A 143,496-nucleotide genomic window follows, 5' to 3' on the forward strand; every position below is an offset into this window, starting at 1 on the left:
ACTATGGTCCTCTCTGAGTTTCCTCCCCTTCAGCCTCAGTTTCCTTGCCCTGTAAAAATGGGGAGTCAGATGAGAGGAGCTCCAGACTCTCTTCCACCTCCAATTGTCTATGCGGAGGGGCTGAAATTTACAGGGAGCATTTTCTAGGGGTACAGATGTGTTCCAGTGCTTGAAGAAAGTGGAGGAAATGGCTTGGCACTGGTTTGGAGTGGGTATTGAGCCTGGGACGCTGCTTAGTGGCTTGTGCTTTTGGGGGCCAGGCCTTACAGCTCTGAGAAAGTCTTCTTATCCTTGAATCAACAACAAAATTCTCCCAGTGAAGAGGCTCTACCTTAGTTCTGGCCCCCTTCATTCTAGGCTATGCACCACATCACCACTTAGCTGTGAGGGCCCAGGCTCCGGATTCTTAGAGTCAGAGAGAGAAGCTATGGGAAGAATGTCTCCCTGGGCCATCTCTGCTTCTTACCCCCAGCCTCCAGCTCCAAATCCTAGAGCCTCTTCTTTCTGAATGGACCTGGTGTGGGGCAACTGGCAGTGAAGGGCCTTGCTTGGAACCTCCACGGGAATGGCTATGTTCGCTCACAGGGCACTTCCAGTCCCCAGAGGCATGAAGGACATGCAGGGAGGCCTGCATCCACCAGGCCCACAGCTGAGCAGTTGACTGGGGGCACAAGGGCCTGGGGAGCTCATAGACGTGACTTGGAGACTGTGGGGAGCCATGAGGAGAGAGGCGTGGCTTTTCCGCCTGAGGGACAAGAAGGCTGGGACAATGTGTGGGGTGAGTGTGTGGGGTGGCAGGGAGCCTGCAAAGGGAAGGCTCAGTGCTGCTCTGTTCTGGTGGCCCCAAGGTCAGCACGGAGCAGACGATCTGAGCTCCACAGTTTCAGGGTCAGACTCGAGCAAGGGCTCCCTGGCAAGATTGTTCCTAATGCTGAGCTGGATGGAGCTGTTTCTAGAAGGTCTTTAACACTGGCTAAGCCCTGAACACCTGTGGCTGTGAAAGCACAGCTCAGCTGGGGGCAGAGGGCTGGAATTAGTGACCCTTAGTCCTTTCTGACCTCAGGTCCCAGGATTTTGTCTCAAAATACCATTGCCCACTTATCAGGAAGGACCAGTCTTGGGCAGCTACTCCCATGGTGATGGGGTTTGATGACCTCTGACTCCTTCCTGTGCACAGAGAGTCAGAGGGTCATTTCACCCATTCCTCTGCCTCTGCTCCACTGCCCTCCAAGGCAGCCTAGAACTTGCCCTGCTAGAACACAGCTCCTCTCCTACCGGCTCTTCCATTGGGCAGTTCTTCCTCGGGTCTGCCCTGCAGCCACACCGACCAGTTGGGAGTTCCCTGGTGAACCCAGTCCTCCCCGCCCTTGGGGGCCTCGGGAATGTATTGCTTGTAGCAACATGTCAGTGGGTTTGGAGTGGCGCAGCCGGGCGGGCCTGACAGCAGAAATTGGAAGCTGGCTGATGTTTGACAGGTATATTATTCCCGCCGCCCTCGATTTATTTACCAAACAGCATGCAGAGCCCCAGAAAGCTCCCGGAAAGAAGGAGGGAGTGGAAGTGGAGGGGCTCTACAAGGGAGGTCAGGTGGCCTCCATGCTCCAACACTGGCACTGTATAGGGAAGAGGATCAGGGAGCCGGGTGGGTGTGGGAGGCTGCGGTCTCCAGGGGAACTCACTCCAAGTTCCTCTGTCTGGCTTAGAGCTGCCTGTGGGACTTTCCCTGCAGGTCCCAAAAAGTGGGGCTTCCCAAGCATCTTGAGTCCAGGGTCAGGGGTTCTCGGTCAAAGTCAAGTGAGCGTCTGTGCCTCAGAGGCAGGTTAGGACAGGACCCTGTCATGCCTAGTGTACAGGGAAAGAGAGGGAGGTGCTAAGGAGGGTGCGGACCCCTCAGCAGGTGCCTGGGAAGAGCAGAGCTGCTGTGCGCACTATACAGGTGCAGGTGCCTGTGGGCACAGCCAAGGGGTGAGCGACATCTGAGCTTGAGCCCATGCTCTTATTGCCAGGTAGGGCACACAGCACAGAGCTGTGTCGATCTCAAGAGAACACCTCTTTCCAGTTGGCACAAAGGTGCTGTGTGGGCTGGTGACCAGCCATGAGGATAAGCAGAATATTCGAAGCCACACAGAGAGGCATCCTGGTCCATCTTGGTTCCTACAACCCATGGGACCCCAGAAAGGGCCCCTGGCTGCTCTGAGCTTTTCTTTCCTTGAAGTAAATGAAAATAATCGAAATGCCACTTCTCGGGACTATTGAGAGGAATAAATAAGATAATCTGTATAAGAGTGCTTTGTAAGCAGTAAAACATATAGATTTCTAAAGGGCATGTAAATGAGTATTGAGAAAAGGCAGAGCGAGCATTCCCGAGCACATTCAGTGCTGGATGGTGTGAGTCACTGGCTGTGGGGCTGGGAATGTCTGAGTGTGCTTGGCAGGTCAGGTGGGGTGTATATCGGAATGTGGGTGTGGGACTCTGTCTGCCCAGATGTGGATTTGCTCATCAGAAGAGTCCTGGGCTGCTGTGGGTGGATCTGAGAGTGTGCGACTGGTATCTGAGTGTGACCACACGCTGGTGTGCACGTGTGTGCCAGTGAGGGTGTGAGGATGGGCTCCTGACTTTGCAATGGACATGGTGACATTGTGATGGGGCATTAGGCAGGCACAGGCCTGTGGATGCAAGTGAGTTAGGGTGTTGGGGTCAGTGTGCAAGAGCATCTGCAGGGTCAGGCATGTGTTAGTGTGCACATATGTGGCATGCGCACACGTGCACACATGCACGCACATATACCCCAGCACAATGAAAGCAGGCTTAGCAGTGTCAGCAGTAAAGCTCCTACCTCTGAACCTGATGCAAAATTCATGGAGCATCGGATTCTAGAAATGCAGAGTTGGAGGGGGAGGGAGGCCCCCCATCCCAGAACAGTGAGTCACAGGACAGAGTAGGGCTGAATATAAAATCCTTTCCTCCCCTGCTGAGCTCTGAGGCTCAGAGAGGCTACCTGCCCATCTATTTCTTCCCATCTTCTGGTCTGGGGCCTTCTTGGGATGTCATAATGATCCATATTGTGCAACACACCAATGGAGGAAGTCCAGCTGGCCTTGGCCAGCCCAGAGGCTGGGGAGTGGAGGCAGGGGAGAGAGGGAAGAACTGGGGGACCCCAATGGTCCCAATTCACATGGGCCTCTGGGCCCCATCAGATGAGCAGATGAGGGTACCAGGGCAGTGAGGCACCAAGGCATCTCTAGAACAGTGAACCCCCCCATGGTCTGGGGATCACAGTGGTAGATGGGGAGCAGCCACTTGAGTTGGGCAGTTTCCAGGGACCCCAGACAAACCTCTGTAGGCTCAGCGCCTTCCTCTCTGGGTTGGTCAGGCTGGAATGGAGACTTGGTGGAAGGTTCACCCATAACTGCCATTGGCCACTTTCTCACGATGGGGGCGGGACTCCTGGCCTGGCAGGGCAGGAAGGACTTATGGCCCCACACTCGATCCTGGCTCTAATGCTGGCATCCAGTCTCTGGCTGTGGATCTGGCTGGGTTGTGGGGTGGGGCTGCAAGGGCCCCAAGATGAGCCATACATGCTGACCCCCTGGGAAGAGGGCGCTGCAGAGGCCGGCAGGGGCATGCAGCACACCAGCTGGGAAGGAGACAGGAGCCCAGAGGGGCCAGGGCCCTGTCACATCCATTTATACTCCATGTGCTGGAACTCGACCCTCTGGGGAAGAGGAATGCGATGCCAGAGAGGCTAGGGGACATCTGTCTCCCCAGTTCAGGCCAAGACACATTGCTCAAAGCCCCATGGCTCTGTTCCTCCTGGGTCTCCAGACCCAGCCGTTCCCTGTGTCCTCTCCCTCTGCCTGGCTGCTTGGCCATAGAGGCCACCCTCAAGGTTGGGTTTGGACCGGGACAGTGCTGCGTTTGCATCTCTCCCGTCTGTCTCTGAACCCACCTGTCTTCCCCCACCTCTGTCACTGCCTTTCTCTTTCTCAGCCTTCATCCCTGCCTCTCTGTCCCTGCCCTCTTCCTCCCCTCTCCTCCCTCTTCCCCTCCCCTTTCCCTTCTCCCTCCTTTTCTAATCTTGTCTCTCTCTGAACCTGAAGTGCTTCAGCATTAAATCCCATTCCCCATCCTCTCTTTAGATCCTCCCTGTGCCTCGGAAGGGTGGTAAATAAAGAGAGAGAGAGGCCGGGGAGCCAAGAGCGCTAAAGGCTCCTCTCCGCAGTGCCTGCAGCCTTTGTCTCCTGATGGGGACATCACAGCCCCGGAGAAGAGGGGGCTCCTGGGGCTCATGCCATCATGTGCACGTAGACATGGGTACATGCACACACACACACATGCACACACACCATGCCTTCCTGAGGAGGGGGAGGAGGCCTTCAAATGGGAAAGGAATCAAAGTGCTGCCGGTGCTTCATATACATCAGGCTCTAAGTTGGTGGAGGGGAAGCAGAGGAGGGAGGAGCTGGGGCAATGGATCACAGATGTGGCAGGAGGACCCAGTAGGGTGGGCGCTTGGAGAGATCAGCCCCAACCCCCTGATCCTGAGGCTGCCAGCTTGAGATGGAGGGGCTGGGACCAGCCAGGCTGACCTGAGTACTGCCCGCCCCAGCCCCCACACTCCTTGGCTGAGAGCTCAGAACCCTTCAGAGTGCGACCTGCCTTCTTGATCACTCCCACCGTCCCCACCCTGTATGCATGCCCCGTCTATACTCCTGTCTTTTTACCGCACCTCACTGACATAGGACATAGAGTTTCTAAAAACCCAAAATACACAAACAAACCTCCCCCCGCCAAACACACGCAGCCTGGGAATCAGACAGCCAGGTTGGTCCTGGGACGGGCTGCTCACAAGCATACGTGGGGAGCCCAGTGCACGGCTTCCATCCCCTCTCTGTTTCTGGCCACCCAGCCATCTTCTCTTTGGGAAGTCAGATCTCTGGCTGTCCCTTTTCCCATCCTGTCCTAGCCTTTTCTCAGTCGTCTTGGCCTACTTTCCTGCCCCAGGGAGCAGGGGAGGCACTTGGCCCAACCTGGCCAATGAGAGTTTTCATCACCTGGCCATGTGGATTGGTCCAGAGTCAGGGAGGTCAGCCTTAGAACATTAGTTGGGAATTTGGGGAAGGGTCTCTCTTTCCCCCGGCATTGCTAAGCTGGTAGAAATATTCCTGAAGCTGCTTTGTCACCACTCAGGAAGGCTCTTCCTGAGAATAAAGCCAGCATGGGAGGGCAGGGCGAAGGGCGAAGCAACAGAGAAAGCAGGTACTCAGTAACGTTAATTAAATAAAATCATTTTTTTTCCTGGACTGTTCTTTTATGGGAGCTAATTACTTTTTCCTTCTTGCTATAGCCAGTTTGACTTGGGTTTCTCTCTCTTGCAAAGTAAGGAGTTAACTAATATAGACAGACGACTAAATTTCTCTGAACTTGAGTTTCCTCATCTGTAAAATTATCTCCCTTATGAATTCTAAAAGGACCAACACTGAAGGATGCCTCGTAGGCCTGCTGTAAGGAGCACAGATATTTTTATGCAAAGCCTTTGGCCATTTCTATGTCACGTGGTCCTTTCATGAACCCTGGGAAGGTCTTAGGACTGTGATCATGCTGTCCCACTTTCAGAGGAAGAACCTCAGAATCAGGAATGTTACAGGTGCCTGTTATGTTATAGGGAGCTTCCACTGGCCCCAGGATCACTGGGCATCCCCTGTCCCTGGTCTCTGCCCCAGGGGGTGATCTGCTAGGACTGAGTCCACCAGACCCTGTGGACTCCCACTGGGTTCTAAGGATCCCTCTGGATTCTCACTGGGTTCTGCCAGTGGGAATCCGCAGCAGGGGATCCAAAGGTCGGAGGAGGAGTTAGGGCATTTCTTCCCCCGTCTCCCTCTCCTGAGGTCACCTCAGGCTGGCCAGGTCCCTTGACTGGAGGTCAGTGCTACTCATGCGGTGGCCTCTCTTTCTAGGTTCTGGTAACCACTCCATTCCTTCAGACCTTGAGGCATTAACAGCTCTGCTTCCATGTACAGCCTGACAACACGTTTATAAAATGTCCCTTATTAAAATCTTCCTGATTTATATGATGTGTGTGAGCCATTGATAACCTTTGGAGAGTGACTGACATTGGCTCGCCTGATGTCATCAGCTATTTGAATTCACACATGTGGGTTTTGCATCCTGTGTTTTTTGAGCTCCCTGGCATTACCCGCTGCTCCTGAGACCTCTCACAGTCCCACCTTCCTCTAAGGCCCAGGTGAGCCACACTCTCTCCCCAAAGCTTTCCCAAGTCTCCCTCCTTCTGCCTCGTCCTTGTACAAACCATCCTCTCCCGTCCCTCCTTCCCTTTGTACTCTGTATCTCTATCTATGGGTGTGGGTGCCTGCTGGATGCCTGTTTAATCTTCCCCAGGTACAGGGGCCATGAATTACTCCATCTGTCTCTCCAGTGCCCCCAGCCTCTCAGTGCCCAGTCTAGGAACTGGTACATAGCAGATGCTTAATCTACCATGAGCATCTATTCATAGTAGATGGGTTGGCCGAATTCAATGATTGAACCTAGAGTGGGTCTCTGTGATGGGGCCACAGGAGTCTCTGCATTAGCAGTGGTCTCTGCTCAGAACACCCTTCTCTTCTGTGACTGCCCAGGGAAACCCTTCTTATCCTTTAAGACTGAGCTCAAGCAATCCCTCCTCTAGGAAGTCTTTCCTTACCCAGAGTTCTGGCACTGGTGGTGCATTGGATGGTTCTCCAGCCACTCTTACCTGGCTCTCTCCTGCATGTCCAGGCACCCCGAGAGCAGGCTAACTCACATCAGTACCTGCTCAATTCATGTCACCGCTCCTTTGCTAAGGGAGCGGTGTGGCTTGAGGGAAAGTGGCACGTGGATCTGGCCACAACTCTGACTGGCAGCCTGACCTTGCCTGGCCTTTCTGAGCCTCAGTTTGCAGGTATTGCCGAACACTGTGCCTGCTGCATGAGGGGGATCAGTAGATGGTCACACAATAAACAGCTGTGGCCATTTCTTTTACTTAAAAAGATCTCCTTGTCAAGGTATGTGGTGACCCCTAATGTATCCATCTGTGGTAGCTCCTGCTTGAATGCTGGGCTCACTGGGAAGTGGTCTGCCATGACAATGTGGCCTGGGAGGGAGCCAGCATTTTCCTTAAGAGCAGAAGACACTGGTCTTTTATCCAAAGAGGAAGGTCTGGGACAGGTAATCGGAACAAGGAAGTCCCCCTTGATGAGTGGGACTGACAGCTTGGCCTGGCTCTACATGTTCTTAGGTATCTGGAAGGTGTTTCTTGATGGCAGGGTGGAGCTGGTGTCTGCCTTGCAAATGGCCCTAAGAGCCACCACTAATTGAGCATGTCATGTGAGAGCCCTGTGCCTAGGGTTTAGTGCTCATGGCACCATTGTGAGTAAGTATTTTTGTGTCCGCTTTTTAGAGGAGGAACTGCATATTAGAGCAATGAAGCAGCTTACGGAGAGTCAGGGTCTAAATTTCAGCTTGGTTCTAATGCTTATGGCCACAGCTGAAGTGGAAGCAGAGGAGACCAGAGAGAAAGACTCTGTAGGCACCCCCATCCCCGACAATGAGCCACTGTGCCTTGTAAGTCCAGTTCCCTGGCTGCTTGTGGTTCAGTTGTGAGTATGCCTCTGGGTGCCTGTATGGCTGAGCTGTAGGGACCCAGTGGGAGGTTCACATGGCTGGGGGTGGGCCAGAGTTACAGTGAAGCAGGCCCAGCCTGAAACCTGAGTGTGGGTCAGCTAAAGACCCTGAGGGGAACATGAGACTGGGGCACAGAACTGGGGTCTCTGCTCCCCCACCAGGGCCAGGTGGCACAGTGCTAGTGGCCCCAGCTCCCATGTGGCCCTCCTGTCCTCTCACTGCACTGCCTCGTGCAGGGCTGGGCTGGAAAGGGAAGACTCTCAGAGCAGTGGGCTCAGTGTAGAGTGGTAGACTCGACCATAAATGTTCTAATCATAGAAAAACCACACCCTGGGCCCCACCAGCCCTCCTGTCCCCCTGCCCTGTTAGCACTAAAGAAATGCCAACACTTGCCCGCATGAAGTCCAATGAAGGCAAATGGCCTGTTCTTTTCTCCCAGATCCATGTCAAACTATACAATTAATAAACCAAACGAAAGTTAATTTCCAAATTATGTGCTATTTTAGTTCTTCTGTTCCACACTGAGCTCCAAGTTGGTTCTGGAAGAGGAAGGAGGAACAAAGAAGTCCAAAGCTGGGGAGTCAGAGGCTGGGGCTGTACCTTGGGTTTCCACCCACACTCTTCCCTAAGACCCTGCAAGGCACCCAGGGCAGCACAGAAACATCTTCCTCTCCCCTGGGTAGCCCAAGGGAGAGGCTCTGCATCCCAGTGGGTAATGCAGCATCGACAACTTGCTTCTCTCTTCTTAGCAACCAGCTCAGTGTATAACCAATCAATCTGCAATCATAGCTGCTTTCCAGCCTTAACACCACCACCGGCACTCACTCAAGGGCTGATGTGGAGATGATGGCTGCCTGTTTTCCCACCTGCCTTCCATGATGAGAGCTAAAAGTGGGAGAAGGTGGAGCTGGGAGCAGTTGAAGTATCTAGGAGTGCTCTAGATCCACTGGGTCAGAATCTCAGTAGGGGGACCCAGGCATTTGATTGGTTCACAAAGCTTCTGAGTTATTCTAATGAGGTACAGGAGGGCTTCCTGGAGGAGGAAGAAGGTAGGTTTCAGGGGCTTGATGAATGGCAGCAAGGTGCAGAGCAGCAGGCAGAGGGGAGGTGGCAGTTTAGTCTAAGGAGAGGCCACTGGGGGATGGGTTTGATATAAAAACATCAGGAGTCAGCAGATATTCCCAGGACTTCCGGTTCTGCCATTGTCAGCTACTTAATCATGCCATGCCTCAGTTTCCCCATTTGTAAAATGGGGATAAAAATACTAGTTCTCTGCCGGGTGTGGTGACTCATGCCTGTAATTCCAGCATTTTGGGAGGCTGAGGTGGGCAGATCACCTGAGGCCAGAAGTTTGAGACAGCCTGGCAAACATGGTGAAACCCCATCTCTACTAAAAATACAAAAAACCATCATTCTCAGCAAACTGACAGAAGAGCAGAAGATCAAACACCTCATGTTCTCACTCCTCGGTGGGTGTTGAACAATGAGAACACATGGACACAGGGAGGGGAGCACTACACACTGGGGTCAGTTGGGGGGAAATAGGGGAGGGACGGTGGGGGGTGGGGAGCTGGGGAGAGATAGCAAGGGGAGAGATGCCAGATGTAGGTGTTGGGGAGGAAGGCAGCAAATCACGCTGCCACGTGTGTACCTATGCAACAATCTTGCATGTTCTTCACATGTACCCCAAAACCTAAAATGCAATAAAATAAATAAATGGGAAAAAAAATAGCCAGGCATGGTGGATGGTGTCTGTAGTCCCAGCTACTCGGGAGGCTGAGGCAGAAGAATTGCTTGAACCCAGGAGGCAGAGGTTGCAGGAGCCAAGATGGCATCATTGCACTCCAGCCTGGGCGACAGAGTGAGACTCTATCTCAAAAAACAAAAACAAAAACAAAAACAAAAATCAGTTCTCTGTCAAGGTGAGTGTGAAGAGAAAATGAGACAGTGTAGGTGAAACTGCTCTTGAACTGGCAATTGTCATGTAAACATAAGGGGTTCGGGTCCGGAGTCCCACAGATGAGAGTTTGAATCCTGGTCCTGCCTCTTCCTAGCTGTGCAACCTGTAGATCAAGTTCCTGAAGTGTTGTCAACTGTATCATGAGGATAATGAGCCTCTGCACCGCAAGATAAATATGTGTGTTCATGAGAGAAAGTGTCCCTGGCACATAGCAGCTGAATTCACGTCATTGCTCCTTTGCTGGGGGAGCGGTGTGGCTGGCAGGAGAGTGGCAGGTGGATCTGGACACAACCCTGACTGGCAGCCTGACCTTGCTTGACTTCTCTGAGCCTCAGTTTCTGCATGTGGAAAATTGGAGTGCTAATGAGAACCTCCATGGATTGCTGTGAGAATTCAAAACCCTGAGATGTCCTAGCCTGCTGGAGGTGTTTAATAAATGAAAGGGCGGCTATCAGCCCATATGGCCAGATACAGGCAGCGATGGATCAATGGGCCATGGAGCGAAGGAGCAAGAGACATAGGATTAGAAGTGGGTACACCTCTGACCACCAGGGGCTCACCCTGACCCGCCCCTACTCCCACCACAGAGAGCAGGCCAGGGTACACTCCGGTCTGGAACAAGGCCCTGGGGCCAGCCCTGAGGCCTGTTTCTGGCCTCCCCACCTGGCATTGATGGATGCCCAGGTGGGTGATGGCAAGGGCTGGAGCCAGGATCAATACTCTAATCAACACCACATGGACCCTGCCAGCAATTTCCCCTCCACCCCAAACTAGGGGGTGGGGACAGGCACAGGGAGCTGCTAAGAAGAGAGTTAACTCCAACACTAAGCTCTTTACTCAGTGAATAATGGAATCAGTGGGGGAGCAGGAGAAATGGGCTGGGAAGGACACAGGAAGGGGTGCTGGGGAGCCTCTCCAGCCGCAGATGGAGGCCTGAGGTGGGCCCCCAACCAAGGCTGCCCTGGCCTGGGGAGGAGGCATCAGATAAGAGTGCAGGTTCGGATGGGAGACGATGCCTGCTTACCAGGCCTTCTGCCAACACCGAGTCCCCACTGCATGCCCTGCCCCTTGGCTCTAACAGCTCAGTGTCCTCACCGCATAATGCTCCTCCTTCAAAGCCTTGCCCTAGACCCTATACTCAGGGCTCCCATGCAGACGTCAGAAACACCTTTCCTTCCCTGTAGCCCTGCAGCATGGAGGGTAGGTGGGTTGGCCCTGGCCCACGGCCAGGGGCTTCTGCCTGAGTTTGCTTCTCTATGGTGTTCCAGTTCTTCCTCCACCCAAGGTCTAGAGTCTTCTGCCTTGGAGCTGACAGCTCTGTTCCTGGCCTTGCCAAGCGGGGTGGCTGGATCCTGCTGGCTCACCTGCAGCCATGGCTCCATCTTACTGAGGGCTTGCTTAACGGGTGCCAAATATTACTCTTCCAAGTGGCCACCACAGGGCTGCATGCCCAAGGAAGAGCCAAGACCCCTTCCACTTTTCCTTAGCAGGTGCAAGAAGGGGTGGAGGGGTCTTGGCTGCCCTCCTGCCCTGCCCCGCAACCTCTTTGGAGGCAGCCTCTATTGCTAACTGGGCTCTGTACACACTCTACCACGTCCCCAGAAGGAGGTCTGGGCATCTCCCTCCCCGAGCTGTCCCTGGTGCTGAGAGGTTCACAGCCTGGGTGTCTGGCCCTGCAGGAGTCACACCACGGGAAAGGCCTGGTCCTAGTTATGGCTCTACCAGGGTTAAGCTGCGTGACCTCAACTAAGTCACTTTATCTCACTGAGCCTCACATCCCAGCTATACATGGGAAGGAACCCTCTCTGCCCTTATGGCCCCACAGGGTTTCTAAGGGCAGAAAATGTGATAATGTTTCCTAAAGTCCTGCGAAGGCACAGCCAGGCAGTGGGGACTGGGCTCTAGCTCTGGCTGTGGACTCCAGCCTCTTGATAGTGACCCACCAAACGCCACCGCCTCTTTGTGTGGAAATGTAAGAGTAAGACACTGGATGGATGTGGGGAGACTCTGGGAGAGGACAGGAGATCAGGACAGAGACTCTGGGAGAGGACAGAGTCCCTTGGATCAGGACTCTGGGAACCAGACTTCATCTTTTTTTGCCATCTGTCATCCGGGTCTTGCACACCAATGCCAGGTGTCCATTAAGGCCGACGTGGTACTAAGGTCAGGCGGAAGCGGGAAGGGAAGTGTGGCCACAGAGCCAGGCTGCACAGGGCAGTGTGTTCGTGGCCCTCACGGGCTGCATGGCTTCAACACAGCCCCTCCCTCAGCAGTAAAGGCCACTCCTGGCCAACCTCCTTTATTTCTCTCCCCACTTACCTACAGTGTCATAGCCAGGAGAGACCCCTTAGAGAACTTACAGGTCAGATTGTGTAAGCCCAGAGAGGGGAAGGGACCAGCTCGATGTCACACAACAGGTGGCTCCCAGGACCCCGACTCCAGGGCTGCTACTCTTTACAGTAGACTTGTGGTTTGCAAACTGGGTTTCTGGGGGGCCTCAAGGCCCTAGGGCTGCCGTAGGTGGGAAGGTAGTCGGGGCTTGAGTGATTGGGGTTTTGTTCCCTCCACTACATCTCCATCTTAGCCAGAGCTGCTCTCTCCTCTTCAATTAGTATTGCACTTCCAGGGGAAATGTATGAAAAACAGAATTGTGTTGCAGAACAGTGTGAAAACGGCTGTGTTGCCCTCCACCCCATCCCTCGAACTGACACCCAGCACTGACACTGAAGCTCCCAGCCTTGCCCCACTAGGCCCTTCCCCCATCAACTGTCCCTGGAAGTCTGTCCTCCTCTGCTTCCTGAATGGTTCTGAGCTCTCTTCCAGGCCACATTTCTGTCTATGCCTCTGTCTAAAATCAAAATCAACCTTTTAACTAACCAATCCTAATGACTAATCTCCGCTGAAGAGATCGCAGGCGAAGGCCTTCTTAGGTATCGATTGTCTTTTAACAGCGACCTTCTGGAGATAGTGCTTCCACTTGTTTTAATGGTCTGGAGGAAGCCAGCTGGGCAGATGCTTCTGGAAAAGAGGCCTTTGGGGTTTCTCCCCCAATGCCTGCTGCCATCACTGAGACTCGGTGCCATGAGGAGAGGGGAAGGGTGGTGGGTGGGATGGTGAGAGGGTCCCAGGCCTTGGGGCTCACTGCCCAGCTTCTCAGCCTGGTTCACTTTGACCTTGAGCAAGTGCTGTGCCTTAATTCCCTGCTTGGAAATGGGCCTGAAAATAATAGCACCCACCTCCTAGGATGGGCTTGAGATCATTGATGTCATTCATGTGAAGTGCAGAGAACAATGCTCCGTGGAATTTGTGCTCAGCCTGTATTGGCTGTGATTGGTGGGGTGGGAGCAGAGGCAGGTGTAACTATCCTACAATTGACTCACACCCACCGCAGTCCTTCCTCACCTACACTCCATCCATGTCATCTCCACGATCATTTCATGAGGCATCGATTCTCAGCATCCCCCCATTTCACAGTTGGAGGAAAGGAGGCTCAGAGCAGGTCTGTAAACCTTCCCTGGGGCCAACTCTCCACCCCCACCCCAACCACCTCCCTGAGCCATCCCTAAAGCTGCCACAGGGCTGCTTGAGTCCAGTCTGTTACAATGTTGGACTCACGCCCAGGGGTCCCTGCAGAGAGCATCTGCTGTCTCCCCAGGTCTGCCTCCTTTTCCTAGGCAGATGACACCCTCCCAGTCCTCTCTCCCGTCTCTCCTCTAAGCCCTCTTCTTCTGGAACTTTGTTGCTGAGACACTGCATCCCTCCATCTGTTCCGTTCCTCCTCACTCTGGCTAGAGGGCCTGACCTAGTTTAGGGGTGGCTGGTTAGGGAAGTGTGCACATTCATGCTATATGAGGGTGGCAGTGCACAGACAGGAGCAGGAGTGTGTGTAGATGTGTGTGCGTGTGTGCACATGGATGCCTTTCTGAGATTGTGTATAACAGGGAACACATAGTGGGCTGTAAACAGTACCAGACCTAGAGGCAGAGCTGGGGCCCCTCTGCCAGGCTCTGCGGATCACTGGCCATGTGCCTTTAAACCAGTATAGAATCTGGCAGAACTAAGCACTCGGTAAGTGTCTCCTGCAGAGCTGAATGTGCTCCCAGTGTGGACTCAGGAGCGCAGTGTCCTGGGCAGGCCAGGGTGGGGCTCTTTTCTCTTCCCAGGGCAAAGTTCTCGTCTGCCTGGCTGTGTGCTGTGGCTGCTGTCTGTGACTGTGGGGGGTGGGCACCTCAAGCTTTCCTGGCCAGCGCCCAGTGTGTGGACTTGTCCTGGACATGGAAGTGCTCCTCCGCCTGCCTCTGGTACCCTCTGCGGGAGCCACGGTGGAAATGGCTCAGGTCTTGGAATCACATGGGCCTGGAGACAAGCCCTGCACTGACCTGCTGGGCGACCCTGAAGTTGCCTAACTTCTCTGAGCCTTACCCTCCTCTCCAGCAAAAGGAGGCTTATCCTGTCTGTCATGATGGTCTCTTGAGGTTTTTAAGAGGTTGCAATATGAAGAAAATATCCTTAATAAGTGGGGCCTGTTCTTTCATGTGATCTGTCATAGACCTGATGTGCTGCTTCCACCAGATGACGCATGCCAGGTCCTTGTACAGCGCATGGCATGTAGCAGGAGTGCCAAAAAAGCAGCAGCTTCTAGTAACCACACAGCCAGCTCTCCTCTAGGGGAGGGGGGCGCCACCCACCGTGCCGCTGAACTTGGAAGATTGCTGTGTAGCCCATTAACCAAGCCCAGGAGCTATCTGGGTGTTTTGTCTTCCAGGGTCCCTTTGTCCCCGGCAAATCAGCCCCTGATTAACTTCCCATCACGAGTGAGGTCAGCCTGTCTTTGGGACAAACTGGTCCCCAGGACTGTCTGGGGCATTGATGTGGCTGGTCTCTGGGCTGGGGGAGGAACCGTGTGGCATTTGGCTTTGGGGATTAAAGTCAGCTCTTGGCCTTCACCTGCCATCTGGTGGGATGGAGGAGACTGGGTTTTGGGGAACGAGGGGCTTGGTGGGAAGCAGGTGCTGCCATTGGCTGCTGGCTGGGAGTGCTGGTCTGGAAGGGAAGAACAGCTTGGCCCCGGAAAGCCTCGTCTTATTCCCAGCCTAGAGTGGTGAGTGGTGAGATGGAGCCCGAGGTGGGGGGAGCCCGTGAGTCAGAAGACCTGAGCTCCCTCACTGACACACTGGTGCCCACAGGCAAGGGTGAGGTTAACTGGGCAACAGTTTCCCCACCTGTGGAAGGGGGTGAGCCCCAGCATTCTTGTCAGGACCCTCAAGGGCTAAGAAGACGTCAGGCACAGCAGACTCCTCTCCACAAGGCAGGACTCTCCAAACGGCCCCGGACATCCTCAGGGCGGTGTTCTAGCCTCTTACTTGACATCCACATCCCCTGTGGGGTCTTCCATCCTTCCTCCTTGTCCCGTCCTGATGAGGGTCCTGGGCCACCAGCCTGTGGCAGGGAGTGGCCAATAGGTGGAGACCCTCCCTGCACTTCCTGTGGTCACTGCCAGCCCTCACCAGAGAACGCATTTCTGCTCCATTAGGCCGGCCTGTGAAATGTGTGCGAGGGTTCCTGGTGGGAGCAGGAGCCCCTGCCACATAAAACACGCGGTAAATGAAACACTCGGTTTCCACCTAGCCCGGGTAATGGCCGTTACGTTTCTTATTATCAGCCATCAGAGCACGGGGCTGGGAAAGAGCAAGAGCCCGTTCCTCTCATGGCCTGTGGATAAACAACCCGGCTTGTGGCAAATAAAATGGGAAAGTTGAAATACAGTTGCCATTTCGTTCAAGTTGGATATTAATAGCTTCAGGGACAGGCTCAAAAAGAAGGAGGGGAGGGGGAGGAGAAGGAAGAACGGGAACTGTGAACACCATTAACATCCAATTTCCTCAGAGGCTCGGAACCCTTTGAGGCTCTGGTCTCAGGAGCCTGCGGGAGGGAGTGAGGTGCCACGGTCAGAAGGTGCTGACGCTGCAGCTTCCCTTTCCAGGAGGCAGCTCCTACTCATGGGGTGAATGGGGTGAGGATGCCACTGGGACAGGAAGGCCTGGGCATCATGAGGGCACCACATCCCTCCCTGGCACCTCACAGTGCCTGGACACATGTCCCTGGCGCCAGCCATTGCTCCATGACACATTGATGGCACCTTTCTCCCTGGCCTTCCCATGGATACTTCTGGCCACAGTGTCCCTCTCGCTCCTCCGTAGGAGAGGGGGATGACCACCCTTGTGTAGCGCCATGTGACCCGCCCGTGTCCTCTTTACGGGGCTGGTGTGCTCATCCTCAGCTTCCCCTTGTGCAGAGACCTGTGCTAGCCTGGGAGGTTACCTCCCACCCCTCCTCACAGCAGCCATCGCCCAAACACTGGCCAACTCGAAGGCACAAAGGGCTGAGCTCCTTGCGGAGTGGGGATAAGTTTCTCAGCTGATTATGCCCCAGAGTGACATGTGCACCAGGCCAAGGGTTGACTGCCCTGACACCCCATACACTGCTTCCCTCACTCTTTCATAGATTTTGCAGAAGAGAGTTCCTTTAAGAAGCCACATGCCCCTAAATCTCTGCCTCAAGTTCTGCTTCTAAAGACCCCAGCCCTGAGAGCTGGGTAGCCTGGGGCAAGCCAGACTCAATGCCTTCGTCTGTGAAATGGGAAATAACATCGGCTCCTCGTGGGATTGCTGAGACCATCCAAGAAGACATTGTTGGCAAACTTCTTTGCCCTCTGCTAGGGACCTGGATTAGTGTCCCCTCACTGCTGCGACAAACTACTGCCAACTCAGTGGCTTAAACAACACACATTTATGATCTTATAGTTCTGGGGGTCAGAAGTCCAAATGGGCCTCGCTGGGCTCCAACCAAGGTGTTGGCAGGGCTGTGTTCCTTCTGGAGGCTCTGAAGGGGAATCTGTTTCTTGCCTTCACCAGCTTCCAGAGTCGGTGCATTCCTTGGCCCTGTGGCCCCTTCCTCCCTCTGCAAAGCCTGTGAAGTCTGCCCCTGCTGCATCACTTTGATTCTGATCCCTTTCCCTCTCTTTTACTTATTAGGGCCTTGTGACTGCCTGGGCACACCCAGCTAATCCAGCATGGTCTCCTCGTCTCAAGGCCCTTAACTGAATCCTATCTGCAAAGCTGCTTTTGCTGTGGAAGGTCACATATTCCCAGGCTCTGGGGACCAAGAGGTGGATGCCTTGGGAGGGACTTTCTTCCACCTACCACAGAATGCAGTAAGCCAGGGTCTCTGTATATTTATTTCTTCTCCTCAGGCGTGTTCTTGTGTCCCTTTGAGACCCTTTCTACCTCTTTAAAGACCATTGTGAGGATTACTGTGTATAATGGGTATAAGGGGATTTGCAAATGGGGCTATGGAAGGAGAGAGTCTTCCAGCTTCCCAATCTCCCTTCGGGCATCCGCTACTGATTCTGTGCCTGGCCGTGCCCTCCTCTCTCCTGAAGCCCTTCTCCCTGCCCTCGTATGGCCAACGTTTTCTGGAAATGCTTTTGGAGGAGAAGAAGCTTGATCTGCTCTTGGCAATGGGATCAAGAGGTCAGGGCTTCCGGGCCTGGTTGTGGAGAGGAGTGAGGGGTCCAAGCCCATTTCTCAGCCACCGTTTGCCCAGAGCGTGTCTGCCTGGTGTTACGTTTTAGGAAGAGATGGGCATCAGAATGGAGAGGAAGAAATTGCCACAGAAGAACTGAGTTCTGTGGAATAAGGAGGCACTCGGGACTGAGTTGCTGGTCTTGGCAGGATCAGAAATTTGTCCTGTATGTTCTGTCTTTATTCTCTAAAGTTCCTTATAAAAGGGCAGCCTGTGTTCATTGTGTTGAGGGGAAGAAAAGCAAGGGGTCTGGGTTTGGGAACACGTGGAGCCAGAGAGACAGGTGGCAAAGGAAGGGTCCAGGAGAGTGGGTCAGCAGAAGAACAAGTGGGGCTCTAAGTGGGGCGAGCTGGGCAGGGTGTCCCCTCTTCCAGACAGTTGTGCCCAGTCTGAGTGAGCCTCCCCTGCTTGCGTTAGCCCATCCTGGTGATCCAGGCCAGCCTCTGCACGCCCTGCTGGATGGGGAGTTCTGGGAGAACAGGGGTGCTGTCCTATTCCTTCTGAGTGTCAGCACCCAGCATGGGCCAGGCATGGTGGGGTACTCAGTAACCACTCACAGAGACGCTGAACCGACGAGGGGGCGAGGGGCTGGCCATGCCTTCACTGCACCTGCTGCCCTGGTGGGTCCGTCATGGCCAAGTCTCTGTAACTCCCTGGGGACAGAGCCCAGCCTACTCTAGGGCCAGTCACATACCTTTTTAAAAAAACTTCTTGGAACTTTCCATTTGTCTTGAAAAGCACAGTGTGAATACTGGCTGTGGAGATGGGATGTTTGAGGTCAAGACTGTGCTCCTAGAATCCTCTGACAGACCTTGGGTGAGTCACTCCCTATTTCTGGGCTTTATTTTCATCACTAGTTAAATGACACTTTGGTCAGTGGTTCTCAAATTGTAGCTAGCTTCAGAATCACCTGGAGGGCTTCTTAACCTAAAGACTACCAGGGCCCACCCAGAGTGTCTGACTCAATAGGTCGAGAATGTACATTTCTATTAAGGCCCCCAGTGATGCTGATGCTGCTGGCCCAGGACCACACTGAGGACCACAGGTTTTTAAGTGCTAGACTGGTTGCATCTGGAGTACCTGGGGAGTTTGCTGAGAAAACCTTGACTCCTGGGCTCCATCCCCAGTGACTTGGACTCCATTCTTCTGGGGATAAATCTGCATCTTCTTAAGGAACTCCCTGGGTAAGTCTGATGTGAAACCCCATTTGAGAACCCCACGCTGCATGGTCTCCAAAGTTACTCCTGATTTTTTGGTTATTTTTTTGTAAAACAGTTTTATTGAGGCATAATTGACACAGTGCACATGGCACATATTTAATGTGTTCAATTGGATAGGTTTTGATTTATGGATACTGTTGTGAAGTGTCACCACAATTAATATACTGAACACATCCATTACTCCCCAAAGTTTCCCCATGCCCCTTGGCCATATTGCCTGCCTGCTCCTCCCTTCTCTAAAGTTTTTATCCACCTATGGTTCTAAACTGGGCTGATGATTTCCATTCTGAAGGTAGGAGTGAGGGTATGAATAGGGAGGCTTCCCTTCTCAGGCCCTGTGGGAGGTATGCACAGCTTGGAAGCATCTCCATAGGGAGAAGGTGGTGGTAGGTTTGGGGAAGGAGGCCTGGAGAAGATGCTTGATTGGCAAGGTTGGGAGTTTGGTCCAGGGATCAAGCTGTGGAGGATCATGAGGGCAAGAATGATCTTATATTGGGAAAGTAGCCCTTGCCCCCAGGTGAAGGGGAGGAAAGGGAGAGAGTGGTGCTGAGCTTCAATGGGAGCAGAGGAAAGGGTCCCAAGAAGAGGAGGAGGCACAGCGAAGAGAGGGAGGTGGTGACAGGGTCTAGGCAAGAACAGGCCCGCAGACTAGGAAGTAAAATGTTCCTGGCAAGGGTGGGGCTCTCTGCTTTGCTTCCTTTTATTCAGGCAGCTTAACAAACATATATGAAGTACTTCCGTGGTGCCAGGCACTGGGCTAAGCCCTGGGGAATGCAGTCTCCTATAGGAGACAATATAGATGCAGAAACTATCAAACAATGCCATAATTGCTATGGTAGGGATAGGCACAGAAGAGCTGGGTCACTGCTGGGCTGTGTACTCACAGCCTGGACGTCTTGCAAAGATGTCCTTGTCGTGAGTTTTGTGCAGGTATGAATATCTTACCTGAAGATGTTGAGAGACAGCTCCTCCATCACAATAACCACCACCCCACTGTCTGATGGTGATGGGAAGGCAGTTTGAACTCTCAGGAATTGAGACCAAAATCATATTATCTGGCAGAGGCGGTTAGTAGCACAAGTATTCAGGAGACGTTGCGATACTTGGACATCATGATAAAACCAGGAGACTGGGGACCTCCCTGGAAGAAATGGAGAGAGACTCCTAGAGGGGATGACGCCTCCTGTCTGAAGATCCTTCCTTCAGGTCCTTCCTGCATGGGATTTGACAATCCTCTGCATCATGCTTAGTGTGTGTGTGTACATGCATGTGCATGTGTGTGCATGTGTGTGTGTGTGTGTATGTGAGATAAATCATATTTCAATCTTTCAGTCATTCATGTTCATTCAATGAGTGAACTAATTCATTTACCTGTTGTAAGGGAGGCACTCTGCTGGGTGGGGTACAGTAGTGGACAAGACAGGCAAGTTCCTTACCCATGGTGTTTATATCCTAGTAGGAACCTGACTCTTAAATACTCTCTTTAAAGGGCCAAAGAAAGGTGCCTCTGGTGGACAGACTTTGGGCCCCACATTATATACCCTTGGGTGGGGCTAAGGGAGAATTTGAAGCCATGGTTGTACTACAATATTCCCATTCTCCCGTGCTGTCAGCACATACACATGAATTGCATTGCTGTTAAGATGGAAATGGGTTAATAGTGCTTCTTCAAGTGTGACCCAGAACAATGAGACTCACTTGGTAGCTTGTTCTAAAGGTAGATTTTGGGGCAAGCTCACCTCCACTCACCCCTACCTTCACCCATTGATTTGGGATTTTGAAAGGGGCCATAAGTGATTCTAGAATGTGAACTTAACAACAAGTCTCCAGATTATTCTTGTTAATGGAGATTTTTAAGTGAAGGGTATGTACGTGAAGGTGCACATTTATAAATGTGCAACTGGGTGGAGTTTTGCAAGGTGGACCCCCCTGAAAATCAGCATCTGATCTAGAAACATCTCTGGACCCCAGAAGTTCCCTTTTGCCTTCTTCCAGCCTCTCCCCCTCCCTCCACCAAGGGCAACCACCACGATGACTTCTAACTGTGTTTTATCCCCCTTTAAAAAACTTTATATATATAAAACTATACATTATGTATTCATTTGTGTCTGGCAAAATTTCCCTCAGCACTGTTTTTGAGATTTATTTATATGCATGTACTTGTAGTTTGTGTGTTCTCATTGATGTATAGTATTCCTTTGTATGACTATGCACAATTTATTTTTCCATTCTTCTGTTGATGGGTATTTGGACTGTTTCCAGTTGGGCTATTATGAATAGTGCTGCTATGAACATTCTTGCATAATATTTTGGTGCTCATATGCACTCAGTTCTGCTGGAGTGGAATTGCTAGGTCAGAGTACATGCTTGTGTTCAGCTTTAAAGATGTCGTGTGTGGTAGCAGCCTCTGCGATGCCCCCCAGTGCTCGCCTCCTACCGGTCTTCACATCTTTGTGTAATCCCTTCCCCTCGAGTGTAGGCTGGCCTTACTGACTCTACCTCCGACAATAGAATATGGCAGAAGTAATGGGACGTCACTTCTGAAATTAGGTTAGCAAAACGCTGTGGCTTCTGCCTTGTGTGCTGCCTCTTGGTTGCCCACTCTGAAGAAAGCCAGCTCCTATGTTGTGAGCTTCCCCATGCAGAGAGAGGCCCACATAGTAAGGAACTGAGGGACACTTCCAGCTAACAGCTTAAGAGGAACTGAATCCTGCCACCAACTATATGAGTCAACTTAGAAGCTGACCTTTTCCAGTCATGCCTTCAAATGAGACCACAGCTCTGGCTCACAGTTTTGACTGCAACCTCATGAGAAAGCTTGAGCCAGACGTACTGCTCTTGGCCTGCTGCATTCCTCACTTACAGCAACTGTGAGATAATAGATGTTTGTTGTTTTGAGCCACTCAGTTTTGGGGTCATTTGGTACATGGCAATAGATAACTAATATACAGCCAACTTATCTTTTTTTTTTTTTTTTTTTTTTAGATGGGGTCTCACTGTTGCCCAGGCTGGAGTGCAGTGGTGCAATCACAGCTCACTGCAGCCTTGAACTCCTGGGCTCAAGTGATCTTCCCACCTCAGCCTCCTAAGTAGCTGAGACCACAGGTGTGTGCACCAGCATGCCTGGCTATTTTTGTTTTATGTTTAGTAGAGACAGGGTTTTACTATGCTGTGTAAGCTGATCTCCAACTCTAGGCTCAAGCAATCCTCCTGCCTTGGCCTCCCAAAGTGCTGGGATTACAGGTGTGAGCTACTGTGCCCAGCCCACAGACCCTTTTCTGAAGAGTTGTTCTAATTTATAGCCCTGCCAGAAATGACAATTCCATTTTCTCTATTTACTTGCCCATACATGGAATTGTCTGCCTCTTTAATTTTGGCCATGATGATGGGAGCATGGCAATATTACATCATGGTTTTCACCTGCCTTTCTTTGATGGCTAATGAAGTTGAGCACCTTGTGTCAATTGGCCATTCAAATGTCCCCTTTGTGAAGTGCTCCTTCAAGTCTTTTGCCCATTTTTCTAGTGGGTAATTTATCTTTTTCTTGTTTGTAGGAATGCTTTTTATATTCTGATTATAAATTCCGTGTCGGACATCTGTATTGCAAATATTTTCTTCCATTTCGTGGCATGCTGTTTCACTCTCTATTTTTAAAGTTATTTTGAAATATTTAAATTCACTAAAAAGTTATGAGAATGTAATACACGAGTTCTACTAGAGCCTTTACACAGATTCACCTTTTGCTACCATTTTACACCATTTGCTTTATTATTTGCACCCTCTTGCCACACCTCTCTCTCTACGTACATAACACACACACACATGCACGCACACACACACACACACACACACACGTTTTTCTAAACCATTGGAAAATAAGTTGCATACATGACAACTCTCTACTCCCAAATAAGTCAGCATATAAATATAAATATACATCTCTTAGGAATATTCTCTTATGTGACCATACTACAGTTATCAGCTTCGGTCAATTTCACATTGATCTGATCTCCTGTGTTCCATTTTTTTCAGTTGATCTAATAATGTACTTTATCATTTTCCCTTCCAATACAGAATCCCATCTAGGATCAGGTATTGTACTTAGCTGTCATGTCTCCTTTAATCAAGAGCACGTCATAGCCTTCCTTTGTCTTTTACGACATTGACATTTTGAAGAATGCAGTCTCTTCCCCTCTTCCCTTTTAAATGGAACATTCCTCATTTTGTTTGTCTGATATTTTATTATGATTAGAGGCAGTGCTGCATTGCTAAATGGAGTAATATATAAATGATATGTCCTTCTTAGGGTCTGACACCTGAAGCCACACAATGTCCCTCATGACTGATGTTAATTTTAATCAATCTGTCAAGGTGGTGTCCAGTTTATCCATTGTATAGTTACAATTTTTTCCCCTTGAAACTAAGAAGCAAGCATTGGGGATGTGCAGGTTGAGACCATGCAAATATTCTGCTTCTCATCAAAATGTCCTCTGGATTTAGCATCCACTGATGATTCTTGCCTGAACAAATCTTTACTGCGATTGCTCCAGAACGATGATTTTCCAACTCTGTCTCTGCTCCCATGGTTGCCAGTCGGCCATCGGCTTTATACTGGGAGCAGGAACCTTCCCTTTGAAGATTTCTTAATTTTAACATAATCTAACTTACTGGCTTTTTCTTTCTAGTCAATGCCTTTTATGTCCTGTTCAAAATTTTTTTTCCCTACCACCACCTCTTGAAAATATTCTGTTTCCTTAAAGCTTCGTTATTAGGCCTTTGACACTTAGGACTGTGATACATCTGGGATTTTTTGTTGTTGATGATGTGGGATAGGGGATGAAGATGGACTTCTTTCCACATGGAAATTCAATTGACCTAAGTGTCTTTATTAATGATTTTTATTTATACAAGAAATGGATGAATGCTTTCCTCCTTTGAAAAATTCAGAGGATTACAGAGAATGCTAAAAATCCCTTTGACCTTCTCTGCCTATCTTGATCATTTCCCCCTCCCTGCAGGGGGTGCCTCAGAAGTGACCCCTGTTATCAGCTCTTTACATCCTTTCAGACTTTCTTTAAACATTTGCAGACAGGCACGCACTGTGTTCTGTTCCTCCGCACCCCTCACAGTGTATGACTCATTTTGCAACTTGCTTTTTCACCCAGCAATATGACTTGGCGGACTTCTTGGGTCGGTACATATAGATCTCCAAGTAAATGGTTGCACTGGATTACACGTTATGCATGTCACATGTGATAAACTCGGTCAGAGCACATATTTGCAGCTTGCTTAGTCATTTGTGGACTTTAAAGTTGGTTCTAATTTTCTGTTTTGCTACCTCAATGATTTTTATGCACACTGTGTGAACCACTTGCTGGGTTGCACTGTTGTGAAAATTGGGGTGGATGAGGGATGAGAACTTGAGTGTGGAAGGCACTGGGCTCTTCCTAGATTAAGGACAAACAAAACGGCTCAAAGAGTTTGTGTGACTTACTCAGGCTTACACAGTTAGTGGCAGAGCCAATCAGGACACCTGCCTTGGGATGCCAAGTCCAGGCCTCTGCTCTCTACACAGCCCTGCCCAGGGCCCAACTGACCTCCCCAGCCATCCAAATGCTCAAGCTTCCCTGTCCTCTTCTGGCTCCTCTTCCCCGTGGAGATGGGCCTCCGATATGGGATACCAGGGGCGTCTGTTCACTGCTCCTTCCTTACTGTCAGGGACAGGGCACTTGCTCACCTCCCAAGGCCCTGTGGTCTCCTCTCAAGGAGGTAAGATGGCACTTCAGTTCCAGAGCCTGCCCCTAAGCCTCCCCTCCTCTCAATCTTCATTTATCTAAAACTCCTCCAGCTTCCAAGATCTCCCTGCAGGACAGACAAGAACAAATCTGGAAGCCAGAGAAGCTGCAGCCCTTAAATCACATGTTGGGCCAAATAATCAAAGAATCTTCCCCAAATTTGTCAACGGTGGTGCTGGGCCTAGCTCTCAGTAATGACTCTCACTTGATGACAGATCTTGAGAAAATGCGTTTTGGAAGCAATCAGTATATGCTGAATAGAACCCTATTTTACAAGCATTTTATCTACTCTTAAGGACATGGGAGATGAGGAAAACAGATAAGCCTCTCTATTAATATTGATTAGACCATTATATATCTGAGAAAGAGATTTTAGGCAGAGATGATTGCATCTCACCAGAGCAGCATGTCTCCTCAAATCGAATCGTTTCATTTGCCTCGCAGAGCTTGGGGGTGTGGGGAGGGGGACACATGCAAGCTTTGCTCCCCCACCCTGGGCAGAAGAGGCAGGAGAGGGATGCTGAGTGACAGGGACCAGGAAGACACTCACGTGCTTTCTCGCCAGCCCCACAAGGAGCTCAGTAAGAGGAAGTTAAAAAAGGAAACAGCAGCAGGAAGGATTGAGGTTAGACTTCAGGAAGAAATGCTTGCTTCTAGCAGAGTTCAGAAGCTGAGGCCCTTTTCTGGAACAGCTTTAAGAATGAGATCATGAACAGGCCTTTTGATTATTGATCACAAAAGAGGACTGGTAAACATCAAAAATGTTCAACCTCACTAGTAACCAAAATAATGCAAATCTAAATAATAAACTATTGTTTTTGCTAGCAGATTAGCAAAGATTGTTTTTAAAGCATCATGCCTGATGCTGGCAAGAATTTAGCGAAACTGCATTCTCATGCATTCCTGGCAGAAGGGTAGGTGAGTGCAACCCTTTTGGAAGACAATTGGATGATATTTTCCGAGGACCTACTTTTTTGCCAAGCACTAAGTTGGAACCTGGAAGGATAGCATTGACTAAAACTAAGTCCTTGCCCCCAAAGACAATAAAATTTATCAGGGGAAATTTGAAAATAACACATCAAAAATGCAACTAAATATTTACAAAATGTGAAGAGCCTTAAAAAGGGCCAGGTGTGGCGGCTCACACCTGTAATCCCAGCACTTTGGGAGGCCAAGGCAGGCAGATCATCTGAGGTCAGGAGTTCGAGACCAGCCTAGACAACATGGCAAAACTCTGTCCCTACTAAAAATACAAAAATTAGCTGGGCATGGGGGCGCACACCTGTGGTCCCAGCGACTCAGGAGGTTGAGGCAGGAAAATTGCTTGAACCCAGGAGGTAAAATTTGCAGTGAGCTGGTATTGTGCCACTGCACTCCAACCTGGGTAACAGAGGAAGACTCCGTTTCCAAAAAAACAAAACAAAACAACCCTTAAACACACACACACACACACACACACACACACGCAAATAGGGAGCTGAGGGGAGACAGTGAGTGAGGGAGGTTAGTGAAGGCTTTTCCAATGAGGCGACTTTGGGCTGAGTCACAAAAGCTAGAGAAGACACAAACCACAGGAAGAAAACAAGATGACACTGGCAGATGGAACAGCAGGTGCAAAGGTCCTGTGGTGGCAGAGACTTTTGGTGAACTGAGAAGAGGCCAGAAAGGCACAGTAGGCAAGGGAAGCATGGTGGGAAGGTAGGAGAAATTGGCGGGTGGGCGATGCACTGTAAATGCTGACTCTCCTGGGGTGCTAGGGGTCCTCCTGGGTTTTCAGCAGGGACAGCACACAGTCTGCCCTTACCATTTTTTTTAACTGCTGCTGTTTTTTAAAATTATTATTTATTGTTATTTTAAAAACCTATAACATGAGATCTACTTTCTTTAAAAAGTTTTAAGCATAGAGTATAGTATTGTTAACATGCACAATGTTTCTCAGTAGATCGCTACAACTTTTTTTATCCTTTTAAAGATTATTTTATTTTTTTAAGTTCCAGAGTACATGCGCAAGATGTGCAGGTTTGTTACATAGGTAAATGTGTGCCATGGTGGTTTGCTGCACCTATCAACCCATCACCTATGTATTAAGCCCAGCATGCATTGGCTCTTTTCCCTAATGCTCTCCCCTGACCCCACTTTTTTTTTGAGACAGGGTCTCACTCTGTCGTCCAGGTGTGCAGTGGTGCAATTTCAACTCACTGCAACATTCACCTGTGCTCAAGCAATCTTCCTATCTCAGCCTCCCAAGTACCTGGGACTATAAGTGTGTGCCACCATGCTTGGCTGGGTTTTGTATTTTTTGTAGAGGCAGGATTTTGCCATGTTGCTCAAGCTAGCCTTGAACTCCCGAGCTCTAGCAATCCTCCTACCATGGCTTACCAGGGGTGGGTAATAGAGGCAGCAGGAAGGACAAGTGGGTGCCTATGGCAGCAAGGAAGGTGAGAGGTGACAGGGGCTGGGATGAGGGTTTTGGCAAGGGACATGCATCAAACACCTTACAAAGGCATAAGCTCAGGATGAGCAAGGCCACTCCAGGAGCTAATCAGATGCACGCAGCAATTTACATACACACCCATTCATTACGGGCTTAGTTACAAGGACAGAACCCTGGAAACAACAGAAACGTTCACCACGAGAGGGCTGGTTAAATGATGGTGCCCACAGACAAGGGCTGCCGTGTAGTTATGAGAATTATTGTTTTAGAAGAATACTGAACAACACAGGAAGATGTTTACATTGTATCTTGAGTGAAAAAAATCAGGACACAAAACTGAATGTGTATTATGATGCAGGTTGAAAAAAATGGTGTTTTTCTATTTAAAATAAACACCGATATTTCAGTGGCAACTCTCTGGGTGGCCTATGGGTTATTTGAATTTTTTCCTACATTTCAGTGTTTCTCAATTGTCTAACAATAAGTGTCTACTTTTATAATTAAGAAAATAGTTATTTTTTACACCTATCATCTCAGCTCCTCGGGAGGTTGAGGTAGGAGAATCACTTGAACCTCGGAGGCGGAGGTTACAGTGAGCTGAGATCGTGCCACTGCACTCCAGCCTGGGCGACAGAGTGAGACTCCGTCAAAAAAAAAAAATAAAGAAAACATAGTTATTTTTAAATTAATAAGGTAAATCTCTCTCAAGCAGGCAAGGGGCAGGTGTGTGAGTGAGAAAGGAAGAGTGTGGAGGAGGAAAGGGTTAGACAAAGTGAGTGTTAAATCCGAATCTCCATGTAGACAGAGGTCAGATGTTCTCCCTCTCAGCCTGAGACCCTCCTGTCCTTGAAGAAGCTTCCTAAAACCAGCCCAGATCTCCTCCTCTGTTCCCCTGCCTCTTTGCATGTTTCTGGAAGGCCTCAATAGTGTATTATGCACAGCCTGCCTGTGGTCTGGCCACTGGGAGGCTGAAGAATGCAGATGCCTGGGCCCCGATGTTTCCACCCTGGGACCACCCCTTCCTACCCCTAGTCTTCTCCATCTTACTAATTGCTTAACCCTCTCAACAGAGGCCATGAGTATGGCTACGGGGAGTGTGGACTCTGGAGCCAGACCGCCTGGGCTGGAATTCTGGCTCTGGCATGCACTTGCTGGGCTCAGTACCCTCAACCATGATATATTTATAGTATATATATTTTATATATATATATATATATATATATATATATGAGTATAGTGTATATATATGCATATTATATAGCATACAATAAATAAATATAACATGTAATATATATATTGTTTTTAGTTTTGTTAAAAAGCATTCTGACATGTCAGAAATGGGGGTTCAGGAGTGGTAGTGATGCAGAAGAAGGAAGCCATGGGGTGTGGGCTGTCAGGGGTGGAGGCACTGTTGTCTCCTTCACCCCCTCCCTAGTGTCCTCTTATGAAGGATAGATGGTCACCTTCCACAATGGGGGAGTCGTCTACCATGTCTGTTCGAAGTAGGAGGAGATGTCGAGCTCATCAGGCAGCTCACTAAGGTTGACCTCAAAGCAATCCTGCACATCATTGAGGATCTTGGCATCAATCTCAGTGGACACAAATGTGATAGCCAAGCCCTTGGTGCCAAACCGACCTGCTCTGGCCACTCAATGCAGGCAGGTGTCAGAGTCCTCAGGCGTGTCATAATTAAAAGCCATGTTCACCCACTTAATGCTTATGCTTCAGCCAAGTAGGTTAGTAGCCACAAGAATTTGCCACTGAAAACCTTTGAACTGCTGATACTGAGAAAGCCTCTGCTCCTGGGGCATCCCCCTGGTAGGTGGCAATGGCTGGGAAGTTCTGCTCCACCAGTAGCTGGGCTGAGGCAATGTGCCGATGCACAGACTTCACAAAGATCACCACCTGGTTGAACTCAAGGACATCCGGAAGATCAAACAGCTTCTGATTCTTCTCGTTGTCCTTTAGTTTCATGTAGTACTGCTGCAACCCATGCAGTGTCAACTTCTTCACATCATCCATGAAGATCTCCACCGGATCTTGCATGAACTTGTGGCGGACTGGACAGATCTCTTTGCTCAAGGTAGCCCTGAACATCATGACCTGCTTCTCATGGCGGTGTCATGCAGAAAAATATCCTGGGCATCATGACCCACGTTGAGCTGTTCAAACATCTTATCACATTCATTCAAAATAAAGTGTTCAATGTGTTTGAGATTGAGGCTCTTATTCTCAAGCCAGGGCTAGGATAGGCCAGCAGTACCTATTCCCCAGAGCGGAAGAGCAGCAGTGTGAAAACATGCATAGCCTGTACAACAGCATCTGATGCACGGCCATTCCCTGTAAGTGGTAGCTGTTCCTACCCTTCCAGTTACTCAGGCTGAAAACCCAAGGGTCATCCCTGATTCCCCCTTTCCCTCATTCCAGCACCGGTGCCGCCAGCACCTGCAGGTCCCTTCGTTTCTCAGCCTTCCACTGCCTCCCCAGCCCATGCGACTGTCCTCTCTTGCCGGCACTGCCGTCCTTGTTTCCTTTCAGTCCAGCCTCCTCTCACCAGCCAGAGGGACTTGTGAAGATGAAAACTGTATGATGCTACTCCTCTGGTGGAGTTCTGAAGACAACTCAAACTTTTTGCCATGGCCTACAAGGCCCTAGTGAGTCCTCTTACAGGAAAGAAATAGAAATTTAAACAACAGAACAGTATTTTGCCTTCAGATTAGCAAAGATTTTTAAAAATAAAAATAAGACACAGTGTCGGTGACAATGTGGTGAAACCGCAGTTTTAGCCTGAGAACTTCCTGTTCCAGCATTTTGAGGTCAGGAAAGATGTCTGACAAGCGGACTGAGAAGGAGTTAGATAGGGGAGAACCAGGTCAGTGGAGGTTAGGGAAGCCAAGAGGAGGGAGTATTTTCAGAAGGAAGGGGGTCTCTTGGGCCACTGAGAGGTCAGAGAAGACGTGAACAGGGAACTGACCATGGCTGGGGCCACAGTGGTTCCAGTGGAAGGGAAGAGGAAAGCCATATTCCCACAAAGGCAGAGAGAGGAGCCTACGAATGGCGATGGCAGAGTGTGTGTGTGTGTGTGTGTGTGTGTGTGTGTGTGTGTGTGTGTGTTGTGGTTGGTGGCAGCTGCAGCAGTCGAGGAGATCGTGAGGAGACAGCAGCCCAAGGAGAAGTCTGAAAGGTAAGGAGAGCCCTCTGCAGGGTGCAGGGAGGGTTGACTGAGAGGGTCCTGAGAGCCTGGCGGAGGAGCAGCAGGAAGTGGGAAGGAAGGAAGGAACTTCAGGAAGTGGCAGGCTTTGCTCAACGTCCCAAGGGGGGCCCAGCTTAAAGCTCATTAGAAAAAACAAAGGAAAGCACCTGAGTTTCATGAGTTTGGTTCTAGATGGCAATTTCTCCTGGAGCCTTCTTATTTTCGTTGGTAAGGAAGATTGCTTTGATCACTGCCTTAGAGAAAACTTAATTCTGATAAGGAATGTCTGAGTTTGTATCAATTTGAGGATTCTCCACAGGAGAAATGAGCTGGTGATGTAAGGGCCCCACAAGAGGAGAAGACAAACACCTGCCCCCCAACCGTGTGTGTGTGTGTGTGTTTGTGTGTGTGTGTGTCTGTCTGTCTGTCTGTCTGTCTGCCGTCTCCTAGTTCTAGTTAGAACTCGGAGAGCAAATAAAAGTATTTTGAGTCATTTGTTGGGACAGGGCAGTTGGGTGAGGATGGGGTTAGGGACTATTGTTTGGAGCTCAAAGACAGTAAAATGCTTTCAGTTTTGGTGTCTCAAAAGTGTGGGTTGGGGGAGCAGCATATAAGAAAACTTTCCTTGCCCATCTGGGTTCCACATTTCCTTCCAAATTCTGCTTAGAGTTCGCAACCTCCAGGAAGCCTTCTCTCCCACCTCACCTCAGTCCTAGCTATCATTTGAGTCTGAGTTGGCCTGGACAGATTTGTGTCACAGGACCAAGCATAGATGCTCACACTGCAGCACCTAGGGGAATCTCCCTCTCTCTGGGCCTTGGTTTCATTATCTATACATCAAAGAGGATGACAGTGACTCTGACCCTTGCAGTCTCCGGTCCTAAGGGCACCCAGGGAGTGTGAGAGTAGGCAGGGTAAGGAGAAGCAGCAGACACCCCTGTTATCTACGGGATGGTATGCTAGACCTTTTTCATCCATTATCTCATTTAATTTCACAACAATCCTATGTGCTGGGAACTATGACTGTTCTCATTTTACAGATGAGGAAACAGGGCCTTAGAGATGTTAAATGATTTGCCCAAGGCTGATCTGACAGGAAATGGCCAGGCTGCACTGGACACAGTCACCTGGCCTTGTAAGAATCCGGGGAGGGGCCGGGCGGCCCTTGTGGCACTTTCCCCCAGAGTGAGCAGGGGCCTCTGAGAGGTCCTGTGCCTCTCTGATCTCTTGCTCAACTGACTGTGTGTTGTCTGTCTCAGTCTTGGAAACTCCTAGGGAACATAATTACACACTGTCTTTTCTCTAAGTCAAGGACTGAAAAATTAAATTCTTACAGGGCCAGGCAGTAATTAAGTGAAGTGGGCAGAGCAAGTGCAAATGCGTTTGTTGCCTGAGTGGTGGTAAATGCAGCTCCTGAGGAGCACTCGTTTCTCAGGGACGACTGCTTCTCAGCTTCAGCCAATTGTTACCTCCTGGTATCAGGGCTCAGCATTATCAGAACCTTTGGTCTTTCCAGGGAAGCTGCATTTCCTGATTTTTAAAAGTTGGTCTAAATCTGCTGGCTCTGAGCAGTATTTTAAAACAACAAATGAATAAATGAATAAAATACATTAACAGACTGAATATTGCTCTGCCAGGTGACAGTTTTGCAACCTCTGAAGCCTGATTTCATCCCTGCCTTGTCCAGGCAAGCTTCATTGAAAGTCTCCTTTTCTATGGTTGCTCACAAAGTGGTGCTGATGCCCTTGGGTGGGACCATGGTTTGGTGTTTGTGAAGAAGTGGGAAGAAGTCTCCCAGAAGTCTCTTCCTTTACCACTCCCCACTCCCAACTGTCACTGCAGCCCTCAAGCATACTTCAGTGCTTTCCAAGGGTGGGGCAGGTATTGACGAGAATGGGTCCCAGTTTCAGACCTCTTTGAGTAGCTTTCCAGCTAGACTTTCAACAACAATGTTAGATGGCATCCTCACAGGAATAGCAGCCCCTTGAATTTATAACCTCAATCCTCAAAGTTCTCTGAGAAGACTAGAGAAATAGTAGCTGGGGTGAGGTGAATGTCATACACATATTCTAAGATAATCAACACACAAGGGAACAAGATGCTATAAGCAAGTGCTAGTAGAAACAACAGACAATAGAAACAGACTCATGCAGACTTCAGATATTGGAATTATTAGACATAGACTATAGAATAACCATGCTTACTGTGTTCAAAGAAATAAAAAACACCAGCTCAAAAACTTCATCAGGGAACTGAAAAGTGTTGAATACACAATAATTTTTTTTAGAAAGGAATTATAGAACTAAAATGCAATAGCTAAAACTAAGAACTTGATGGATGAGTTTAAAAACAGATTAGACACAGCTAAAGAGAAAATTACTGAATTGGAATTAAGGTCAGAAGGAACTGTTCAGAGTGTAGCACTGAGAGACAAAAAGATGGGAAATACATCACTATTGAAGAATTTGCTAAAAAAAAAAAAAGGAAAAAAGATGGAAAATACAGAAAGGAGTGTAAAAGACAAGGAGGACAAAATGAGAAAATCTAGAATATATTTAATTGAAGTTTCAGATGAAAGGAGAAAGAAGAGAGAAAGAACCAGGTGAAAGAAATATTTAAATTTTCTATTACAGAGGAAAGACATCAGTCTACTGTTTAAGAAGGTTACAGTGGTGGTTTGATCTATACCAGACATAGGAGGGCTCAGCCATTTTCTGGCTCAGAAGGGTCAGAAATGACTTGCAAATCACCGGGCCTATATGGGAATTGAGCCAGAGGTCTCCAGCCCAGGAGAAATGGGAGTTGGGAGAGTAATAGAAGTGAAGTTTTCATTCATTTGCTTCACTAATTTACTAATTGATTCATTTGTGCACTTACTTTTCAATTCAATGTCTATTTCTTGAGCGCCCAAGAGGCTTGAGTCACTATAATTGGCATTTGATCAGAAAATAAAGAGTCTTTGTATTTTGTGATTTTTTTAAAAAATTTGAGAGACAGGTTCTTGCTATGTTGCTCAGATTAGTCTTGACCTTCTGGGCTCAAGCTATCTTTCCACCCCATAGCCTCAAGTAGCTGGGATTATAGGCATGCACCACTGTACCCAGGTGAAGTCTTAGTTTTAAAGATGTTTGTCCTTGAATGAGGCAAAATGTTTAGAGAGTTTAGTGTCTGGGTGCCCAGAAGCAAGATGGCACCTGGAGCCTAAGATAATGGGGATTAGAGGCCGGTTTGGGGACAAAGGCAGTTTGGTGGGAAATGACCAAAACTAGTGCCTATGAAGATGTTGGCCCATCTGTGAAGACAGCAGTCACTCTAGGAAGAGGTAATTTTGGTGTCAAATAAGCAGCTTTGCTACTTTGAGTGGAATTGATAAGATTTTTGAGAACCTGACCAACTTAATGTTATTTTCATTTTATTCATTTTCAATAAGATTTATTGTAATAAAAGGAGCCTGCCTAAACTATACTAAAAGGAGTATGCTGGCATCAGCTATAGAGAAAAATGACACAGCAGTCCTGTAAAGGCCACACATGGGCATTAAGGAAGGGACTCCAAGGTACATCTTCAGGGAACAAACCCAGGACTCTGAGCAGCTATCATACCTGAAGGTTTAGGAAGGCTTAGAATGCTTTGGGTAGGTGTGGAAGCCATTGGGATCTTCAGCAGCAGAGAGAAGTGAGGGCCAGGAGGGGTGAGAGGAGGTGCGGTCAGAGCCAGGTGCAGCTGGGAAAGAGGGAGGCTGGAGTGCGTCAAGTCCACGGCTCGCCCAGGCCAATGTGCACTATGGGATGGGCAGTGAAGTGGCCTCAGGCTCTTGCTGCTGAATGGTGAGCCGTTCCCAGCACACTTAGCTGAAGGTAGCCTTCTCCCTCTTCCTGGTGAAAGTTTGATGTGGAGTTTATTGATTCCATTTGCCACAGTATTTTTCTTAAATATTTTTTGAGTCTAATGCACACCATATGCACCCATAATGGCTCTGACTAGCCTTGCTTTTTTGCAGAACCAATAAAGCAATTCGGAGGAGATGAAATTAAACTCAGAGGCTTTGGGAAAGGGTAACTGGAGATGTGCACAGGGCGGGAGGGAGGAGCTAGAGATAAAAGACCCAGGCGGTGGGGAGAGCCAGGATTGAAGGGAGATAGAGTACTGTGATGACAGAGAAATAGGAAGGAATGGAAAAAAGAAAAGAAGTTAGGCAAGCCAAGGGATAAGGAAACACTGAAGGAGGAAAAGGGAAGGAAAAGAGAGATTGAAGAGAAAAGGAAAGAGAAGGAAAGGTGTAAGAATATATTACAGCCAGCCCACAATTTTGTGTGACCTTGGGGATATGGGCAATTTAAATCAATAGGTGACCCTCAAATTACTCTGGAAGTTCTAATTGTAATCTCTTCTGTCACTCACCTAACCTTTCATGAGAAAAGCAAAATAGACATCTGCGCTGGGCTGCGGTATCTGCTTCCCCAGTATCCATTGACCCCTTTCTCACTGCATAGCAGCCATGTTACCTGAGCAGGACTCAACTTCTGGGTTGGTCCCTAATGGGCTAAGCCAATCACAATATTCCTACCTTCCCTGGCCCGTGATTGGGTGAGGAAAAGGCATATAACCAGCACCAAGCCAATCAATGCATAGGATTCTCTTAGCCATGGTGATTGGCTTGAGAGCTACCTTTTGATGTAAGTTGGCCCAATCAGAAAGAAAGTTGGGATTTGTGTTAAAAGTTGGGGTAAAGAAAAAAGCCTTTTAAATCTCCCTGGCTATGAAAAAGGAAGCATGTGGCCCCAGAGCTGTTAGCACCCGCTTTGCTGCTGTGAGGGAATTCAATCTGAGAATGAGACTGATAAATTAGAAGAGGATAGTAGAGAGATTCACAAAGAAATGCAGCCAAGTCTCGTGAGACATTACCAACCTCTGGGTGAAACCCATCCTGAAGCTGACAGTTCCCCTGGGCATTCCAATTTCATGAGTCAATAGATTTCTATTGTTTAAGTAATTTTGAGTTCAATTTTCTCTTATATATAGTGGACAGTATAATATCTTTACATTTGATTCCTTCTGTTCTTTCAGCTACAGGCCTTATGAAAGCTTTTGTGGAGTGTATCTGCATGTCTGCATTGAGCACGGTTCCAGGGGAAGACCAGGCTTCAGATGAATCCTCTCCAGGAAGCTTAACTCAGTCCTCAGGGTCAAGGTTGTGACTGGTAGGGGGAGGAGAGGAGGGAGGAGTAAAAGGCCAGAGAATCCACACCTTGGAAGGTCAGGCCCTTTCCACTCAGCTGGGCAAACTCTCCCCTGCTCAGCCCTGAGTCAGTCTTCAGAGCACCTTTCAGGTACAGATTCCCCAGCCTGGCATCCAAGGCCGACCCTCCTGGCCTCGTCTTCCACTGCTCCCTTCTGTGTACCCCACTGCCAGCCAGACCTCGAGCATACTACCCCTCTCCTCCCATGCACATCTGCTACTGGGGTTCCCTTTGCCTGGAAACTGTCACTCCTATCTGTTTGGATATCACTCATCTCTCAAGCCCTGCCTCCATGCCACCCCTAAAGCCTCCCTTGACTTTAATGACCCGCCCAACACCCTCTTCCTCCTGCTGGGGCTTCATCTGAATCTGTGTGGAGTGTGGGTAGGTGGGTAGCAAGTGAGTATGTGTAGTTTGAAAAGTTATAATCATGTCTGTTGTTTTATCCATAAAATTGCCAAAAGTGAGGTTAACAAACTGTTCTGGATTAATGGAATTATACTTCAGACAGTGAGAGAAAGCATTACTGGGGTCATAGGCTAAAAAAATGTTGAGAACTCACACTCTAATTGATAAATCCTCTTCCCTGTTTGACCTTCTAAGGGCCCTTGCACCTTTCTGTAGCACTCTCTGGTCCCTGCCTTACGCTGCAGTTATTTGTATATTGATCTTGCTCCTTTGCTGGGGCATAACCACCGCTGACTGGCAGAGCTGAGAGGGCCTTGGGAGATCACCGGATTCTGGGATCCACCGCCTGTTCTTCACGAGTTGCATGTGAGCAATGGGTTTACCTTTGCGGTGAGCTCCTAAGGTTATTTGAAAAACTGAGTTTGAAAGCTGTCACCTCTCCCCTTTCTTTTACATTCAAGAAAAAAGAAACTGAATGATTCTGGAACAAAGAGGTCATTGCTTGGCTTTTAAAAGGCCTTGTGAGACCATGGTCTTGACAGCTTAATTTGTAGAGACAAAATGGTTTTTTTACATTTATGAAGCAACCCTTTGCATCAGCAGAGCAAAGGTGGGGGGCCTGGGCATAGCTTTAAGCTAGCGCTTTGTGTTTGTCTGTTTGCATTGCTATAAAGTAATACCTGAGGCTGAGTAATTTATTTAAAAAGGAGGTTTATTTGGGCTCAGGGTTCTGCAGGCTGTACAGGAAGCATTTGGGGGAACCCAAAGGGAACTCCAATAGCAGGAAGGAAGAGGCTGTTCCTGGTAGCTTGGGAGGTAGGGGAGGCTGTGAGCTGTCTTCTTCTTCCATGTCACCCTCACTGGGTCAAACTTCAGAGCGGGAGTAGGTGAGAAATGTTCCCAGGTAGGTGTGGGGGACCTGAGAATATTGGGGCTGTGGACTGCATTCTTTGTGCAGCCTGAGGTGAAGACATACCTCCCAGAGAAGGTCCGGGTTTGGCGTGGCCCTGCGTCAGACGTGGTGCAGCCCTGGTTGAGGGAGCTGTGCAGGGCGGTTTTTAATCAGTGTTCCTGGCTGCCAATGCCCTGGATCCAACACAGGAGAGGATCTGGGAGTTCCCATGTGTCCCTGAGGGGAGACTGCAGAAGTGTGAAAGAATTGTTGACATAGAGGCCTGCAGTTAGGATGAGGAGGTCATGTGACTGCAGGTGGTGGGAGCAGCTAGGACTTCATCCGGGAGTGCTATATCCGAAGTCAGGAAAGATCATGCATAGTCTGAGGGTAACAGGTTGGACACCCAGGGACAGGTGGCCTGGGGGCATATGTCATGGAGGCCAACAATAACCCAGAGGGCAGCAGTTGGGCTAGGGGCCCTGCCCTGGCTACCACAGGAGACACAAAACTCCTCCACCCCAAGGCCATCCAAGGAAGGCGGATGGAAGAAATGGTGCTAAAAGGGACTTTTAAATGGCATTACTGTTTAATGGTAAGTTGATTCCCTCCCTCCATCCCTTATGACCCCCCACACCCACCAAACTGTCACCAGGGATGGAGAACCTAGATCAAGAAGTGGTCAGCGATGGAAAATAAAGCAATTTTGTCTTACCCACCCTGGTTATTATATGTAACTTCCATCTTTTATTGCAGTAATTGTAACTTCGATGAGTGATGGGAGAAGCTTGAGGTGCTGTGAGAATATATATTGGGACATCTGACCTAGTTTGGGATAACAGAGAGGGCTACCAGGAGGAGGTGGTGTTTAAGAGAAATTCTGGAAGATGCTTATGTATAGGGGTTCATGGGAGTGCAGAGGGAGGGCAGTGTTCCAGGACTGGGTAACCCTTTCTTCTTTATCCTATATGAGAACCCCTCCAGAGTCCCTGGGCTGGGCTGCGCTAGCCAATCCTCCCATCTCCTGTCCAGGGCCAGGAGCAAGGGGACTCTTCCCAGAGGCCCCGGGGGTCTGCTGGAAGGGGTGGATGTGAAGGCAGCCTGGGCTGAGCCTCTGGCAGGAAGTCTGACAGTTGGTTGTCCCTGGCTTCTCAGCCAGCCCCAGCCCCTGATGCCTTTGCTAACTGAGCAGGGTTGGGGAAGGAGAATTCCCAGCCTGCATGTCCCCTGCCGGTCCATATGCCCTGCTGCTCAGCCAGGAGCCATGCGTGGTGTTGGCTGCTCCGCTTAATGGTCAGGAAAGGAAGCAATCATGTCCCTTCCATCTGCTGGTTGAGAGCCTGTGCAGAGGAAGCCCATTAGCGGCCCCTACTCGTGTGCCAGCCTCAATTAGCCTAAGCCAGAGCAAAGGGCAGCATGGGTAATAAACCTGCAACCAGGCAGCATGGAGCTGGGGATCCCTGGAAAGGCTGGGGGCCCAGGAAAGACCAAGGGGCGGGGTTGGGGACAGGGCTCAGAGTCCACTCCTCACAGGGATCTGTGAGGGGAGACAAAGAGAAGGCAGGTATCGGCTGTTTCCTTGCTCCTGCTTTGAGAGAAAATGTTCCAGATTGGAATCAAAACCGCAGGACCAGAAGTTCTCATTCACTGAAAGCATCTGAACCCAGGCTGAGTGAAAGCAAATGGACTCCAGTTCATGAGGGCAGAGAAAAGCATACCAGAAAGTGGATTCTCAGACTGGAGGGGCAGGGATGGAGGTGGAGACAGGGCTGACGCCTGGTTTGGCCGCAACCCTCCAGGAGCAGCACTGCTAGTGAGCTGACCTCGGGCAGTGGGCTAGGGGAGCTCCGCAGTGCCTGGTGGTACTTAATGTGGGGTGGGTGGGACTGGAGGCCATAGCCTGGGCTTCCTGGGGAGCACAGGGACCCCCTAAATAGACCTTGCAGAGCTCCCTGTGGATGTGAAGAGCTGCCGGCTGGGTGTTGGCTGTTGGGAAATTAATTTCCCCATGATTCCCCATGTCCTTTTTCAGGATTCCAATTCTTCATAGAACAGCCAGGGGGAAGGTCGCCGGATACAAAGTAGGATGCCTTGTTAAAGTTGAATTTCAGGTAAGCAAAAAATCAATGGATTAATATAGGTATGTCCCATACAATACGGGAGACATACACTAAATAACAATCCATTACTTACCTGAAATTCAAATGTAACTGGGCAATTTGGGTTTTTTCCAGAGGGTGATGGGAGGCCTCCTCCCAGCGTGGGGTCTGCGTCTCTCCTGGGGGAAGGAGGGTGTCCTGTGCTGACCCCTGGCTCTCTGCTCAGGCCCATTCTGAGGGTGTGCAGGTCCCTGTGGGAGGTCACTGGATTCCCTGGCTGACTCTGGTGGGGCCCTCCTTACATGGGCAATGGAGGGGAGACTGCTTCCTGAGGGCCACCCAGAGCTCTGGTGGGCAAGACAGATCAGAGGAGGTCTGGGGAGAGAGGATTCTGTAGGCCAGAGTGCAGGGCCCAGGTCCACGGGAAGCCGGTCCTCACCAGCTGGGTCACAGTGTCTCTGGGTTCCTGCAGCTCCTTGCTCCGCCGTGCTCCCCTTGGTTAGCCAACTGGACCTCCCTCAGCCTGGGAAACAGGCATGACTCCCAGTCACACGTCTTTCACACAGGTGGGGCACAGCGCACTCGGGCAATCATCATGGTCTTTAAGTGCTGGCGGTCGGCTTCCTGGCACAGGGTCTGTGCATGCCCGCCTCGAAATCTTCCTTCCCAGAGGCCGGGAGCTGTGTGGCTGGGTAGGGAGGCAACATGGAAGGGAACATCAGAGCTCTGATCACAGCCGGACAGGGTTACGTTTCTGTGTGTCCCATCTGGGGACACAGTACTTAGTTTCATTTTTTCATTTGAAGCACAGAGTATTCCTCAGCCTCCCACCCCACTGGGGCCCACAGTGAGTAGGACAAGAGGTGAAAGTTCATGGACACAGGCCAGTGGGACGGGAGACAGTGCCTGAGCAGGCGGCTCCTTGTTAGGCCTATGAGGAGCTTGTCACCAGGAAGCCAGGCACTGAGCAGTGACAAACCTGCAGAGTTCACCCATCACGCCCAAGCCCCACAGCCTTTCCAAGCATTTAAATACCCGTCTCTGCCGGTTGAGGTGGCTCACACCTGTAATCCAGCACTTTGGGAGGCCGAGGCAGGTGGATCACCTGAGGTCAGGAGTTTGAGACCATCCTGTCCAACATGGTGAAACCCCGTCTCTACTAAAAAATATAAAAATTAGCTTGGCGTGGTGGCAGGCGCCTGTAGTCCCAGCTACTCCAAAGGCTGAGGCAGAAGAATCGCTTGAACCCAGGATGCTGAGGTTGCAGTGAGCCAAGATCCCGCCATTGCACTCCAGCCTGGGAGACAGAGCAATACTCCACCTCAAAAATAAAAAATAAAAATAAAAATAAATAATAAATAAATAAAAACCCATCTCTCCCAATGCCACCCCCTACCACTTGGGCTCTGGGGGCCCTGGCCCATATGGTTTCAAATGAACAAAGCAACAAGGCTTCCGGATCTTCCCTTGAGAGAAGATTCCGGAGGCAAAACGGCCTCCGCAGGGCATGTGGGCTCCTGGCGGCCAGAAGCCACTCTTGGTGATGTGTTTTGGCTACTTCATATCCTTCCCTGTCCCCAACCCAGATAAACCTCTGCTGCCTCTGGTCCAATTCATAATCCTCAATTCCCTCAAAACCTGCTAAAAATGGACCTCTGACTGGGACTGTTTGGGATGAGCTGGTTTGGCGTGGGGCTGCCTGCACCTTGCACACCCCGCCCTCAGCCCTCTGTCCCCTCACCGAGGAGTTTCTTTGCCAGTGATTTGAATTTCCTGGGTGTGTCTTCTCACTGCTTTGGGACTGCAGATTCTTCCCAGAAGAATCTGGGAAAAAGAAAGTTCCTTCTTTTTCCTCATGCTCAAAACATGATTGCTTTCTCAGAGGGTATTCGATTCTCACGGGTGACTTTTTTTTTTTTTTTTTTTTTTTTTTTTTTTTTTTTTTTTTTTTTTTTTTTTCTTTTTTTTTTTTTTTCCCATTTATTTATTTTATTGTATTTTAGGTTTGGGGGTACATGTGAAGAACATGCAAAATTGTTGCATAGGAACACACATGGCAGTGTGATTTGCTGCCTTCCTCCCCATCACCTACATGTGGCTTTCTCCCCCTGCTATCCCCCCCCCAGCTCCCCACCCCCCACCGTCCCTCCCCTATGTCCCCCCAACTGACCCCAGTGTGTAGTGCTCCCCTCCCTTTGTCCATGTGCTCTCATCGTTCAACACCCGCCTATGAGTGAGAACATGCGGTGTTTGATCTTCTGCTCTTCTTGTCTTTTAATTGGAGACTCCAACTTGCCCATGAGGCTGTCCTGAGCTCGCTGTCTCTGCCCATCTCCGTATCCAATTCAAATGACCAGACTGCTCCAGGCACCCTTGGGGGAGCCTCGTTTCTTCTGAACACACATTCTCAAGGGGTGATTGTTGAACTTGAGGGGTACGGATTTATCAGACTCAGGTATCTGGGGTGTCTCAGAGAACACTGGAAGTGGGGGGAACTGAGCAGTCAGATTCAGGTCTCTCTCTGCTCCCTTTATTTCATTGATCCAGAGAGAGTAAGTGACCCATCTAAAATCTCCGAGCTGGTTAGGAGCACAACCAAGATGGAAACCTGCATCCCTTGAATCTAAATCCATCGCATTTGTTCTACCATTTTAAATTCCAAGAAAGCAAGTGTGTCAAGGGGCGGGGTTGGGGACAGGACTCAGAGTCCACTCCTCACTACTCTTTCAGGCCTGCTAGGCCCGTGTCTTTTCTCTTCACTCCCACATCAGCTCTGTACCCACCATGACAAGAGTCAAGTCCCCCTCTACACCTGGAGGGCACAGAGAGCCCCTGGCAGAGAACCAGACCCTGGTCAGAGCTGCGTTAAGACTGGGTAGCTTCCTGGCATGTCACGCTTAGTCGGGTGCTGAAATATTTCCAGAAACTCACCAACTGGAGAGAGCCGGTGCTCTTCCCAGGGATGGTACACTTATTATCCACTTGGGGTCTGGAGTGAGACTGAAAGGGCCATGCTCAATCATCTTTTGGGGTGGGTGGCCCCATTAGCCACCTGGCTCTGGCTTAGCTCTGTGGGTGTGTGGTGCACCTTTGGGGCTGGAGCTAACCTGCTAGGACCTGGTGAGAGGCCATGCCATGCCTCCTAAAGCCGCTTTCTTAGCTCTTCTCTCATGTAGCACTTGGCCTCACCTTTAAGTGCATGTGGAATGTTAGTCTGAATGAAGGCCAAACTGTGGCACTGCCTGGGCACCTGCATATTTCTGTATATCTCTGTGGGTGCAGCTCCAGTCCCTTGCTGTGTAATCTCATGTATTCCCCTTTCTCCTCTGCTCTCTTAGCTCAATTCAGGAGCCACCTGCTCCCCCAAGAGAGTGCCCCTCACTTCCACCCCTCTATCCCAGCCAAGCTTCTCCCATACTGCCCATGTCCCCACCACGCCAGCCATCTGCAGCACCTGACACCCTCCTCTGCTCACACTGAGGTCTGTAGCAACTACTCTCCTGGTAAATCCAGAGATGTCTCTGGATCTTGCAAGGTCTCTCTCGTGGAATTTGATGCTGTGATGAGTCTCTCCATTTTGAAACTCCCTTCCCTTGATTTGTTCAATGAAATTGTCTCTTGATTTTCTTCCTTCTTCTCCAGCCAGACTCTATCTTCTTGATTGTAGTTTTTCTCACTTGGGGGCGGGGGGATATTCCCCCCTGACACCAAGCATCATGTTTATGCTACTTTGTTCACTGACTTTTTTATTCATTCATTCAGCAGATATTTGTGGGGTACCTACTACCATCAGGTGCTGCTGTCACCCCTGTAGGGTGAGAAGGTCCCTGACCTCACAGGGCTTACCTCTAGCATGTGTGTGTATGTGGGAGCATGTGGCAGACTGCAATCTAACATTTATAAACAAGAAAAGCATCTAATAGAAAACAGTGCAATCACAATGTGGAAATGCAGCAGGCCATGCCATGTAATAGAGTGTGGGGCTTCTTTTGAGGCAGTCAGGGGAGCCGCTCTGAGGAGGTGACCCACGTGATGAGGTAGGTGAGCCTTGCAGAGGTTGGGAGTGGATCCTGAGCCTGGAGAACACCAAATTCCAGGGTTTTAAGCCTGAGGTACAGGGGCACCTCCAGAGAGGAGCTGAGGCAGGAAGGACTCAGGCCATGGGTGCAGGAGGCGCTCTTTTAGGGCTTTACACTTTACTATCCAGCCCAGGAGTTGGCATTTTGATTTTTTCTTGAGACTGAGTCTCGCTCTGTCACCCAGGCTGGAGCCAGTGGCACGATCTCGGCTCACTGCAACCTCTGCCTCCTAGGTCCAAGCTATTCTCTTGCCTCAGCCTCCCGAGTAGTTGGGATTATAAGTGCCTGCCACCATACCCAACTAATTTTTTTGTATTTTTAGTAGAGACGGGGTTTTACCATGTTGGCCAGGCTGGTCTCAAACTCCTGACCTCGGGATCCACCCACCTCAGCCTTCCAAAGTGCTGGGATTATGGGTGTGAGCCACCACGCCCAGCCTGCATTTTGATCTTAAATGTGAGGAGGAACCATGGGAGGGGTTGAACATCTCATAGTTAGCTCTTTCTTTTTCTGAGCTAGTTGTATTTCCTTGTTCATGTCCCTCCTGCTTCTGCCTGAAGAATAATGAGCCTGATGGTTCTCCCAGGGGCAGCTCTTCAAGGCTGGGATGTCTCTCTGACATCACCCTGGTGCAACCTGCACTTCCTGTGGGTGGGCCCTCCTGGCTCCTGGATCCATGTTCCTCTTTGGGGGACAGGGTGCGGTGAATCAGTGGGGGCTGAAGGTCTCTGTGTGGACCCTCCCCTCATTGTTTCCTCCCCCCAGAGCAGGGAACTTTCTCCCGTGGGCTCCCCTCCTCCTGTCCCAGGTCCCACGTCTGTCGACAGCTGTGACTTACCTAATGTGTGTCACCCAGAGGACGGAAACATTTGATTGCTGGGGAAAAATACTTTATTTTTTCCTAACGCCTTTCAAAAATGAGTCATGATTGGTCTAAAAATAGTCTGTGGAAATCAGAAGAAACAAACACACAAAAAATGATACTAAAATCCAGAGTACCTAATTATAGGAGAAAGGAAATGGTTTGGCAGAATTGGGATTCCAGTAATGTTTTCATATTTTCTTAGAATCAAACATCGCGCAGGGAAAGTGAAATATATTTGGCATCGTTAATAAATTTTCCAACCCAGAGACTCAACGTCCCTCTATCAAGCTATTTACAACTTCCATGAGCATTTCTGAGTTGGTGGTTTTTGGACTTCCTCTCATCTCTGCTCTCCCCAGGCAGCCTCTGTTGACCAGCGTAAACCTCACAACCAGTGTGGTCAATCAGGCGGCCTGTCACTGTTGCTCAGGCCAGACACTGAGCAAGCACCTTGGGTGAGAAGAGCTCCGCAGAGGGCACTAAAGAAAGATTATTGAGTGGATGGTTCATGAACCCATCGGAAAAAAAGGAGCGATCACTAGGAAGCATCTTGGGCTCACCAAGTACAAATCCGGCCACAACAAACTCCTTTCTCCGGCCGCTAGGTTTTCTAGACTGGTAGATGTGCAGGGCACATATCTGTATTTCAGCAAGGCATTTTGTAAGGACTTTGATGTGGTCCTCAAGGATGAGATCGAGAATTGTGGATTAGACAGTAATAGAGTTAGATGGATTAGCAGACCAAGAGCAATGTGAGCCAGCAGTGGGGTGAGGCTGCCAGGAAAGCAAATGCAATCTTGGACTATATGAATTGAAGCACAGAGCGCAGGAGTGGGGAGATAATGGCATGGCCCTCCTGCATGGCAGTGGTCAGACCACATCTGGAGCCTTGCATTTCATTCTGGGAGCCACAATTGTGCAAGGACATTGACGAATGGGATGGCATTCAGAGGAGGGGACCTGGGATGCCCCAGGGTCTTGCTGCCATGCCAGATGAGGAGTGGTTGAGGGAGCTTGGGACCTTAAACTGGAAAAGAGAACATGTAAGTGGGTCCTGACAGCTGTTTTCAAATATTTAAAGGTCTACCATGGAAGGCTGAGTGGAAATACTGGATGCAGTGTTAGAAACTCAGCATTCGACGGCCAGGTGGATTTGGGTTTGGTCTATAGTACCCCAACAAGAAGACGGAGGCTTTGAGCCCTGCGAGAGCCCTGGAGGAAGAACTCAGTGTGGGATTGGCCGGATGCATCCTGTTCTTCACTCTTCTCTCTTTCCAGAAATAAACCAATAAACCTTGTGCTGAGCCTGGAGGTGGATGGAGGGATACAGCGGTTCATGGGACCCTGACCTCAAGGAGCTTCTGCCTGCGTCAGAGTGTTGGACAAACAAACAACGGTTATTCATACAAGGATCTAACTGTTTACCGGAGGAAGAGCACCTGATTGCAGGGAAAGAGGACTGTTTACTGGTTCCTGTTCAGCTGCTAATTAGCTGTGTGACCTTGGGAAAATTATTGCATCTTTCTGTGTCTCCAGTTTCTTGTATGTCAAAATAAATTTCTGGGGTGCGGCCCTCGACCTTTGCAGTGCACACTAACTAGCTAGGAAAATTTAACACGCAGCCCCTGCCTCACCACATCAGTGGTCCTGGGGCAGAGCGGCCAGGTGCTTCTAATACACGAGGCTCGCAGATCACTGGAAGACACTGACAGAGTGAAGAAATAGCACAGCCTTTATGAGAAGTTTTCTGTTTGTTCTTGAGAGTGAGGAGGTGGGCTGGCGGGGAGACTGACCAGCTAGGAGGTGTCCTAGTCTGTTTGGGCTGGCAGCTTATAAACAACCATTTATTTCTCATGGTCCTGGAGGCCAGGAAGTCCAAGATCAAAGTGCCAGCAGATTCATTGTCTGACACTTGCCCACTTCCTGGTTCATGGACAGTGACATCTATGCCCTCACATGCTGGAAGGGGAAAGGGAGTTCTCTGAGGTCTCTTTTATAGGAGCACTGATCCCATCTATCTGACCTCCACCCTCATAACCTAATCTCCCCCACCTCCTAATACCGTCATCATATGAATTTTGTGGGGGAAATAAACATTCAGTCCATTGCAGGAGGCTACAGCTCTGAGCTGAGGAGGAAGGAATGCCAGCCAGACCTAGGGCAGTGGAAAGCAAAGCACAGGGAAGGGTCTCATTGGAGAGCTAGAAGTAGCACATCGTGGCATGTGGGAGGAAGAAGGGGACACGTGAAAGATGGCTTTGCCTGATGAAGCTTTACAACTGGCCTGGCAGAGAGGCTTTCTTCCTTGGAGGTGGGAATGATGACGGACCACAGCCGAGGACCTGGGACTGAAAATTCTGACCACTGATCTGGTACTCCCTGGGAGGACAGTCCCTGCTCACAAACTTCCTAGCAGAGGGGACAGGTTCTTCTCTCACCATGAGCTCAGGGAGGTGGGGACCTCGGGGGAAGGACCCTAGCTGACTAGGTCCTTGTCCAAGCTGGCTCCATTGGCCAGAGTCTCTCCTCTCCCACCCCTCCCCCACCCCCACCTCACTCCCTTTCTTTCTCTCTCTCTCCCTCCACCTTCTTTCTCTTCCTTCTCTCTCCTCCATTCCTTCTCCCTCTCTTTCTTCCTTCCCTGCCTCCTCCAGGCAGCAGCATCAGGGAAATAATGAGGTTGCCTAACTGGCGATGCACGCACCATCAGGGTGTAGAATGAAGACGGATGACTGTAGCTAAGAGACAATTTGAAAAGGGATAAATACAGGCAACAAGTTATTCACCACGGCAATTTGTAAAGAGCGTTAAAAACCTGCAGATGGGTTGTTTCACATCATCTCCTTTTCCATTTGCAGGCTGACAGGCCCGGGTAAACGACAGTGATGGATGGCTTCAAGCCGGGCCCCTTAATCTACCGCTCTGCCATTGATTAGTTTGGCTCGCACTGCACCCCGGGGTGGTGGACGTGACCTGTCTCCTGGAATCGAGAGCCTGAGCTGGGCCCTGGACTTGGAGGGGTCTCTGTGGGGAAAGGGGGTGCAGGGCTGTTGGGAATAATGGAGTGAGGAGCCAAGGGGCTGCCAAGGGCTTGGCACCAGAGACCCAGAGGCTAGTACCGAGCAGCAGGAGGTTTCTGTAGCAGAGGATTTAGTTGATCAGGCAGAGATATTGGGGTAGAGGAATAGCAGAGGTTGGGGATCAGAGTCTAGCCCTCTAGCCCTAGCTTCCGGGAGAGGCCTTGCCCTGCTACATCGTGGTCTCATCCTGCTGCCCAGCAAGGGCTGGTGCTGAGCCCTCAAGGGCCCTTTTACAGACTACTTTTTGACTCTGTTTCCCAAGTTCCTAACTGTCCTACTGTGAATGAATCAGAAGGTAACATTGCACCAGTGTTATAAATGAGAGGAAAGAGTCCCACGGAGGACAGTTGTCATCATCTGGGTGTAGGTGGTTCCAGGCTGAATTTAGGATGTCCAAAGTAAAGAGGGTATAGACAGAAAGCCCCTTGAGATGATACGGAGGTGGGAAGGGCACAGGCTAGCAGGCTGCTGCAGAGGGGATCAAAAGATTACGAGGCATCAAAGACTACAAATTTAGGGCAAGGTGAGAATGCAGAATTCCCCGTAGTGCCTAAGAAATGAGAGAGAGAAGAAAGATTTGAGGAAAAGATATGCTGCTGCATTGGAAAAAGCCTTAGAGTAGGATTTGGGGGACTTTGGTCTTGCCTCTGCTCCCCATATAGCTTATTATAGGGTGCTGGGCAATGGCAGAAACCTCCCTGGGCTTCAGCATCCCGAGTTTAAAAAGAGAAATGTGGAAAATAGTAGCAGCTTACACTTGTAGTGTGCTTTGACATTTATGGGAGTGCTTTCTTTTTCTTTTTCTTTTTTTTTTTTTTTTTTGAGATCATGACCCCATTTGATCCTCTTAACAATCCAGAGAGGGATGAAGGTAAGTATCACTGTTCCCATGTTAAGATTGAACAGATAGAGGCTCAGAGAAGTTAAGTAACTTGACCAAGGTCACACAGCTTATAAAGTGGGGTAGAGCCTGAGCTCCACCTCCACCATACCAGATGGCTGTGGGGTTCCAGGGCTTAAGAGAAGTGGGGCTAATGAAGTGCAGATTAATCAAACTTCAAGCAAACCCTTACCTAAGTTTCAATCTTTAGAACAAAATATGTTCTTGTAAAAACTGGGCGATCATTGCCCCAATGGTCCATGCATCTGAGTGCCCCTGAAGTCTGGTCTTGCCTAAAGGATGATGAGAATACAGATCAGGATTGGTTTCCTTAGAAACAGACTGAACACAGAATGAGGTGACCAGTCCTGGGGTCTGGCCCCCTTACTGCTTGCTGTCTATTTGAAGCCTCACTATTCTTTAAAATCTGGTTCAGGGCTCACCTCCTCCTTGAAGAACTCCCTGATCACCACAGCCACAATGAGGACTTCTCCTCTGGGACCTCACATACTGCATTAGTGAAAGCAGCGGCTGATCACATACTGCCTGTATTGCCATTCAGGCCAAATGTTCTGGGATCTGCTTAATAAATGCAGTTGCCTGTGTGTATGTTGGAGAGAGGCTGGGATCAGGGGCTTTTTTAGTGCCCACGCCCCACCACACACACAACCCAAGCATTGACCCTGAGTCAGGATTAATGAGCTGAACCCTCTCTGGACAACTAAGTACCTGTCTACCCTTGTACAGGTCACTTTGCCCTACATGGGCTTGTGGTTCTTGCCTATAAATTATAGGGGTGATGGTAGTGTAGAAAAATGACCCAGGCCATTGGCTCTCAGCCCCGGCTGTCCATCAGAGAAACACCTGTGGAGTTTCTAAAACACAGAACTCTGGGTCTGATTTCAGCCCTACTGAATCAGAATCTCTCAGGGGAAAGAAATGGCCTTTTAAAAAAAGCTTCACAGCGGATTTCAATGTTCATCAGGGCTGGGAAACAGTGAACTCCAAGGAGAATCCCAGCATCGGTCATTAATTGAGTTCTCCTGTGCGTCGGGCACTGCGCTAAACCCTCATAAGCACTTTATCATGTTTCACTGACTACAACCTGGCTACTTTCTGAGGTCGGGTCCCACAGGAAACAGACTCTGAGACAGAACATTGTAGGCAGGAGGATTTCTGGGGAGCCCTCCCAGATAACAACATCTGTACGGGAGCAAGGGATGCAGGACTGGGCAGAGGGAACAGGTGGACTATATTTAGAGCTGTGTTGTAACTAAGCATAGTTAAAGACCTTAGCCCCTCCCAGAGCTGAGGCTGGGATCGCCTTCCAGTCAAACAGAGGCAGCAGAGTCAAGTCTCTATGTCTCCCATGGACCAGTCTTCTGGGGCAGGCTGGCTTTGTGTCCCTACCCCGAAGGAGGTTGCCTACCACTGGGGAGGGCTGTCCTTTCTGCCAAGGCCTTCCTGCAGAGGAACCCACTTTGAGCCAGCAGCAGGCAGTGCCAGGCAGCTGCAGGAGGGAAGAACTGGAGCCTGAGCAGGCATCTGGTGGCCGACCACAGCATCCGTTAGCTTATGACACCTATGGATAGAAGTAAAGGTGCAGAGATGAATTTGTCTAAGCTCACAGCATTCATATGGGGCAGAACTGAGATGTCAGTCTAGGTCAACATGGTTCAAAGCCACACATTAATATCAGAAATATTTGCATAAAAATTGAAACACTAGTTCCCTATCCCTCCATCCTTCACACACATACACGCACATGCACACGCACACGCACACACACACGCACACACCATGTTAAAGGGAAGCTAGAAGGGCCAAGCCTAAAGTCGCAGGAGTAAGGGACTAGAAAGAGTAAACAAGGCTGTGGCAGCAGTGGTAGGACAAACCTAGGTCTGCCACACTCAGCTTTGTTCCAATATTAAATGTATCTTAACAAAAAAGTATTTACCACTTTGCCTGAGCTCTCACATCACAGAAGAATGGACTTTCATTCTTCAGGATACCATGCTTCAACTTTTGCATATTTGCTGGGCCATCTCCAAGGGCCTTCGAGGGAACCCACTGAAGGCTGCCAAGGCCTTTGTTCCCACTGACAGGGGCTTGGGGCCTGACTCCTTCTGCTCCAGCTCCCCCTCTCCATGCCCTGGCCTGAGGGGCAGTTGGGGAGTTTAGGATGGTTGGCAGCCAACTCAGGTGCCCTTGCTTGGCCATGGGCGGCGGCTTGCTGGCCTCCTGTCTGCAGGCCTGAGCAGGCAGGGTCTCAGCTCAAGATGGTGGTGATGGGGGCAGCACTGGGTGTTCCCATTTGATTCAAGGCCTCTGAAGGCAGAATGGGAGAGGAAGCAGCTGGGAGCAGGGGGAGGCGTCAGCTGGCCTGGTACAGACACCAAAATAGACGTGGGAGTTGGTGGAGAAGGCAGGGTCAGGAGTGTGAACCACCTTGGTGAAAGCCAGCTCCAGGGGAGCCAGGAGAGGGGGAGCAGGGCTGGGGATGGTGTAGACAAGGCCTGGAGCCCCTCAGCCAGGGGCACACTGTTGCCAGGGGTCTCCAAAGGCCTGTGCATTTGAGCACTGTCTAGTCCCCGCTTACTCTCATCTTCCCTGTTTCCTCACCCTTCTTTATGTACTCACTTGCTCCAGCACCAGGAGGGGCCATGAGGGCAGGGGCGGGTCTGTTGGAATTCCCCAGGGTGCTCATCACTGGTGCATGCCTGGCACAGAGTACTTAGGAAGTAGTTCTTAAATAAGTGGATTTCCTCATTTGTTCATCCACTTTCATTCATTCGACTACTCAGTCCTCTAAGGGCACATTGGAAGCTCCCAAAGGCATTTAGAACATGAATATTGGCCCCTTGGGGTTAAAATCAGGTTGGGGAGTTCAGGATGGGCTTGAGCATGAGGAGCTCAGAGGCGAAGTGAATGGGCTGCTCAGCTGAGAGTCGAGGCCGGGGTGAGGGGCGATTGCTGACAGCTGGCATGGCCTGGGAAATTCTCCTTCATGAAGTTGGACCCAGCAGTGGGCAGGATCTGAGGAGGAGGAAGGGACAACCCAGGCAGGAGTCAGGAATGAATGGGGAGAGGCCACAGATCAGGTGAGGCCAGGAGGGGAGGACGCAGCATCTTCCCTGGTCCTGGCAGACGGCAGCCTTGATCTCTGTAGACTGCCTGGACAACTGCTTTCTGGAGTCTGCCTGGGCGTGGACTGGAACTGGGTGTGATCACCCTGAAGTGGCACACACCAAGCAGGGACTGTTCTGAGGGCCTCAAAATGACCTAGAAAGTGATTTTGAAGAATCTGCATCCCAGAATGAGCAAGCCCGTGGAGAGCCAGGTGTCAGAGGCAGCCAGTCACCACACTGGGCTGTGACACTGCCTGAGAATGACTCACGGGTGACCAATCAGAAGGCAGCTTTGGAACAGATAAAAATGACCTCCTCCCAAAATGGAAGGGAAAGCAGCTGGTCACCCAGACTCCCCCCTAGCCCCATCCTAACCTATCAGGCATGCATAAGCCTTTACATCCACGCAGTCACTGAGGTCCTAGGAGTGCCAGGCACCCACACTGCTGTGCTGTGGAGATCTAAACCTCTCTGTGTCTTCCCACCCCCTGCATGGGAGATCCTAGCCAGCCACCTGCTTCTCATGGAGGAGGATCTGTGGGGTCCCTGACTGAGCCTGCTGAAACACACCCCTGTCTAGGTGAATTCTAGCACTGAGCAGGTGAGGGGCTGTGTGGCTCATGTCCTCACCCCCCTCTCATCTCTTCCACCTTCTCAGGAGGCCAGGTCACAGGGAGGAGTGTGGGAGATTCAGACCCTTTCATCCCTGCTAGCAGGCAGCCCTCAAAAAGGGGCAGGCTTCTCCATCAGACTCTGGGGAAATGTCTGCTTATCCCCAGTGAGTAGGAGAAGCGACTGGGTGTGAGCTCCAATTCCAGGCTCCCAGGTAGGGGTTTGCAAAGGGCTATTCTTTATCCCAGGCCCCTGTTAGGGTCTTGTCAGGATACATGGAGCGGGTGGCCCGGGGAAGGAGGAAGTCTGAAATTCTCAGGGCACCCTCCTGCAGAAGCACCTGCCCAGGAGAAAGGGGGCACTGTCATTCTCTCTCCACCAGAGCCAGCCCAACCCCCACTGCCATTTCTCTTCCCCTCAACCCCATCCACTGGCTGAGACTCAAGTTTCCAGCAAGGGCTGAGCTTGCCTGGTCCCCTGAGGAGTCAGGATCATTGCCTGGCTGTGTTTCTTCCATAGGAGGCAATCTTGCCATTGGGGGCACTCACTACCCCCAGGAAACCCCCTGGACCCTTAGCCTGAGGGGGAGGTGGAGAATTTTACGGCAAGTGCAAAGGCCGCCCACAGCATGAGGGGAGAAAAGGGGAAAGGTTTCTGGGACACACCACGCTGAATAGCTTTGGCAGTTTTGAAGGTCACTTTTTTCCCCTTCCACCAAAGAATTTAATTAGGCTTCCATAAAGCAGTTAGATTTTGGAGCAGAACATTTTTAGCTCCCCTGCTAGGAGTGCTCATGAATATTGAAGACCAGGGAAGAAGGCAAGAGGCAGGAGCAGCCAGCTCACACTCCTGCCTTGACTCCCCGGGGGCTGGGACTGGGACGTTTGGGCACAGGAAGGGGGCAGCTGGGTTCTTGGGTTGGGGGACCCACGCAACCTTCAGCAGCCCCGTGTCATTAAGCATTGGGGGGGGTCACATCTTCTTCCATCAGTCAGGGCCTAGGGAGGAGCATCCCACAGTATGGCATGAATGGTGAAGTTGGGGTGGTGCAGGCCTGTGGACACAGGTGGCAGCAAAGTGTGCCAGGCCTTGAAAGTGCACCGAGAACCTGGTTCAGGCCATCTCCTATTGATCCTACCATGCTGGGAAGACAGGGATGTTTGCCATTAGCAATGCCAAATGCCAAGGGCAGGCTTTGGAGGGGGGGTTCCTGCAGCAAAGGGAAGCCCCTTCCTCCAAACGGGGCATGGCTGGGTCACTTCAGAGAGCAGAGGGTGATCAAGTTAAATTGACTCCAGAGGACACAAACATGCACCCAGACATGCCTTAGATTGGTTTCTGGTGGAGCCCAGAAACGAGACGCACTTCCCAGAGGTGCCTAACCAAGCAAGTGGACAGGCCCAAACATGCGATAGACAATGAGTGGATTCTTAGGTCCAAGGAATGGTAGAGAGAAAACTGCTCCAGGGCTCGGAGCTGTACACCGCCAGCCTGAGGGGCCTCCTCCAACAGGTCTGCTGGGAATGCCGGCTGGACCTCAGCTTCCCACACATTCCCACAGTGCGTTCTGCTTTCCAGGCACGTTCCAGCACATGGTGCCCCAGGAGCCTCACTCACAGTATCCCTGAGCAAAAGGCAGAGCAGGGGAAGTACCTTTTGCTCCTTTTTCTCAGACAGGGAAACTGAGGTCTTGTGGATGTTATCTCTGGTACGCTCTGATTTCATCCCTTGCCTGAGGTCATGGAGCTGATGAGCAGTAGGACTGGCTCTTGAACCCAGGTTCTGGGCACCCACCCAGTGCATTTTTGCCTCAGTAGTCACAGTTCTGCTCATAGACAAGGTGAAGACTCTGGTAATATGGCTTTAAGATATGTCAGGAGGAAGTTACCACTGTGTCTTACAGGGATAAGCCTAGGCTACTATAGCAAAATACCCTACACCAGGTGGCTTAAACAACAGTCATTTATTTCTCACAGTTCTAGAGGTCAGGCAGTCCAAGGTCAAAGTGCTGGCTGATTCAATTCCTGGTGAGGGGCCACCTCCTGGCATACAGACAGCTTGTCTTCTCAGGGCAGAAACAGAGCACAAGCAAGCTCTCTGGTCTCTTCTTACAAGGGCAATAATCCCATCATAAGGGCCCCACCCTCATGACCTCATCTAAACCTAATTACCTCCCAGAGGCAAATATTATCACATTGGAGATTAGGGCTACAACATATGGATTTTGGGAGGGAAACCATCCAGTGCATAGCTCTCTGCTAGATCCTACTGTCCAGTGCTGATTCCTTGTGATAGCAAGTGTCACCCCCGCCCTCAACCATCCTCCGCAGCAGGAGAGGCTCCGAGAAGGGCCAGGCTGCAGGGAGCCTGATTCATACACATGTTTAGTTTTATTTAGTCAGCAAACCCTGAGCACTCGCTAAGGCCAGACACTGTGCCAGTCATTTAGATCCTAAAAGTACAAGGAGCCCAAATGATATGGAATGGGAACACAGTATATCCGTGAGCCTGGAAAAGGGGGAAGGCTTCCCAAAGGGATGGTATCCAAGTTGTTGGTTCTGTTGCATGAAGCTCAGGCCCAGCATTGGCAGATGAGGTGAGGAGAAGTGAGGCAGCACATTTCTGGGCTCAGAGTTGGGGTTGTGCTCCCAGGTGGCTGCCTCTCCCTCCTGATTTTACTCACCTGCCCACAGGGGCCCTCCTGATCCCCAGCCCAATGCAGCTTGGCAGGAGCCAATGATTGGGGCACCGATCCAGGAGAGGAGAGGGTTGAAGGAGAGACGGCCAGTGTGCTGGGGTGCTATTTGCAATTTCAGCTTTTTGGTAGTGCACTGAAGGCCCAGGCAGGAACGAATCTGTCCCTCTGATGAGGCTGGATTGGAACCACTGAGCGGTGTGTGCAGGGAGTCTGAGCTTGCCAGGGGCTGCTTAGCTGCTGCAGCCCAGTGGGGCAATGGTGTTGTCCAACCAGTTCCATTTTTTATTTTGGAAATTGAGGCCTCACCAAGGTCTTGGAATGTATTATTCGTGAATGCCAAAGAGTCTATATTTTTCTCTTAGTTTCTTCGTGGCTTTGCTTTGTGACTTGGAGCAGAATTCCTCCCCTCTCTGGGCCTGTTATCTCTCATGACAGGACGATGAAAAGAGTCCCAACAACACCTGCTTCCGAGCAATTGAAATTCTTCTGCAGTCTTGGTTTCTTCATCTCAGTGAGGCCTTGCTCACAAGGCAACCCTGTCATTTGGGCTCAGGAGCCTGAGGAGCCTTGAAGCTCCACCCAGGTCTGTATTTAGCACCCTACCTCTCCTCTCAGAGACATGTGTGACCCTGGGCCAGAGGCTTGCCCTTCAGGGTTTCCTCCAGCTCCTGAGCCTTCTGGGCAGACAAGGGCCACACCTGCAGCTGTGGACATCCCTCTGGGGGTGTTAGGAGATGCCTACAGCTTAGATTTGCAGAGAGCAAACAGACCTCCATAGCACAGAGAGGCCCTTTGCCCACCTGGGAAGCTGCCTGTGGCTCCCATCCAGCCCTCCCCCTCTGCCCGCCCCTCCTTCTGCTCACCAGCTGCACTCCCTGGCCATCCGTCAGTCTTGCCTATGGAAAAGCCCATGGCACATGCTCCCAACCTTGTCAGCTTGAAATTAAAGACTTGCTCCACGGCGCTGGTCCTCTCCAGAGACCTGCACTTTGATTATCCCCTCGGAAGGAGCAGCTGATTTGGTTTCCACATGTTGCTCCAGGGAGCGGTGTTGGGAGACAGGGGAGGGGGAGGGAAGAGGCAAAGGCAAGAGGGGCTGGGGTGGCGTTTGCCTCCTAGAGCACAACACCTTGCAGAACAGCACATTTCTGGGCTGCAGAGGAGCTTCTGCTGTGATACCAGGCGTTGCCAGGAGCAAACTGACCTCAAGTTTTTCGATGATTATTGTGTCGGCTTGAAGGAATATTGCTGCAAAGTGTGTTATGAGGGTGATTAGAATGGACTGACTTGATGATCCTAAGAAAAGAGAAAGGAGCCCAGTACACATGTGTATGTCAAAGATCTTTGGCCTGATCTTTGCATTTCTGAAAAATTTCTTTAGAGAGAAGACACAGTTCAGTCAAGAGCCATGTACTCTCCCCAGACAGGTGACTCATAGCCCCAAGAGGTGGGAGGGCCTCACGTTAGGGTGCAGTGAGGAGAGGCTGCAGGGGCTTGGGGCTGGGCATGTGTGTTTTGAGTGCCTGGGTATGTTTCTGTCTGTGTAAGTATCACAGCTGTCAACTGGGGCCTGTGACACTGGCTGGAACTCCCTTTTCACATCCTAGGGAAGTTCGATGTTTTATCATGAGAGTTCTAAGAATTTCCAGAGAGAGAGAGTGAGCTTGGGTTCTCATGAGGGTCTTGCTCAAGCTCATGCTCATGCTGAATTTGTTCGGCTTGTGGATACATTTCCTCTGCCCCACATGCTGGCCCACAGCTGCAGTTTTAACTTAGATGTAGATTTCAGTCTCTCCATCAAATTCTACCCCCAAACCATTCCCATAAGGCATTAACATCAGCATCAGACTGGGCTGAAGGTGTGGTGTGGGGAGACAGAAGAAAATGTTTTGGTGGGTCAGTATCTGTTGAAAGGTGGGAAAAATTAGCACACCTAAAAGCATGAGAGACAAAAATATTGGGATTGAATTGATGTAAACCACTTTTTAAAACATGTTAACAGCTTATTAAGGTATAACTAACAAAAACTGTCCATATTTCAAGTGTTCAGTTCGCTACGTTTTGACATCTAGATCTATATTTAGATATACACATATAGATATAGACCGATTCCTGGTGACCCTCAGTCAAGAGGTTCCTCTCCCCTGTCACGTGGCTCACAGCCCCCAGACGTGGGAGGGCGCTTTGGCGCGCGATGCAAAGAGGAGTGGCTGCCGGCGTTTGGTGTTGGGTGTGTGGGTCAGCAAGGGCATCATCCCCAGAAGTTTCCTCCTCCCCTCACCCTGGGCAACCAGTGATCACTATGAGTTGGTTTGCATTTTCTAGATGTTTCTATACAAATGGAATCATGTAGTCTCTTTCTGAGACAGAGGGGTTTCATATCTCAAAGCATGCAAGCAGTACCATGTTGAATATTTGTCACACTCACCCTTAGAAAATCCTTCGCCTCTCTCTTCCACCTCGGTCCTCTGCAGCACCCACCCTGCTGGGCTTTCTTTCTTTTCCCTGTCCCCGCTTTCTGTCTCAATTTTAATGCAGAGCAGTTCAGCCATCTTTTTGTTTCCTTGACTTTTGCTAATCCATATCCTTAGAGGCTTATCAAGGTAATTTCCTGAACAAAAGACACTTTCCTCCCTAAGATCAATTCCACTGCCAGCTGTTAGGATAAATTTTTTTATCCTCTTATGCACTGTGTGAGTGTGTGCACGTGTGTAAGTGTGTGCCTGAATGTGCACTGTCAGAGAGCGTGTAGGAGTGTTCAGTGTGTGTACATCTGGGGATATAAATGTGGGGCAAAGGGAACTATTTTTTAAAACATGTATTAGTGCCTACCTGTACCAGAACAAAGCTAAGTGCTTTTGTATATTATCTCATTTAGTCCTCACAGCAAACATGTGACATAGGAAAAATGATTCATTTTAATAGATGGGAAAATGAGATTCAAAGAAGCTAAATAAAGTGTCCACAGACACACAGCAACTAAGTGGCAGGAGCAGAGCTAAACTCAGTCTTTTGGGCTCCAGCCTCAATGCTTATTTCTGTGCACTGGGAATGAAGAATACGTTAACCCTGTACCATCGCCAGGTGATAGGGAGGGGCTGCCTGGAGAATTACTTTGGGAAAGTCAGTGAAACTGAGTCTGGGCTCACCAAAAAGAATGGCATGATTGATTAGTGATGTCCGCCATGTGTGTGGGTGTGGAAGTGCTGTGTGTATGTCATCCTTGCCTTATACTATGCTTCCTTAGTCCTTCCTATAATGCAACAGTGAGTTATTCCTCAGCAACAGGTGACTGAAAGCCTGGATCTCTCTAGGAGCACTCACAAGGGTGCTCTAAGTTAGCTGGGCCTATTGGATGGCTTAACTCCAACAGGGTTTCCTCCACCTTCATTCCTCACCCTTGACAAGTTGTCCAGGGGCTGCTGGTGTGAAGGGTCTCCTCATGTTCTTCTCCAGCTCTTTCTCTGCAAGCCCCTGAGACTGCCCACTTAATTCTCTCTCCAGCTCCCCTGCCATTCCCCTAGTTCAATCACCATCCTCTCTCCTCTGCCAGAAAGAAGCCACTTTCATTTTTCCTTCCCTCCCTCCCTCCCTCCTTTTCTGTTTCTCTCTCTCTCTTTCCTTCTCCCTCCCTTGCTCTTTCTCTCTTTTTCTTTCTTTCTTTTTGAGACAGAGTCTCTCTCTGTCACCCAGGCTGGAGTGCAGCGGTGCGACCTCAGCTCACTGTAAACTCTGCCTCCTGGGCTCAAGCGATCCTCTTGCCTCAGCCTCCCAAGTTGCTGGGACCACAGACACGCGCCACCACACCCATCTAATTTTTGTATTTTTGTAGAGACGGGGTTCGCCATGTTGCCCAAACTGCCTTCATTTTTGCTTCACTATGGCCCATTCTCCTCTAGGCAGCAGGAGGTATCCTTCTAAAATGTCCTGGGGGCCTGCCATTCACCCCCTCAGACTTCCCATCCTGCTAAGTACACGGTCTAACTGCACAGCACAGAGCTCTCCAGAGTGGGCCCTGCTCTGCTCTCTCCTCTCGCACTGTTCTCTCCCGCACTGCACCTGGGCCGCCGGGCCTTTCCCTTCACAGTGTGAACGCATCAAACCCAGGTTTGCCTCACACCTTTCACATCTGCTTAGATGCCATCTCTTGAGGCTAGTAACTGTCACTCACTTTCCTGCACAGGACTTACCACAAGGGTACAATATGCCGGACCACAAGCTCTCCAGAAGCCAGCGATCCTGTCTGTCCTCATTCTCCTTGTAGTCTAGGACAATGCCAGGCACACGGAAAGCACCAAATGTCTATGGAAGGAATAAATTCAAAGCATTTTGATACAAGCTTCCTCAAATGGCTTGTGAGTCAGAGGAAAATATAACTAATAAATAGAAGGCCAGGTGTGGTGGCTCATGCCTGTAATCCCAACACTTTGGGAAGCTGAAATGTGAGAACTGCTTGAAGCCAGGGGTTTGAGACCAGCCTGGGCAACAAAGTGAGGCCCTATCTCTAAAAAATTAAATTAAATTAAATCAAATTAGGCTGAGTACAGTCACTTGCTCCTGTAATCCTGATACTTTGGGAGGTTGACGTGGGAGGATCGCTTGAGTCCAGTTGTTTGAGACCGGCATGGGAAACATAATGAGACCTAAAATCGATCTCTACAAAAAATAGAAAAATCAGCTGGACATGGTGGTGAGCACCTGTGGTCTCAGCTACTTTGGAGGCTGAGGCAGGAGGATCACTTGAGCCCAGGAGATAGAGGCTGCAGTGAGCCAAGATTGCACCACTGCACTCTAGCCTTGACACAACAAGACCCTGTCTCTCTCTTTCTCTCTTCTGTGTGTGTGTGTGTGTGTGTGTGTGTGTGTGTGTGTGTGTGTGTCTGCATGCATGCATGTACACATACATGTCTAGGTGACCTAGGGCTAGCTGTTTAATCAGCTTGGGCTTTGGTCTTATTTGCAAAATAAGACATGGTGCTTGTCCCGCACACACAACAGGGACAGAGGGCCGGTGCCAGGGCACAGGAAGCACTGTACCCAGGCCTGGATCACCACTAGGCAACTCTTAGGAATTTGCCTGGGGGTGGGGGCAAGGGTCATTTTCTGTTCCTCAGTAACTTTGGTCTTCGTTCCAAGTGCTCCAGCTTTGGAGTGCTTGGGGCAGAATCAGGGGCTGGAGTAGCATTTCCTATACCCCAGCCAATCTCTCTCTTCATTTTCTCTGTCCAATTCCCAGCTCCAGCGAAGAGTTTCTGTCTCCTTCATGTGCAAGAGACCATTCTTGGATGTCTCCGAGAGCTCAAATCAAAGGTGCCTGGTGTTGGCACATCCAGCACTGTGGTGGGGGAGGAGGGCTGGGTTCTGTATATTTAGGAGAAGAGTCACCACCTTTCTGGAACCAAATGGAGTTTCAGACCCTCAAGCTCACAACCTGAGAACTTCTGGGCTCTGCTCCCCAGAGCAGCTCGGTGAGGGCACATTCCCCCTCCTCTCAGTGTCACCTCTGGTGGCCCCACCACTCACCCACCCAGCCATCCCTTCTCTCTCCTTTGATGGGAGGAGATAGATTTTACATCACAGGGAGTCTCCCAGTAGGAACGGTAGATGGTTCTGTGTCAGGAAGGAAGAAGGCTAAGGGGCTGGGAATGGTTTTCTTCTGGGGGGACTTCCCACATCTCAATGGTTTCTTCCTTTTGGTTTTTGTTCGTTTGTTTTAGAGACAGGGTCTCACACTGTTGCCCAGGCTGGAGTGCAGTGGCACAATCAGGGCTCACTGCAGCATCAACCTCCCAGGCTGAAACCACCCTCCCATCTCAGTCTTTTGAGTAGCTGGGACTACAGGCATGCACCACCATGGCTGGCTAATGACTTCTTCTTAAACGACCCCATCTTTGAACAATAGTCTTTGGGCATTGGAGGATTCCCCAGAATGTGGTCTGGGGAGGCAGGCTGGCTCAGGGAGCTGGCCCACAGATCCCTCATCACTCCTGCTACGGAGTCCCTAAGGAGCAGCTCTGCCTCTGTGGTATGTGAGTGGGAGCCAGCGCAGCCTGAGGTGAGGTGGCAATGGAGTGTCAGAGGCTTGAGGTTCCACCGGGGGACAGGGTGTCCGTGGGCCAGTTGCTGCCATCCATGGGTCTCAAGTCCATCTGCTGGTAAATGAGAGGTTAGAAAAGGAGGTCTTGGGATTATGTGTCCAAGAGACCAAACCCCACCTAGAGAGAAGGTTCTGTCGATTGCTCCTCTTCTGACTCAGGTGAGCTGCTTTCTGAGCAGTGCTTGCAAGGTGAGGACTTTGCAGCTTCTTCAATTCCCTGGTTCTCAGTTTGGGCAGGGCCACTCTGGCTTGGCAGCAGCCTCGCCACTGTCACCACTGCTACCCTTTGCTACAAAGCCACTAGTGAATAATGGCTTTGTAGCAAAGGGTGGTAGTGAAGCCTTCCATCACTCCTCTGTGCAGCAGATGAAGTCCTTTCCAGAGGATGAAATTGAGACACAGAGAGATAAATAAAGTTGGGAATGACCAAGCCAGGGTTTGCCCTGATGCCAGGTCCCTGCTCATTCCATGTAATTCCAAATAGGACCACTCATCCCTGGGTCTCTGTCCTGCTAGTCTCAGAGACCCTGCCACAGGGCAGGACTTTGCATAAATGATCAACAGTGGGTGACAGATAAGACTAAGGGGCTGCCTTTTTCTAGATACCTTTGAAGAAAAGACTGGCAGCTCCCTTTGCCTCCCCCAGGGCCATGGGCTCAAGACCCCAGCATTGCAGAGACACAGGTGCTGTGATGGAAAATGTCGAAGAGCAAACTTGCTGGCAGCCGTGCTGTGTTCCTTGAGAAGGGCAAAGGCTAGCGAGACAAGCATGATCCACAGGTGCCGCAGGGACAGGCCTGAGAGAGGATAAACAGCATGTTGGTTGGTGCAGCCGGGCAAGCAGAGAAAGTGAAAGTAAATAAGGAGACAGATGCTGTGCGCCGGTACCAGGGGACCCAGCCGCAGCACGAGGGCGCCAGGGCAAGGAAACTCGCCTGTGGAAAAAGGTAGCGTATGATCAGCTAGGACAGGTAAGAAAGGGGGTGGGACGAGCTTTCTAATGCTTTCTCTCTGCTCTGAGACAAAGGAAGATGGGGTCTCTGAGACTAGTTAGGACTATTCCCCAAATCCCTGCAGCTCCCAGATCCTTGTTCTGAAAACCGAAAACCAAAAATAGCCTGTGACCCTCTTGGAAGCAGAGGCAGGGTCTCTAGCCATTGCCTGACACACACAAACTTCAATACCTAAAGGCAGGGGATAAAGAAGGCACTCAACCAATCGGAAGCCAATAAACCAAACAGATTTTTTTTTCCTAAGGCAGCCTTGCAAATAAGATCAAAACTTAACAGCCTAATAATAAATCTTCCTCTTCTCTCCACTGTAGAGCAAGAGGGAGCCAAAATAGTGACATGGGTCTTCTTCGCCCAGTGAAGTTTATGGAAACTTAATAACAAGCCAGGATGAGGGTCTGAGTGCCAGCCTGTTCTGCAGCCTTTGAGTTTGATATTGTGGTGGTCAACATAGTGTCTCCAAGCCATCCCTTACGACTCCAGCTAGACGTGGAAAAGATCAGGGAAGAGAGGACAGAGCCTCTTTTAAGTTGACACCAGAGTTTCCCAAGAGGGAGGTGCCATTCAGGGGTCTCCAGGGACCTCTCCAGGGACAGCAGGCAGGGTGTCAGCTGGGGCAGGAATCCATCAGCTGTAGATCTCAAGAAGACACCTCCATCTGATAGCACTGCCAGTTCATTCATATCCATTTGGTGTCTCCTCAGATACTGGGATTTATCTTCATTAGGGAGGGAAAGAGACACTTTCTCTGATAAAATCTGAGGGATTCCTTCACCTTCATCCGGTCTCATCCCAAAGCTGGAGCAGTGGGTGGGGTATTTTGCAGAGACCCCAGGGGATATGGGTCCCTGCCCCTCCCTAAGAGGAGTAAAGGGTCTCTGGACAAAGGCTCTCAGTTTCTCCAAGGCTTTTCCTACGTGGAGATGAAGAAGACTTAGAAGAAGCCAAGAACTGTCCGGCCCTTGGCCTGGTGGCTCTGCACAGGAGGCTGCAAAAACATGAGTGCCTTGTGTGGGGGGGGCGGGGGGAGGGCGGCAGATCTATTAGCTATCTATTGCTGTGTGACAAATCTCTTCAAAACGTAGTGCTTACAACTCCCACTGTCATGGGTTACTGGTTACAGTGTCTGCTGCTCTGGAGCAGCAGCGTGGCCGGGGCATTCAGCTCAGGGTTTCTCAGGAGGTTGCAGTCAAGATCTTGCTGGGGCTGCAGGCATCTGAAAGCCTGACAGGGGCTGGTGGGTCTACTTCTAAGGTTATCCATTCATGGGCCTGGCGAGTCGGTTCCTCTCATGTGGGCTCTCTGCAGGGCTGCTTGAGTGCCCCCCAATATGGTAGCTGCTTTCCCCAGAGCGAGCAATGCAAGAGGCCAAGGCAGAAGCTGCAAGGCTTTCTATGTCACACACCTTAGAAGTCACGTGCCGTTATTTGCATTGTATTTTATGGATCACACAGTCCATCTCTGATCTAATGTGGGAGGGGACTACACAGGTCTGAATTCCAAGAGGATCAATGAGGGCCATCTTGGAATGTGGATACCATGGCAAAATGCTCAGGGTAAGGGTAGCATCAGGATTGAGGCTTGCCACAGGATTGAGAACCCAAGGGAACAGAGGTAGTGGAAAGAGCCTTGACCTTAGAGTCTGAAAGACCTGGGATTGAAACTGAGTCATTTACCAGCTGCGTGACTTGAAGCAAATAACCTGATCCCTCTTAGCCTACACTTCCATATCTGCTAAAAGGGTGTGGCTTCTGAATTATACAACTGCCCAAGGCTTGACTGAGGGTGTTCAATGCACGGTCAGCCTCAGACAGCGATCACCCCTTCTTTCCAAGGTCCTATCCTTCCCACGCCAAGATGAAACCCACAAGCTTTTTGATCACCTGTCATCTACCTTCTGGGGCCACTGACCAGGACCAGGGGATTCATAAAAGGTTCCTAGCATCTTCCCAGGAAAGCTCCCTGGAGTCCCAGGGTCTGGGGACAGAGGAGATGTGTCTTCTTTCTCTCTTGGTCAAAATGCCTTAAGATGAGCCCCAAATTTTTCCCCTCTGCCTGTGAGGTGAGCCCCCTACCCCAGGTGACCTCAGGCTCCCTCTCCACCATGCAGCCCTGGTTAATCCATGGAATGCTAACGCCTGCAGAAGCAGCTGCTTACACAGTCCCAGAAGAAGCTGCCAGACACTCAGCCCCAGGTGAGGGCACTGCAGGCTACAGGGGTAATGCAGGGGAAGAAGAGGGCAAGGGAGGGAGGTGCGAAAGAGGGGAGAGGGCAGACTCCAGGCCTCAGGGCCTAAGCTTGTGCCAGACAACAGAGGTGGAAGGAAGTCCAAGGGCTTTGATTTCAGGGACCCTGGGCTCTAATCCTTCCTTTAGCCCATCCATTCAGTGTTCTGTGCCCTGGGCTTTGCAGAAGGTGCAGAATTCTGGGCACTGATCATTCACTGATCCTAGCTCCAGGACCCATTCACAAATGATGCCAGAGAGAGCTGCTGGTTTCTGGCGACCTCTACATCAGGGCATCTTGGTGTTCACCCAGACTCTTGCTCCAGACTCATTCAAGCTTCTGTGGTCCACATCCATGCCCTCGCAAAGTTAGTGTGTGCTAGAACCACTGTAAATTCTGGACCTACCACACAGGGAGAGTATTTGTAGTGAACCAGAAGTCTCCATTCAAGTCTACTTCATGTACTTTTCCTGAGTACCCATCTGGTGAATAAGACTGACCCTGTTCTTGCAGAAGTTGGGGATGCAAGTAATTACCATTTTGTATAAAGAATTATGGGAGCTCACTGAAGAGAAGACTTAACTCTGCTCCAAGGTGTACAGGCATGGAGCCTGCTAGAGGCATCATGCCAGAAGTGATAATATTGGAATTGGGCCTTGAAGTATGAATAGGAGTTTTCTGGGTGAAAAATGGAATGAGAAGTGGGGAGGAGCACAGTAGGCAGGGGGAACAGCATGAGCAGAGCAAGGGCCTAGAGGTGCAGAAGGAAATCATTAATAGCCAGTCCTGTGCATCTACAGTGGGAAGTTTGCAGTTCTGAGAGAGGCGGCTGGGGCTGAGGCAGATTGGAGCAGGGCTATGAAGGACTCTATTTCCAGATGAGCTTGACATCCTTTGTCGGGGGTCAAGGGGAACCACGGGAAGTGTCGAAGAAGGGGAAATCAGCACAGTCCCAGCCCTGTTTTAGAACACTCAGTATGAGGAGGGCCTGGCTCTGGCTCTCTTTTCCCTCCTTCTGCTGTCATTATGTGCCTATTCTCGGCCACCACCCAAACTCACCCCATCAGGCAAGGGCTGATGGAGCTGCACTGCCGAGTTAATACAAAACCCCGGCCTCGGTGCTGCACCAGTCTAGGAGGGAGGCAGCCATAACAAGAGAGGAAATTACAGATAAGAGTGGAGAAATGGCCACAGCAAGATGAAGGGAAGGCAGGCGCCGGCAGAAAACAAACCAAGGTGTCAAGACAGAATCAATAACCATCACCGAGAAGAGAAGAAGATGGGATTCATTACAGAGAGGGTAAAACAGACATTACCCAGCCTGCCCACGCGGCTCACTGCACAAGTGGAAGAACTTTCAACTCGGCAAGTGCTGGCGGTGGAAATACTTGACAACACAGCAACTTGGCGGAGAGGCAGGGAGGGAGGAAGACAGAGACGAGGAGGAGCAGAGAAAGAGACATACAGGGAGTCCAAGAGAGACAGTGAAGCACACACAGGGAGCCAGGATCAGAGTCAGTTGGAGGTGCGGAGAGTGACAAGCAAGGGCTTGAGCTGGATTTATTTCGTGCCTGGATTATTAAACCAGGGGTGTAGGGAGACAGGGACCTCTTTTTTCTACAGGGAGCCAGGACAGCCCTAAAACTGCTGACAGCATGAAACTCAAGGAGGAAGATAAAGGCACAGAGAAAAACAGACCAGTATATCCAAAGAGAACTCATGTCTTCTTGGTTGAGGGGCCAAGAGCTGAGCAGGTTGGCTTCAGCCCCACATATCCTAGAAAGGGATTGAAGAATCTGACTCCCAGTGAAGGACACTGAGTGTGAACTCATGCAAATGCACTCAAAGGAGGGGAGTCCCCTGTCCCAGGTCAGGGCTTCACCATCCTTCTGCCTCATCCATCCGCCCACTTGGGTGGGAAACTCACACGGAGCGAAGACTTGAGTCCACCTGAACTGAGAAGGGGAAGATGCTGCCCTGCAGATCCCCGAGGGGCTGATTTCAAGGACAGTATCCTCTGCAGCAGGACCAGTGGAGCAGGGTTAGGATGAGGCGGTAGGGGCAAGTCTTATGGGGTAGCATCCAAGACGCAGTGGCAGGTGTACTGACAGTTGGGTGGAATGATAGACAGCAGGCAGCCCTGGAGAGGGGGTCTGAGACTAGCAGGGCAGAGACCCAAGGCTTGGAAGACCAGGGCATTGGGAAGGTTAGCAAGATAGGATCTTGCACACCAGCAGTAATGCAGACGCGGTGTTGTCAGTCCCAGGCCCCACCAAGACCAGCACTGGGGACCATGATGGGGTGATCTAGAACATCAGGGCAGAACGGCTAAGCTCCCTCATCCCGAAAGCTGGACCTGAGCTTAGGGCAGAACCTTCAGGTGAGAGAGGAGGGGAGAATGAGGGGTCCCAGCCTTGGGAAGAAGAGGGCTGCAGAGGCCATGACCCAAGCACATACAGGGACTTGAGGCACCACCCGGGGTGCTGAGGCTGGCTGGCTGAGTGTTTGCAGAACTGGGAGCAGGGCAGCTGTGGGGAGGGGTTTGTGCACACTAAAGTCTAAGGGATCCAGGAGGCAACTCTTGTTGGGACCCTGTTCCCCCACTCATCCTGTCCCCCACTCGTGCCACTCAGGAGGTGGCACCTGATGTGACTTGTTAGGAGAGTCCTAGAAGCTGCTCTTGGTGCCGGTGTTTAAAGCGGGTACCTGTCAGGGCCAATCTGGATTGTGAGCAAGACGCGAGCTTAAAGAACATCCAGGCCCTTCCTGGTGCACTCACACTGGGAGAGGATGAGATCCTCAGGCAAGGACGTCTCTGTTCCATCACAACTCTCCCAGGCAGGAAGGCCAGGGAGCAGTAATAGGACCAGCCAATGGCAACCACGGTACACTTACTGCACGTCTGTCACTGGGTGAAATGCTTTATGTGCTTTATCTTATTTGAGGCACACAACTAATGTTATGTTCATTTTAAAGAGGAGGAAATGGGTTCAGAGAGGTAGTGGAACTGGACCAAAGTCACACAGCCTTGATATGGTAGAACGAGGATGTGAGCCCAGGCAGTTTGGCTCCAAAGCTGGACACTTCACCTCATCATGTTGTCCCTGCCTAAGGGTGACCTCTTAAATTCTTCAGATTTTTCATTCTCAAAAATATCTGTGGAAGGCTCTTCTGAGCTAGCCTGGGTCCTATCCCAAATTCTCCAGGTCTCCAATGCCCAGTGCATGGCTTCTTTGCACAGGCTGGGGGTGGTAGGCCAGCTTCCCCTCGGTGCTCCAGGTCTCCCTGCTCCTGGGTAGTTTCCCATTTCCTGAAAGGAAGCTGCAGGGCTCTGTGTCCCCATAAGAGTAAGGGCCAGCTGGAAGCAAATTCAGTGAGCCCCTGAGTCCCCAACCCATGTCTGTCTTTCCGCCTGTGTCCCGCCTGTGTGTCCCTCCCACGAGGCCACGGAAGTCCCTTCATCCATCCTCACCTTGGTCTCTCTCCTTGTGTTCTGGTTCCTTCTTCCTTTTGGCCAATCTTTCTCTGTTTCCCTGTCACTGTCTGCTGTATCTTTCCTCCATGTTTTGCCCCTGTCTTCCTGTTTTCCTTCTGTGGTTTCTGCATGTCTAGATCTGCCCTGCCTCCTCCCATCTGTGGTTTTCACACACCTTGCAGAAAAGCCATGGCTACTCGGGGTGATTTGCTTGGCAGAGCTTCTAGACTATGGCGTATCCTGCAAGCCCTGTGCCACTCCCATGGCCAGCGCCCTTCTTGTTTCCTGATCTGGGCCTAGAGCTGGTGAAACCAGCAGGGGCAGACCAGCCAGAGCAGGTGGAAGCAGTGAAGCCGTGGACACCCCAGAGGAGCTTTTAGCGGGGTGAGGGGTTTTTAAAACAGCCCATCAGCATGGAGCCAGCATCCTTGGCCTTTGGGGGATGGATTGGGAAAGAATGGGGAGTAGTTTGTTTGCCAGCATGTTGATATTAACACAAATCTTGTTAAAATAATGAATTTGTCAACCATAACTATGTCTGCCCCCTTAACAGTTTAGGGTGCAATGGCTGTGCCACTTTATATCCAGGTAATAAGGATGCTGAAGCCCAGACTCCACCACTCGACTGCCCTGAGACAGCAAATCCAGACATGCCCTCCCCATCCTGGGCCCCAAGAGGCCCTGGGCCTAACCAGAGTTTGGAGGGGCAGGAACAGACTTGCTGGCACTCAGGGCCCCTGCACTTGCCTGGTCCCTGTCTGGTCTGCTCTTCCTGAGATGTCTACATGACTGGCTCCCTCACCTCCCACACATCCTTTGCTGGGATGTTACTCTTGCAACCCAGTGGTCTCTGGAAAGACCATTTAAAATTGCCCCTACCTGGCCATCCTTCCACTTCCCATCTGCTGCATGTTCCTCCCCTGTTTAATCAGCCATTGCTGTGTCCTGACACCTGCCTGTAATGGTCATGGGGACAGGAATTCCATCTGTCTTACTGTACCCTCAAACCTCCAGTGGTATCTGGTACATAGTAGATGCTCAATACAGATTTGTTAAACACTCATTTTCACCTGGATTGGGAATTCTGGTGTACCACGGGGAGGGCTTTGCAATCTTTATCTGCTTTTAGACATGTTTATTTTTCAGAATTTATCTCCTTTTGTATTTTTGATTTCTAATTCACACTTAACCTGTAATTCCCACTCTGTACTGTTTAGGATAATATAAATGATAATCAAAAGTGGGAAATAATCTAAATATCCAATAACAAAGATTAGTTGGAAATACACATAGTCTTACAAAACAGAATGTATGATAAGATTCTATTTTTGTAAGCTAAATCTATAGATATATAGATATTTATTTCTCATTATTTGGCAAGATTTTTTTCCAGAGACACAAGTATGGACATTAATAGCTACCTGGTGAAAACAAACAGCTCTGGTTTCAAAGAGTTTAGGAAACAGCAAAGTTTAAATGGGTTTCTTAACTGAGGCTCTCTCTAGAGCTTTACGTTCATTTACGATGAATATTACAATAAATATTCATTACAATGAATACTACAAAGCTCCAGGAAGAGGTAGAATGTACAGTATTTTATGAAATTTGACCAGGTGTGTCGCTGCTGTTCGTGTTCTTTTCAGCTGAAGGGACTGAAGTTCTGGAACCTTCTTTGGGAAGTGGTAACACGCACACGCTGGGAGGAATGCAGAGGTGCAGGTGCCAGGGTGTGCTCCGTGGCAGTGTCCAAATGGGGCTTACCCTTCTTTATGTTCTCTGTGCTTGTCTGTATTTTCTATAACGTGTATTTTGTAAGTTAAAAGAAGCACAACCAAAAGACAAAAGTCTCAAAAAAAAAATCTGGAATTTTTCAAATTGGGGTCCTCCTCACTTCTTTTTAAGCATTTCTAATTTGTTTTCAACCTGCTCGGCTCAGCTTTCTTGGCAATGTTTTTTATTTTGAAAATTAGTTGTAAATGAACGTTTCCAGCCAATGGCTCGTGTGATTTAAAAAAAAAAAAAATTTGTTAACCAACTCATCATCTTGGCCAAATAGTCATTTCTGGACCAAATCAAGCAGGGGGATGTGAGGAGGGACATAGAGGGGAGGTAAGAGAGAGAACAGGAATAGATGAGGTGGGGAAAAAGAGAGGGAGCGAGACAAGGTAAGGCAAAGACCCGAGAGGTGAGATGGAGTGGGAAGAAGAAGAGAGCGAGCGAGAACTCAGAGACCATGCAGCAAATGAGAGAAGCAGAATGAGGAGGAGGGGCATTCCCCAAGCACTCATCCAGCCCTTCCCATGGACCAAGCCCCAGGTGAGTGGGGCCAGGACGCTTGCCTTCGCAGGAAAAGGGGTAATAAGCCATTTCCAAAGAGGTTTTCGCGTTGTAACGCAGGGAGCCCGCGGTGCTGTGGGGCAGCTGTCCAGCACAGCTCCACGGTGTGGCGGGTCACAGCGCTGCTGCAGGAGCCACTCTGATCTGCTCTATTCTCCTAGAGGAGAGAAGCTGGGGCCTTCGCTCCTGCGTTTCCATTAGAGAGGCTTTGGGGCTGCCCAAAGGGCAGGAGCTCCCTGGGTGGGGATGGGAAGGGCTGGGCCCCTTGTCTGTCTGGAAGCCGCATATGTGTCGTATGCATCGTGCGCGGGCAACGCACACTGTTTTTGCAGACTGTTTGTTATAAACCGACAAAAATAGATTTTTCTTTTTTAGAAACGCTCTTATTCACATGCTTTTCATAAGATTGAAAAATGTCAATTGCCTACACCAGAAAACATATATTATTACTTCGATGTGGCGACTGGTGGAGATTATGCAAGGGCGAAAGTGGCCCTCATCTCCACCCCCGGATACAGCCTGAGTCAGGAATCTGTGCAGTCGTGTCCTGCTGCAAGCCAGGAGCAGGGATGAAAATGGCTTCTGGAGGCCCCTTCCTGCCCCCACATCCTTTAATCTGCACGATTTGGCGGTGGCTAGCGCCCAGCCTGGGTTGAACCCCTGCCAGGCCCCCTGCCTTCCTCCTGCCCTCATCACAGTTTCTGGGCTACACTCCTGGTGGGAGGATGAGCAGCCTGTGGCTAATCCCCGATTAATATTTCATGTTTCTGATGGAGGGTCTGGGAGGGGAGGCTCACTGAGGGCTGAGTGTGGAGGGAGACCTGGAGAGGTCAGGGAGTCGCTTCATGTCTGAGGTTGAAGGAGGGGCTTTGATAAGGATGGGGAACTGCAGCCTCTTTCATGGACCATCCCAGGCCCAGGGACTCTTCAAAGGCTGTAAGGCAGCAGCTGCTCCTGCCCAGCACCTGTGGGTGGAAGGGAGCAGGATAAGCAAGGAAGACGCCTTCAGCCCTGCCCAGCGCCCAACACTACCACCTCCCCCAGGAGCCACGCACAGTTCTTACTGACCTTCGGAGTTTGCAATCCAGATGGAAAGGCAGGTGTTAAACAAATCCACAGAGCAATAAATACAAATGTGGCAGGGACCTTGCTCTGAGGAAGTGGAGCATGTCACAGAGGAGCCAAGTGAGAAGGGGAGGGACACGCCTGTGCACGGGCCTGAGAGGAGGCACGCGGCTTAGGGTCCAGGCTCTGGAACCAGACTTCTGTCTTCAGATACTGACTGCATCATCTCCCATGACCTTGGCCAAGTTCCTTTTCCACACCCCCATGCCTCAGCTTCCTCCTCTCTCGAATGATCATAATTGTGTCTGCTTCACAGGGTTATCAGTTAGGAGTAAATGAGCTGATGCAGGTAAAGCGCCTGGACTGGTACTCAACACTTAATAGGTTCTCAGTAAATGCCAACCAGTAGCACTGTTACTGATATTATTTTACCTGCCAGGAGGAAAATGCTGTGAAGCTAAGAAGAGGACCTGCTCCCTGAAAAACTGGGCTGGAGATACCTGCTCCTTCTCCCCCAGCCCAGTTCTCACTGACCGTTTCTGCTTTGGGCAGACCATCAACTGCACATGGCCCAGGGAGGATGCGACAGAAGCAGGACGAGGGCACAGCGGCCACCTCCCCGTCCTGCCCAGAGGCGCCCTGGCCAGCAGCTTATGACAGATGGCAGTGCTTTGAACGACTACTTCAATTTTAACTCTTTTCGATAATCCAGCGTCCAAAAGCCACATACTTTAAAACTGTCCCTGGATCATAGATCAGCCCAAAGAGACCAAGTCCTGCTCAGTTAATAACCTCTGGAAACACCATCAATCACAGGGGGAGCCCCTCCTTAGGGCTCTCCATACCAACTCCTGGCAGAGACGAATGAAAGGGCCACTATGCTTGGCAGTGGCTCTGCCTCTTGGGCTGTTTGCATCTCACCTTCTTGCACTAGAACTTGGACTTTTTGGTGCTGACTCCAGGGTGGAGACAGGAGTCAGGCCGGTGGGCAGGAGCAACTGAGTGACTGTGGCTTGGAGAGAGGAGGTTGATGTCTCTCCCTGCCCTGCTCAAAGAACCCCCCTCCCCTGCTTCTTCCTGACCTCTGGTGGTCTGGTGGACTCTGTGGCCCCAGGTGGACTGGCCACAACCCAGATGGCCTCAGACTCTAAGAGTCTGCCCCTGGGGAGCCATCACACTGGAGTCACGTGGAGAACACAGCATGCTTGAGCAATACCTGCTTCCTGTTGGGTGGGAGCTGCCACCTGCCGACAGCCATGCTTTGGACAATTTTATTCTGCAGAGGCTGGGCCCTTCCCTGGAAGCTGGCTGACCAGAAACTACATCTTCTCTGATGGCAATACCCTGAGGCCTATGAGTTCCTCCCTCTTCTGGCTGTCATGCCCAGCCCTGCTGCCTGACACTTAAGTACCCTGTTCACACACCCAGCCGCCTAGTCTGTCACCCCCTGCTTCTCCCGCCAGTCCTCTCTGCACACCCTGCCAGAGGCCTCTCTGAAGCTTGATCATGTCACTCCTGCACCTAAGTCCAAGCTTCCTGGCCTGGTGTTCAATTCCAAACCAACCCTGCCAGGGACACCATCCCCGTTACTTACTCCCCAGCCTGAACCTTTGGCTCAGGCCCAATGAATCATTCCTCCTTCACCCACCCCGCCTTGTGCATTTCAGCCTTTACTCATAACATGCATGAAACATCCTCTCTGTCCTCTCCATCTACTAAGATCCCACCCATTCTGGAAGTCCCAGTTGAAATCTCACCTCCTCCATGAAGTCCTCCTCGACCACTCCAGTCCCTACTTTTGGAACTAATGGCATGCATTGTCACTCTCATAGCCCTAGGAACTGGGCATGAGCAACTTTGTATTGCTGTGTTCATGCTTGACTGGGAAGCCCTGCCTTATACCTCTTTGAATCCTGCACAGACATCCTTTTCTTTGTATTTCCAACCCCAGACCTATCTTCACATGTCCAGGCATTTCCCTAGCTTCAAAGCTGCCTCCTTTGGAATCCATGTCTTGGGAGGGTGATGGAACTGGATGAACAGCTCAAGAGGCAAGAACCATGCTGTCCTCTTCACTCCTGTGTTCGTAGTGCCTCACACCCAGCCTTTTGTTCAGAGGGTAGACAACAGTTACTGGCTGGATCAGATTGCTTTGGACTTCACCTTCACCTCTTCAATGGCATGTGTTGCTTTCTGCCTTGTGTTATAAATGATATTCTCACTCTTGTCCTGTAACCTACTCAACATCTTGTTTCCCAGCAACATCTAGCAAGGTACCTTGCTGCAAATGCCAAACGCTCAGGCGAAAGCCTAGACAAAGTCTCCTCCAGCCACCCTGGGAAGTGCTGTCTAGCCTATAGTAGCCTACAGGTGGAACACCTGGGCTCGATAAACAGCCCCTCCGTGGGTGTATATACCGCATTTTCTTTATCCATACATCTGGGTGGACATTAGACTGCTTCCACATCTTGGCTATTGTCAATAACATTGCAGTGGAATATTACTCAGCCTCAAAAAAAGAAGGCAATCTTTTCATATTTAACACAATGAATGAACCTCAAGGTCATTATGCTGAGTGAAACAAACCAGTATCAGAAAGACAAATACTGTATGATCCCACTTATATGAGGCAGCTAAGGTAGTTAAACCCACAGAAGCAGAATGTGGTGTGGTGGTTACCAGGACCTGGGAGGAGGGGGAAATGGAGAGTTACTGTTCAGGAGAATTGCTGTTCATAGAGTCAGTCATGCAAGAGGAGAGAGTTCTAGAGACCTAGATCATTGTGCTTGTGGTTGATGATAATGTATTGTGCACCTAAAATTTTGTTAAGAGAGCAGATCTCATGTTATGTGTGTTTTTCATAGTATAACAGTTCCTAAAAGAATTTAAACTATATATATATATATATATAAAATTACATAATCCCACACTGTACCCCCTGGCCCCAGGATTCTTCTTCCCCTAGTTGTTTCTGCCCAGAATCACCTGCGGACTGGCAGCTGTGTGTTCTGGAAAAAGCTCTAATCTTGGGGGAGGGAGATCCAGGTTTCTTGACTGTTCTCCTTATTGACTGTGTGATGTGTGCAAAATACTTAAACTCCTTCCCCAACGTTTCCTTATCTTTGAAAATGGAGCACATAGAAATACCAGTCCTGGCTACCTCGCAGAGTTTCTGGGAAAATCTAATGAGCTCATGTTTGAGGAAGCGCATTCTGAATAATAAAACACAATACTGGTTGCCATTATTATTCCAGCGAAGTTTCTGGCCAGATGGAGGCTCAGGGGTCAGAAGCTGTAGATCCTCTTTCTGTTTACTCATTGAATTAGGAACCATCAAGGTTGCTACAGAAAGTGGGCTATAGAAAGTGGTACCAGAGCTTGAGCCGCCTGGGAAGTTGTGCTTACATTAGGATTGGCTTCAGCTACCAGTGACCCACACAACAGGGGCTTCTATAGATGAGAGTCGATATTTCTCTCAAGTGAACACCTGGAGACAGCAGGGAAAGTCAGGGCTCCATGATCCTGCCAACTGGCTGGCTGCCATCTCTGTGGTGTAGCCCTGTCTTAACTGTTCAAGATGGCCACCATCATATTCATGTCCTGAGTGGCTTCATGGAGAAAGAGACAAATAAGAAAAGGCAAAGGGCACACGCACCAGCTGTATTTTAAGGAAGGATCTTGGAAGTTCTGATGCAATACTTATGCTTGCACACCATTCGCACTTGGTCACATAGCCATGCTTAGCTGCAAAGGAGGCTGTGCAGCCTTCCTCTGGTGGCCATGTTCTTGGGGAAGTTCTATGGCTTTGGAAGAAGAGAAAAATGAATATTGAAAGGAAAACTTGCATGTCTGCTGTGGGATGTAGGGCAGTTGGGAAGGGTGGAGAAGCTGGTCAAAATTCCCTTGTTTTTCTATTGGATCCTAAAGTCTTTTATGACTGTGTGTCTTTAAGCCAAAGACCTGACGAGAAGGTGACAGTTTGGACACTTGGTATCAACAACTTCCTGCCATCCTCTCCCTTCCCACAGGCCAAGCAGCCACCTGGATGCCCCAATTTCAGGACTGAGAGTTTAGAAATGAGCAATTTCACTATTTTCCTGCCTCCAAGGAAAAAGTGGCCAAATTACGTTTCCTGATAAAGTAGGATATAAGTGACGGTGATAAGCACTGTTTGGACACCTATCTCTAGCTGTCTGTCTGTCTCTCTGCCTATTATGACAGCTAGACTGTGAACTCATAAGGCTACCTGAGCCCTAAGTTGTGAGTTGTGGAACAGGTGCCTGAAAAATCATAGCAGCAAGTACTTTACATGTTATGATCTCCATTTTACAGATGAAGACACTGAAGCACTAAGAAATTGAACACCTTGTCCAAAGTCACATAGCTAAGCTGTAACTGAGTCAGGTGTGAACTTGGTGTCTTGCTTTCATAATTCCCATTCTGACCACTACTCTTGAGTCCCTGTGTGCACCTGCCTGTGTATCTTACTTATCAAATGTGGCTCTCTGTACCTTCCCCTCTGCCTGTCTTGAAGGCTCCAAACCAGTCCTCTTTCTAGAATATAAGGTCCTTCCCAAGCCCTGTATTATTCAACATTCTTCTTACAATTTGCTACCTCCACAAAGCCTCCCTTTCCTAACCCATTTGGTCTGGCCAGTGCAAACCCGTCTTTCATCCCCTTCAACACTGTGTCTGTCCCTCTGTCCAGCAGGAGCTGTTGGGCCCTAGTTCACATGCTTCAGTTGTAGGTGTCCTGTGTATTTTCATGTGTCCTTCCCCTGCCCTCCCACCCTGGTGGGCATCACTGGGCTGCGGTTATGGTGTGAGCTCTGACATCTCCTCTCTCTGCCCCCAACATATCCCTACTCCACTGTGTGTGTCTCCCTCCTGCTCCACCCCAAGGAATATACTCCTCTAACCACCCTCTCTCCACCAAGACCAAGAGCCACCCTGGCCTCCCCTGGCCCTTTCTCTGAACCTGTAAAGATGCTCAGGTCATCCCATGTGGTGAAGCGAAGCTCTTGACTACCAGGATTGCTTTCTGGTTAATGTGCAGTCCTTCTCCTCCCCTTGCTCAGACAAGCTTTTTGAAAGAGTGGTTTGTACTTGCTGCTTTTCTGTTGTTTCTCATATCTCCTCAACCAACAGTAACCTGGGTTTGCTCTTGCTTGACAGTCTCGCGTCCAGCCAAGGCCATAGGTGGCCGCCATATTACACATCAAATGGGCTCTCCTCAGCCCTTATCTTTCAGTTACTGTGCCTGGCATTTGACACTGTTAACCGCTCCCTTCTCCTGAACAACTCGATCCTGCCTTTATTACCTTGTCTCCTGGTTCTCTTTAAACATCCCTCACCAGTTTTTCTTAGTTATGATTTCTTATTTTCTTTTCTTACATGTCCACACTCCCTAGGGCTCTGACAGTTTTTCCTCTTCTCTTCCCACTCACTTTGCACTGTCTTCCTAGGTAGTTTACTACACACGCGTTACTTAAGTGACACCAGGTGTGGCAGACCTGCGTTTCCGGTGTGCTGCTGAGGCCCACACCTGTGTATCTGGCTGCCCGTTGGCCACCTCCTCCTGGATGTGCATGTCATCTCAGCTGCAACATTTCTAAAGCCAGCTCCTCACCTTCCCTCAAACCTGCTCAACCTGCCTCATTTCCTTTCTTAGTCAGAGGCACTAACAGCCATTGAGTCAGGACCTGGAGAGCCATCCGGTTCCCTCCTGTTCCCTTTCCCCTGACTCAGCCAGCCTCCAAGTCCTACCAACTCTGCATCTGCATCTGACTTTTTTCTCCAGAGCAACCTTGCCTCTCCATCACCCCAACTTTGCCTTCCTGAGTGACTACATGAAATTTCCAGGTCACCTACTGTCCCCAGGGCTATCCCTCTTCATTTCTTTTTCCGCCCAAAGTGACCCCTTTAAAAATTCAAATTTGAACATTTACACATTCAGTGAATGTTTCTTGGGTGTCTCTTAGATTCCAAGCATAACACTTATGTCCTAAGTGTTAGCAATATGAAATAAATCATATAAATAGACTCTTCCTGATGGAATTTACCTTCTAGGTGGGGAGGTAGGGATAGGGGAGAACAGGCAGCAAGTAAACAAATAAGCCTATGTCAGGTGATGGTAAGTTCTAGGAAGAAGAATAAAGAAGGATGAGGGGATAAGAGGTGACCATGAAGCAGTGCTACTGTGGAAGGGCTTGGAAAAGATGTCTCTCCAAAGGTGACATTTGAGCAAAGACAAAGTGAGAGAGTGAGCCTTGTGAGTATCTGGAGGGTGGGGAGGAGTATTCCAGATGGCGGGAACTGTGTGCTTTCTGTGTTTGAGGAGCAAAGAGGCCATCATGGCTGGAGAGGAGGATGGACAGAATGAGGGCAGAGAAGTGGTGGGGAGGGCAGATGACACAGGATCTTGTAGGCCATTGTGAGGACTTTGGCTTTGACTGTGAGTGAGTTAGAAGACATCTGAAGGTGAGGAGCAGAAACCGGCAGGGTCCAATCTTATCTTAGATGGGCCACTCAGGCTGCTGCTGCAGAGTAGTCTCCAGGAAGATCAGTTAGAAGGCAGGTGCAAGAATTCAGGTCACATGGGATGGTAACTGGACCTGGGCCACAGTAGCGGAGTGGTGAGATGGGTCAGATTTGAGAGAGGTGTTTTGAAGGAGAATTGGTGAGGAATTTGTGACAGACTGGATATGGAGTGCAAAGAGAGAGGAGTCAAGACTGATTCCAAGGACTTTGGCTGGACAGCTGGAACTGTGGAGCTGACACATTCTTACATGGAGAAGACAGAAGGAGGTTTGGCCAGTGGGCAGAGAGAGTATGGTTTGGGCAGGTTGGGCTTTGGAGACCTTAAACCCAAATGGGGATGAACTTTGATACCCAGGGGAGGAATTGAGGCTGGAGATGTCACTTCCTGCTGGAAGTCCCAGAATGGCTCTTTTTTGCCCTAAAGTCAGCATTTACCCTGACAGAGTGGGATAGGAGAAAGGGCTCTCCCAGTAAGAGAGAGGGAGGGAGTTGGAAAAGTCAGAGGGTCAAGTAAAGCGATGAGGAAGCCAAATCAAATACCAATGAAGGGAGTTGCCTTAGGTTATCAACATCACAGGGCACAAAAGCAAGCATAATATTCACTTCTATTTGTCCAACAGGCTCAGCTCGGTTTTGTGACTTCTGGAAGGACTTTCCCACCTCCCTAAGTCTGCTCTAAGCTTTTATAGCATCAGGTAGGTAGCGCTTGCCATAATTTACACTAGATATTTGTAATTTTGAAAAAACTACAAATAACATTTGACATTTATAAATTACCATTGCACATTTAATTATTGGATTCATGTAGACTAAAAGCTACATAAGGGTAGGGACTATTTCTGTCTTGTGTTTTGCTGTGATGAGAAAATGAATGAATGCCTGAGTGCCCAGAGCCTGGAATCCCAGAGGGCAGGGGGAAAAAAATCAAAGTGGTCGAGGTCAGAGGCAATTGTCTGGAACTCAGATCATGTTTTTTATGGGTCAGCCAAGGCAGAGGGCACAGGTGGGGATGGGGTGGGTGGTCACATGCCCCTGGGCGTGGCATTCACAACACTCCACAGTTTGGCTCCTTCCTGCGCTCCACCTTCATCTCCCCCCTTCTCTTTCTCTATCTCTGTATTCATCTTTATAACCCTAATGGACTGTGTGGAGCTCCCATATATTTGCTATTTCACACCCCCAGCCATTACTCACACTCTTCCCTCTCAACCTTCTGTTCTCATCCACAGTGAATTATTGCTTATCTTTCAAAACTACACTCAGATGCCAGCTCCTCCAGGTGGCTTTTCTTAATCCCCCCAGACTTTCCTTCTTTCTTCTGCTCTACACATGACAGGGTCATTATGTGTAAACTAACAGGCTGTTCTCCAAAGGCAGGGGCCATGTTCCAGTCTTCACTATGCCCCCGGTACCCAGCATAGTGCCCAGTACAGAGTAGGTGCTTAACAATGAGCAAATGAGTGATAAATGAATAGCCATCTACCCCAGATTTCCTGACCCAGTATAGATGTCATCCAGCCTGTCCCATCACCCCCTACATCTATTCATAGTTGTCACACCATGAGTCCTGGTTTTTCTCCTGAAAATTGTGGTCACTGCAGAATAGTGCAGTAGTTCCCAACCTAAAGTCCTTGGACCCCCAGGGAAAGCAGTAATAAGGCTTGGAGAGCTTCTGTCGATGTCTGAAATAGCTCACAGAAATCATACTGTTATCTGCACTCGGGTTGCACAGCCTAACTAAAACACCAGGTTTCCCTGCTTTTAGCTGGGATTGTGTCAACTCGGCGGCATGCTAACAGTGGTTATCTTGTGCGACGCAGGAGCACAGATTGGCTGGGAATGACGTCATAGGAGTCCCTGGGGTTGTTGGAAGGAAAAACAGTAAAAGAGGTCCTGGGAAGTAAAAGGTTAGAGCCATGATGATAGGGGATGGAGCTGTGGGCTCAGAATTAGGAGACATGAGACCCAGGCATGGCATCAGCTGAGCGAGCTACCCAACTTCTCTGGAAAGTGGGAATCATCACATCTACCTTGAGGATCAAATTAGGTCAAAACATTTACAAAATGGTGCAGCACCCAGCAAGGGACAGGCTTACACCTAGCCTGGGAGGTCCTCAAGGAGCGCACGGGAGGCAGAGGAAGGGGATGACGTATCTGGAGAAATAAGCTGTTTGCTGAGGTTGGAGGAAGGGATGTGGAGAGGAGAGGAGTGGGGTGGGGTGGGAGTTGGGGCAGCCCCACAGGCTTCCGTTCTGGAGTTTGGCAGGGCAGGGAGGGAGACTGTTTCCTGCTGGCTGGGATGGACCTCCCAGAGGGACAGCAGGAACTCTGAAGGCTTCATGCAAGGGCCAGAGGCAGGGGCATGACCCCTTCTTCAAGACTGGAGAAGGTGGGAGTTTCTCAGCAGCAGGAACCAGATTGTGAAGGGCTGTGAGGTTCATGTTAGGAATTGAACTACATGGTCCTCTTGGTATCAAGAATCCAAAGTTGCTATTGGCCCTCAACTAAAACAGAGGAAGGGACTAGAAGGTGTGGATCCCAAGGCCCCTACCCCCATGGTTTTGAACATAGACTCCACACCTAACCCACCTCCTTCAGTGTCGCTTTCAGCCTGTGGCTCTGAAGGTTCCAGTCCAGCTACAGCTTCCTGCATGTGGAGCACCTTTGAGTCCTGGCTGCCTGAGAGTACATGTTCCGGCTGGGAGATGCTCCCAGCAACCAGTCAGGTCACTGAGTCCAGACCTTGGCACCACGGTAATAAGGACCAGATGGAGGCTGAGCTAGACAGAAGCCCCTGTGGGCAATGACAGTCGTTGGTGGGGGTGTGACTGTGCCCCAGCTGAACCCCAGAACAGGGCCAAGGTAATATTATACTTGAGGGCTGCCACCTCTGCCACCACCCTCACCTCCTCCCAGACTTTTCCTGAAAAGCTTCCATTCCCCAAGGTCAAGGGAAAGTGCTGCCTTCGGGGGGAATCACTGCCCTCCCTGAGTCCCAGCTTGGAATTAATTCATCGTCTCTACCTCTACTTCCTACTCACTGTGTTGGGCCTCACATGTTGGTGATTTCCTTTCTTGCCTGTCTCCACCAGGCTGTGCGTGAGATCACTTCTCATCTATAATCACTCTCCTATCCCTGATGCCAAACCTGACTACTGCAGCGGGGGCCCCAGAAGTATTATTGACCGAGGGAGAAAGTGTCTTTGATGGCCAATTCTGATGCCCAGTTCGATCCTGGCCTGGTGTTCATTTGTCTGAATTGAGTGCCCTGCTGTCCCCTTTGTGTCCTCTCAGTGTGAACAGGGATAAAGGTTGAAACAGTACCCAGAGGGCTCCTCGAGAGACAGTTTCCATCAAAGCGTCCAAAGATATCTCTGGGGAAGACACAGAGCGGAGGCAGCCGCAGAGAAATGAATGTCGTATCGTTAAAATTTCCAGAAAAGGAGATGATGTCAGCGCTGCCCTTCAGCCCTGTTTTGTTCCTATCAGATTTTTGGAGACAGAAAGCCATTCGAGGTGGCTTTACCCTTACCCAGCCCATTGGAGCCACCAAATTGCTCTCCCCTCTCCACCTGGAGTCTGAGGGAACGTGCAGAAACCTAGAGCGCTCCTTCAGCAGGGTGGGAACGAACGGTGGGAACCTGTCTGCCGACCCCTCGGTGGTGGTGGGACCAGCTTCCGGCCCACTTCTGCTGGTGACCATGCTGTGCTCATTTTTAGCAAAGAAGGGAGTGTCTGGTGGCTGCTTTGTCTCCTGTGGCCCCTCCAGTCACTGCTCCGGAAAACACTTGCCTCTGTCACCGGGCTGCACCTGTAAATAAAGCAGAAGATAAAAGAGGCCTTTCTGTTTTCCAGGCTGTGACAGGCACATCCCAGCAAATTACCTTCATGTTTTTTTAATAGAAGTAAAAAGGTTTGGGTGGCTTGCGTTGCCTGATACAGAAGCACTTTTCTCTCATTCAAGCCGCCACAGATGGGATAATGAACGCATTTTTATCCCCATCTCTAAACAAAACGCAAAGAACCTGGAGTTAGACAAACTTTCCTTTATGGCATTTCAAGGAAAGAGCTGGGAGCAGTGAAAACCTCTTGGGGCTGGCGAACTGAAGGCCGGGGATTTGTTCAGGCTAGAAGTGTATTTGCTTCCTGTATGCAGAGACCTGCTTGTGTATTTCAATCTCAGTTTATCTACCAAATGGGAGGAAGGCTCCCTGTTTCCAGGTTTGCTGAGAAACCCCCGGCCCAGCCTAGCTCCATGGAAGGTGTTCAATAAGCCTCATCGAAGCCCATCCTGGCTTTTATCCAGAAGTTCATACGACTTGGCCAAATGTGCCCACCAAGAAGCAGACATTCAAGGGCCCCCTTTCCAAGTGAGGAGACGCCTGGGGTCCATCTGCACAGCCTGCTGGACACAGTCTTGCGTCTGGCCGCTGGGGACCCTGCCATGCCCTGCAGCCCTTCCCAGGGACACGGGTGTCAGGGCGCCTCCCTCCATCAGCCTGCCTCTGGGCTGTCACTGTGCCTCTTTCAGGCTGCTGTGAAGGTATTTATCTACACATTTCTCTTTCCTAAAAAACTGGGAGAGAAAAATCACAGAGGGGCAAGTCTCATCCCTTGCAGATGTTCTTATCCTCAGTGTCCCGTGTGGTGCCTGCTACACGGTGGGTGCTCAGAGCATGTTGGTGGGTGAATGAGAGGCCCAGAGAAACTCGGCCCTCATACACCTGGGCTGAGCAGGGAAGCAGGCTCCCAGGAAGCAGGAGGCTTCACAGCTGAGAGCAGCACTGGGCCCACCCCTCACCCAGGCTCCCCACCTTCCATGTGGCTGGACTGGGCCAGTTCTGTGCCCATGTGTTCACAGCAAACCTGGAAATAGGGCCTGCACCCATATTTTATAGATAAAAGTAAATTTGTGAAACTGGTTTGGTAACCCTTGGCTCCTCATCCTCCTCAAAGGTAAAAAAAATACCACATGAGAGGTTCAAGAGGCCTGGGTCTCCCCCTGCACTGAGCTGCCATGGATGGAGGGGGCCTGTCTTCCACCCTCTAACCATGAGGGGACCTCAAGGGAACTCCTCAGAGGGCTTAGCTGAGGCCTGAGAAAATCTGAAGAAGAGCCACAGTGGCTAGACTGCCCAAGAAGGCAGGCAGAGAGGCTGGGGGTCCCGCAGGCTTCCCTCCTGGAGGTTGGCAGGGCAGGGAGGGAGCCTGTGTCCTGCTGGCTGGGGTGGACCTCCCAGAGAGATGCCAGGAACTCTGAAGGCCTCATGCCAGGGCCAGAGGCAGGGGCATGCCCCCTTTCTCAAGACTGGAGAAGGTGGGAGCTCCTCAGCAGCCTTGCTCACATCAAGGGAAGTACAGATCAGAGAACCCACACAAGCCCAGGGCAAGAGAAAGACTTGGCATGTGGAATCTGCCAGGCCCAGAGGGCACAGATGCCCTACCACCATCCTACAAGTCAAGGAACACTTTCCGTGGCCTGTATTTCTCCCCCATCCCACCCTATCTGACCTGGGGGTAGGGAGCCAGAAGTCAGGGAAGACTGATAGAACTAACTCTCCCTCCTCCTCCTCCTCTTCCTCAAGGTTCCAACTTGAGCCAGCCCAGGCTTGCGGGTGGGAGTTTAGGATAGGATAGGATGGAGGCTTTGCTAGTATACTGGCTTGGGCCTTTTTTTTTTTTTCTTTTTATTTCTGACAGCAGCCCCCAAAGCTGTGAGATATTTCAAAGAGATCCTCCAATCATCAGGGAGGAATGTGCTGGAAGGAGCTATGACAAAAGAATGCACTTGCATTCCCTTTGTGTCCAGTGGAGTCCAACACTGCCAGTGGATGGATTCTATTTGGATTGGGGCTGTGTGCGCCTGGGAGTTGCAGCAACTCTTGAAGATGTGTGCTAAGGCTTTCGGTCCGCTAGCTGCTGTCCTCATCTGGCTTAACTCAGAGTTCAACGAGAGAGGAAAAGGGGGCCTTCCGATTTCATCCTAATCGAGCTGCAGCACATTTTAACCTCATTAGAAGATAAGTCAGACACCAAGGGCGTTTAGAGGGAGAGGGGCACATCCATTTAGGCTGCTGCTTTTGTGACTCTTACCCGGAGTCACCTCCCAGCATGAAGTGGCTTTTACTAGGGGAAGGGAAGGACCACAGGAAGATTAGGCTTTGAGTTGCAACTTTATTCTTTCTTATTATTTATTTTCTTTTAAATGTTCATTTTAAATTTTATTTTAAATGTTCATAATTGCTGGATAATCCAGACACATGGCTGTCTTTTCATTTGCATATGGAAAGGCCCCCAACTCATTCAAAAACCAAAAGCACTTCTCTCTGAATTAACCACAGCTTCACCCCTTGAAGTTGTTCCAGAAATTGAGATCTTGCAATCTTTATTTACTGGGTTAGTTTAACTCCTTCTGGGCTGCTCCTTCCTTTAATTCTCTTCCATGACAATGAGGCCCGGAGGATAGCAGAGAAAAATAAACCCAGAGAGGGCTCCTGTGGCGGGGCTTGCTGGTGGCTAAAATGGAAATGTGTTTACGGCGTGAGAAAAAAACGATCTTGGGCAGTGAAGTTGGCAAAAAGAGATAAAGGGGATTTGGTTAGAAGCGAGAGTTAAGTGATAGTAAAGGTCTAGAGAAGCTATGATCAATAAATATAAAGTTCAACCTCATTGCTTCTTGCCGTTGAGAAGGGTTGAGCCCCGCCTGCCTCCCCCGCCATGGGCCTCGGGCTGCAGACTCTGCTGGTGGATTCAGCGGTGAGGCCCTCAGACTCTAAACATGAAACTTGCTCCAGTGGAGGGAACTCTCGTGGAAGCAGCAGGGGCGGACCCAGCCTCCTGCTCTTCTTGCCGGGTGCATACAAGACGGGCACTCCTTATGTTCGGTGGCTGCCAAACCAGCCCGGGGCCTCCGATGGGGGCACCGTCCAGAGAATCCTAAGTACTTGCCCTGGGCACCCCATTTTCAAGACAGAATAGTGAATCCCAAGAAGAAACCTGGGATTTCTTCAAGTACGTACTTTGAAGAAAAATGGAGTGAGAGATTCTCAGAAGTTATCTTCAGCTCAACAAAGGGCAGATGCCCACTCGTTTCCTGCCATCTGAATGAACGCAGGGCTGTGCATGCAGAGGGAAGAACATTGGTGTCTGTGGAGACCATCACGGTGGGATTCTGAACCTAGGTCTATGGATGGCCCTCGGTGCCCTTCAGCAGTGTCTGCAAGCCACTTATTAAGAAAATGGTGCACTTGCACACTTTTCTGAGGTTCATGACTTTTTCTACTCTGAAAGAAGCTTGGTTTCCTTCAAAAAGGAGAACTGCTGGCCTATCAATTCCTGCAATTATGTCTATAAAAGTTCTCTATTTTATTTATTTTATTTATTTATTTTTGAGATGGAGTCTCACTCTTGTTGCCCAGGCTGGAGTGCAATGGTGCAATCTCGGCTCACTGCAACCTCCGCCTCCTGGGTTCAAGTGATTCTTCTGCCTCAGCCTCCCAAGTAGCTGGGATTACAGGTATGCGCCACTGTGCCTGGCTAATTTTTTGTATTTAATAGTGATAGGGTTTCACCATATTGGTCAGGCTGGTATCAAACTCCTGACCTCAGGTGATTCACCTGCCTCAGTCTCCCGAAGTGCTGGGATTACAGGCGTGAGCAACCACGCCCAGCCGATTCTCTGTTATAAATACATATATAGGCCAACAGAGTTACAACTGTTGAAAGAGTAGGAAGCAGGAAGAACTCGTATTGCATTACATCTTAGAAGCTGGGGAGGATGAGCAAGGGAGGCGTTTTAGTCCATTCGAGCTGCTATGAGAGAACACCCTAGATCAGGGGGCTTATAAACAACAGAATTGATTTCACACAGTCCCAAGGTTGGGAAATTCACAGTCAAGGCACTGGCAGATTCAGTGTCTGGCGAGGGCTCACTTCCTGGCCTATAGACAGCTGTATGCTCACTGTGCCCTCCTCACATGGCAAACGGGGTAAGGGAGCTCTCCGCAGCCTCTTTCTTAAGGGCACAAATCCCATTCTTCCAGCATGACCTAATCACCTCCCGAAGGCCCCACCTTTTAATACCATCACCTTAGGGGTTAGGATTCTAACATAGGGATTTTATGGGGACACAAACATTCAGTCCTTGGTAGGAGGAGGATTTCCATCCATCCGTCCATCCAACCATCCATCATTCATTGATGTGTGTCTAACATGTACCATCACTGTGTTTTAGATACAGATGGCACAGTGTGGTGGGGGAGATGGAAATGTGACAAAATGCAGCCCTGCGGAGTAAGTTCTATGGCTGATGCACTTTCACCATACAGCTGGAGACAAACGGGGAAAGGCTCCATGGGGAAGGAGAGGGGGGCTCTGGAGGGCTCCACAGAGGCTATGACGCTTGAGCCAGGTCTTATAGGTTAATCAAACATGATGGAATCTTTGTTCTTGGGTGTCTTTAAAAATAAATATAGGTGCAGGTTGTTGGTTTGCATGAATTTAAAAATAAATAAATACATAAGAATAAGAATAAATGTAGGGAAAGATTCAGGTGCCGTCCGGGCCAAAGGCAGGGGCTGGAGAGGAAGACTCGGAGCTATCCTCTGCATCTGCAGGGTGAACCCCGGAGGGCGTGTGCACACCTATTGCACACATGGCTGGGTGTGGTTTCTGGTGCCCCTTGGAGAGTCAGAAGGGGAGGAGGACTGGAGAACAGGAGACTTTGCTCAATCTTCTCAGGCTTCCTCTGTCCCTGGGTCCAAGCAGAGAGAGAGAGAGAAGAGCCTGGGGCTCACAGATGATGGACATGTTTTTTGGAGGAGGGCGACAGGTGAATGGCGTGGAAAGCAGCAGGAACGATTTGGGCAGATATTCCTTCCTCATCTCCCATCCACAACTCCGTCTCGGGAGACAGGGGCCGGTGACCTGACTGGCCAATAGACTGACAGTGGTCAGAAGTGATTTTCCTCTTCTGCTATCTCTGTCCGCCCTCCAGAGGCAGGGCCTGGTGTGGAGGAGGGAGGATCTGGGTAGTTTGCTTCTCCCTGAGGAGCAGGTATAAAGGCAGGCCTGGGCCCAAGGAGGAGTAGAGGCAAATCATTGCTAACCTTCTGCTCCTTTTGGTGTAGTTCAGAAGTCATTGGACTAGGAGGACAAAGACTTAATCAAAGAGGGTAAGCGAGGTCATTGCTCACCTGAGTGCTCAGCTCTAGTGAGCACACATGGACATGGGAAGGCAGAGAGGAAAGGAAGGGGGAGGGAACTCGTACTCAGTGCTGTTCCTCCTGTAAGGGAGGGGGTCACTGCAAGTGTTAAAGCAGACAATCCCTCAACCTGTGTTAGAGTAGCATGTTCAAACTTAAAAAATATATTTTAGGCCAGGTGTGGTGGTTCACGCCTGTAATCCCAGCACTCTGGGAGCCTGAGGCAAGTGGACCATGAGGTCAGGAGTTCAAGACCAGCCTGACCATTATGGTAAAACCCCGTCTCTACTAAAAAAAAAAAAAAAAATTAGCTGGGCGTGATGATAATCCCAGCTATTTGGGAGGCTGAGGCAGGAGAATCGCTTGAACCTGGGAGGTGGAGGTTGCCGTGAGCCAAGATCTCACCACTGCACTCTAGCCTGGGACATAGAGAGAGACTCCGTCTCAATAAATAAACAAATACATACGTAAATACATAAATAAATAAAATACATTTTAATGCCCAGTGGATCTGAAGTTCATTTAGTTTCCCCAGGAGCCCTGAAAGAAGGTATTCTTACCAGTTAGCCCTCTTTACAGATGGAAACACCATGACACAGAGGGATTCATCTGATGAAAGTTGAATAGCTAGCAAGAAGTGGGGGCATCACTCAGGCTTTGAAGTCTTCTGGCTCCAAAGCCCATGTGCTTTGGAACCACACCAGGCCCAGCCCTTAGGAGGTTCTGGGAATTCGGAGCCGTCCTTGGGTTCCCCAGGAAGCCCTGGTGGGGAGGAACCAGAAATGTGTGTTTCCTTCATCCTAGGCGGTAGAGTACAAGGTGCATGAGCCAGAACATGCGAGTGGCATGCCTTCAGCAGGTGCACAAAGGAAAACTAAATGTTTACATTGTTTTAACTATACCAGGTATATATAGTTACATTTTAAAAATCCACATAGTACTGATAAAGCCTAAGTGTTCCCTTTCTCACTCCTTCCCAGCTCCCTTCCTAGTGGTGACTACGGAATGGGTGAGGCCTCACAGACAGCTGCCTATGCATTTTACATACACATACAAATAGAAACATGTAGGATCTTTTGTTTGTTTTTTATGTAAATGTTAAAATATGGTACATATGGTTTGCAATTTGCTCTTTTCACTTAAAAATATGACTTGGAGACATTTCAATTTCACTCCCTATAGATCTGCCTCATTTTTATCTGCTAAATAGTATTCTATTATGTATGTATATGTTTATATTTGTATATATATATATGCTTGTATGTATCTTTAATTAACTGTTTTCTCCTCTTGGACATTTGAGTCACATTTTGTCACTACTAGAAACAATATAACAAAGAACATCTTTGTCAGTGCTTTTCTGTAAACATAAAGGAGTATTTCTCTAGGATAGACTAAAATGAAATTCCTGGCAGAATTTGTTGAGTAATGGTATATTTAATTTGAACAAATACTCTTTGCCAATTTGTAATCCCAACAGTGTATCAAACTTCCCATTTCCCCACATTCCCTGGAACCCTGGTTATTACCAATAGTATAATTTTTACAAAAATAAAATATTTTATTTGATCTGAATTTCCCTAATTTTTAGTAAGCATTTTCAAACTGACTAAAAGCTACATATGCTCACTGCTTATTTCTGCATCGTCTTCTATGAATTGCTTGTTCATATTTTTCGCCTGTTCTTATCATTTTGTAGAAACTCTTTCTGTATCCTGGATATTGATTTATATGTGTTGTGCATGTTTCATCTATTTCTCCCAGTCTGTAAGTTATTTTTCAATTGTTCTTATAGAATTTTTGTTTGTTTGTTTGTTTTGGTTAGACAGAAACAATTAATTCTGACCGTGAATTTACCAGTTTTTTCCTATACGGGTTTATGTGTGTGTTTGTCCTCCCTAAGGTCTTCTGTAGCCCAAAGTTATAAGTATATTTTCTTCTAACATTTTTATAGTGTTCACCTCTCTTATGTAGCCCTTTAGTCAATTTGAAATGTATCTTGTGTATGGTGGGAAGTAGCCCCCAAATGTATTTTTTTCCAAGTAGATAACTTTGGTGCCATTACTAGTGGCCCACTTCTTGTTCGTCCCTCCCTTCCCTGTATTTTCATTTAGGCTTTCATCTTGTGCCCATTTATCCCTCAGGCTTTAGAGCTGGGCTTTACTGGTTTAAGGGTAATCCCATATACCTCGCCTAAACATCAGAGCATGGCATGAAGTTGGTCATGGTGCTTAGTTCATCGGCGCATGACCCAGTTAGGGTGAGGGCAACTTTACTGAGTGCATCTGGGAAAAATATTTTGCTTACTGCTAAAAGATGATCCCTGGGGAAGAGGGGAGACTCCTTCCTTCCTCTGGACATGACACTTTATAGAGATGGATCCAGGAGCTGCCATAGCTTTTTTGCCACCATGAGGGAAGCCTGCCTGAGGGGGAGGCTGATATAAAGAGAGAGTCCTGGATATACGCATGAAACTTCAAGGGGTGGAGCCAGGGACATGGATTAGGGCAGCCTGGAAGCCTCCCTACCTCCCTATCTGTGTTGGCCTTCCTTACATGAGCAATGTATTTCCTTCTTATTAAAGGCTGGTTGAGTCAAGCTCTCTGTTACGGGCAGCAGGCAGCAGTGACTAAACTGAGACAACAATTAACTGCTCCTGTGCTATCTATAGATGATCCAGCCCTTGGCCATTAACTAGAAATGCCATCATTTACTCCTGTATGCACATGATCTGTTTCGTATCTGTTTGTCTGTTCTTAGGCTAACATCTTGCTGTTTTAATGACTACAGTTAATGTAGTTGTAATATATTTTATGCTGGCTGGGTAAATCCCTGTTCATCATACTTCTTTTTTAGCAACTGCCTGGCTATTCTTGGTCCCTTTCTCTTCCAGATGAATTTAAGTTTACCTATATTAAGTTTCATAAAATTGTTCTCGGATTTTGACAGAGGGTGCTTTGAATCTGGGGAGAATTGACATCTTTACAATGTGGAGATTTCCCGTCTAGGAATATTAGATGTCTCACCATTTATTTAGATCCTCTTATGTGATAGTAGAGTTTTATAGGTTTTTCTATAAAAGTCTTGTTCATATTTTATTGGGTTTATTCTTTGGGACCTTAAAGGCATTTGTTGTTATTATTTGTTCTTTTTTTACTTTTGAATGGTATCTATTTTTAATTGGTGGCATGGAGGGAAGCTTTGAGTGTTGGTTGTTGCTTCTGATAACTCTACCACTGCGCTGGAATCTTATTATCCAACAGTCTGTCATTTCATTCTGCTGGATTTCATAGAAGATGATCATATAATCTGAAAATAATAGTTTTCTCTTCCATCCTTCTTTTTCTTCTCTTAAATCGTGCTGGATAGGAGGGGAATTGCTATATTGTTTCCAGACAGAATAGAAAATGTTTCTAAGAGTTTTCTGAATGTTCTATAATTAAGACAGCTTAATTTTCCTTCCTGCTTTGTTGAGGCATTTTTTAATGGAAAAAATATATAGAATTTTATCAAATGTTTTTTGATGTGTAGTGACATAACCGTATAGAATTTTCCTTTATCATCCAGTGACCTATATTAATATATTTCACAATGTTGAATCAGCCTGTGTTACTGGGATAACGTAATCCCTGGCTCAACCTTCAAAGTTTCCTGCCCAGCTGGGGCCCTCTCTTTACATCAGCCTCCCCCTCAGGCGGGCTTCCCTCATGGTGGCAAAAAAGTCATGGCAGCTCCTAGATCTACATTTACAAACTGGTTATGTGATTCTGTTCTTTTAATGCACTGCTTATTCTGATATGCTACTATTCTCCTGTGGATGTGGGCAGCTGTATTCAAATTGGGGGATGAGTCAAATTTTGGGCCTTCCTTGTCTGGTTCTTTTGCCTCACTGGTCACTGCTTCTCAGTCCCTTATGTTGGCCCCTGACACAGCCCCCACGGGAGCTCAGGCCTCTGCCTCCTCTCCTCTCTCTACCCGGTCCCAGGTAGTCTCCCCTAGACCCATGGTTTTCATACCATCTAAATGTCAACAGCTCCCAGATGCCTCACTCAGCCCAGTCCTTGCTCCCAAATTCCAGACCATGCATATCTACTCAACACATCCAAGACAGGATTCCCACTTTCCTCTCTCAAAGCTGCTCCACCAGCCTTTTCCCAGCTCTGTAAACAGCAACACCATCCTTAGTTGCTCAGGCCCTGCAGCCTTGGAATCAGTCTTAACTGCTCTTCTCTTTTCTTTCACATCTCACATCCAACCCATCAGCAAATCCTTTGGTTTCCCTTTCAATAGTTGGCCAGTGACCCCTCAGGACCTCCAGTCAGTCCAAGCCATTGCCTCTCCCCTCAGCTGCTGCAGTGGCTTCTAACAGTGCCTCCCATTTCCGCCCTCGTTGTCCTTCTGCTTATTAGCATGGAGTTGTGGTTCCTATTCCTTGAATCTGGGCCACTCTTCTGACCACACAGGCCTCCATGCATCTTCCCAGACATGCGCAGTGTCTCAGCCTCAGGGCCTTTGCACTTGGCTGTTTCCTCTCCCCGATCTCTGTTTCTTCTGGCGTATGCACAAAAGATTTCTTATATGCCCGTAATCTCAGCACTTTGGGAGTCTCAGGATTGCTTGAGGCCATGAATCTGAGACCATCCCGGGCAACATAGGGAGATCCCTTTCTCTACGCAAATAATAATATTTAGGCATAGTGGTGCACACCTGTGGTCCCAGCTAGCTGGGAGGCTGAGGCAGGAGGATTGCTCGAGCCCAGGAATTCAAGGCTGCAATGAGCCATGATTGCACCACTGTACTCCAGCCTGGGACAGAGCGAGACCCTGTCTTAAAAAAAGAAAAGAAAAAAAATTATTATCTGAAGGCCTTCCCCAACCACCTTGCATACTGTAATCCTCACTTCCAGCACTCCCTATGTGCCACAGCTCCTAACAGACAGCCGTCCGCAGAAGGCTGGCCTCTGGCAGGGCCAGTTACCTGCTCCTTCTCCCGCCTCTACAGGCCCATGGGGAGGGAGGGGCCCTGCTGTCACCCTGTTCTTTTCCCCATAGCACTTATCTCTGTTTGACATCACTGTGTATCCGTTTGTTCATGGCTGCCTGTCTCCTCCAACTAGACCAGAACCTCCATGAAGGCAGAGACCTGCCTATTTTGTGTGCTGTTGTGTCCCCAGCACCAGAAGCCACGGTTGTAGCTGGTTGTTCTATAAATATTTGTTGAATTAAAGAACGGTTTTTCTCTTGCAGTTATGGGTTGATGTTAATACCAAAGAATGTCACTTGTGTGTACATGTGAATATTTATACTTTAAAACTATTTGTAATGAAAACAGAAAGATAATTATGCTTTTTTCCCCACAGATGCAAAATCTGAAGTCCAGAAAGCCTAAGGCATTTCTTAAGATCAGGAGCCATTTGATGGTCAAGCTGGGCTAGAATCTATTCCCAGTGTAGACCTGAGGGACTTTCAGAGTGCCAGAGGCAAGGGAGCTGTCGGAGCTGGAAGCTTGGATTGGGTGAGCTAAACAGACACTACGACCCACCCTCTTTTACCTCCTGTCTTACTTTCTTGGAGATAAGCAATTAGACAGAAGACATTAGTGAGAGCATGGCCATACAAATTGACTTTGTTATCAGCTGTTGACTTTGGGCACTTGTGAAAGGAGTCACTCCCATCTCCTGCATGCTGGCCACCTGCTGCTTACCTCTCGAGGTCTACTCTCCACCTGTTCTGCTCCAGCCCCCACACCCAAGGCTTCCCCAACTGGATGGCATCGGTGAGCTCCCTTGCTCTCCGGCTTCTGTTTGGATTAGGCCAGTGGGCAGCACCAGGAAAATATTGGGGGAGAGAAAAACAGGAAAATTGGGAGTTTGTTGCCCTAATTCTTTCCCTGCAGTTTCACACAAGCTGGCTGCGTCCCTGTATCAAGGGCTATGGCGCCTGTCAGACAGCCCTCCCCAGACTCCCCAGCCCTCCCCAGATACCTCCCCTGCTGGTCTCTGCAGGGCCAGTACCTGGTTCTCCTCTTGCCCCTCCAGTCCCACAGGGAAGTAAGGGCCCTGCTGTTGCCAGGCAAGGACACGGCACTACCCTTGGTCTGGTTTCCTTAGACTCTACCCACACCTTTGTAAATGTTTCTAAACTCTCTTCATAGTGTGGGGTGTGAGTGTGTCATTTTTCCCTAGGGTCCCTGTCTGCCACCATGGATCAATAAGGGAGCCTATGTGGCTGGTGCAGTCTGGGTACAAAGCAAGGGGCTTCCCAAATGTTCATTCCTCCTCTTCCCAACTAGAAGAACAGAAAGGAATGGTCAAAAGATGTGACCCGGGAGATAAGCTCTCAGTGGGGGACCCTGGCCCTGTGGCAAACATAAGCATCTGCAGATCACAGATGTCCCTCTTTATTTTCACCCATTTCCTGCAGGGCTGTCATCCATGGGGTGACCGAATCAGACAATGCCAGTGCTGGTGGCTCCTGGACACTGGCTGGTCTTAGAGCATGAGGTGTGTGGTGAGGGTGCCAGGTGGGAGGTGGGCGGGGAGCACAGGAGGACTTCCTACAAACCTGCTGTTCAGCTTTTCTGTCTTTTAGCACCTCTGGCCCTCCTGGCCTCCCTGGGCCATGACCAGGCGGAGACACAGCTGCCCCTCCCCACTCTGCTCGCAGCCTGCAGCCTCTGTCCATGCCCTGGGCTGGCAGCGGGAGAAAGGGCTGTCAGACTGCATCATGTCAGCGTTCCAGCTAGAACTCCAGCCGTGTTAGAGTGACCTTGTAGGTTTTGAGGAGTATGGGCAGCTGGGAAACAGAGGAATGGACTGGTCAAATTTGTGCCACCTTCCCAGCTGGAGGGAGGTGGGAGCCAGGCCTCTCCTGAGCTCCAGCTCCTCCTTCTCACAGTTGCTGTTTGGATCTGTCCCTTCAGCAGCCTGGCCGCAGCTGGGAGTGAGGTTAGACTTTAGGGTGGCTTTTCTGATTCTGCGAGTTGTGAGGAATTCATTATCAAGGAAAGGGGATTTTTTCTCTAGGGTAAAGAAGGTTCTAGCTCCTCTTGGGGCCCGTGTTCTCTGATGAGAGGCCGAAAAACCACAATTCACCTCTATCAAGCGCTTTGGAGTTGTAAATGCATGATCTCTCTGGAGCTTCACGATACACCCACAGGGCAGGAATATTTAGCTGTTTTTACTACAGTGGAGGAACCAGAAGCCCAGGGGTGGTTACATGAACTGTCCAAGCCCATGCCACTGGGAACCAGCAGAGAGAGGGCCCAAAGCCCACCTGGCTGATTCCATAACCGGATTAAGATTTTCCCAAAGGTTATTTCAAATGATTAGATCATTTCTTTGCCTTTCTCGTCCTCCCTCCCTCTACCTCATTAGTTGAGGGTAGCCTAGAAAACAAAGTCAAGATTTTGGCTTAATCTCATGGAAATCAACTTCCTGAAAAAAGTGGGATGAAGGCAGTGCCACACGGAGGGGAACCTGACTGGGGTGACTGTCGGGAAGTAGAGAGGACATGCCCCTGGGTAGCCTTTGACCCTCATGAAGGACCCTTCCCCAGCTCTTGGCCTTTGTCCCTTGCCAAGTCATCTTCCTTGTCCCCATTGCTTTGCTGTCTTGGCCGTAGAAAGGATTTCAGTTTGATTTTGGGAAGAACCTCCCTGCTCTCCCTTTGAGAAGTGTCTTGGACAGGTTCCTGTTCTTTCAGGGAGACCACAGTGCGGTCAGGTTGCTATTTCTTGCCATTGTGTTTGGGTTGAGCGCGTTCCACTCCTGTCTTTTGTCTTTGCTTTTCCCCCTAATCATCTATAGGCTTCCCTGATGCCGAGCAACCACCCCATGGAGCATGGCCCCGAAGCCGAGGGGTGCAGCGGGGGCCGTGTTTGGGGTCGATGGTGACATAATCTTGAAAAAGCTCCATCTGTCATCTCTGGCCTTTTACTGTTGTAACAGCACTTATGGTCCCAGCCAACTGCTGAGGAATCTGTCTGTGGTTTAATTAGCCTATAACTCCAGCCTCCTCCACCATGCAAGAAAGCAATAAATAGCTTCCGTCCTCTTAGAGGGACTGGACAGTCACAGCAGGGGAGATCCACGGGGCCTGAGGCCAACAAGGTCTTTGAGGACAAATGAAGGACTTGGGAACCCGCAGGGAGGGCTCTTGGCTCATACTTCTCTCTCTGCTTGGGCCATGGGGTGCCAGTCAGTGGATCTCAAAGGAAAAACAGCAAAAGTTACAAAACAACCCTCATGTTTACAGAGAGTCTCTCACACATCAAGAGCTTTCTAAGACAAGATCTCAGTAGGAACCACTGTGGACCTTGGTTTCTTCTTACATAAATGAGGCCATTGGCCTCAAGGACTCCTGAAGTCTCTTCTCTGACCAGATTTTCTGTGGGTTCCATCATCCTAACAGAATTCTGGTGATGTGATGACACCTGGAGCTGGTGTCATTAACTTCATCTTGTAGTTAAGAATACCAAGGAGCAGAGAGGGAAGTGATATGCCACAGCTCATTCAGAGTTCTGCCGGAGTCAGGCCTAGACCCTGGCCAGGTGGGTGGTGGAAGGAGATGGACCCTGATATCTGTCTTTTTCGCTCAAGGAGATGGAGGTGGGAGGATGGGAGCCAGAGGCCCTGTGGCTCTTCCCTGATCCATTTTGAGGAAGGGTCCACCCTATTGCTCTGCAAGAGGGGGAGGTTGGGGAGCTTATCTGGGGATGGTGGGGCATCTGGTCCCCACGTGTGTGGTCCAGGATCCATGCCTGAGTGCCTCCACTAGCATAACTGCTCCAAGAACATGGTCTATTTTGTTTCCTGCGGTATCCCCGGTGCCTAAAACAGTGTCTGGAGTAAGGTGGTATTCAAGTAATGCTCGTCACTGAATGACTGAGAGACAAGTCTAGGCCCCCAGGATGCCAGGGCCCCCATTCCCCATGCCCTGATCCTGTCTGCAAGGCCACACACATGAGCAGTGTGAGCACTGCCAGCGGGGTACTGGATTTCGAGATCCAGAGAAAATCCTCCTCTGCATGGCTCCCCACTTTTTTTCTGGTTGCATCTGAGCACGCCCTGACTTTCCACCCCTTTCCCTCACCTCACTCAGTCCCCTCAGAGTATGTGATGGATGTCCTGCCAGGGACGGAGGGTTCGATCTGGATTTCCAATCTCCTCTGGATGCACCACCGCCAAAATACAATACACAATTACAGGGACATGACACATCAGTGATCACTGAGAGAAAGAAGCCCCTTTTAGGCAGCAAAGCCAATGGCTGGTGTCTAAACTTACGGCTACAGTCAGCTCAGAGTTCCTCCAGTCCCCGGGCAGGAGGTGAGCAGTCTCCAACACCCCAGATCCACCCTACCTCTGGGAGTCCTTCCAGGATCCACAGCTTCAGCTCCCTCTCTACCTCTCCCATGTAGCTACCACCACCTGTCCCTTGGGGTTCTCTCCTTACTAGCCTAGCTATAGCAGGGAACACAGTCTCCCAGCACCTGCTCTGTGCTGCCTTCCAAAGCATGCACAAAGCCCTTTTCCTTCCAAGGGACTGTCTACTGGGCTCTTTAGGGAGCAGAGTGGGGGATGACAGAGATCCCACAAGACAAGAGACAATCATGTGGGCTCTCACCTGGACCTGAGAGCTACCATCATCCTTGGCCTTCACTTCTTGCCTCCGCAGTCACCACTGTCTGCCCTGCCAACCACTGGCTTCTCTTTCAACCCTGATGCCCTGAGGCCTGGAAACACAATCTGGGCAGCACAGGAAATGCAACCTCTCTTCCTGTCTCTAGGACCGGACCAGCTCTCCATGGCCTCCTGGCTGGGCCTCATCTGTCTGCACAGGGTATACCAAAGAGAGGATCACCCCTCCTCTTCAGAGTTTTGAAAGCTGGGATTCAGGGTCAGGATCTGTAAATTCTTGAAATCAAGTGACAACTTGGTGTCTGTGTGTGTCTGCTCTTTTTCTGGAAAGAGGTTTTCATGGCCTTCGGGTTCTCAAAGTCCTTTAGAACAAAAAAAAAGTTGCCTGTACCTACGAGGGTGGTTGTAAGAGCAGAGTGGGCATGGGGGCTGAGCTTGCTGAAATAGTAAATAGGAGTTTGGAAGTTTGTTTTATTGCCTTAAGCCCAGAGTCACATTTTCTTTGCACATGGATGAGTCTGCTTTTCTGGTTTGCCAAATAGGTTGACCATTGGTGTCCAAGAGCACACACAGAGTTAGCCCACCCCAGACCACGGCATAAACCCAGGGTATAATTCAGCCCCAGAACAACCCCCATGGCAGAGGCCAAACCCCTTTAAAGCAGAGCCCAAGTGCTATCACAGCCACCCAACCTGAACACTCAGTGCACAGCTGACAGGCAGCTGGACACCGGGCTGAGTGACTTCAGGCCTAGGCCGAGGGTCCCTCAGAACACAGCCCCTTCCCTCAAACCTTTGGAGTATTGGAAGAGACACCGCTGAGGCCCGCTCCCAGCTACCCGGTGAGGGCTCCAGGCTTGTGATCAGGCCTCCAGTCTCTGCAGATTCCAGCAACATGACTCCGAGCTTGCTCGCCTCACTGAGAAAACACGCAGGCCTGGAGACCAAGAAGCAGGCGGGAGGTAGGTGATAAATACCACAGCCCCTCAGCCTGCTGAGACCGTATGATTTTTGTTGAATCACCTAATCTACTTGGCTAATTATGCCCATTTTCCCTTCTCTCTTTCCCTCTTACTTTTCCTTCCTCGTCACAATGTGATACTTCAGAAACTCTCTCGGAGGAATTTCAAGGAGCTGGCTGGGTCTCTGTGGAGCACATTGCATTATCTCATTACAATCTCGCCTGGTGATCGGATTCCGTTAGCTGACTCTCTTTATTAGCAGGCAAAAGTAAACTTATGAAATACCTTTAAACCTGGATTTCCTTAACAATCTATCATTGGGGAACTGACAGCTCTCGCTCGCTTCTCTCTGCCAGAAAGAATTAAGATTGTTCCTAATTTAATCTCTCTTCTGCATCGAAGGCGGATATTTGTGTTTCAGCAGCAAAGTTGTACTAAAGGCTCTTGGGTCGGAGGCTTTGGATTGTCACAGAATAACTCTGATAGGTGTCTGTGTGCCTGCGTGCAGATGGGGCTGGCCCTGGCTTTGGGGACCCAGGGCAGAGGCTCCCAGATGCTGCCCTTGATGAAACTTGCAGCCCTGTGGCCCTGCTGGGAAAAGATAAGTGGGCAGATCTGAGAGTCACGGGCTTTGCAGTGTCAGCGTAAGGGTGTTGGGGGATGGCTGAGGCTGTCACAGACACTGTCCACTGTAGAGCTGTCTGGCACGCCGGCCCTCTGGCTTTCTACAAGTCAGAATCATCAGGCTGCTCTTGACAGTGTTCCAGCTGAGCTGCGCCCTGGCTGTACTCCCACAGGCCTGGTGCAGGGATGTTGGTGCCCCTCCCAAGTCCCCTTTGCTGGATGGGTGTAGCCCATTGTCCAGCCCCTGTGTGTGTTGGCCACGGAAGCTCCCAGCTGCCCCTTCTCACCTTAGCTGAGTAGAAGCTGCCTGCCGTCAGAGGCTAGCTACACACCTTCTCAGTTCCCTTGCCCTAAGCCAACGGCTGACGACCAACTAACAGCAGAGAAAAAAGACCAGCCCCCTTGCCTCAAGGTAAGCCTGACCTTGTGGCATCATTTGTGCTCCTGAGTTCCCAGTGGGATGAGACTGAAGCTGATCTTGGGCCCAGACCACATCCTTATTTCCTTCCTTCTCCCCATTTCTCCTGAGAACGCTTCCCCAGTGACACCATCACAAGCGTCCACTTTTGGGGCATGGCTGCATTTGGACTGCTTGGGCTTCTGGGCTCTGCTGTGCCTCCCTCTGGGTCAGATTGGGCATGGATTGGGCATGGAGGGACTTGCTGTGGACAGTCGAGGCTGTGCTACCCTGTGGTCAGCCATGAGCAATAGCCTGGCCCCAAAGGACCTGGCACTTCCTGAGAACGCCTCCACCCCCTCCCACCATGGAAAGTTTGGCCGTGGGTGCCTGCCGGGGACACCCCCACCACCCCACCACCGCCTTTCTTGTGGAGCACATAAGCCGTTCTCCAAGACTGCTCTGAACCATGGCCTCTTAGACGCGCATCACCCCAGCCAGGGCTGTGGAGCCTGACGTGGTGCTCCCTGCCAAGCACATCACGTCCCCTCCAGGCGCTCTGCACAGAGATTTGGGTGGCTGCAGAGGAGGGGGAAAGAGATGTGTTGGAAAATCCTATTGTCTAGCCAGGCCCCCATTGATAGCCCATGCATGAAACCAATTTACTAAGTGTGAGTCAAAAGCCTCCGAAGACCGCCTGTTCTTGTGGGAGCCCAGCAATCACCCTGCCCACGGGCCTCCTCAGACGAAGTGCTGTCTGCATTCTGTCCACTGAAAAGCTCTGCTCAGAGATGTCGGTCAGTGCTCTGGGCCAGCTGCCCCCCTGCTCTGCTGGATGTCGGGAGAATGTATTACTGGGAGAGAAGAGAAACATTCTGAATGGAGCATGATTATTTTCAGATCTCCATTTTGCTGATAGCTTGAGCAAGCCCAAGTGAGACTCCTTGGGTTGCAGAAGTTTTCTGAAGGTCATATTGTCTGTCCATCTTCTGTCGCCGGGTACAGGCAGGGGCAAGGAGGCTCGGACCAGAGTTGTCAATGGGGCAAGGCATTTAACCTCCTCTGAGCCTGGGCTTCCTTTTCCATAAAAGACAAACACCCTGCAGAGGGCTATAAGGGCTCCGTGAGCTGATGCACGCAGAGGTGTCCAGCATACAGTAGGCCCTCAATAAACATTTATTATCATTTTGCCTGAACCACAATAGTTTCTACAGGGGCCCCAGGAAGGAGTTACTTCTGTTTTCTTTGTAGAATAATCTTATGTATCTGAGCCTGTTTAACAGTCAAGAAAGTTCTTTGATCTATCCAGAGTGTCTCTTGTGGAAAAAGAACTTATTATTCTGGTCTCAAAAGGGACCTGTGACTACTAGCTAACACTGACGGAGTGCTGCCTGTGTGCCAGGCACTGCGCTGAGTGTTTCACACACACATGGAACTCTACGCCTCACTACGGCTCTGGGTGCTGGATACTGTTGTTTACCTGTTTTACAGATGGAGAAACTGACAAACAGAAATTGACCCAAATCACACAGCTAGTAAGAGGATACGGGATAGAAGTAAGATGTAGAAGATGTGAACAGAGGGACACCAGGAGAAGCTTATCTCAAATTCAGTCACCCAGTGTGTGAGCATTTCCCTTTTTCTGGGACCAGAGTCGGGGACTCTCTGCTCTGCTTCATCTAGGGAAGCTGCACCTGGAGAAGTAAGCCTACCCTCTCCCCACACCTTTGTCCCCCTCCTCCCAGGTCCTCATATCAGATTCAAACAGAAATTAGGCCACTGTATGTTTGACATTAGCCTCCTCCTTAAATGCCCCAGGAGGCTTGGGAGAGCCTCAGTGATGGGAGCCGACTTGGGCCTGCCAATTTGCCATCCCGCCCAAAAACTGGGGCTCAGCCCACTAGGCCATTTTCATCCAACAGGTCAAGAAGGGCATTGCCAAGGCTTCTTTTTCCCAGACCTCCTCCTTCTAGGTGTCCTATTTCTCAGTGGGCAGTGTCCATCCAGCCACCTGCAGAAGATAGTCCTCCATTTCCCAGGGATGGGGGTTCTGGTCTCTTCCAAGGGTAATAAGTGTGAGCTCTAGCCTTAGTGTGAAGGATCCTGGAGGTCACACAGAACACAGCAATGACATGTGTGGGCTCTTGAGTCAAGTCAATGTTTGTATGAGCTGAGACTTCAATTTCCTCATATGTAAAATGGGGAGTTAGGGGGATTTAATGTACACAATACATCTAAAATAGGTTAAATGAACTTTGGCTATTACAGTGGCCAGACCCAAAATTACCCTAACCCTTTGCTATTTGGATCACCCAATTTATCCATTGGAAAGTTCACTTTTTTTTTTTTTTTTTTTTGAGCTAGAGTCACTTTGTCATCCAGGCTGGACTGCAGGGGTGCTCACAGACCAACAACCCGTGACATTAGTTGGAATCACCTGGGGGTTTTCAAGAACCCCGATGCCTGGGGTCCTACCCAGAAATTCTCATTTTGATTGGAATGAGGTGCAGCCTAGGCACTGAGATTTTTAAAGGCTCCGGGCCACATTAATCTTCAGCCGAGTTTGAGAACCACTGGAGTCCACACACACATAGAGACAGCAATGGCTCTGGATGTTGGCTTTGTAACAGTGTCTCCATCACCTCAAATGCTGTCCTCAACTTCCCCAAATAGTTTTAACATACCTTACATCAAAAGAAAAGATTTATTATGAGATTATCTGGGAAGATATTGAAAAATTAGGCAAAAAATGAAAGGTATAGTAGAGAATTCCTTTGTGATAATTAAGTCTGTAATTAATTGTACTCACTTGCGGGTTGATGCCTCTAGAGGGTGGAGTTAAAGGTCAGCTGATGAGTGGTCTGAAGCAACTTACCACTCTATATCCTTGAAGCCTAGGAAAACCACAGACTTCTGGAAAACTTTTTACTTTGAAATCATTATAGATTCACAGGAAATTACAAAAATAGTAAGAAGAGGCCCCACATGCCCTTCACCCAGTGTCTCCCAGTGGTAACGTTTCATATAACTATATTTAATATAAAAACTAGGAAGTTAAGATGGATGCAATCCACAGACCTTATTAAAATTCCAGACTTTTTGCTGACCATTGATTCCTTGGTTTTCATTCATTCATTCATTCATTCATTCAAAAACCTTTATGGAGCCACTGGTATAATAGTTATCAAAGTGTGGTCTGCAGAGAACTTACATCAGATTCACCTGAGAAACTCATTAAAAATGCAAAATCTTAAGCCCCAATCTCAGAGCTACTGAGTGAGACCACATCGGGGTGGAGCTGGGGAGTCAGTGTTTTTAAAAATATATTTTCCAGGTGATTCTTAGGTTCACAAAAGTTAGAAAGCTCCTAAACTGCTGCCAAGCAGGTGTGGCCTCAGCACAAGAAATAACACTTATGAAAGACTGGTTGCTTCCCTCACCAGAGAATGGATACAAATAGCAACAACAGGGCTGGAATCAAGCCATGAACAAACACAGTAAGACACTGGGGAAATATTTAATCTCCTGGGGTGAATGGGGAAAGAATTTGGAGGTTGAGCGTACTAGAGTTGGGTTTTGACGGTTACGTAGGAGTTTGATAGTTGGGCAAGAGAATAAGATCTCAACCACAGCTTTCGTATCTGGTCTCCCTCTACCTTTGAAGCAAAGTTTCTGAGATGTAATCTCCTTAATGGCAAGGAGTCATGGAGTCCTATTCATTTGTGTGTCCCCAACACCTTGTACACAAGGGGCTTGATAAACATTTGACAAATGAAAGCAGAAGAACCATGTTGGCTGGTGGCCTGGTTGGCTACATGCAGAATGGAAGGATGCTGGGGAGTGATTGGCTGGAGAGATAAATAGGTAAATGAATGCCTGTGTGCCACGGAGGCAAGGAGAGCTTGGCTGGGAAAGGGTGGATTCCTGGCCATAAGGGACTCCAGCAGTTCTTTCCCAAGGTCTCAAGGGAGGAGCTAGAACCCATTGTGAGAAAATGCAGCAGGGCTGTGTATACAGTGTTCTCTTCCTGTACAGTTAAGCCCCAAACACTTTGAGGTCCCATGGAGCCAGCTAACTGAATTTGAGCTAAGTAGCCTTTACCCAGGGGAAGAAAAGAAAAAGACATTTACCCCAAAAGTCCTCTCTTGCTCTCTTCGTAAGTATATTAATTTTATAGCACCAAAGACAGAACCATAAACTCTCCGTCTTAGAGGATCGTGGCCAGAACTCTTCCTGCTGAGGAGCACTGAGCTGCGCGGCTCTATTTGACAAGCAAGGCTTGCAAAGGTCACTCCTGCTGGGAGCTGGCCCTCGAAGGAGCAAAGGAGCTCTGCTTGCTCTTTCTTTTCTGCCTCTCCCTTGCTGGGCCTGGGAAGTGGTGAGGACTTCCTCCAGGTTCCTACGCCAGATCAGAAGATCCTGGGAAGGGCTTCTAAAACCTGGCTTTCTCTCCAAACATGGGCTGGGGTGTAGGGCATGTCTGCCTGGAGGCAGAGGACTGGTTGGGGGAGATGTCCTGCTGAAGAAGGTCAAAGTGGGATCTTTGGTGGGCCACCTGCAACTTAGCCACGGAGGGTGCTTCTAAAGATGGAGATGACCAGTGCTCATCTTCAGTCCTGAATCAGACCTTCGAGTTGCAGAAACCTCAAATCTGTTTTTTTTTTTTTTTTTTTTTGTAATGTTTCTCAAGTAGGCATGCTGAAGTTTGAGAACTATGCTATGAGGAAATTGTCTCCCTAAGGCTGTATCTAAACAATCCCACCTCCAGCTGACAGTGATATGAGGAAGCTGAGGTTTATTTTTTATTTTTTCTGTTTTAACCCCCACTAAACACTAAGAGGCAGCTGAGGTTTAAAGGCAAGGATGCTGGCAGTGAGGCTTGAATGCCCCTTAACCTTTATAAGACTATTTATTCATCAATAAAATTGGGGTTAATAACCTCTATCTCAGAGGGCTGTGTGCAGATTAAAGGGAGGTTCCAAGCATAGTGGCTGGTGCCCAGGGGTCCCTTAATGTTCGCTGAGATTGGGCCAGGCATAAAAAGAAGTCTTGGTCCCAATGCCTGTGTGTAAGGGCTGAAAGAAGTAGAATAAATGGAAAGAAATGTACACTGTGGCTCCTTGAAATGTGTAATCTACATTACACGTGTTTTCAACTTCCCAGCTGAGCTCGTTTTATGGATTCTTTTCTGTAAGTATACACAACAACATAAAGCCTTTAGGCCAAATCTGTCTCACTTGACCTTAAGCTGCCCACTTGACATTTTTAATGAAACATTTTGTTTTACTTAATGATTTCATGTACTTAGTCTAGTAAGGCCTTATCCCCTATCAGTAAAGAGCTTGCCAAGCTTTGTGGATAGGTGAAAATCTGCATTCCTTCTCTGATGGTGTACCTGCAGGAAAAGAGAGACAAAGGAAGTTTGAACAGTTTATTTCAATTTAAAAAACACGAGCCATCTGAAGAGTCTGGGTTGCAAACTTTGCAAGACAGACTGATTGCATGATGTAAGGGGGACACTCACCGACGGTTTATTTTCCTCATCCTTGTGCCCGTCCCATCGCTGGGTGGTGAACATTTGTCGACGAAACTCATTCAAATGCTTTCTCACCACTGAGAGGCCCAGTGTGTTGGATACCCTGTGATTCATTATATTATTTTCTTCCTGAAGAAATCTGAACACAGAGAACTTGAAGCTGCAGCGGGGAAACATTGCCAATTTGTTCTAGGACATGTAGACATTCAGACTCAATCGGGACAGGAGGATTGAGCAGATGACAACTGGAGACTGTGCTCATTTCCCATCGATGAAATGCCCTCAGCTCAGTAGAATCCCCTGTTTTGGAGAATTGCAGAGCTATTTGCTGGAAATAAAGTGACAGCTTCAGAAGTGATTCATAGATTTTGATGAACATGAAGGTTTAGGTTTTCAGGTCATCATCTGGTGTCCAATGGCAGGAACATTCTGAAATGCCAAAGTTAATCACTGTGGCTCCCAAGGTAACCCCTGAATTTGTAACTCCAAATGCATGGCTCTGAGGCCCACTTTGGGTAACAGTGAGTTCTAGGAAAGTATCTTCTTACACCTAGAGGCAGAAATCATGTGTGCCCCAGCTAAAGTCCACAGGTCTTTTTAAGAATTTCAGGTGTTATGTTCTTACTCATAAGTGGGAGTTGAACAATGAGAACACATGGACACAGAGAGGGAAATATCACACACCAGGGCCTGTCTGGGGGTGGCGGGGAAGGGGAGGGAGGGCATTAGGATAAATACTTAGTGCATGCGGGGCTTAAGACCTAGAGGATGGGTTAATAGGTGCAACAAACCATGTGGCACATGTATGCCTGTGTAAGAAACCTGCCCGTTCTGCACATGTATCCCAGAACTTAAAATAGAAAATAAAAATAAAAGGAATTTCAGGCATTAAGAAATATTCTCAGCCACTTGATCAAAGCTGATCGATGGCAAACCCCAGGCCTGTAACTGTGCACTTCTGTAAGAATAAAATGAATTACATGGGGTGTGGGGTATGGGCTTCCCCTCTCCCTTCCAACATTTGTATTGCTGCTAAAAATCCATACATTTAAATATGCTTCACCATTGTTATTCGTTAACACTGCATGCAGTCTCCACCTCCCCAGTTTCCATCACACAGGCCACAGCTCAAAGAACTGGGGCATCTCTGGGCTAATGCGCTTCCAGCAAGCAGATGGCCGTGTTCCCTAAACTGAGCAGTATTAAGCTTGAGGAAGAAGAACAGTCAGAGGCGAGGCTGAGAAGGCTTTTTCATAAACCTGGCAGAACATGATCAACGGGTCACGGAGGACCGACTGTTAAACTGGGTCTGCAATAAAAGGGCAGGGATAAATCAGTGTCAGAGATGGAGAGTGGTCATTTTCATACCTAGCAATGGGCCATCATTTCCCTCCCTGCGGCTCCCCACCTGGCCTGTGGCCGCAGGTGGTCTTGAGCACTCTTTATGTGATTCGCAGCATATTGTGGCTCTGCCTCCATTTTTCCCTGAGGCCCTCAGATTCTAGATTTCTCCGCCCCCCACATAATTCTCCAGGTGTCTGTCCCCCACACCAGCAATCGCCCCATCTCCTCCTGCTTATCTCCTGCAGCCTGTGCTGGTTCCCTACTATTCTCTTTTCTGAATTACTCCCAGGATATTTATTCTCCAGGGAGAAGTATCTTGTGATGCCCATAGTTTTTCTATGATTGTATCAAAGATGGATAGAAGGACTAGATCGTTGTGGTTACAATTAAAAAGTTCATGGGCAAAATGGGCCACAAAGACACAAGGCCTCGAGTGATCCATTCTCAGGCAGTGGATATTAACACTTGCCCCGAGTCGTGGAAAGGATTCCCTGCACTGTACCTCTCAGTGGCCCCGCTCACACATCCCCAGTGACAGGGAAGCAGGAAGCAGGAAGCAGCGTCCTGAGGTCTGGCTATAGCCCAAAGAGTTTATAGCCAAAGTATAATTGCTTTGATAATTCAAATTTTATCTTTATAATTAAAATGTTATGTGCTTCTCCAGAATATATATTTATCTGTTTTAAAATATGCTTGTCTCTAAAATCTTTGGATAAAATATATGCCTTAGGAAAACATGTACTTCTCACCATTTCACTATGTAGGCCCAGGGGGAAAGCTCCCTACTTGAGAAACATAGATAATCATTGTCAACAATTAATTTTCACCAGTACTGCAGTTATTCTCATAAGGCAGGAGAGGAAACTGAGGCTCACAAAGGTTAAGTGACTTTTCTGAGATCAGCCAGGACTTGGATTAAAAATTTAGTCCCAAATCTTTATCCCTCCTCTACCCATTCTATTGAAGTACTTTCCTTTCCTCTCTGGCCTGAAGCCCTTGTCACTTGCAGAGGCAGTCTGGAATTTTGAAGCTGTTCAAGACATCCAGTTTTCAGAGAGAGCGTGGAGCATGACCTCCTCACCCCATTCCTGCTCCCTATGTCCCTGCAGCAGCAGTGACAGCGTGCAGCTGGGCTGTCACCGGAGAGCATCAGCTATAACTTCAGAGGGAATGCAGCCTCCATTTCTCCCATATGTTGAGTTGGATTGTCGATTCAGCTCCTGTCTCCAAGGACAATCGTCAGAGTCAAGGGAGGTTAATGTGCCCTTAGCAGAGATGTGCCATCTGAAAGCCTGGGGGCCACCTCTGTGGAGGATCCACCAGTGTCTGGCAGCCTGGGCAAAGCGCAGCTCTGGTCTGACCTCCTCCTCTGAGGGGTGGATGCAAATGGATGGACTGGGGCTGTTTTTCTCTCAAAGTTCCAGGCATTGGCTTAGGCAGGTGCAGCTTCCAGGAGGAGACAGGTGGTGGCAGCGGTAGTAGTGGTAGTCTGGGTCCCCTGGGGCTGACTCCCAGGCAGCAATGCCCAGGTGGTCAGGCTGAACTCATTTCAGGCAGTAGTGGGCAATGCAGGGCCAATCCTGGGGCTCTCCCTGGACAGCCTCCAGGGCAACAGGTCTCAGGCACCTTGGGCAAAGTCATGATGATGTCTAGGAGGGCTATTTCGTGGCCTTCACTCCTGTCTGTTTTTTGTTGGAATTCCCTGCTCCTGTGGATGCGATCCAGATGCCTCTGTCCAGCATGCTGACTTCCTCTTCAGCTCATCTCCCACTCTCACCTGTCATTGATCTGCAGCCACCCCCACCACTCTCCCTTGTCTTCCTCAACAGTTCTGGCTGTTGCTTCTGCCTGGAACGGCTGCCCCAATGTGACGGCCTGGCCACAACCCACTCATCCTGCAAGAGTCAGCTCCAGTGCCACCTCCTGCAGGCAGGCCTCCTTGCCCATCCCCACCTGGGCCAGGCAGATTGCATCTCTGCTCCCACAGCCTCCTGTGGTCACCCCACATCACGGCTGTTAGCTCTGCTCCTCTGCCCTATGGCTGGACGTAAAGCTCCTTGAGGCCTCCTTCTCTCCAGTGCCATATGGGAGGTGCTGAGTAAACAGTTTTTGGATAAATAAATGACCAAGACTTGCCACGCTATGGGATTTGGCTAAGCAAGAAGAGTGGGGGCCAAGGGTAGTAATAATGGCTAACGGCTGTCTTCTATTGACTACAGACTGTGTGCCAAGTATGGTGACAGGCAATTTGCATATAATATTTCATTTAATCCTCAGCACAGCTTGTGAGATTTGTCATTTCCATTTTATAGGTCAAAAACTGAGCCTCAGTTTTCCCAAGGCCACAAGACAAGGACGTGGCCTAGCCAGAATTTGAATGGAAGTCTGTCTGACAGAAAAGTTTATTCTCTTAGCTAGCATATTAGTCAGGGTTCTCCAGAGAAACAGAACTGATAGGGTAATGTGTGTATCTGCGTATGTGTTAGTCCGTATTCATGCTGCTAATAGAAACATACCCGAGACTGGGAAGAAAGAGAGGTTTAATTGGACTTACAGTTCCACGTGGCTAGGGAGGCCTCAGAATTATGGCAGGAGGTAAAGGGCACTTCTTATATGGTGGTAGCAAGAGAAAAAATGAGGAAGAAGCAAAAGCGGAAACCCCCGATAAACCCATCAGATCTTGTGAGACTTACTCACTATCACGAGAATAGCGTGGGAAAGACCAGCCCACATGATCCCATTACCTCCTTCTGGGTCCCTCCCACAACACATGGGAATTCTGGGAAATACAATTCAAGTTGAGATTTGGGTGGGGCACAGACAAACTCTATCAGTGTATATGTGTGTGTATCTACAAGAAGGGATTTATTAGGGGAACTGGCTCCCACAACAGGCCATCTGCAAGGTGGAGACTTGGAGAAGCCGGTAGCATGGCTCAGTTCAAATCCAAAGGTCTGAGAAATAAGGAAACTGACAGTGTAACTCAGCCTGAGGCTGAAGTCCTGAGAAGCTGTCAAGGTTGCTGGTGCAAATCTCAGCGTCCAAAAGCCAGACACCTGGAGCTCTGATGTCCAAGGGCAGGGAAAGGAGTGGAACAGATCCAGAGGGAAGAGCCAGAGAAAGCGATTCTGCCTTTATGTTCTGTCTGGGCTTTCAGCAGATTGGATGGTGCCCGCCCACATTGCATCAGTGCAGATCCTTAATCCACTGGTTCAAATGCTAACCTCTTCTAGAAACACCTAATGATGCTTTACCAGCTATTGGGGTATCCCTTAATCCAGTCAAGCTGACACCTAAAATTAACCATTACAACCAGCAGCTCACAGCAGCTAGAGCTTGAGCTTAGAGAGGTACCTGCCGGCCCTGGTGTTCTACACCACAGTCTGCAGAATAGGCAGACCTCACCACCATCTCCGGTCCTCCCAGGCAAGGCTGTGGGCCCAGCAGGCTCTTCTCTGGGGACCTGCATCTCTGTGACTGAGTTGCCCAGTGCTCCCTTCCCCGCTCCTATCTTGTGTCCCCACAACCCCCGCCCCTTGCCTCCCCTAACTCCACCTGATTGTGGGAGAAGAAAAGGTGAACATTAGTGTATGATCCATGATTATTTGTTTGTGTGATGAGAAGCTGATGTGTTGGTGAATATACTCCCAGCCATGCTGGGCCTCATCCTGTCTGCAGGAGCTCTGACATTGATGAATGAGTCTTTCAAAGTCAGTCCTCGCTTTCAGGAGAAGCCAGCTCTCCCGAGGAGTCTGGTTGCCAGCAGCAGTCAGCAGCCCTGCCCACAAGGCTGTGCCATCCGGGCTGGACACCACCTGAAGCAATCCTTACAGTAGCAAATGAGGGAGGGGACACCATGCATCTCATCCCTGTGCCCTCAAAGTCAAATTGGAATGCCACCTCCACCTTGGGCATCACCGACCCAATTGTTTCCTTTCCTCCTGCAGCCACAGCCTCTTGGAGGGCTCCTGAGCCAGCAAGCCTGAGCCAGCTCTTAATTATGTGTGCTAATAATGGGGGTGCTGTGGCCTACAGAATCTCAAATGGCAGATAATCAAACACTCACTCCAATATTCCTTGCACTGTGGTTATGCGGTTTTCAGCTGATGTCTGCACATGGACGGCCTTAGTGTTGATCAGGTTCAGAAGGAAGCCACTCTGTGAAGAAGGTGAGAGGTTGCCATCACAGCTCCAGACTGTCTCCTCTTCTCAGCAGTCTATACTGGGGATACAGAGGCCATGCCTTCGGGAGGAGAGGAGAGGAGGAGAGAAAGACAAGTGTGCGGAGGGTTATTAGCTGTCAAATGGACTTTCACTCATATCATTGAAGCTCCGAGCTGAGGACAAAGTGACAAGCTCTTACACACTGTAAAGAGAGGGGCATGTACCGGATATTTCCCAACATACCCCTCTAGCACCATTCTGCTCTATCCTGGTCCTGCCAGGCTGACCGCTACCAATATTATCAACTGGCCTCCCTCAATGTCGGGCGTTGCGTTGGCTTCAGCCAATGGAAGGCACCCCCAGAAGATCCAAGGGAAAGAGGAGAGAGGCCAAGGTGTTTACTTCCCAAGGTGTTTACTTCTCTCTCCGCTTGGTCACGGTCTGAGGGTGGCTGAATTCCTCTACTGAAGGCTGTCGCGCCAGTCCAACAGCTCCAGATCTCCCAAAGTTCCATAAACTTCCCATTGCACTTGCCCTTTTAGATTCAAGATGCTTCTCTGTGGCTCCCTGAACCCTCCCCACACTTTTATAAAGTCGCTTCAACTCTGTCCAATTACCCCCTCGGGCGTGCTATTTCCTACCATAACCCTGCCCAATAGACGTATTGTCAGACATACACAGACTTATCAAGAGAGCAAAACTGGCTCACAGCCCTCTCCCATCAGCCAACCCCATCCAGGTAAGAGAAGGCCTGATACTGTAAACCTTTTGGGGAGTACAATGAGTTTCCCATCCCCTGCCCACTCCAAGTCAAGTAAAGGAAGCTTCAGGAAAATCACATATTGAACGCGGGTGTTGACTACAGATGGGAAGCCTGACCCCACCCACTGCTGGATGCTTAAGCTATAGAAAGTCAGAGGCTCGTCTCTAGTTCTGCTGGAGTGGAGCTGAGAGAGGCTCTTGGGAGTTGACTTTATGGGCAGAGTCTGAAGGCACAGAATGTCTCCTGAAGGCCAGATGGGCCAGTAGAGATTAACGAGGCTTGAGCTGTCTTGAAAGATGCTGCCCTAAGAACTGACTAGAGAAGGAGACCAAGGAGCCATGTGGGTCACCTTTGCATTGGAGATGAGGGGAATCATGAGAGATCAGTGGGAAGCCCATTGCCCTGTTGGGGAACTGCCTGGCAGAGGTTTCCCAGGGACGTTTTAAAGAACCTACAAGGGAGAAAGCCTGCATTTGGACATCTTCCAGGTCATTCAATAGCCAAAGAGAACCACCAACAGCTTGAACCAGAAAAAAGGTAACCTTTCTCACTGCCCTGACCCTGGAGGAGTCAGGGAATGCCCAGACCATGAGGGAGGAGGAAGGGAAAGGCCAGGAGGGAGAATGAGCAACAAGCTGGTTTCCCTCCCATTGCGGGGTCTCCAGGCTGGGACAGGCTGGGTTAGAGAGAAGACTTCAATTGGATGAGAGGGTGAAGTTTTGATTTAGGTCCATCTGGACTTTTCATAATGGGATTGGAGGGAGACAGTTAATAGTCAAGAACCTTTGAAAGGTTGAAGGATCTGATCTGCGTCCTGTGGGTTTGGGATTAAGCAGGGGTGAGGAGGGGGTGCTCAGAGAGCTGATTTGAATAGCTGCAGTGGCAGGAGAAAAGGCTGTTTCCTGCTTCCACTCCCACCAAGTCCAGTTAGTTATTTAACCAAGTCCAGCTCTAAAGCCACTTAAGTCTTTAAGATTCTGCAAGACTACAAATTAAATAGAAATATAAAAGGAAAGTATTTCTCTAATACAGGCTTGAAAACAAATCAAGAAGGTGGTAACATTAATACAAATAGAAAGTTAAATACAAACTGACAAGTCCTTTCCTGTCCCCAAAACTACATTTAGGATAAACTATAGATGAAATCCACATTTATTTCCATCGTTTTACAACTTGCACTGAACAGGGGCTCTGTTAGACCATGTTGGGGGATGGAGGCAACTTGGACAGAGATGTAGAAATGAATAGGATACATTCCTTGCTTCTAGGTAGGAGCTTGCAGTCTTGTGGAATGCTTGATTATATCCTGTTCTTTATTATCCCCACAAGCGACAGCCTCCTGAGAACAGAACCCACAGCAGATAATCTCTCACACATTTACTAACCATCTGCCGCAGGCATAGAACCTAAATGTCCCAAGTCACATGGCTCCTAGCCCAAGCTGGGCTCGTGGCAGGCATGCAACAAAAACTTAAATTTCACTGGGTGGGTGTGATGTGCCCTCACAAAGCCCTCATGTAGAGCTGCACGGGGCCTATGAGAGCCTTTGGTTTGCTCTGAGCTGGCTTTACGCACCTTCTTGAATGTTTATTTTCCAAGCATCTATCAAATTCCTACTCTACGCTAAGCCTAGAGGACTGTAGCAAAGAATAAGATCCCATCCTTGCCTTTGAAGAACTATCTAGCATCAGTGATGGATAAGTTGACCACGAACAGCAATAAAACATTTTAGGGGCCATGCTAGGAGAAAGCCAGGCACGGTGAAGGTCGGTGAGAACAGTGACAGGTTTGACCAGGGCTGGGGGCCAGAAAAGTCTTTATATGGAGACTGTGCTTAAGTGAAGGAGGAAAAGGATGTTCTAGGCCAAAGGAGCAGCTCACAAAAATCTCAGGCTTGCTTGGGAAATGGGGTATGAAGAGCTGGGCAAGGGATCTGCCCGGAGCAATAGGCAACCTGGTCAGGCCCTGTTCAGCTTATGGCGAAACCGCTAAGAAGTTCGGACTTTACTGTTTAAGAAGCTGCAAGAATGTTGCAACTGGGGGAAGTACTGCCACCAAATTTGCATTTTGACAAGATGAACTCTGGTGGTGAGTGGAGCAGGGGTTGTCAGGTAGGACTGAATGTGGGAAAACTGGTCGGGATGTTGCGGCACTAACCCTGGCGAGATGGGATGCGGGCGTCCACATGCAGGGGTCAGACCAGAGGCCAGAGTTTTAGGAGGAATCCTTGACCAGAACCGACAGATGGGCTGGTGGAAATGGAGGGGGAGGCGTAAGAAGCACCCCCAGAGCTCTGGCCTGGCCTGGGTGGCTGGTGGACAGGTGGAAGAACCTCGTTCCAGCTGGCTCCAATCTGTCCACAATCGACTCCTGGCCTGCAATCACCCCCAGGGCCTGGGTGGGCAAGGCTGGGATGCCGCCTCTGTGCTCAGAAGCAGCCAGGCTGAGCCCCCTGGGCCTGGGATAGGCATCTGTGCTCCAAACCAGGCATTATGCAAGTCCCCTGCTCAGCTCAGCGCTGTCTACGGGCCAAGAGGCTTCAGCAGAGTTCCACAAAATTACATTTTCCTCTTTGAAAAAGCAGCCTTTGAAAACAGAGCATTACTTAATTGAGAAGATATTTAGATCTGTGTATCTCTTATAAGGTGCAAGGCTCCCCACGGTGACATTTTAATGGCCAGAAGCACGGGGAGGAAGGTAAACACTTTTTACCTTTGCGGCAGCTTGGGAATTCTCCTCGTTTGTAAGATATGATTAGCTGTTACCCTTCTGGTCTCCCATTGTTATTCAGGTCCCCAATTGTCATAGTCACACCCCTTTGGAAGCTCACGCCTCACTTTCTCTCCAGCTCTCTCTCCCCCTGGTGGCACCCTGACTGGCTAGTAATTTATGTATGACAATATGAGACTAATTCGGTTATTATGTCAAAGGGAAATTGAATCTAGGGTTTTAGTGCCGCATCTGGGAGAAATCTTCAAATGAATCTGGAGTGGAGAAAAAAGCCTCGGAGTTCGATTCATCCGCTTGTCACCCTGTCGGCAAGATTAAGTCATTATAGAGGGCTAAGCCAGGTCCAGAAATGGGAATGGAGAGGAAGGAGATAAAGGGGATGAGAAAGGGGCTGGGGAGGCGGAGCAGGGCTGGGGGGTGGGGCGGGGGGCCTGGCAGTCAGGAGGGCTGGCTGCATCTCCAGGGACTCCCTTGTTTACCCACAAGGCGGCCCCAGCAGTGTGAATGCCAGGGGACAGATGGGCAGGGAGGAAGTTCAGTGGGAGGGCATTTATGCAAACATTCACTTGTCTCTGCTCCTGGGCGTCTTAAATATTGTCTGAGTTAAAATCTGGCTTCCCTGCCTTCCACGGGATTAGAGCACTTTGCTTGGTGCCAAGTAAGATGGTGGCATTTCTGCTGAATACCTAGGCTAGGGTGAGAAGGAGCTTCCTGAGCTCTGCACAGCAGCTGGGCTCCGGGCTGCAGAGGACAGGGCGAGGTCCTAGTGCCCAAGGAGGTGCCCTATGTCTACGGGACTGACGGTGGGTGTGCTTACTCTGTTTGCTGAGAGAGGATGAGGTAGGTGGGATAGAGTTCTTGGAGCCTGGGATGGAATCATGGGAAATGAGAACCAGCCCAAGTGTGTGTGACCTGAATATAAAAGGGATTCTGAAAATATTTTATGAAGTTTTCTGCCCTCCAAGACACCTCAACCCCGTTTCCATTGTCCAGTTGTTTACTAGAGTTGTTTCCTCCGCCATGATGGGGTTCTCCCTCCTAGACCTCAGTGGAAACTCTAGTTAGGTTTGCTCTGAGCGTGTTTTCTCTCTCGCCTCCATCCTCTCGGCTCTCCCATTCTTGGCATGCTCCAGCTCTAAGTAGCTCTGTTGGTTCTTCCTTCCCCACAGAAGCATCATGGGGCTCTTGGCAAAGGGAGCTGCCCCCACCCCAAGAGCATGAGTTACTGTGTTGGTTTTCCTCTCAACATTTTGGTGTCCAGCTTTGTCTCTCTGAACCTCAGATTTTGCCTCTTACAAACTGGGATCACCCACTCTCATGGGGAAACTCTGAATTGCATGGTTACCATGACTACACGTTTCCCCTCAAACCTTCTGGGCATCCTTCTTGCATCTTAGAATTCTCCAGCCAGGATTCCTCCAGCCCCAGGAAAGGGCACCAGAGGTCTCGGCGGCCGTGCCCCTGGCTCCACCCAGTAGTCCTGGAAAATGGGCGCACCAAGAATGAATTAAGGCCACTTCCACCAGCTCTCTCTTTCCACTTCCTTTGGCTTACCCATGTAAAAACAACTTTTTTTCCCCCAGGAAAAAGAAGGAAACTCAAATTAAAAATGTAAGAGTTCAAAATAACCCTCAGTTCCTAACTCGTCAATTTGACTGTTTCCTTCACCACCCACGTGTCGGCTTCGACCAGACACCCACCTAGCAGTACTTATGCAAAAGATATTGGCAGCTGTTACTAACCCAAGACGCAAATTGGCGCTCAGAGTGGCTTTGTTACCATTCTCCTGTCTGTTCTTTGTGTCTCTGGAGCTTTTCCCCAGTTTAATGAGGGCCCTGGTGCCCTCAGAAGGGCCCTAGGCTGCCGCAGCCCTACACCCTCACCTCCAAGTGAGCAAGGTCATGTGAAAGTCGGCCGTCCTCCACGCCCTCCACCACGTCGTTGAATGCCATGTTTCTGTTAATTGGGCTGTGTCATCTCAGGGACAGTTATTTATTAATAGATACTCAGAGCCCTGGACAAGTTCATCATGATCACCAGAGGGCTTGAAAGAGGCCAAGGGACAGATGGGTATTGCCGGGTGTGAGTGGGGGGGTCTGCTTGAATTCTAGGCACAACCTTGTTGATGGTGCTGCAGAAGGAAACCCATCATGATTACTAGGAGAGAGGCCAGCTCCTTTGATATTAGAGAAAGCGGTCAGTGTGGTGGACCCACCCAACCCACAGCAGGGGAGGTGTCTCCTCCAGGTCATGATATCCCAGGTGGGGCTGGCTGCCCTCAGGCGTGTGCTCTGATAAGCCAGGGACGCCTGGCTAGGTGGAGAAGGTCTGGTTCTACGGAACAGCAGGCCTATTACCACCACAGCCCTGTGTTCCCCATGTCTGCTTGGGTCCTAGAATGGGCTTATCATCCGGGTCATTTCATTCATTGTTCTGCAGATAGAATAGTCTGAAAAGCTAGTTGAGAGGAAGGTGCTCCCATTCTTCTAGAGTTTTCCAAGGAAGAACCTGGCACAGCTCCCTATAGTCATGCACAACAATGCTGGCAGCCCCACTCCTGAAATCTTCCCAGCGCATCTCATGCTGCAGATGTAGTCAGCAGAACCAGATGGTCAGGGTGGTCTGAGCAGACAGGTGGGAGCTGGCGACGCCCAGGGAGGGCTTCATGCTGGCCCCTCCACCCCCACGTGGGCTGCTCACTGGCTGTGCTCCCAGGACGTCCCTCATAGCAGACTGAAACCAACACCCCAGCCACCTGTGGGCTTAGGGCCCCTGAGCCCATACATGTCCTTGAAAAATTCATTCAGGCTACTCGCTCCAGGTGGAGGAGGCTCAGTATGGAAGTTTTGAAGGCCCAGCTTAAGCCTCTGGGCAGCAGACTCACACTCCCTTCCACCTGTTGCTGCCAGGGGGGCACCCAATGGGGCCGTTATACCAGTGGGGTCTGTAGTGCAGCCAGCTCCAGGAACAGGCCTGGACTAGGCACCTCACATGTCTCACCCTCATCATCCTGGCTTTGCCAGGGAGGGATGGGGGAGCCCACAAATCAGGCAGGAAAGAGTGTAAGGGTTATGTGGTCCCAGCAAGATGCCAAAGCCAAGGGAGATATCAGGAGAGGCACTTGAGGACATCCAGGCAGAGAGACACAGAGTCTACACAGGGAGTGGTCCCCAAGGACACTAGGAACTGAAGGTCCAGGACAGAACTTCAAGACCCAAGATAGCGGCACTTTCCTGGCTAGCTTCTAGAGCCCGGCGTGAGGCTGGACCTGCAGGTGGACCCAAGAGCCTTTGGCAGCAGAGGGAGGAGGGGGCGCTGGGGAGAGGCACAACGCGAAGCAGGCTATTTCAGAGCAGGACTGGTGCCCAGGCAGAAGGAAAACCCAAATTGACCAAGATTGGGTTCAGGAATGAAATGGGTTAGTGGTTCGTCCTCTTCTACTTTGTTTTGCTTGGGAATAGATTTCATTTTTAATGGTATAAGTAATATGAGAATATATTCTTGTAAAAATTCCAACAAGAAAAGTGAGGCAAAAGTTCTCATTATTTAATCCCACCATCTGCCCTCCCCAATCCCACTGCCCTCTCTAAAGGGAATGACCATTATCAGGTTAACGTTTAGATAGATAGTTAGGTAGATAGATGACAGAGATAGATAGATGATTGATTGATTGATTGATATGTGGCTTGCCTTTTTCACCTGACAGTATTCCTTGGCATGACTTCCATCATTATGGAGAGATCCACTTTATTCATTTAATTGTTGCATGATGTTTCATTGATCAGGGATAACATAATTTAACTGCAACCCCACTGATGGGCGTTTATTTTGTTGTTTTCTTGTTGTTTCACAATAAGCACCCCTTTACATGGCTTCCGTAGATTTTAAAATAGGCTTATGAGTGACTGGTGGGGGCAGGAGTCCCTTGGGATCTTTTGGGGTGCTGGGGTGCAGAGAAACTGGGCTGGATTGAAGCCAGGCTACTAAACTATCTCCAAATGACTCCCATGTCTTGGCCAGCTTCACAGAGCAGCTGCTTTCATTGGGGCCTGGGGTGCCCACCACGCTGAAGCCTCTGGTGCCCTGCGTCTCATGGGGGTTGTCCCTTACTGACCCTTAGGCCTACAGCTTATACAAGTGGCCACATTCCACCCATAAATATCTTGCAGGAAAAGCCACAAAATCTATCTCCTGGCCTGATCCAGGCTGGTTAAAATCAGAGCCCTGTGTTAGAGTGAGAGCCTGATAATAATCCTCTCACTGCACCAATTTTCAACAGACTTGTTCCCTCTCAAAATGATCACAAACAATATTCCTGCAGCAGCCCCAGCTAAGGGACGGGTGCTATTTTGAGCTGTTTTTAGTAATTGGTTAATGCGGAGGATGAGTGGGAGGAAGACGCAAGGGCCTTTGTAGACGCGGTGCTGATGTCATGGCTGAGTTTACAGAGAGGTGGTTTCCGATGTAGCTTTGGGAACAATTTCTCCCCCGATCACGTGTCTCTGGGACAGTTGAGTAGCAGGTGGCTCCTTTGTTCTCAAACCTGTCATGCAGCCCCAGGCCTCCTCGGGCTGTAGTCTTAGTGCATGGTCTCAGTCAGAAGTCAGGTAAGGGAGGGGCACGTTGTGGCTCACACCTGTAATCCCGGCATTTGGGCAGGATGAGGTTGGAGGACCACTGAGCCCAGGAGTTCAAGACCAGCCTGGGTAACATAGCAAGACCCCATATCTATAAAACAACAACAAAAATAGGTAAAAGGTACAGGCACGTTACAGCAACAGAAAATAGAAAACCAATAATAATAATGACACAGGCAGCCTGCCAAAGAGCCAGGGGATCAGCAGTGAAAGGCAGAGGATTTTCTTGTTTGTGTGCTATGAAAAGACACCTCTGAGTTCCCTTCTCTTTCTCCTGCCCCCATCTCCCGGCACGTCAATGGAGTGCCTTCTATAGCCCTTGGAGGAAAGCCATGGTATCTCATAAGAGCAAGGGCTCTAGAGCTGGGCATTGGCTGACTTCATATCCGGCCTCTCACTTTTGATATCTAACTCTGTGCCTTGATTTTCCCATCTGAAAAATGGGCATGATAACATATTTCTCCTAGAGGATTATGGTGAAAGCTCAGTGCCTGGCATGCAGCAAATGCACACAAGGTGGTGGCCATTAGTATTACGTATTCCCTTGTGTCATGATGCTTTCTTTAGCTTTCTATTTCTTCCACTAGGCTGTGAGTTCTTTCCAGAGATTTGGAGCATGTTCTTCCTTGTCTCCTCAATACAGTCCCTCAAAATAGGCTGAACGAAAAGAGGTGTGATCAATGAAAACTGGACACTCCTTCTTTCCAACTCCTTCCATTAGATGGTGGAGTCTACGTTTGCCCTCCCTTTGATCCAGGCTGGCCACACAAACTGCTTTGACCAACAGAATGCTGTAGAAGTGACACTGCGTGACCTTGAGCCCAGGCCTTAAGGGACTTTGTAGCTTCTGCTCTTGGCCTCTGGCTGCTCTGTGGCCACCATGGAAGGAGGCCCACACTAACCTCCTGTAGGGAAAGAGACACAGACCAAGATATCCAGTCATCCCAGCCATCCCACTGAGGCACCAGGTATGGGAGTGATGTACCTGGCTGAAGCCTGGCCCCCAGTCACCCACTGACAACAGCAGCAAAGGTGCCCTGATGAGACCAGCAGAAGCCTAGATGAAATTGCAGAATCATGAACAAATGGATGGCTGCCATTTTCAGCCACCAGGTGTTGGGGTGGTTTTTCGTGCAGCAATAGATACATGAGACAGGAAGCTTTGGAAGAAGTCATCTTAGCATTCATAAGTGACAAGGAGGGCAAGTTGGGCCTAGTTGGAGTGGATAATCGAATTTCAGAAGGTAGCATTGCCCAGATTCAGAAAAAGACGACTGCAATCCCATAGGTAGGAGATCTAAAGGGTAAGGTGGCTCGGGAGGGCTGAGGGGATCTCAAACAGTGAGTTCTGGTGCCGTAATCACAAATGAAGCTGATAAAGAAAACAAAGGTATTATCAGACAAAAACACTGTGATACCCAAGGAGCCCTGTCTTGAGCTCAGATTATAAAGGGGTTTGCAGGGTAGGGGGTGGTGGGGGCGGTGTCTACATCCCAGGAGGACATAAACACGACACAGACCTGGTCCACAGCGAGCTGGGAGTACCGGCAACAATAAAGTGGGCACGCTGAAAATGTTTGAAGCAAGATGAGCAAGGGGTGAGACCCTCTCTTTAGGGTGGACATTATCACATTGAGAGAGGTTTGAGCAAAGCAACATTCCCACTTTGTTTATTTCCTATCAAGGGCAATATTCCCCAACCTGGGGAAAGTAGCAAAAACACAGCTGAGACAACTGAAGCCCAAAAAAGATGAGGCAGTAGCAAGAACGTGCTTCTTGTTGCTCAGGATTTTTATTCCCCAGCCAAAATATGTTTTATTCCAGAGCTCAGGAAAAGCTTCATGCAGGATGGTGACCACATTAATAGTCATTGCTATGGCAGGGTTTCTCCAGAGTGATCACCTGCATCAGAATCCCACCACCCAGACCCCCTCCACAGCCGCTTGGCAAGAGCACAGCCTTTCCAACTCCCCATCCCACTTATAATGACAGACTCTAGGGTGAGAATCAGCATTTATTTAGTGAACCCATACATATGACTCCCTGACACTGTTCTAGACAATGTAGACACATCTCTCCTTTAACCTTCGTAACAATCCCATGTGGGAGATTCTATGTGACCTCTATTTTAGAGATAAGAAAACTGAGGCCCAGAGAGGTTGAATGGTCAGGGACATGGAAGGTGGTAGAACTGGAACTTGACAATGGGCAGTCAGTCTAGCTCCAGAAGCTATGCTCCTAGCCACTAGGATATGTGGCCACCTGTGGATTCCAGACAAATACTACAGGCATCCGCCTGCACAGTTACATTTGTAAACCCCTGCTTTAAAGAATCCCAGCACTGTCTCTAATCCCAGCATTTTGGAAGGCCGAGACAGGAGGATTGCTTGAAGCCAGGAGTTGAAGACAAGGCTGGGAAACATAGTGAGTGCTGTATTCGTTCATTCTCATGATGCTAATAAAGAAATACCGAGACAGGATAATTTACAAAGGAAAGAGGTTTGGTGGACTCACAGTTCCACTTGACTGGGAGGCCTCACAATCATGGTGGTAGGCAAAAGAAAAGCAAAGGCATCTCTTACATGGTGACAGACAAGAGATAGAGCATGTGCAGGGAAACTCCCCTTTACAAAACCATCAGAGCTCGTGAGACTTATTCACTATCATGAGAACAGCACAGGAAAGACCTGCCCCCATGATTCAATTTCCTCCCACCAGGTCCCTCCCACAACATGAGGGAATTATGGGAACTACAATTCCAGATGAGATTCGGGTGGAGACACAGCCAAACCATATCAAACACTATCTTACAAAATTAAAAAATTAGGAAGGGTGACACACACCTGTAGTCCCAGCTACTCAAGAGGCTGAGGCAAAAGGATCACTTGAGCCCAGGAGTTGGAGGTAAGCCTGCAGTGAGATGTAACTGTACACCAGTCTGGATGACAGAGTGATAGCCTGTATTCTACAAAAAAAAAAAAAAAATCCTGACACCTGTAATCCCAGCTACTCAGGAGACAGAGGCACGAGAATTGAGTTGTTTGAACCCCGGAGGTGGAAGTTGCAGTGAGCCACGATCACGCCACTGCACTTCAGTCTGGGAGACAGAGCAAGACAATGTCTCAAAAAAAATCCTGAGAATGGGAGAGAGGGAGAGAGAAATGCTGTCTCCAAATATAAGACCCCAAAGCCTATCATCTTTGGTAAAGCCATAGCACAGTCATTAAATAGATGGTTTGTGATCATTTAGAGAAATAGTGAGTATCAGGAACAAGCATGGGTTCACTAAGCATGAGCCAAGTCAAATGAGCTCATTTGTTTTATTGAGAGCATGTTTGGACCAGAAAATCAGGAATGTAGCGAACATTTCCCAACATCATTTCCACCCCCCATGGTTGGTTCAGTTTGGGGCACTAAGCTGATTGAACCAATGAGTAATGAAGATAGACTTGCTTGAGGCTTTGGGGAGAAAGAGAATCCAGTCTCTCTCTGTCCTTGGATGGGAACAAAGAAGTGTGTTGCCCCAATGACTCTGGCAGCCACTTGAAGAGCTGAGGGGAACCACAGTAGGCTATAATGGTAGAGAAAAGATGGATGGAATCTGAGTCTTTGCTGACATCGTCGAATGACTAAATCAACAAACCTTGATGCTGCATCTCTAGCCTGCTTGTTATGTGAGACCATCAGTTTCTTTATTGTTTAAACCACTTTGATTTAGGGCTTCTGTAACCTGCAGAAAAACATATTGTAACTAATACAGGGGGAATATGCTAGATATAACACATTTCAGCTTCAGAACATTTTACTCCAGTTTTTAAGATATTCCTCTGAGCAAAATGAACAAATGAGAGCTAAATAATATAATTAGGTAGATTCACACCAGTAGATCCAAAGTTGACCAGAGGCTTGGTGGAACAAGCCAAGTGGTACCTTTAGAACAGCAGGTGCATGCTCAGAAAGGTTGGGTGTCCCTGCCTGTAGCAAGAGCCTCAGACCAGCAGCATTCCTTCTTCTGGAATTTGTGTGGATATTGCCTGAAATGCCTCATTTGTGCCTGGGCATTCCCACACACAGTACGTGTCTCAGGCTCCAATACTGGTATATACTCCCCTGAGCTACCATCTTTTGCAGATCTGATGTCAAGACCTGGATTTGTCTTCAGCTGCTCTCTTGCCCCCTGGACAAGTATGAGGTCTCCCAACTTTGGCATTTCTCCTTTGACCTTACCCTTTTCTCCTGGATTGGAATCAGACCCCTGCCCTCTAATTCTTCAGAAGCAACCCCTGGCATATCTTAAGTTTTAGTCCAGATATGCAGCTGTGGCTGGCATTTGATGCTGAAACCAAGGTAATGCTTCCATCATGTAATCGTGCCCCATTCCGTAAGATACGCAATTATCTTATGTGAAAACATTCCATTTAATGGCATAATCAAGAGGTGGATTCTGACGTGACGCAGGTCCGTGTTTCTCTCAGCTTCTCTGCCAACTGTACACATGAGAGATCAGTGTCATCGGGTAGGTGGTCTCTAGTGCGTGGTGTGAGAGATTTAGCCCTTGAATCTCAGCCTAGTTCTAATCACCTCCTAGGTATAGAAACTCATCTTACCCAATTTGCAAATGTCCCAAAGCTGCCAGACTGGCTAAAGTACAGGCTGACAACCTACATCTTCAAAAAGATCTTAAAAGTAGTGGAATAATAGGCTGAGAACGTATTTTTTACTCAACTATTAAAGTAGCATACAGCAGTTTATGATAAAAATGGGCTAAGCCTGGGCAACATAGCAAGGCCCCATCTCTACAAAATAATTTTTTTTAATTAGTTGGGTGTGGTGGCATGCACCTGCAGTCCCAGCTACTCAAGAGGCTGGGACTGAAGGATCTCTTGAGCCCAAGAGCCTGAGGCTTCAGTGAGCTATGATTGCACCACTGCACTCCAGCCTGGGAGATGGACCAAATAAAACCCTACAGTTTCTTTAAAATGGTCCGTGATGTGTTGTTGCTGCCCAGAAGGCCAATGGCACCTTAGGTTCACATTCAAAGCATAGTGTCCACACAAGGGAGGTGGTATCTCACTGGGAATCATTTTGGGGCACATATTTGAAAAAGGGCATCAAAGAAGAGGGGGCAAAGGAATAGGAGGAAGCCTCTGCAAAGTTCTAGAGCTGGGACCTGGGATCAGTCAGTGAAAGTTACAGAGAAGTAAAGGGTTCAGCTTATTCTGAAGAATGATTTCCTATACAACATAACTTGAGACAAGTTAATACGACAAGTGCAGTGCAAGGCTGTGAGTCAGACAGTCCCAGGTTCAAATCCCAGCTTTGCCACATGCGAATGCATCACCATGGACAGCTCAATTTCTCTGAGATTCAGTTTACGCTACCTCACTGGATAAATTGCAATAGTTTAGCTAGAGGGTTTAGCATAGTGCCAGGCACAGCGTCAGTCTCAATAATCTATAGTAGTATTATTAATGACAACAATCAAGTAGGGTTTGAGGTAAGACATTGCACTGTTAAGCAGGGGCTATGTGTCAACATGTCAGAAATGTCAGAGAGGATTTTTATGCTCTGGGTTGGAGGTTGAAATAGCTGATTTCTATGGCCCCTTCAAAGTATAATTCTATGATTTAAAACCATTATAAGAGCTCAGACTTCTGGTCGGGTGAGGGACAGTAATCTATTACTGGGATCGAAATTCCCTGCTGGGCCCAAGGGCCCAGAAGTTTCACTGTCTGAATAACTGTTCAAGCATGCCTTGCGTGTACCTGTGGTTATCCACGTGTTGCCTGTATGTACACGTGGGTGTGTGTGTGTGAACCCATGTTTGCCTAGAACTGTGCCCTGCTCTCAGACAGCCAGTTATCATGTGTGAAAACATTGCATTTAATGGCCTCATGAAAGGATATATTCTGACGTGACCCAGGTCCATGTTCCGCTCAGCTCCTCTGCCAAGTGTACGCACAAGAGACATTTCCCTCTGCTGGTTTCTGTGACGTTTGTACTTGGACAGAAAGCTTATCAATAAGGTCCTCAGTACTGTTGATTCTCTTCAACAGCCGAGGGACAGGATTGTGGGCTGGGATTTGATAACTTGTGACTGAGACCCTGCCCACGGCTGTCCCTTCCAAAAAGAATTCTCTAAGCACCTGGCATTTGTCTTCATCCCGTTGGATTCCTTTTGTAGGCTTTTTGCACCCTTTAAAAGGCTTTTTCTCATTGCACCTGAGGCACTCTGTGCCAATCTGTTATATCAGCTCCCTTCTCTTGGAGGAAGAACATCTGACAAACGAGTAAGTACTGAGTGGTTGGTACCCAGGATCACTGGTCATGTGTCAGGAACTGTGCCCATCACATGGCAGCAAGAGCTTGTAACTCTGGAGGAAAGTTAGAGGCAAACAAACCCCCAAAGTCTAAAAGCCTGCTTCAGTCACTATGCAGAAGTAGGGATCAGGGATGCAAAGTAAGTGGTACCAAAGCCTCATCTCTAGACTGGTTTCTACCTTGGTAAGAATGAATGTAGAAATGCTGGTCCTATGGCAACTAGAGTGTGGCAAAAATATCTAGGGAAGGGAGGTATTCCTGGGATAGTGCCCAACATCCATTGTGAGTAACTGTCTAATAAAAACTCTGAATATTTTGCAGAAAGGTTTTGCAATGTTCTCTCAGCTGAGATCTCATAGCAACTGTTTAGATTGCTATTGTTGTCTCCATTTTGCAGATAAGAAGACCAAGGCTCAGGGAAGCTATGTGACGCGTCACCAGCAAGGGCATGCCGGAGCCGAGACTGCAAACCAGGTCCCCAAGTTCCTGCTCCTGTGCCCTTTCCAACACCTCTGCTCTCTCTTGGAAGCTGCCAGGGCCAGGCTCAGGCAGTGGCCGGTCCATCCCATGCCGGGCCGAGTCCTCCCCCAACCGTTCAGGGCTCTCTCACATCGGGGGAAAGATCTGTGGGCTCCTGGACAGCATTTCATTTGGCTACATCTTGTGCTTGTGGCAGTACGCGTGGCCTCTGAGGAACTGCTTTTGCTCACCATATTTCCTCATTTCCTGCCCTGTCCCCTGCACAGCCAGGTTCCCTTTGGAATGCCATCTGGAGCAGCAGTGGCCCCCGGATAGGCTGGCCAAGCAGCAGGGCGGCCACTCCCCAGAGCAAGCCTGGCAGTCGAGCCGGTGTGGGAAGAATAAGACTCTGCTTCTGAATGATCTAGCCCTGCTGCCATGGGGTCCTTTATAAACTCTCTCCTGAGTTATTCTCTACTTATAGTTGTTATTACTATTGATCCAGCCTCTAAATAGCAGAGATCCCAAGGCTCAATTTAAACCATCAATCACATTGATAATTCCTCTATTTGTAATATTGTTACTTTGGAGATTCTCTGGATGCCTCCCAATACTCAGGAGAGGTGGGAAAATTCTTCTCTGAGGGAAACTGAGGCCCAGGGAGATGGGTAGGTCAGCCAGGGGCTACAGAGCCGATCCAGACCTGGGCTCCGGATGCTGTGTTTCTTGCTCAGCTCCTGGGGTACCGGCTCCCCTCCTGCCATGGGCTGTTCTGAGCTCATGTGAGATTCTCAGATTAGCCAAAGCTTCTCCAGCAGCCCACAAAAGCAAGGCACCCTTAAGGAGGGAGTGTGGGCCTTTTATTCCCCCAAAGGCCCCGGCAGCCCTCAGCCCAGCCTACCTCCCTTTGTGCTTCAGCCTCAAAGGGGATACAATGAATAGCTTTTCCGTTCCTCCGTCACAGCCCCTAGGTATGAGATCTGCCATGCAAAAACTGAAAGGATCTTTTTGTAAGTGGGGAGGTGGGGGCTGGGGGTGGATGTAACATCACAGATGCTTGCCTTTTCCATTCTGAGAATATTGGCAGGAGAAGAGGAATTAGGGTGGTACGTGGGTACCCGAGTCTCCTTATATGCACAGAACAACGTGTCTTCTGGTGGGGGCACCATAACCTCTTACGACAGCCAGTGGGGAGTGGGTTCTCTTTTCTTGGGGCCCTTGGGCAGCAGCAGTGGCGCCATCGGGCCTTTCTGCTGCGGGATAGACGCCGACGGTGAATGTGGGCAGTGTTCCTGCTGCGTATTCAGCTTCCAATGTGTTCATAGTAGTAGCATCCAGGATGGCCTCTGTGGCGGACAACAACCACCGAGCACACGCCTCCCCCTGACAACCAGCTTCGCTGCCCCTCGTCTCTGTTTGGCATCAGAGGTGCTCAGTCCCCTGCCGTGCAGCCACACTCTCCCCCGTGCCCCACCTTTCAGCTTTGCGGGGTGTGGCCTCACCTGTTGGCAGAAGCAAACATGAATCAAGCCCCCATTCCCAATCTTCCAGGCTCATAAAACTTGCCACCCTTTGCAAGGTAGGGTGGCCCATTCCCTATTTTATCTCTGGGGGAGAGCAGGCACAGATGCGGCTGATGGATGGGAAGTTTAGAAAATGAAGCCTTGGAAATCAATAGAAGAATATACAAGCTATGTATCATATGAGCACCTCTTGTCTGTGCTTCAGTAAATCAAAAGTAACGAATGGCAGGCTTCCTGCAACCCGGGACCCCCGGCCTTTCCCTGAAGGCAGGGACTTGCATAGCGATTGGGTTTTCACAGTCCAAGCACATGTTTTCTACTTCAGTAGACCTAAAAATAGGTCCTGATACTGATTTTTTCTTTTAATATCTCTGTCCCCCACTCCCAGCCCTTTTCCTCTTTAATTTCCATCCTGCAGGCACTTGGCGTCCAAACGTCTCTTGTAGAGGCGCGATGTATTGCAAGATAAGCTGCCTCAGTGGTTCCCAGGATGAACGGCTCATCCCCAGGGCTGTGTTACTGCGGCATTAGCAAACTCTGATCCTCCCACAGTTTGAATGCCTCGGTGGCCCCTCGGAGATAATTATCTGTGAGGCTCCTTGCACCCCAGGCTGTGGGCAGCACTTGGCTGCAGAGTGGCTTGGAGGAGATTTGCACAGGGGTTGGCGGAAGCAGGGCAGCCAGAGGGCCTGGAGGTGGAGTAGGAGTCCCCTGGCTCTGCACTGCTCAGCTTCCGGCCAATATCCATCCCCTCATCCCCAAAAAACACCCAGATTTGAATCTCAAGTCAGAAGACTCCACCACCTCCTACCCCTCCTGGTTGCAGCCGTCTCTGGACCCTTGTGAACTCCCCTCTTTCCTTGAATATTTTGGCTTCTAGATCACTGTGATTCTCCTCATGGGGATTCTTCCCCCAACCTGGCCTTTCCCTATTTTGATTTCTTCTCATCTGATGAGCTTGTCTTCAACCGTCCCCCAGCCTCCACCTTGGCTTTGTCAGCCCTTTCTATCATTCCATAGCCTCCATTCAAGCTTTCCATTTTCAGCCCCCACATCCAGTAACTTCAGTTCACTCCTTCAGGGATCGCCTTCCAGATCACCTTCTAGAACTTGTCAGTCCTATCACCTGTCTACCTTCCCTTCCTCATATTCCAGCACACCTGCTAACCTGCTGCAGTTTCCTGATCAATTGCCATAATAATCCCATTGCAAATGACCTCATCCCTTACCCCTCTCTTACTTCCCGGTCGCTTAGCAAAACCTCTGACCTGGTTAAATACAACTTTCTCCCTTCTGTGGTGCCTATACCTTTGCAGGCAGTGTGGCTGGAGAACAATACCTCAAGTATGCTGACGGGCCCACTTTGAATTTATGAGCCTTAAACTCAAGTGGGCGTGGGTTGCCACCTGGCATCATACATCATTTCTCTGGTCCATTCATTCTCACGCCCTCCCAGATGAGTGGTCATACCTTCCCCTTTCTCCTTAAATCTCCACCACCTCCCCCTCCATCCTCATCTCCACGGATAACCTTGCTTTCTAGTCTCTGAAAGAATCAAACAATCACAGAGAAGGTTTACAAACTCCCACCTCTGCGACTGCCCTCCTGCCCACGTGTTTCAACTCCTCTACCTCACCACGGTTCTGCGCGTGGACTGTCCGTGCTCCCGGCTTGTGCCAGATCTGACTCGTCTCGCCTGCTCAAGGACATCCCCTGGGCACTTGCCCTGTCGAGCCTGCATCATCCATTGTTCACCCTCTCCCAGTCCACCCCCATCAGCACGCAAACCTGCTGTTATTTCTCCTGTCCTAAAAAAAAATGTGCCCACTTCCTCCTCCACCAACTTGCAGCAAACTTCTTGAAAGAGCTGTCTACCCTCACTCTCCCAAATTCCTCTCTTTCCACTCTTTCCTGGACCATCCGGGCTCTCATCCCTGCCGCTCTACCCGCTGTTCTTGTCAAGGCCATCATTGCCTTTCTTGGTGCCAATTCAGTGGTGGCTTCCGGGTACCATCCTGACCTATCAGCAGCATTTGGCAGTACTACACTCTTCTTACTGAAATACTTTCTTCACCAGCGTCCAAGACCCACACGCTCCTGGTTTTCCTCCATCTTCACTGGCTTCTCCTGTCTCCAGTGCTGGTTTCCCTTCTTCTCACCAGCTCCTTGACATTGAAGGCACCTACAGCTCAGCCCCTGAGCCTTTCCTATTTTTCTCTCTGCACACAGCCCCTCTGTAATCTCAGCCAGATACATGGCCTGAAATGGTTTAAATGCATCTATATGGTGGCAACTCCAAATTTATATCTACTCTGAACTCTAAAGTACATATTTGACATGTCACTTCCCTGCCTAAGCCTTTCAGTGACTCTCCTCTGACTGAAGGATAAAGTCAGAAATCCTGAATGGGACGTAAGAGCTCCTTGACGCTCTGCCCTGCTTCCATTATTTTCCATTCTGAACTCTCAGTCTGGCACTGCCTTGGCTGCTGTGATCCTCTGATTCTGTAAACAGGCCACCGTCCTCAGGACTTTGACAGTGCTGTCCCCTCCCAAGGACTCCCAGTAGCCCTCCCTCTCCTCCTAGGCTTGGCCAATTACTTCTTCAGGTTTTAGAGACCTCTGATGTCCTTCCTAAGGCTCAGGTGGCCTCTGGTGCTCAACTCCATCGTAGAAAGGACCAGCTTGCATGGCCATACACTGGACTGGAAGCTCTTCGAAGGCAGACACCGTCCCATTGCTGTGGGATCTCCTGGAAGAGTCTGCCCTTTTCCTGCCTAGTGTTTAGTCATATTTGTTCCTATACTATCGCCCCAATTTTGCTAGAGGTGACAACATGCCTAACTGCCTCCTAGCTTCTTTCTGGGCAGGGGTGGCCATAATAACTAGTCCCAGCCAGAGGGGTGCCGGGTTCCTGGGAAGGCTGTGATTTCCTAAGGTAACCACTGCCACTTCTGTTTTCCTTCCCATGATCTGAGGCCACAGAGGAAGTGGCCATTTGTGACCATGAACGATGAGCCGCATGCTAAAGACAGTGGCGGGGTGGAGGGAGCAGGAACATCATGACACCATGGAGCCGCAGGCTCTAGAGTCTGGATTCGGGGGATGTGGAAACAAGCAGCAATGCCCCTCTCATTTGCCTAGCCCTCTCTAGTTCTGTTTCTGTGACCCGCTGCTGAACACACTCCTGGGAAACAGATCCCCAACCCTGGCAGAGCCCCTAGAGGACACGGTTCTGTGATGAATGATTGAATGGTCAGCTTACCAGTTTCAACCCACATTGTGCTTTCCAGCGTTTGCCTGAACTCTGCCTCTGCCCCCTCTTCCACTCCATTGGCGTCTAGCAAAAGGAAATTTCTCTTTCAAATCTCAGGGTGAATACCTCCTCTTGAAGTGGGCTCTGACCCCTTCCATCCTATGTGCACCTGGATTTATTAATGTACATCATCCCCCTGCTATTTAGGCTACCGTGACATGTGTTATAGCTATTCATAGTTGATTCTGACCTCCTGCTTAGAAGGCCCTAGAGAGTAGGTTTGTTTGCCCTCCCCACCACAAACCCCCCTACATAACCCTCCCAGAGCCTAGAACACTGCCTCATGCATCACAAATAATCAATAAATGCTTTTTGGGCGAGAGCTGTGGCTCTCCAGTAGCCCCACCCACCTCCTCTAGAAAACCGTTTCTGATCACATCACCCCACTTTCGGCACCACGCTTTTGGTGACGGCACCGGTTGCCTTGTCTTGGGTTTGTTGCCTATAAATACACTGAAAGCTCAAGTCTGGCAGGAATCACGTCCAAATCTGTGTTTCTGCTCTCTCCTTCTCATTCCCAAGATAGAGTCGGTACCTTACAGATAGTGGAGGGAACACGTGTGCTGATCAAATACTTGACTTGGCTAAAGCAGATACTTGCTGCTGGCATTGGTGGTCCATCCCTGCTTTGAAGGAGGTTGGTGGCCTGCCTCCCTTTCTCTCTGAAGGCCTTCCAAACATGCCGGCTGGTTTTCAGAGCCTTGATTCCCAACCCCATGCAGAGATTTCAGAAGCACTCTAGAGGCCTGGCTTTTATTTCCTAAAGCAGATTTCCTAGAGCTCATCCAAGTTCGTGGTGTTAGAGGCTCTTTTAACCCATCCCACTTCTCCCAACTCCTCTCCAAATCCCTTTTCTGTCATCTGCTTCCTTTTGGCCCCTTCTTTTCTCAGATGATTTCTAGGCGTGAAGGAGCTGCCCATTTGGGGACAGATTAATTCTAGGAATCCCTAAAGGGATTTCCCTAAAAATGCAATCCAAGACAAACAAATCCCAGGACCTCATTCTTTAGAGCTGAAAGGCAGGAGACGGTCCCCAGGGAGCAGAAGCATTTGACTAATGAGTTTGTGGCAGAATCTGTACTCTCAATTCTTGGAAACATAAGCCTGCAAATTGATTGAGCAGAGGAGCTAAGAGATCTGCTCAACTCAGATGCCACAAGGAGCAAGAAGGCAGTATAAATGAGTTATTTAGGGTTTGGATGATGCATGACAACTGACACCTTTCTTAAATGTTGGAGGTTATCTTCACCTGGGTTCTCCAGAAAGCAGAGCCTGAGATAGAGGCTCACGGGTGCGCCACAATTTTCTCATGGGTGCAAGAGTCTGAGGTCAGGGGAGGGAGGCAGGGAAAGGTGGATAGACAATGTGAGGATGCATTGTCAAGCTGGCCACCACCAAGGGCAACTTCGTGCTCACTCTTGTGGAAATACACCCAAGAAGGTGCAAAAACTATCTAAGGAGGTGGGGGCAGGGGAGAAAGAAAGAAGATTTGTCTATGAGCTCCCATATCTCATTTGTCAAAGGTTGGCCCCATGAAGCACTGACTTTCCTTCACTTCTGGATTTTAATCCATGACAACCCAAACATGTTCAGTGGCATCCCATGTCTTGGTGTCAACAGTACCGGAGGTGAGAGGTATGCAGAGGGCAGTCCAGACACCAGACACGTCTCAAGTCTGACAGAAACCACGTCCGAATCTGTGTTTCTGCTTTCTCCTCCTCATTCCCAAGATAGTGTCAGTATGGCCCCCTAGGTAGTAACTCACTGCATGAGGCCTGTTGGAGCCTATGCAGGGCTGCTCACTGCTGTAGCAGAACCAGAGGTGGGTCAGGCAAAGGGGACCTGAAATGGTGCCTAAGAGATGGCTGATGCCATCCACCCCAACACTACTCCCATCCACCTCAACTCTCCACTACATCTGGCACTCAGAATACAAAGTGAGGCCTCCATTTTTGTGAACAGAGAACTTCACCTCTTTTCTGAAGGGGAAGGTACAAACAGCCAGTTAGAGTCTCCTCCAAAATGGTAGTTAGCCAGACGTTTTTTTTTTTTTTTCGAGACAGGGTCTCACTCTGTCACCCAGGCTGGGATGCAGCGGCACAATCATAGCTCACTATAGCCTTGAACTCCTGGGCTCAAGTGATCCTCCTGTCTTGGCCCACTAAAGTACTAGGGTTGTAGGTGCAGAAATAATTTTAAAGCATTCAGGTAAGAGGATTCTTGAAACAAGCCACAGTCTCATTGCCACAAGTGGTCTTCAGGCTGTAATTTAACATCGGCATCTTTCTCCATCCTCCATCCTGGATTTTCCTCACCCTTGGCCAGCACTTTGGCTGGTGTGGGTCCCTGGCCTTGTGGGACCTGGTTTTTTATCCCTGCAGTCTCCTAGTGGCTTTGGCCTTGTTGATTCATGGTTACCATGATCACAGAAGCAGCCAAAGATGCCCCAGTGAGTCTTCTGGCTTTCAGACACACTCCCTGCTGCCCCCACTGTGTAGCAGCAATGCCCCTAGTTTCTTGTGGCAGTCAGGCTAATCAATCCTGCCAACACAGTAACTGATTTCTTTCTTTACTTGATGGTCCACCCACGTGAAGAGCCCAGCGTATCTAGGTAATTGTTTCGACTTCAAGTTCAGTAGAACCCTGTACCCTTTGTCCTCTGGAAGAAGCATTCATCACCTGGGAATCAGGATCTCTAACCCGGCAGAGCCTAGTTTACCGGGAGAAGAGGCACAAACTTCTCAAGCAGGTTTCTAGGAATAATGGTGGGGGTGGTAAATCCCACGTCTACCCCTTGATTCCCACTTGTGTGTGCTCTAGCTGTTAGGGACAGAGTGTCACATGAGGGTCATTGTTTAGCATCCTCTAGGATGCAATATATGCAATGTATTATCCCTGAGTTGGTGCCTTTTGTTTAACAGAAAATTTCACCACTGTCTTAGGCTGGCTGCTTCAGCATGATGTGGTTCAAATATGATAAGACCAGTGGATCCCATGACCATGTGCCTACTGGTACCTCCTTAGGTGACTTGGGTTTCTTGGTTTGAGACAATGTCATATGGGATATCATGGCAAGAAACCAGGTATTTTGTACACTCTCAGATGGTAGTACTGATGGGGCCTCTGTGGACAGGAAGGCAGACCTGTATCCAGAGTAATACCAATGCTGGAAAGAACAAATTGCTGCCCCTCCCAGCGTTGAAGGGATCTGATTCAGTCAACCTACCACAAAGTGACTGGCTAGTCTCCTTAAGGAATGGTGCCGCATTAAGGTCTCAATGTGAATCTCTGCCGCTGCCTGTTTGCACATTCAGCTGTGGCTGTCACATGATCGGTCTTGGTGAGACGGAGCCCATGCTGTAGGCCCATGCATAGCCTCCATCCTTTCTGCCATAGTCACTCTGCAACTGCATGGGGTGGCTGATAAGAGAAGCTGGCTGACATCCCCAGGATGAATCATCCTTTCCACCCGATTGGTGAGGATTTCCTCTGCCGTCAGTGCTTCTGGTGGCATTAGTGGGAGATAAATGATCCACATGCTTTGTTGCTTTGTGCCCACTACCATAGGCCCGTCTACACACCTTTCCCTGATCTTTCAATCTAATCCTTTCTAAGCTCCTGACTTAGAAGCCAGGTGACTGGCAACCACACAGGTGTCCATATAAATCCATATTTCTGGCAGCATTTTCCCTCTGAGACATGGACTACCAAGTGTACTGCTCATGGCACTGCCCACTGATGGGATTTTTCATCACTACTGATCTTGGGGCCATTTTGTGTTATCACCAACATAATGTGCTTGCCTATTTGTTATCCAGACACAAGTTATTTTCCCCGTCTGTTGGTCAGAGCCCCACATGAGTGCATAGGTATGAGTTGGGGGAGAGGGGCTAGGGCAATAGAGGTCAATGATATGTGGTCTGTTCATTTAGTTCACTGGTGCCTTTTGGTCCTGCTTGAGTTTCTTCCTGAAGATACCACTTCCACCATGCGAGGGACTCTCTTGCCTTGACTCCATGACCCAGTGGATCTGATCAGAAGCCCCTGATGAGTAGCTCCGGTTTTGTAGTCACCTGGTGCTGCACGGTCCCTCTCTCTTCCAGGGCCCACACCAAAAGATGTTTCAGAAAGCATTGCCTTTTTCCAGAACTCTAGGGGTTTTCACTGCATCTCTCCTATGGAGCCTCTGCTTAAGACTCCCCATGCATCTTCATCCACCACACATAGAGTCTAGAGTCTCTGATCTGCTGGGACATACAACCCTAGTGTTGGATTGCACCAGTGGCTAAAACCCCTGAAGAGCCCTATTTTGCTCTGGGCCCCACTCAAAACTGGAAGCTTTTCCAGTCAGCCCAAAATTGGGTCAGATCAGTGTTGCCAAATGTGCAACATACTGCCTCAAAAATCCAGAGGCCCACTAAACACAGTGCCTCTTTCTTAGTGGAAGGAGGTATGCAATCCAGCAGTTTGTCTTTTACCTTTAAAGGGTGGGTCCTAGAATGCTGCAAACCACTAGACCCCTAAAACATCACCAATGTGGCATAGTCCTAGATTTTCATGCGGTTATCTCATCTCAAGGGCTTAATAGAATATCCAAGTTTTCCATTTTGTTCTCATAAAGTACATTTGCTTGATGTCATCAATACAGTGAGCCAGTGTGATATTCTGCAGAATTCAAGATGACTGCAGTCCCTTTGGACTACACTGTGACAGAGAACAAAAGTATTTGCGCAGCTCTGGGGTAAGACAACATATATGTCCCCGCCACGTGAAGATGAACCGCCTTTGATCCTCCCTACGGATGGGAAGAAGGCATTTGCTTGATCAATAGCCTCCTACAAATGCCAGGGGCTATTTGACCTGCTCTAGTAAAATTACCACATCTGGCAAAGAAGCTGCTATCAGGGTTGCTGCCTGATTTAGTTTATGCTAGTCCACAGTCATTCCCCATGAGCAATTTGGTTTTAGCAGGTCCAGAATGATGAGTTGAATCAGGAGATGATGGGAAGCACCCACCCTACCTCCTCTAAGTTTTTAACGAGGGCACTAATCTCAGCAATTTCTCCCAGAATGTGGCAATAATTCTTTCATACTATCTTGTCTGAGCTGGGTGGTAGTTTCAGGGTATCCCACTTGGCCCATCCTACTATAATGGCCCCTTATTCATGGGTTGTGGAATTAAATGGGAGGGTTCTGCCGGCATCTATCCAAATACACTTGCAGGGACTGGCAGATTGACCACAGGGGTGGTCCACAGATCCACAGGACCCACTGCAGGACAGACTTGGACCTCAAGTCCCTTTATCACCTGGCCCCTTATTGTCAGTGTTAGTGTTAGGTCACCCCTGGTATCCACCAGTCCTTAGAAACATGGGCAGTTCCTTCTCTTCCATGCAGTCACTCTAGCAAATGGCTCTAGGTCCCTTTGGGAAAGGAGTGGAGGAATACCGATCTTATACGCTTGTGGTGGCATCATGTGGTCCTTCCTCAAGGGGACCTTCTTATTCTTTCAGTGGATGCTGGGTCTGTGAATTGACTTAGATCTGGAGACCAGGTGAGGTGATGTCATTCTTCTGCTTGCCATTTCTTGATGTTTTTTTGCAATTATACAAATTAAGCAACTCCCTTGCAGCTATCCATCTGTCTCACACCATGGCTGATTAGCCATCGTCAACTATCTCTGCAGGTCTGTGTTTCTTGGTTGCTTCTCTAGCTTGCTACTCATGTTGCCTCTGGTGTTAAAGGGCCAGCACCTGGCCTCTGCTCTTCCAGAATGCTGTCCTGCCCATTGATCACAGGGAGCACAATTCCATCATCAGCCTCAGCCCACTGAGGGTAGCCACCACAGAATTTCTGAGATGCTTGTGCTCCTGACCCCAAACCAGGGTGTCCCTTCTTGCCTTGGGGAGGGGGATCCTCTGGGTACTCCTGGAGAAAGTTGTATTTATTTCCCATGGCTCTTTAACAAATTACCACAAACTGGGTGCATTAAAACAACAGGAATGTTTTTTCTCTCATTTCTGAAGGCTGGAAGTCCAAAATCAAGGTGTTGGCAAAGCCATGCTCAAACCCTCCCATTTGATTCCACAACCCATGATTCTTCCAAAGATTCTAGGGGAAGATGCCTCTTTGCTCTTCCAGCTTCTAGCTTGTGGCAGTACAACTCCAATCTCTGCCTGTGTCTTCACATGACCATCCTCTCTCTGTGTCTCTCTGGATGTCCTCTCCTCTTCTTAGAAGGATAGCCGTCATATTGGATTAGGGCTTACCTTAATGACCTCACCTTAACTTGATTACATCTACAAAGACTTGACTTCCACGTGAGGTCACATTCACAGGCACCAGGAGTTAGGACTTCAATGTATCTTTTCTGGGGATGCAATTCAATCCATAACAATAGCCAACGGGTAAGTTCCTAGGTTCTATATAGATAATTCATTCTAAAATTCCTACCTCCCTGAGCCTTCTGACCGTTCTTCAATCCTATGCTGAGGAGGTTCTGGCATTTCTATTCATTTGCTCTAAACCATTGTCATGGCCAAGCTCCAAGATGCTACCCTATCACACTGTTAGGACAAGTTCTAGATCCTAACACTCAATCCAACATCAAGGGCTTACATCAAGGGTGAGTGCCACAAATTCTCCCTGAGGCTGCCTTCTCTCTTCTACCTTCCTCCTCTATCCAACCCCTGGCAATGTCCAAGCACCAAGGCCATGGCTTAACCCAAGGCCTCACTTTCTACCTGCAGCTCTTCCCAGTATTCCCCAGGTGACAACTTGAATAATTCTGATGCCATTGCATGCTAGGGTTATCACCACCCAACTTATCGCCAGGGATGGGGTTCTTCTTGCCAGAGCTACAGTGAGTAATCCAGCTCCAGAATCCCATCTTGAGGGGGGCTTGCTGGGGCCACTCCTGATACCAACTGTCTTCTCTTGGGCTTTCAGAGAGCAAAGACTGAGGCAGAGTCCTCTGTGCTACTCCTTTATTAAACATGATCCCAGGGAGGAGAGTGAGACAGGGAGGGACAGAGCCACCATGAGGAGGACACATTACTGAGCTGTCTGTGGCCAAGTGCAACTGATTGCTCAATCTTGCAAGATCATTTCAAGACACTGTCTGTCTTGGGGGCATCTGCTGGGATGGAGAAAGAGGGAAGCATTTTCCATTGATCAAGTTTTCATCTAACTGGTCATTAACCCCTAGCACTTTTGGGTTGTGCACATGCGGGGGCTGAGTGGGGTTCTTCAAATGTCTGCGTCTCAAAAGGGAAGCCCAGGGACACAAGGCAAGGGGCCCGTGGCACACGGTGCAAGCGTGAAGCAAGGCACTGTCTGGTTGACAGGAGTGAAGTTTGTCAGAGCCCATCAAGGGCTGGTAGAAGCAGGTGCCCTTGAAGCTAGAGACAGACGAGGCCGAGAGGATCTAAGGGGGTGCAAAATAATGGTTTGATAGAGTGATTAGCGGATCGTGGGCTCGATGGCACAGAGGAGGGTATGTGCTCCATCCAAGGAGAGCAGCTGCACTCAGCCCCCGCCAATTACTAGATCTTCTGATTTGTTTTCAAGAAAGCTAGTTTACTGAGTTTTCTTTTAAAGTTGATAAGCAATTCAGATTTAAAATATGATGTGGGCTAACACTGCAGGTCAAAGAAAATATTTCTGAATATTGCCCACAGGGGCCCATAGGTTTGCAATTTCTGGCATGCTTATCTTAAGGAGCTGGGCCGGGGGGGAAGGGGACAGGGCGGAGCCTAGCACTTAATGTGCTCAGCTGCTTCTCACAGCCCCATTTTTAGAAGGCTGTGCTTAGCATTCATGGCCTTAGCAAGATCTCTTGCCTGCCATGAGTCAGGAATTTACCCTCTCCAGGGTCTAACTGCACCTGGGTGAGGGCATTTCCTGGCACTGTCAACCCATCCCCTGCCCCAACCCTCACGCTGATGGGCTCCTGGCCTCCCAGGGGGGCTGGGTACTTAGGTCCCACTGATTCTCAGCCTTGTTGGCCTGGCTGAGGAGGTGGATTACCACCACACTGCCAACCTGAGACCGGGGACCCATCAATCCTGCTCCCCCATTGCCGAGGACACCCCTGTGACGGATGAAGGGCCTGCGCCATGAATCATCTCACTCACCTTTTCCCATCTCCCAGCCAGCTTCCTAGAGCTGGAAAGATGAATGCCTGCAGAATCTCACCTGCTCTCTTGAATAATTTCCCTTTAAAAGAGGCCACTTATCAGTAATTCATTACTCGCCTTTGTTAGCACAAACAAGACAGAGAAGTTGGGGTGGGGGACGATGCTTCCTTCTCATCCAGCTTCTGCCACTGCTGCTGCCTTCATCATTCCTCTGTCACTCGGGCTGGCCTCCAACCTCAGTTCTGCCTTCCTGCTGTGGAGCAAATCAAAGCCAGGGTCTTAAGGAGAGCTGCTCCAGCTGATGGTACCCTCTCTGGCAGATGGCATACAGCTGTTTCTTGTGACATCTGGATGAGCACAATCAGCTCCAATTGACAATTTCTTTTAATCTTGAATTAAGTGTCACATGTTGTCTCTTTCTTTTATGGCCCATATACATCCCTGTCTTTGTTGCCTATAACTACAGAATAAGATATTGCTGGCCAGGGACCACTTCTCTCAAAGCCGATCTTGTTCCTCTGCAATCTGCATTTGTTGGAATATAAAACTGGCCCCCAAGGCAGGCACGTGGAGGACCTGGACCAGCAGGGATGACCCTGGGAAGGACAAATGTCAGAGTCACAAAACAAGGACCATAGCCCATTCTGTTACCCCTGGAGTCTTTCTTGGCAGGGGCTAAGTGTGGCACCAGGATGAGCCCTTGGAGGTGATGGTGGTTTCTGTCAAAGGCACAATTCCAGGATTCGGTCCTTGCTGGGGTGAGAACTGTCAAGAACCAAGGGAGGGGACAAGTCCCTTTGAATGCTAAGAGCCAGGGCAAGTGGCCAGACAGGCAGAGAAGTCCCCCATCCCACCCCTTCTGAGCAGAAGCAAAGAAAACAAGAAAAGGACAGAAATTTCAGTGCGGTTTGTCCCCTGGTTAGGGATTGTAGCTAATTCGTTTACGCCACCACCAGAAGACCAGGAAGAAGTGATTTTTCTCTGGACTTCACTCCTAAGATCCAAGTTCTTTCCCCATTTCTCATATCCAGCAATATCTTATTCTATAATGACCACGGCAGCATCGCACAAGTCATTCAAGGGCATGAGTTTTATAGCTCTCCCCTCCCTCCATCCATTCTCCAGCATCTATAGGACATCACAAAATCATAAATCTGATCATGACACCCCCTTGATTAAAAACCTTAGGCGATTTCCCACTGCTTCAAGATCAAGTTCAAATCTCCAAACATGCCCTGTGGTGTGCCCTGGCCTCTGACCACTCGTGACTCTCATCCTGCATGCCCCTGCTCCCACCTGCTCTTACCACACAGGTCTTGTTTCAGCCTCTAGGGAGCCTTCTGCCTCTTCCTACTGCAGGACCTTTGCACGTATTAGTCCTTCTACCTGTAATGGCCTCCACTCTACCGCTACCCCCCGCCTCCCATTTAGTAACTCTGTAGCTCCTATTTATCTTTCAGGTCTTGACTTAAGCATTAGGTCCTCCAGAAGGCCTTTCTCACTGCCCTAGACTATATCAGACATGCCTTGTTTTACTGCCCTTAAGCTTCAGTTACCCAGGGAACATGTAATGATTTGCCTAACGTCCATTCTCTCTGCTAGACTTCACATCCATGAGATGAGGGGCTGTGCCCTGTCTGCTGCTAATTGCCCAGGGGCAAGTACAGAGCCTGCCACAGAGGGGCCCTTTGTGGAGTAAATGAATGAGGGAGGGAGTGCATGTGAGGGCATCCCAGCCCAACTGCTCTCTACAGAGCTGGTCTCACTGCAGACTCTTCACTGTCTCCAGCTTCTGTCGTCTCCTCCTCCTCCAACAGACATCTCTGTTCTCTGCTCAGACTCCTCAGCTAAGGCCATTTCACATCATCTTTTCTGGTCCCTGGCAGTGCAGGGTCCTTGCTCTGATGTCGAGCCCACCTCCTCCTTGGCTTCAGGGTGCAGCTCCCCAGCTGTATCGCCTCCTCCTCAGATTCCACCTGTCCTCAGGGAGAGGCCAGGAGCTCACATTCCAGACCACAGTCTAAGGTCACAGTCTCATCCCAGACCACAGTGGCATGAATAAAACAACACAGAGCATTTGTAATTCAATGGTTGCTCTATCCTTCTGACTCCAATGGTCCCAAAGGGAGACCCAAATCCAGAATGATTTTAGGGAGGTTTAGGGGTGTTTGCCACAGGATGGTGGGGTAATGACTGGGATCCTTGCTGCCAGAAGCCAGCTGTCCAGTGATGGATGTTAATATCCTCTCTCTGGGAACCCAGAAAATGGCTGTGCCATCATTTGCATATATTTGCATCTCCTACACTGCCATCTATCTCAGGGTCTGCAACCTCTGCCCGGGAGCCACACTGGCCAGCAGACTGGTTTTCCTTGGCAGGCAGCCTAGAATTCCTCCCACCCCAGCTGCCCTTGCCATGGTGGATGCTGTGACTGCGTCCCCGGCCTTCTTAGGCCTCCAGAGCGGCAGCTCTGCTTTCTACTCATAAATAGGCAGCCAGAGGATGGCAGCTCAGCTACTTCTCACACCCCCATCCCCACCAGGGCAAGGTGTGCAGTCAGTCCTCCCACCCACCTTCACCTCCCCTTGTCCTACCCCAAGTGGAAAGAGCTTGGTACCCTGGCATTTGCTCACTCACTCATTCATTCAGTAGGTTTATTGAGCACATACTAAGTGCCAGGTGCTGTGCCGGAGATTGGGGTTATGAGGAAAGGAGAGGGGCCATCTTGAGAGCTAGCCCAGGTGTCACTCACCATGCCGGGGGCCTCTCACCACACTGGGGTCCAATAACCCAGAGCTATGTTCTTCCCATTGTCCTGGCTTTACCATCCCCCATGCTGGACCTGAAGTTCCAGTCCTTGACCCTTCAAGGGCTCTGTCTTCAGCATCACCACCCATTATCAGTGGCTCTCCCAGAAGGGCAAGAGCCTTCCCTGTTTGGGACACAATGTGAGTGGAGATGTGGGCCACACCCACAAGAGCTTCCCGGCCCCGGCCCCTGTACTTCCTTGGTGATGAAATGGGTCATTCACCCCAGTGGGTAGGCAGGGGTCTCAATAATAGTTTTCCTTTTTTGGCTTCTGGCCCAGTAAACATGACAGGCAGATGGGGCAGCATGGAGCTAAGAATGACAATTGGGTTATGTGATGATGCCCAAGGTTAGCTTTGGGAAAGCCAAGTTCCAAACTGGGCCTGTCCTGGGGACTCTTAGGGGTCTCAGGCCTCATGCCCTAGATGCTACAAGCACATTTGCCTTTGGTCAGTTCCCAAGAGGCCAAGGCTCTGGACAAGAGTCCAAAGGCTGAGGCAGACAAGGGCAGCTTCCCCTTTCCAGTGCAACAGAAGTGAAGACGTGGTCTACATCTTCCCTCCTGATGGCCTTTCCTCCTCTGTTCCCTGTTTCTCTTGGTGTACTCTGCCACCCAGGCTGGAGTGCAGTGGCATGATATTGGCTCACTGCAACTTCTGCCTCCAGGTCCAAGTGATTCTCCTGCCTCAGCCTCCCAAGGAGCTGGGATTACAGGCACATGCCACCACACCCAGCTAAATTTTTTTTATTTTTATTAGAGACGGGGTTTCACCATGTTGGCCAGGATGGTCTCAATCTCCTGACCTTGCAATCTGCCCACCTTGGCCTCCCAAAGTGCTGCAATTACAGGCATGAGCCACCGTGCCCAGCTGAAACCTCACTTTTCTAGGTCATCACTCTCCACCGCGTGGCACCCCCAGTCCAGCTAGTTGCCGCATTCTGTCCTGTTTCAGAATGCTTCTTGCAGCTGTCTCTGCTACCATCAAAGTTGAACCTAGAATGATGGCGCTATTACTGCAGCCTCTTGGCTAGTCTCCCATCTTTGATCAACTTATTCTGTTGCCAGATTAAAAGTACAATTCCTGAAACAAAATCCCATCAGCACTTTCAGTGACCCCCTGTTGCCCATAGAATAGAGTCACTTCTCACTCTCATGACATAGTTGTCACCACAGCACCTAACAGTGCCTACTACAAGTGATCATAATGATAGCTAACATTTTTGACGTAACAACCACGTGCCCCAAACTGTTTCCAGTGTTCGGTTTGTATTGTTTAACCCATTCAGCAACCCTGCTAGGTAACTACTATTACTACATTTTACAAACAAATACGCTAAGGCACAAAATGATTAAGGAACTTGCTTAAAGTCCTACAGCTAGTAAGTGGGAGAGCTGGGATTTGAACGCTTGGGATCTGACTCAAGAGCTCACACTTTCAACCACTATGCAGAAATATACCCCTAGACGTCGAATTAATGTATGCTGTATACATCAATACGTGCATTCATTAACCAATACATGAAAACATGAGTGGCTGAATTAATGAAGTTACTCAACACCATAGGTGCCCCAGACAAAGGTACTAGTACCTTCCAGGATAGTTTCATTGTGCCTTCGTCTGAGCAGAGACAGTTTAACATAATCTCAATGGGCATGGGCTATGGAATCAGACTTGGGTTTGAATTCTGGTGTCGCCATTTATTGGCCATGTAGGTTTGGCAAGTTATTTGAGCCTTTGCAACCTCCGTATCCACTGCTGAAAATGGGAATAATAAAAGCAGTGATTGTGGATCAAATGACAACACAGTTATTTAGCACAAAGCACCATGCTTGAAGAATGGCAGGGGCTCAGTGCATAGCCACCACAGTTCCCGTGAGAGGCTGTCCTTTGTCCCCACTATTTCCATGGACGGTCTAAGGAACAAGGTTGAAATGTGCAAAATGTGATTTGTGCTCTGTTGGCTAAAGACAGCAGGTGTGATGGGCAATAGAGGGGAAAAGAGGAAAGTGGTGGGCTCTGCGTACAGGGAAGGGACCCAGGAGGGTGTAGAAATGGCAGAGAGGAGGCATCCACCTCCCGGTGCACACATCACACAAAGACGGCTCTGCTTCCCTCACCTGTTTAATATGAAACTCAGAATTGATGAAGTCATTTTTTAAACCATAAAGCACTGCAAACACATTTGTATTATTTTTCTTCTGTGCCATAGGTAGTTTTTTTTCAATTCTCAGATGTTTAGCAAACACAGACTATCTTCCAAAAAAATGTAATTTTGTGGATGGATACATTTAAAAATGGTATGCTTTGGTCAAGTCTGTAATGTCTATTTTTCTTTATTGATGACTTCTTGTTTCAGTGGGTCACTGCCAAGAAAACTCACCCGGAGGCCAAATTGTCTCTAAAAGCAAGTCCAAGACATGTGTTCCAGCTGGAGTCCTCTTCCCAGATGGTAAATTGCCTAGGAACAAAGACTGGGTCTTTCTCATCTTTTGTCGCAGGGGCCAATGGGGCCTGACAAGACAGGTGGACGACTGCAGAGTGGCTTCAGATTCATCCGATGACTGGGTTCAAATCCTAGCTCCACCACTAGCTGTGTGAACGTGGGGAAGTTATTTCATGTCTTTAAGGCTCAGTTTTCTTAATTAAAATGGGAATAATCTTAGTAACCTATTTTATAGGGTTACTGTGAAGGTTTCTTTCTCTTTTCTCTCTCCCACCCCTCAATTCCCTCCCTCCGTCTCCATATTGGGCCCAAACAGGCATTTTCATCATAAAACATCCCTTGAGTTCATATAGCACTCTGCAGTCCACAAGTGCTCTCAAATACATTATTTCGTAAATGGGTACAATTATTTGTCCATTAAAAAGATGGTTTTAAATTTTTTTAAATGCCTGATCTCATTTTATCAGAAATAAAGAAGTATTAGCATCCCCATCTCTCAGATGAGGAAGCTGAGCTCAAAGACTTGGCCAGGGTCAGATAGCATGCAGAGCCAGGACTCAAACTGGGCTTTCTAACACCAAGTCCAGATCCCTTTGAGTTAAAGGAAATCAAACAATAGTTCTAAAACGAATGATATTTACTCAAGTGGAGCCTAATGCAGCTCTTGGATATCCTGACCTTCAGAGGGGGAGAAATCAGTCAAGCCAGGTAGTCAGCAGCAAGTGAAGCAAAAAACCAGTGGAGGGACTGAATTTTTCCCTTTTTCTTCAGGTTGCTGTTTGTGGCAGGAACAGAGAATAGCAGCTGGGGGCGCAGGCTCAGTTTGATGTGAAAGAGCTGGGGGCATGTCTGGGAGTGACCTCTCTGTGAATTTGCTGCCTCCAAGTGCTGGGTTCTCCAAGGGGCACCCGTAAAAGCTGGGTGCACTCATAGGGATTTCTCTGTGCCAGGAAGGTACCCATGTGTGAGCACCTCTCATCACCTCCATGGCTTTGTAAGGAGATAAGATGGTTACCACTATAATTTTTTCCATGTTTAAGATAGAGAAACTGAGGCTTGAACTGTTCAAGTTCATACAGCTAGTAACGCAGCAAGATTCATATCCATGGCTGCCTCACCTCAAAGTCCGTTCTCTTTCCAAGAAGCCAAATGAGGCGGCAGAGGGGAATAGCAGAGGAGATATATGGCTTTGGGGGTGGAAGGTGAGGGGTTAGGAGTAGGCAGAGGGAGGCACTGAGCAAAGCATTAATTGGGAGAGTCAAGTTATGTAGAAAACTATTGACATGGTGCTACAAACAGCTCACTTGCCTCTTTTTATTTATTTTAGGTTGTGTGTTTCTAATTGCAGTAGGCATCTCCAAAAATGCCCTCCAATGTACATGCCCTTGTGTGCTGCCCTTTCCATGAATCTGAGCTAGCCCCGTAATTTGCTTTTGGCCAGTGGATGGTGGTGGAAGTGATGCCGTGGGACTTTTGAAGCTAAGTTACAAGCAGTCTTGGAGAGTCTTCCTAGGTATCACGGAGGGCTCACTCCTGGGGAAGCCAGCCAGCATGTAAGGAGTCTAACTGCCCTGAGGCTACCATGCCATGAGGATGCCCAGCTAGCTATGTGGAGAAGCCCAGCTAGTCCCCAGTTTTTCCCACCACCCTAACTGAGGCACCAAACCCGTGAGCAAAGAAACCATCATGAATGTCCTATCCCATCCAGCTTCTGTGACTGTAACTGTATGAGGACCCCAGTGAAAACAATGCAGCTGAGCCTAGTTAACACACAGAGCTGTGGAAGGTAATAGTACATTGTTGCTTCAAGCCACTATGTAGTTCTGTGTTTGGAGGGGGTGGGGGAAGGAAAGGAGAGAGATTATGCAGCAGTAGAAAGCCAGAATACTTGCATAAATATCTCATGGACA

General features: G+C 49.3%; 1 protein-coding gene across 1 annotated transcript; it reads right to left on the reverse strand.

Moving 5' to 3' along the window:
• Window positions 1–27,952: 27,952 nt before the first annotated feature.
• LOC108300490 (spliceosome RNA helicase DDX39B-like) lies at window positions 27,953–28,911 on the reverse strand. Its single transcript, XM_037736747.1, has one exon. The coding sequence runs from the start codon at window positions 28,751–28,753 to the stop codon at window positions 28,391–28,393; it is 363 nt and encodes a 120-aa protein (XP_037592675.1). The 5' UTR covers window positions 28,754–28,911; the 3' UTR covers window positions 27,953–28,390.
• Between the last annotated feature and the right edge of the window lie 114,585 nt (window positions 28,912–143,496).

This window comes from Cebus imitator, unplaced genomic scaffold, assembly GCF_001604975.1.
Source record: "Cebus imitator isolate Cc_AM_T3 unplaced genomic scaffold, Cebus_imitator-1.0 Scaffold28, whole genome shotgun sequence".
Taxonomy (NCBI): Eukaryota; Metazoa; Chordata; class Mammalia; order Primates; family Cebidae; genus Cebus; species Cebus imitator.

What these genes read in the sequence shown, in the direction of transcription:
- LOC108300490 (XM_037736747.1), bottom strand. Translation starts at nt 28,753, where the DNA reads ATGATGTTCAGGGCTACCTTGAGCAAAGAGATCTGTCCAGTCCGCCAC.